Source organism: Sphaerodactylus townsendi, linkage group LG01 (assembly GCF_021028975.2).
Source record: "Sphaerodactylus townsendi isolate TG3544 linkage group LG01, MPM_Stown_v2.3, whole genome shotgun sequence".
NCBI lineage: Eukaryota > Metazoa > Chordata > Lepidosauria > Squamata > Sphaerodactylidae > Sphaerodactylus > Sphaerodactylus townsendi.
The window spans coordinates 130,029,477-130,173,655 of NC_059425.1; the positions used below are offsets into that span (position 1 = coordinate 130,029,477).

At 41.2% G+C, this 144,179-nt stretch overlaps 2 protein-coding genes across 4 annotated transcripts; both read right to left on the reverse strand.

Annotated features, from left to right (window-relative positions):
• Nucleotides 1-15,609: 15,609 nt before the first annotated feature.
• On the reverse strand, nucleotides 15,610-36,551 carry FHL5 (four and a half LIM domains 5). Of its 2 annotated transcripts, XM_048508276.1 has the most exons (6): nucleotides 36,402-36,551; nucleotides 27,067-27,246; nucleotides 23,458-23,632; nucleotides 21,584-21,753; nucleotides 20,486-20,672; nucleotides 15,610-15,802 (listed from the first exon to the last, which is right to left on the reverse strand). In XM_048508276.1, the coding sequence occupies exons 2-6, from the start codon at nucleotides 27,223-27,225 to the stop codon at nucleotides 15,651-15,653; spliced, it is 843 nt and encodes a 280-aa protein (XP_048364233.1). In that variant the 5' UTR covers nucleotides 27,226-27,246; nucleotides 36,402-36,551; the 3' UTR covers nucleotides 15,610-15,650. The 2 variants fall into 2 exon arrangements, with proteins under 2 accessions (XP_048364233.1, XP_048364241.1); XM_048508284.1 differs by lacking the exons at nucleotides 23,458-23,632; nucleotides 36,402-36,551 and having other exon boundaries at nucleotides 27,067-27,190.
• Nucleotides 36,552-43,804: 7,253 nt separating this feature from the next.
• Nucleotides 43,805-83,154, reverse strand: UFL1 (UFM1 specific ligase 1). Of its 2 annotated transcripts, XM_048494143.1 has the most exons (19): nucleotides 81,976-82,196; nucleotides 74,672-74,817; nucleotides 73,234-73,262; nucleotides 72,304-72,401; nucleotides 69,320-69,434; nucleotides 67,763-67,893; nucleotides 66,028-66,086; nucleotides 64,123-64,269; nucleotides 61,930-62,105; nucleotides 60,990-61,169; nucleotides 57,598-57,721; nucleotides 55,112-55,234; nucleotides 53,820-53,940; nucleotides 53,549-53,715; nucleotides 52,434-52,564; nucleotides 51,605-51,685; nucleotides 49,907-49,992; nucleotides 47,292-47,472; nucleotides 43,805-44,048 (listed from the first exon to the last, which is right to left on the reverse strand). In XM_048494143.1, the coding sequence occupies exons 1-19, from the start codon at nucleotides 82,050-82,052 to the stop codon at nucleotides 43,833-43,835; spliced, it is 2,388 nt and encodes a 795-aa protein (XP_048350100.1). In that variant the 5' UTR covers nucleotides 82,053-82,196; the 3' UTR covers nucleotides 43,805-43,832. The 2 variants fall into 2 exon arrangements, 1 of the variants encoding a protein (XP_048350100.1); XR_007244300.1 differs by lacking the exons at nucleotides 43,805-44,048; nucleotides 47,292-47,472 and adding an exon at nucleotides 51,117-51,233 and having other exon boundaries at nucleotides 81,976-83,154.
• Between the last annotated feature and the right edge of the window lie 61,025 nt (nucleotides 83,155-144,179).

Here is a 144,179-nt window from a genome sequence, read left to right on the forward strand (position 1 = left end):
TCTGCGGTTGTTGCTCCCGATCACCTGGTCTGTTAATACAAGGGTACAAATTACACACTTATCCTAAGAACTGCCTAGGAGTAAACTCCACTAAATCAGTCTGTGTAGGATTCTGCGCAGATCTGTTCAGGATTGCTCTGTTAATCACAAAAGCTCACCAGGGCTAATGTTCAGTAGTCTTGCTTTCAGCCGTGGTCAGAGCCTGGGCAGAAAGAGTAACTCTGAACATTCACAGAGAGCATTTCCTGCTCCACTGAATAACTATAATTTATAACTATATATTTAGTTTTCTTTTGCTACTTCCTTTTGGGAGTAGAAAGTTTCTGGAACAGGCTTAAACAAAATTTACAAATACAAGGGCTGAATTCACAACTCCTGTATGCCAGGAAAAAAAAAACTTTCTCACATGCTCTTTTACCTAATTCTGGCCCCTTCCGCACACGCAAAATAATGCGTTTTCAAACCACTTTCACAACTGTTTGCAAGTGGATTTTGCCATTCTGCACAGCTTCAAAGAGCACTGAAAGCAGTTTGAAAGTGCATTATTCTGCATGTGCGGAATGAGCCTCTGTCTATCAACTTCAAGTCAACAAAGATGTAATGATTAAAATTTACAAGAGCAGTGAAATAAGTTGATGTTGTTTTTGAAATGTTTCTTGTGAGGATTTATCAATAATTTAAAATGTGTGCAGGAGACTGAATGGAACCCATTCCTTCCTTAATCTCCTGTGAAGTTTCCATTGATGTGTTGGATTAATACCTAAGCCTGAGTGCACTTGAGGAAAGTCGCCGACAGTAAATGCATTTAATCTGCATTCAACCTTGAAGCTTTGAAGAAGAAAGTTCAGAGGGAAAAGCCAAACATTTGTTTAAAATAATTAATTTTATTCCAGTTGTATGCCTCACTAACTCTCATAATTATGTAATCAACTCTCTCTCTTTCTATCTCTCTCACTGTGTATGTTTTATGTGTTGTCAGCATAACTTTTCTTGTTTCATATTTCAGAGATGTATTTATCACTTTAGGAAAACATCATTTTGTGAGGCTTATTTGTATTCCAAACCTTCTGCTTTGGTTATCACAAAAAAGGGGGTACTAGAATAGGCAGTTGGAGGGTATGCAGTAGCACTCTGTCAGTCCTGTACTTGCCAACAGGTGTGGTATTCCTTTTCTGCTTGCAGGTCAGGTATAGGATGCTCACTGATTCACATAGCAGTGACCAATGGCTGCTAACTCTAATGAGATAAATTTATGGCTTAAACTCTCTTTGAAGGGTGAGCAAGTTATCCCACCCTTTTGGAACTTTCAATTAGGGCTTTAGCTGACTGACTGGATCCAATTGAAAATAATTGGATATGATTCCATGCCCATAATGAGGAATCTGACTTACATGGTGGTACAGCCTATCTCTGTCTGCAAACACCTGCTTCTAAGCTACGTGAGAAACAGGAAAGACAAAAACAAGATTTTCCAACAATCAAAATGGAGTCTCTTTAGAAATAGTCATATGCAAGCAAAATGGTTGTTCTCTTCACAATCTCTTGTCTTGAAAACTTTATGAGGTAGCCATATGTCAGCTGTGACTTAATGGAACTTTCCACTGCCATGCTCAAAGGTCCCAGGTGTAACCTAGACAACAACATCCATCCTATTGATAGTGCAATGCTACTGAAAATATTATTGTTTATTCTGAGCTAAAGAAGGAATCAAAATATTTAAATGCTTTTACATTTGGCTGATAAAAATTAAAGTAGATTTAACAATTGTGTAGTCACTCTGAATACATTGATTTTATAGGAACATCTGTAAAGGTGTTGGCATAAATTCATGCACAGTGATAACAACTAGACCATTTTGTTCATTGTAAGTGTGCAGTCAGCAAAATCAGAAGGTGAAGACACAGTTGAAACAGAGTCACTATATGGTTCTTCAATGAGGGATTTAGAGTTTGGCTCAGAGAGTGCTATGAGCAAGGAAAAAGAAGTTTGAAACAGGAAGTAATGTTCTTGTTTCTGTCCTTTGCTTTTTTACTGTCATACTTCACTGATGTCTCTCGCTTCCTAGGTATACATTGTGCATTCATTCCTCAGTCCAATTTTAGCACGGATGTCCTCCCACTCCACGCTGGGAGGATGCTGGATGCATAATTCCTGTTTTGGATTTTCTATCAGATGGTGAAGATGTGCACAACACATTAATGCAGTAGAAAGAGTAGAGCTAAATCAAACAGCAAGCTCCAAGTTTACTGATAGAATTTATATTTTCAGATTTTGAATTATTTCATGTAAGCCTAAAAAGTGTGGTAAGTATATATCAAGGCAATAAGGCCTAGAAAACAGACTTTCAAAATATTATGATTTCTTACTATCAAAGACTAGCAAGTCCTGGAAGTGAGAATGAACTGTAGATCAGCAGCAGAACTCATATTGCACATATGAAGTTTCAAGTTTGGGTTTCCTGCATTTTATGAATATAATACAATAATATTTTGAATTAATTTTATTCTTATCCTACCCTTCCATAAAAGGTTCAGTTATTCTTTGGTTTATAATTACAACAAGTCTGTCCTGTGGGTTAGATCAAGAAAAATGTTATTCAGTAAGCTGAAGAGCATAGTATGCAATACATTTCTTCACTTGTTTATACTCGTTTGCCCATGTTCCCTGCACCGCACCCACACAGCAGCTGTGGGGAACTGCTTCTTCTTCTTCTAAAGGAGAGCCCCCAAATGGGCTCAGAACAGTGCCACAGGAGGAAAAGATCTCCTTTCCTAGCTCTAGCAGTTTTCTCAGATGAAAACCATGAAGGGGGGGTTATTTTGTAGAGTGTAAAATGGGCAAAATTACCTTCAGTGCAGTTGTGGGGGAAGCATGAGCCCTTCCTCCCCATTTGGTGTCATTCTAAGCCCATTTAGGTTCTCCTTAAAAAAAAGTTCCACATCCTTACAGCTGCTGTGTGGCTGAGGCGTACATGAGCAAATTAGTGTAAACAACTGAAGAAACACATCATGATGTTTTCTTCAGAATGAGGGTTTAAACCTGGGTCTTCCTAGTCTTTGGTCCTCATCCAGCTTGCCATCCATTTATGCTACACTTGTAGTCATGTAATGTTCTAGAACCCACATGTTTTCTGACACTACTATTCAACTGTTCCAGGAAATCCTAGGTTCAGTGCTTATTATCTGTGCCAAAAGAGCAGGGCATATCCAGCTTGTTGGGAATCAAGTGTAGATAACTGGGAAAGGGAATGACAACCACTCTGTAAACAAAGTCTGCCTAATAAATATGATGTCACCCCAAAGGTCAATAATGACTCAGTACTTGCACAGGGACCACTTTTACCTTTATAACATATGGGGCCCAGACCTGGATGGCCTAGGCTAGGCCTGTCATGTGTTGGAAACAATGCAGTGTTGGTCCTGGTTGTTATTTGAATGGGAAACCAAGGAAGTCCATGGTTACTACCCAGCAGCAGGCAATGAAAAACTTTTTCTGTTGTCTTGAAAACCCTAATGGTCACCATAACTTCACTGCAACTTAATGGCACTTTCCGCCATAATATATAGGGCAGTACCTTTTTTCTAGTAGAAGCTCTGTCTCTCTCAGATGCACAATGGTAAGAAATTCAGCAAGTGCTTCTTCTTAGCAGAAAGGTGACCCTTACCAAGCATCTGTTTAAAAACACAGATCATAAGTGAAAAGTTGGTAGCCCTAACTATAGTTGTCAGGCTGGAGCCTGGCAACCAGCAGAGCATCAGGGGGAGGGAAACTCCACAGAGTTATTCAAGTTACTTTCATTTCCCCCGAGAAGATGCTCTCACAGCTAAAGTGGATTGAAAGTGCATTATTCTGCATGTGCGGAAGGGACCTATTATCGCCTTCGAGTGTTTCTGTGTTTCATTCTGGCAACTTTGCCTTTCCGAGTGTTTAATCTAAATTTGACTGCTCATGTTTCAGAATAGAAGCCTGTCACAGTATTTGTTGCTGTGCAACCACTATTTACATAGTTTATTATGCAGTGCAACAATACATGTTATTTTAAATTTTAACAGAAGCCACTGTGTGTGTAAAAATCTGGCTGTGTCTAAGGACTATTTTGCTAATGATACTGTGTCATAAGGCATTAGTAAGTGTGCAGGAAAAGGCCTTAACATAGATTGTTATGAATCAGGGCTGGAAAGGAATTGGATTGAAAATTCAAATGGACAATGTTGTAATGCTCTTGTATATAGTGATGGTATGGCCTAATTTGGAATACTGTATACGATTCTGGGTTGATGTATCTCAAAATAACTACTGCAGAGCTGGAAAAAAATGCCGAAGAAGGCAGCCAAAATGATTAAGGGATGGGAGTATTTTTCCTATGAGGAAAGCCTTAACAGTCTGAAGCTTCTCTGTTTACAAAAATGATGGCTAAGACTAGACATAAAATTATGCATGGAGTGGGTAAAGTGGGTAGAGAAAAGTAAGTAGTTCTTTACTCAAAAACAAATTAGTATATAGAATTTACAGTCACAAGCACAGCTGGCTTTAACAGGGAATTAGGATCATGAAGGAGAGGTCCATCAAGGGGTGCTAGTCATGGTGAGTAAATTGAACCTCCATATACTGATGCATCAAGCCTCTAAATGCCAGTGCTGGGAGACAGTATTGGGGAAGTCCTTGGCCTCTATGCCTCATTTGTTGGCCTTCAGTGTGAAACAGGATGCTGGACTATTTGGACCACTGGTCTGATCTAACAGTTCATTTGCGTTCTCTGCCACTTCTCCATCTTCCTTTAACAGTACATCTTCCTTCAGTAGACACCTACAATATGTTTTCCTGTCCATCAGTTCTTGCTTTCCTCAGCCCTTTTGACTCCATATGTAGCCTTCTTTTGCCATCCTCCTCTCACTCCCAATTCAAACTACTGTGTCCCTGCCAGTCATTCTCTATCTTCCCTTTAGACTGAGTCATCCCAAACTGGAAGATCCTTGACTTTTGTCAGCTGTACTCTCAGGAATTAGGTTCTTTTTTAATTTATTTTTATTTTATTTTGGTAAGCATAAACAGAACAGAAAATTAAGAGAAACAGGAACCATACTGTAACCATACTGAAAATTAAGAGAAACAGGAACCAAATCATAGCATTAATTATTAGATAATATTGTCAATATTTAGTAAACAGTAATAATTACCAATATTATAAGATAAGTTGTGATAAAATAGAATAAAGTATCTCATAGTGGTGACTATTACTGTAAATTTCTAGAAGTATTTCCCAATTTTTTTGTTTTACCTCATTGTTATGTTATACTTTCTTTGAGATATAATAAATTGCTATAATTCTCCTTGATAACATATGGTTACGATATTATAATATAATACCGCATAGTTATAATGTCACAATGTTACAATTCATATTCTGAAGTTTACAACCTGGTAGATTATAGATAATAAGTGCTAAGACACATCGTTCATTTCATATGTGATGAGCAATACATAATATACTTTTCCTTTATTCTTCTATAAGTCATAACTCAGGAATTAGTTTTTAAGTTGGGGTGCTGTGTGGTTTCCGGGTTGTATGGCCGTGTTCTAGCAGCATTCTCTCTTGACGTTTCGCCTGCATTTGTGGCTGGCATCTTCAGAGGATCTGATAGTAGGAATGGAAAGCAAGTGGAGTATATATACTGTGAGGTCAAAAGGTGAGGCCATCTGAATAGAGTAGCCTGGCATGTGAGTCACAAAGAAGTCTGTAGCATGTGAGTAACAATGAAGATAGCAAGTGTCCAGGTCTTTGTTCCCTTTGATTGCTATTGTCTATAGTTGTCCTGTGTTTGTGTGGAGCTGATTAGTCACTGTCTTGATTCTAGAGTTTTTCAACACTGGCAGCCAAATTCTGTTCATTTTCATGGTTCCTTCCTTCCTTCCTGTGCTCATTTTCAGAGATTCTAACAATTCCAGTGAATACCAAATAACTGTAATCAGCTATGTGCCCTTTGTTCCAAAATACATAATGCTTCTGCCTTGTGAATCAACATAAGATATTAATGTGTTCTTATGATACAGGTATTATGAGGCAATATGAGAAAGTAAAGAGGTCTCACAGTCCTACTCATTTCATGAGCACATATTACAGTACTCCAGATGCACTGCAAACTTGTTCTATGTAAAGTATTAACAGCACAATCTGAAGCACAGATAGCTTTAAAAATAGAATACAATTAAAATGCCAGTAGCTTAGCTCTGGCTAGGATTCTTCACCCAAAGAGAATCATGCATCATGGAAAGCTATTTTGAAAGACTGCAGAATCAGAATCCAAAAGAATAGCAGTCCTTGCAACTATAAAGGAAGTTGTCAAAAAAGGGCAAGCTGGCACAGAGCTTTATATGAATGGAAGAATGTTAGGTGTACACACAGACTTCTTCAGATCTTTGCCCAGACTGAGTAGCAATGCTTTTTCTAAGAAAAGAAAACATTTTCTAAAAAAAGAAAACATTTCTAAAAGACTCTTCTTGTCAAAAGCTCAGCTTTGTTTTCTATTCTTTCAAAACATTTAGCTTAATTTTTTTTCATCCAGCTACTAAATCCATTAAATCATTGGTACAGATGGTTAAGTCCAATGGTAAAATTCACTTCTACCTACAGGGAATAAAAAAACCTCCCATGGTATTTGAAAAACTATGCTTTCTGAAACCTTTAGATGATACTGAAGAGAGCACAGACAGAGGAAGAGAAACCACAATAGAACATAAGGCATAAAAGAAAATAGATAATCCTGGACAGAGAAATATTTAAATCAACACATTTTTACTGATTCTGCTACTATATGTTTGTCCCATAGGAATAATTTCAGATCAGGAAAACAGCAGGGTGTGAATGCTTGAACCCCTTCCCTTGTTCTGCAGTCCCAATCTGAACTGAAGCCCATTTACCAGGTATTTAAAAGAAACTCTGGGATCTCCTTACATTAATCTTCAAGTGTCTTGTCTGGCCCCATGAGCTGCCAGATTCTGCATGACTGCACCTTGAGGCCAATATTCTTAACAATCCCACTGTATATCTAACACCCATACCAAAAATCTTCAGCTTTACATAAGCCCTATTGAAAATAGTAAGATTTACTCTGGAGTAATCCAGCTATGCCCTAGAGCAAATGGCCACGTTTTTATGCACGATCATAAACAAACAATCTTAATTTTGCTTTATATGTTGTCTTAAATTTTTTTTCGTATCTTGCTTTGGGTCTTTGTACTATGCTATTAAAAGTTATCTGTTATCTGTTACAATGGAGTAAGCAAAAATAAGCTTGCTATGGTAAGCATAAAGATGAGCTGGGGCATGGTAGCAGACAATACATGAAGGATTGCTAGTAGATGACCCAAGGATTATGTGATTCTGTTTGCACACAAGAGAAATATGTCTGAACCATACTAGATTTTCACTTGGTTTTAGATTGCTTTTGACATGATTACGTCTTATGATTGAGAGATAAAAGAAAGCAATTTATGTTGAAAGGTGAATCTCTGGCCATTTCTTATGTGAGTACCTAAGAGCAGGTTATCTTCAGTTTTGAACTATACCTTTTCAGAAGCTGCCAAATAATTGACACAGCCTATTAGTTTTCCATAATAAACTGTCTGAACACATCCTGGTGAGATAATGTTTTCTTTGTAATTTTGCGACTAAATGTATTTTTCCCCATTATGTGCACTCAGGGCTTTGAAGGATTTGTTCTTTGGTCTGGGCCAGTTGGTGCATCTGTACTGCAACAATAACTGTTTGGTGTATGTGGGCAGTTCTCTCGCGACTTTCATCTTCAAAGCTGATGCATAGAGTGTTGAGGTGGAGACTTCCTGGGTCACCAATAAGAGGAAAGAAATTGACTTTAGGGTTAGCAAGCTGTGAAAAAGAGAAAAAGTTAATTGTCAACCTTTAAAAGATCATGGTTCTGTTATGTTACTCAGTTCTTTGTTGCTAATATGTTGCTAAATGAAAAGTTAAAGATGTTTTATTCTCTTTGAATTACTGCAGGATCCATCCCAAGTTCTGCCCCACACGCCTGCATGAGTGTAGATTTGAACCAGGTTACATGTGCACATGTGTGAGTGAGGAAAACTAGTAAAGGCAACTTCTTCTCCCCCATCCTGCTAATTAGTTAGTGCTGTCTTGTCAGCACCTGACTGGATTCAGGTTGTATGAACAAGCAGCTAGCCAGGGGTGTACCTACCTAAAATGGTGCCAGGGCAAGAACCAAAATTGTGCCTCCTAAGTCTGTGTCTTCCGACTCCGCTGTCCCAGAGAGAGAGAGAGAGAGGTTAACTTATCAGCTGGGTTGCAAAGGGGCAGCATGCCACACGCCCAGTCAACTGGGGCACCTGGACCTGCCACTGATCGCCTGCGTGGCATGTCGAATGGAGGACTGGTGATGGCAGGACTGCAGGCAGGTGGGTGCTGGGCAGGTGGAGCCATATGTGTAATATGGCCATATGCAAACCCCATCCACCTAACTCATAAGTTCCCCCTTGCCTTCTCAACACTTGGGCCTTCCTGGCTTGCCAGGGTGTGTGTGTGTGTAGGAGGGCAGGTGACCAAAATACACCACCCACATAACCCAGGTGAATGGCGCCAGGGTCAAATGACCCTCTCCCAAGATATGTAATTGCAGCTATCATGTAACTGAGATTCCTGATAACAGTCAAATGCAATGAAGGTTTGTGGAAAAACAACTAATAATGTGTAAAAAAACTACACATTATTCTACATAATTGGGAATCACTCAGTGAACAGTTACTTTAAGGCACAGCACTTACAATATAGTTACAAAACAGAAAGATGGAATGCTAGGTCAACCCTTTATTTCACAGGAAATCTCTGCTTTCCATCCTGGAAAAGAAATTGAATGGTAGAATTCACTGCCAGTGAACATAGTAATGGTCACGAGGACAGTTAGCTTTAAAAGGAGATTGGGCAGAATCAAGTCCATCCGTGGCTACTAGCAGGGAACCACCATGTCTAAGCGCTCTGCTGATCAAGTTCAAATCCAAATACTGTTACACCCTAGTGACAAAATGAATTTCAGCAGAGATAAATGTAAGATACTACACATAGGCAGAAAAAATGAAATGCACAGATATAGGATGGGTGACACCTGTCTTGGCTACATGTGAAAGGATTCTGGGAGTCTTAGTAGATCACAAACTGAACATGAGTCAGCAGTATGAGGCGGCCAAGAAAGCCAATGCGATTCTGGGTTGTATCAATCGGAGCATAGTGTCAAGATTGAGGAATGTAACTGTACCTCTCTATTCTGCATTGGTTAGACATCACCTGGAATATTATGTACAGTTCTGGGCACCGTAATTCAAGAAGGCTATTGACAAGCTAGAACGTGTCCAGAGGAGGGCAACCAAAATGGTAAAAAGACTAGAATCCATGCCCTATGAGGAGAGACTTAGGGAGCTGTGTATTTAAGTTTGGTGAAGAGAAGGTTAAGAGGTGATATGATAGCCATGTTTAGATATTTGAAGGGATGTCATGTTGGTGAGGGAGCAAGCTTGTTTTCTGCTGCTCCAGAGACTAGGATCAGGAGTAATGGGTTCAAGGTAAAGGAAAAGAGATTCCACCTAAACGTCAGGAAAAACTTCCTGACAGTAAGGGCTGTTCGACAGTGGAATGCACTACCTCGAAGTGTGGTGGAGTCAGTGGCGTAGCACCAAGGCAGCACCGGTTCGGGGGTGGGGGTGTAGTGGGGATGTGGCAGGGGTGCAGGGCACATGCATGTCCCGGGCGCATTCCTCCTCGCTATGGCCCTGGGTGAAGTTTCCTTTGGAGGTTTTTTAAGAGAGGCTCCATGGCCATCTATCGGGTGTGCTTTGGTTGTGTATTCCTGCATTGCAGGGGGTTGGCCCTGATGGCCCTTGAGGTCTCTTCCAACTCTATGATTCTATGACTCAACCTTGAATGCCGCTGGAGCCCATAAACTCAGTCAATGACTACAAAGACTTAAAAGCCATATTGGAATTGAAATAGATAAAAATAAACAGATTTCAGTAAAACAAACTTTTAAGAGAAGACATAGAATACAGTCTTTACCTAACAAGTAGAGTTTCCAATAGATTTTACTTAAGAAACTTATCTAACAAACCTTCTGTTTTGCTGTAAAAAGCAAGAAGCAAAAGCAACTTATTGGCTTTTTGTCTCAGTTGGAGTCCAGAAGTCTCCTGCCACGCAAAAGCCAAGTCCCATGACTTCTTGTAACAAGGCTGGAGAGCCAAGGCCAAGAGTTCAATTGACATCCTGCAGTCTGGCTATAAAGTCCAGGCAGTAGGTGCAAAGAGTGAACAGAAACCTCTGCTTTCCCCACTCTTCCACCTGAGTGGTAGAGGCTTATCTGGTGAACCAGATGTGTTTCCGCACACCTGAATTTCTGCTGGGTGACCTTGGGCTAGTCACAATTTCTTGGAACTCTCTCAGCCACACCTACCTCACAAGGTGTCGGTTATGGGGAGAAGGTAAAGGAGCTTGTAAGCCGTCTTGAGTCTCTTTACAGGAGAGAAAGGTGGGATATAAATCCAACCTCCTCCTCCTCCTCCTCCTCCTCCTCCTCCTTGTTTTATAGAGTTTTAGGCATTAGTCAGCAGGGGATTTAGCACAGCATAATAATAATGGGTTGCATCTGTTATTTTTGAATCTGGGTCCATTTTATTCAACGTTTGGCCTTTGCATGAGTGCCCATTTTCCGTGAAGGAAACAATCTATTTTCTTTCTGCCCCTTCACATGAACCTACTTTTTTTTACAATGTAAACAGAGCTACACAGGCACAAACACCCCATTTTTCCTGCATTCTGATTGGTGTTCCATCATCACAGCCCCCCCCCCTTCCACTCGTTCCAACCTATACTAAGGGAATGCTTCTGATTGGTGGAGAATCTACAGCAACCCCAGGAGCCCAAGCAGGACCTCCCCCTCCCATTTCTCTAGTGTGGACAAAAAAGTTTAGAGCATTGAAACCATGACACATATAAACATGAAGCATGCAACCCCTTTCTTAATATTGTGATGTACAAAATAATAAAATCTGTCCAAAAACGGAGCAAAATGATATATCCTATCCACACCCAAAGGTGTGTATCTGTATAGCTACATGCGTTGAGCATAAAAAGGAAAGGGAATGGGACCATGCTTGCAATGGCTTGGTTTGTTGTCAATCCATTCCTGTATACATTTGGTTGAAATTGCGCTCATGGGGAGAAATGGCACTACCATGGGGAGAAAACATATTTGGGGGATGTTTTAGAAATAACTGGCTATCACACTGGTTGGCAGTGCAGCAGAAACAAAATGGACATGATGTAAGGCAGGAGAATGGACAGTGGGCAGGAAAAGTAAAGCGGCTGGGCACCCGTGGCGTTCACTTGGAAGCAGGTTCAACCTGTGATTTTGCAAAAACATTGTGATTTGGGGTGATTTTTGAAAAACCCAGGTTGAGGGAAACATAATGGGCCAATCCCACTTTGGAGGAGGGATTTGTGCAAAGTACTTTCCAAAACCAGGATATTTCCCTTTGCCAACCTGTTATATTTCTACTAATCAGAATCCACCAGTATTATCTCTTCACAATGAAATCATCTTAAACCAGCCCTCTGTATGAAAATTAGGTCAAGGTCTCTGTCAATCATTCTGCAGAAAAGGGAGGCTTAGTGAGGTCATGTGCCTGCCATAGGCCAACTTGCCTGCCTACCCTAAGGTTACTGTCAGTCAAAAAATGTCTTTACACACATTATCTCTCTCCTGTTAGCTTCAAAGACTCTCAGGATCATGTGACTTTTACAGTGAAATAAAAGGGTTATAAAAGTTCAAGACAGACTTTCTTATACAAAAAACATTTTAAACATAACTTCTCAATCTGGACAGCAAAGTCTAGAGCTTTCATTCTATCAACATGTATTTTAAATATTTACATTTAAACATCTAAAATATTTCTACCTTCTCACAAAGCTATACTTATTCAAAACATAAAGAACTTAATATATTTTTCTCAGAATACTATACTGTATCTCTGCTATATCACATGCACATACAGAGACAGCAAACCTCTGAATACCATTTCTACAGGCATCAGGGAAAGGTCTTGGCCTCTTATGGCTTGTTTGTTGATCATCCAGGGTAACTGGTTGGCCACTGTGTGGGGCAAGATTCTAGGTTAGATGGACCAATGATCCAGCAGGGCTCTTCTCATGAGGTTGTCTAGATGGCTGTGCCAGGAACGGAATGCTGGTCTAAATGAGCATTTAATCCAATCTAGCAAGACAGTTTCAGCATTTACTTGGGGAATTCTGACATTCCACATCACTGGTCTCCTGTTTATTGCTACTGCTGGCACAGGTGTGAGGAAATGCTTCCCTGAAAAACAGACACAGCAAAAATGGTGTGAATGCTGACAAAATACCCTTTCCAGATTTTGGTTATCTGTTTCTATGGTATCCAACGATGAGACACTGGCAGTATATAAATCAGGAGAGATGTTTAATCTCTGAGATAAAATTCACAATACTGAAACATGATGGATAGAAATTTTTTATAAAATCATCTCCACAGGTGCACAGCTGGTATAAATCGGTATTAGCAGTGTTGAAGGCAACAGAGCTATGCTTGTTTATTCTTCTGCAAACTTCATTTCCATTTTGTTTTTTTCCCTATCAGCTTTCTTTCATTACAAAGGGAGAGAGTTTGAAACTTGAGCTCATCCTAGACAGCAGCAGTGTTGTGCCACCTAGTGGATGAAATGTAGAGTATCTAGACATGAGGCTGTTCTCTGCCCAGTTATGCAGGCAGCAACCCATTCATTTTGTTGAAGGTTAAAATTTGGTGCACAATTCAGGCCTTTTTAATATGATGCATTGCCGTAGTATTCCTAATCTGAGTATGAATTCTTGAGCACTGATTTTGTGGAGAAAATCCTTTTTCTTTAAGGAATCTTTTCTTCTTGACGTCTGTAATGCCGTATGCTGCATTAAAATAGATTTCTATGTCTATTGTTGTGCCTAGGAGCATAGTATGATGAAGCACAGGAATCTTAGCTCATATCCATAAAAGTGACACTTTTCACTGAAGAGCCTTTTTCTTAAGTTAAGGGTCTCATTTTACATTTCTGAAATAATGGAAGGGTTACTATGCCCCATTCATTCTAGTTCTGATTTCTCTGAATAACTACATCATGAGAAATATGTTACATGTCGTAGTCAAATGTGGACCCATCTGCAGATACTTAGGATCGGGGCCACAGTGACGCAAAACAGGTCGTTTTGCAAACTTTGGGGACTCTCCCAGGTTTACATAAAAATCTGAAAGTCTTAAAAATATTTGGGACGGGGGAGCGAAATCCCCCCAAATAAAGAGCATTGCTTTCTGTGTCTTCTGGTGAAGTTCAGGAGCTGTGATGGGACAGGGAGCCATGCCTGATCAGCAGACAAGTGGATGTAGGGGAGAGGATGAGGTTCCCCCATGAGTGGCACAGTCCCCCTTTTTTCTGCATCCATTATTCACGGTCTTAATGGTGATCCCTCTCTCTTGCCTTTCAATTGAAGAAGCACATTAGTATGAGTCAGAATAGCTATGAAGAATTCAGATTAAATACTGTTAGTTAAGGGGAGCCAGCCAAGTCTTTTTTTTCTTTTGGTCTGATCATTTGGCAACCTCATTAAAATATCATGTTTATATCTGTGAAGTCTTTAGAATGAGCATTTGAGTGTGTTTAGGGAAAAAACATCTCATTGTCAAATAGTTAAGTTTGCTAACTAATTTGGCAGGTTTGATTTCTGAAGCAGATAATCATAAATTTACTCTGAATTCATCTTCTGTCTAGTTCTAGGTGTCAAGGCTTACATGTAAAAACTGTTGTACAATCTGGCCAGGACTTTAAGAGTGAGGAGGTTTAGCTTAATGTACAGTTCTTTCAAAACAATGGATAACATATACATATGAATGGCTGTCAGAATTCATAGCCACAGTTCTTAATAGCAAAGATATGTTGAGATTAGAGTTGCCCATTTCCTTCCCCTGACAAGTCAGGCACTTGTGAACAACCAACTTGCTTGCTCTGAGCACCCTACTTTTGTTGTTCTCATAGCTGAGATGATAGGTCAGAAAAGTGAAAAATGCTACATCAGGTTTCACACATGACACATAAAATTCTGAAGAATTCCATTTTAAAAAAAATGTAAAATCTTGTCTTCATTTCAGAATCTGATTTCAGAAACCCAGCAGCATTCACAATTTCCCCCTTTCGGAGATCTTTTATACAGTTTTTTTTAAAAAAAGAGAGAGATTTAGGTAAAAAGTGCAGTAGAAACAATTTTGTTAGCTTTATTATAAGATTATGCAAACCATCTGACATGTATGAGTACACACTGTTCTTATAAATGACTGTGCACATGTGCTTCACTCCATGATTTTTATTTTAAGGTCTTGCGACACGGTTCTATTTTTGATAACTGATGCCTTGTAAAAATGAAGAGCCATTGTTTGGAAAAAGAAAGTCAAGCAGATGGAAAAAACAAATATGAAGAGAGATGTGGCTTGCTAGCACAAAGAGGTAGTGGAATCATTATTGGTAGAACGTGAACTTTGTGACACATATGCTTGCCTTAATGCCATCTGCAGTCTTCTATTTACATAATAACGGGAAAACTTTTGTGTTTGCACTCTCAAATTAAGATCTGAAGGTAGAGTTGATTTCATTCACATATCAACGTGGTTTGGCCTTATGTTTGGACCACATTTAAACAGTGAGAGGCAGCTTGGTGTAGCGGTTTAGAGCAGGTGGACTCTAATCTGGAGAACCAGGTTTGTTTCCCCACTCCTCCCCATGAGTGGCAGACTCTTATCTGATGTACCAGATGTGTTTCCCCACTCCTATATTACTGTCTCAACACCCAGAACTTCCCCCGGGGAAAGTTGTCAAAACGCAGTGGGGATTTGTTTTTATATGTGTTTTACCATAAATGTATGTTGATATTAAACATTAATGGCATTTTTAAGCTTTGCAAATTGTCACAGACTCAGTGACTTCATGGAGGTGTGTCTATCATACATGCAGGATATTTGACAATATGTGATATTGGTTGGTTGGTTGTTATGCCATTCTGGCTTACATCTTTTTATTGAGTCACATCTTGTATTATATCTCCTCTAAGACAAGCTTCTTCCATCCACCCCTGATTTACCAAGGCATTGCTATGGTTTGGTTTTGAGATGTAATACAGAAAGGCGCCTTTAGGGGGCTCCCCATCTTTTTGTTCCCAAGCTGTATTGTGCTGCCAGAGAAGCCTCATTCAGATGATATCTCTTTATCAAGATTTAAGCAACGTATTGGCTTGTACTACAGTCTAAACATTCTGGCATGCCAAACAGCAAAGAAATACAAGTAGGAGACTGTTTTCCAGGTTAATAATTTATAAATGCTTTAGTAACAACTCCCTCTTGTGTAAAAGAGATTATTCAGGGCACAAGGGGTGTATGCAGTGGTGGCAGAACTAGCATCAGAAAGTGGCTTGCTGGATAAAACAATAATTAGACTTTCTAGAAAGATTTCTGTTGGCTGAATCACTAAGCAAACAGTGAGTATTCATAAAAAGCAAGAGATTTGCTTTTGGGTTTATTTAGCTATACGTTGCTGATGCACTTGCAGCAGAGGATTTGGTCCTGCTGAGTAAGAAATCCCTTTCCCACTAGAGAGCTGGAACATTTCCCACAGTTAAAGCAGTCACTGTGCCACTGGCGATCCTCAAAGGAGATAAATTTGGCTCCATCCAGCGCTATAAAGAGAAAACAGGAGCTAGTAAGTATGATGGTGCACATCTTCCATCACATCACAACGGGTAGTACATTATTGTCTAATAAAGCAACATTTTCTGATTTATCATAGACTACATTCAAAAGTTACATAAACATACCTATGAACCCTATGCTGAGCTCCTTCTAGTTCAGTAGTCTACAGGCAAAACATGAGCTGTAATGTTTTCTTGTGGGTCTCAGGAAGGAAATATATAGATGGTTTTTAACTGCAGACTGTAATTTAGTCATTTTAATGGTTTGGAGGGTTTGATTGCATTTTATGATTTTTTGTAAGTGACCATGGCTTCAGGGTAGAAAGGCAAAATAGATATCAAGAACTAATGGATCAACATGGTGTTGCAGTTAATTGTTTGGCGGGTGGGGGGAGGAGATTATGGATTATATTTTAAATCCATTAAAAACATTAATGTAGATAAGCCTGAAAAATATATCTCTGCTGAGCCATTATTAGTTGCCCAGCGGTGATTTTGCCCATTTAAGAAACTCTGAAGTACATTGTGTGTGTACGTTCACACAATGTACACACTCATGTACATGATGACTGAATTTCACATTGCTTTTCTTGGACTCCACCCCCACCCCCCTTGAATAACAAGTTTTGGAATTAATTGCCAATGTTGTTTCTCAGTGCTGGCGGGAGAGGGTATGCAATTTGCTTTCAAGGGATCAAGCTAATGGTCTTGAGCACTTTTAAATAGCCTCCAAGTGTTTGCCAAACATTTAATTATAAGCCCTTTAAACACAAATGTTGAACCACAAAGCAGCTTTTCTTTTGTTGGCAAGATTTTGTTGTTCAACTCTGGGAATATTAATGTTTACCTACTGAGGCTAAATTAATTGAGGCTCCTAGCATTCACATATAAAATGCCTTCTGTGTTCATATTCTACCCTAGAAAAGGCTTATGGTTATTTTTTTCAAGGCAAAACTGCACAAAAATCTTTGGGTGCAAAGGTTTCATAGATTATATTCTGAGTACCCAATTACAATATTTCAGGTCTCAGTATGCTCCTCTCTTGTATTTATATTTTCCCCCCTTCATTTTTTGTATAATTCAGAATTGGACTCAGAAAACAGTGAAGTGGTAACTCAGCTTCCTTTATATATTGCTGTTTGTTATTACGATTGTCATTACAATCTACCTGCCTTCCTCCAAAGAGCTCAGGGTGGTGTAGTTACATTTACTATACAGGATGGTGTTTTCCCTACTTTTATCCATTGAGAGGTAAAGATGTCTGAGAGATAAGCTGCAACATAAGCCTTCTTCAGTCATTGCACAACTCGTCATACCAAAAGCCCACTGGCAGGAACTTAGTATACAACCATTTCATGTTCACAGGGCAACAGGCAGGTTTTCAGTGCCCATACAGCTGTGGTACTTGCATAGAAAATCCATTCGCAGGAAATGGCAACCACATACTTGAGCACTGCACACTCTTGTGACACATGATTGTAACATTCGAAAGGGAAAATAATGATTTACTCTTGACTACTGAATAAGATTCAGGGCTCAGTAGGGCCTTCAAGTTAGGAGTTTGCTGTCCAGCAGTTGATCCACTGCACTGCATTATCCTGCCAAGTGGAAAGAAAATGCAACTACTCTACAGGTAAAGGACTGGATGCCTGCTTGCCATAGCAGCCTTTTGCCTCATTGGGGTGTTGTGTGGTTTCCGGGCTGTATGGCCGTGTTCTAGCAGCATTCTCTCCTGACATTTCGCCTGCATCTGTGGCTGGCATCTTCAGAGGATCTGAGATGCCAGCCATAGATGCCAGCCACAGATGCCAGCCACAGATGCAGGCGAAACGTCAGGAGAGAATGCTGCTAGAACACGGCCATATAGCCCGGAAACCACACAGCACCCCAGTGATTCCGGCCGTATATTTTGCCTCATTGTTGGGATTAAACTAGATTTGTTTAGCTGCATGGTACAAGGAGCCAAAATTCTGTCTTTTTAGTTTGTTCTTTCTGACACTTCACAATGAAAGCGCTGAATATTTAGTAAAGTATTTTAGGCTACAGTCAACCCATTCTAACTATGTGTGGGGGAATATATTGTGCTAAGGATAATTTTAACAGTTGTGCTAAAATGCTAAAAATAAGGACTTGCTTGCATCACTATGGAATCGTGAGGTGAGCTATTGTGGGCTTCTTTCTACCATTTGCTGACTGACTGTATTAATGCAGAAATAAAAATAAATACTTTTGAGTGTTTCATTGATTTGCATTCAAATCCAACAGCATTGCTTGTTACTTTAAGACTGTTTACTTTGATAAGTAACCATTTACTTATTTAAATGTCTTTGAAATCAAAGACCACTAAAATAAATACATAATTTAAGTTCTTCAAAGCAGATGGCTTTATTGGTCAAGCACAATGTAAGTGCTTCTCATACAAGATTACATTTGTTCTTTTAGCTCTGGCACAATTGTTGCCTGAGCTACAGGGCTCAAGAAACAAAACTAGCAGAGTTGTATAGGAAATCCTGTGTTTTACACTGAAGGTCTTACTCACTGAGTATCTTAATACTGTGCTGTACCAGCTACAAATCCTGATGTTAAAATATTCTCGATTTCTTTATCTCTGTTCTTAGTGTGTGTCCTAACATGGAAGGCCCAGGCTAGTCCAAATCCCAGCCTTGTCAGATTTCAGAAGCTATGCAGGGTTGACAGGGTTTGCTATGCAGAGCAAGGCAATGGAGAACCCACTCTTTTTGTGAAAACCCTGTAGGGTCGCTGAAAGTTGTCTGTGACTTGACCGTACTTTCCACTACTTTTATTGTCATGAGCCAGTCCCTGGATGATGAGGACTCTGATGTAGAGCCTGAAGATACCATGGATGCAAAACTGACTCCTCACAGGAAGATACAGGCAACAGAGCCAGCAATAAGCCCTTCCCTGCCAGCCAAGGCAGAGCCTGATACCAAGCAGCTGGAAGAGCCAGAAGCCTCAGATGAGTAGAGTAACGGGTCAGCTACTGAAGCTGCACAAAGGAGATAAAGACAGAGGCTGCAGCTTCAGTTTAAAAGAAGTGCCCATATTGCTGCTTGGTATGGAATAAAGCTCTGCGAGCTGCCCTCATTGGCAACCGAACAGGACTAAGTCTCCGTAGGTACCGGGCTCCATTAGCAGGGGTATCCTACTTAAGTCCTGTCTGGGGCTTGGCTCTGTCTGGATCCAACGAGTTTACTTCCTGGTAAGCTCCATGTACCTTGTCTTCCTCTGAACTCCGATTCTCAGCCTGCCTGACCTCTTGCCTGTGTCTTGACTCTGAACCATCTGACTAGGCCTTTGCTTGCCACCTGCTTTGATTTCTGCCTGCTGTGCCTTTGCTTGCTGCCTGCCTTATCACTGGACTGCCTGAGCACACTTAGCTAACACCTGCCAGCAACAGAGTTCCTGGCTTGGGAAGGGGGAAGGCTTGATAGGCTCTGCAATGGGTAAAGAGAAATGGTGACCTCAGGTGGAAGTTTCTGGAGGGGGACAATAACTCTGCTTATCCCCACATGGGACCCAAGATGTTTGGAAGCTCTACTGAACATGCCGTACTGTCTTTAAATCCTTTTGTTGTTCAGACCATCAAAAAGAAATGAAGAAATACCCCACATAATGCATGTCTTTGGCTCCATCCAAGTCATTAATTGAGCAGCAGTTCTAAAATACAAATAGTTACAACATCCTCAGATATTAGGCAGCTTTTGAGATTAGGCCTCCCTTCTCCATTGAACATAAGGAAAATGTCTTGTCTAAGACACTGCCTGTTTTCACACATGTATCTAGCACAGTGTTTCCCAACCTTTTCGATGTCGCGGTACCCTTGACCTCACTATTCATATCTCAGGATACCCTTGAGGTTCGTTTGATTTTTTTGGTGCATTTTTTAGGGTTTTTTCTGTTTTTGGCCTGTAGATGGGGGGAGTGGCAAGCAGCGTTGTTGTTTGTTTGCCTAAATTTTGCATGGATTGGGGGGATTTAAAGGGAGAGCTCCCTTTAAATCTACCCCCCTAATCCACGCCGAATTTAGGCAAATAAAACAATGCTGTTTTTCAATGTTGTTTAGAGGGAAACCATGAGGCTTCCAACCCTCCCTTCAAAATCCATTTGATTCTGGGAGGGGGGGAGTGGTACCCCTGGGTTGTGCTCATGACACCCCAGGGTACCAAGGAACCCTGGTTGGGAATCACTGATCTAGCATATATGAACATATTTTCCTCCTGATCAAATGATTTTACTCAAATACAGATATGTAAAGGCTTATTTGCTTCATTAATCTGCATAAAATTTATTTCATCAACATATTAAAAAGAGCCAGCATGGTGTAGACATGGTTAAGATTCTTATCTGGAGAACCGGGTTTGATTCCCCACTCTTCCACATGAGTGGTGGAGTCTTATCTGGTGAACCAGATTTGTTCCCCCACTCTTACATTCCTCTGGGTGACCTTGGGCTAGTCACGGTTCATTCAGAACTCTCTCAACCCCACCTGCCTCACAACGTGTCTGTTGTGAAGGGAGGAAGGGAAAGAAGCTTGTACGCTCTTTTGAGACTCCTTACAGGAGAGAAAGGGAGGTATAGATCCAAAGTCATCTTGCCCATCTATCAAAATTCTGCTTATGAAATTTGTACAACTAAATTGTTGATAATCACCTGTAATGGGCTTGGAGCAGGCCACACACTTTTTTTCATAACAGCTGCTGAAACATTCAAGACAGTAAGGATGCTCATCTTTTGAAATGAACCGTTGACCTGCAAGCTGCTGTTGGCATTTTGTACATAAAAAGCATTCTTTATGCCATGGTTGGTCACGATATGACACACCACCGGAAGTTATCACCTAATAGATAACAAACAAAAACAAAGTGGATAGCCAGACACTTTGCAAGTGGTCATGGAAGCATAAACATGCAGAAAAAGATGGACAAAGATCTTTATTGTTCGTTAACATTATTGTTGGCCTCAAATTATTCTCAAAATGGTTACTAAATCATTAGCTTGCTTAAAAAGAGAAATGCACAAATGAAGCCTGCTTTGGAATCACAAACTTTGACGAAGAAGGTACATCCTTTAAGCATTTTGCACATGTTCAGAGGCACTGTCTGATGGTTTCCCTGGGGAACGGTAATTTATCAAGTACAATGTTCTAAAGTTGATCTTTGATGCTATAAACAATTATTTAAAAGCTAAACCTAAACATTCCTGCCTACTTCTGTTCCCAATTATATATATTGACTTATCAAAGTATCTGGCAATAAAACCAGATGATAAAAACATCATTAAAATGAATTCAAACCCGCACTTCCTCACCCTCCAGATTGCAGTTTCTAGCCAAATGTCCGACTGAAAAGAATTTTTTTTTGCCATGCATCTAAACCCATAAAAGGCAGGTGAATCTCCAAGGGGAGAGAATTCCAGAGCCTGGGGCAATCATGGAGAATGTGACCTTGGGGTGAATCAACAGTGTATGAAACTGTCATCCCTGTCAGCAAGCAGAAGTTGTTCAACAGTGGAATCAACTACCCGGGGGTGGGGGGTGGGGGTGAGCTCCCCCTTACTGACAGTCTTTAAGTGGCAGCTGGAGAGGTCTCTAGGCAACTCACATTGTCAGGGATGCTCTGGGCTGATCGTGCATTGAGCTAGACTAGATGGACTGTGTGGTCCCTTCCGACTCTGATTCGAAGTGCAATCAAAGCCACTGCAATGTTCTAGTCTCCCTTTCTCCCCCGCTATTTGTCCTTGGTTTATTACCTGCTTGCAGGAGTAACAACACTGAGCAAACTGCTTCTCAAAGCAAGGTACACAATAATTGTCATTGTCTTTGGTAATCAAAGGCTTTGTTCCCAGCGGTTGCCGACAATGTTGACAAACAAAACACGCTTCGTGCCAACAATTCCCTTTAAACTCCATTTTACGAGAACCTGCAAAACCAAACGCAGAATAACTCAGATTGTTGGCCAGTTGCACATCTTTTCCTAAACATGTATCCAATGAACAGTAATTTGGGAACAGAAATTGGGAATTTCTTTCTTCATAATTCCCCACTGAACACAACATTTGTTCGGCAAAGCAAGTTTGTTTGCAGACTTCCCAGTCAAAGTTTATTGTTAAATGTAAAAGGTCATCAAACTCATACCACAGAATTAGGAATTGAAAAATGGTGTCTACAATGAAGCAAAATAGTCAATGTATGGATATGTATATTTTTAACTGTATTGACTTCAACAAATTCCTTTCTGGTACAGACACGATAAATCTTGTGATTCTTCAGGTACAATTTTTTCCTTTTTACTAAAAATGTATTTGGGGAATTTCTTTTTTACTTGCACTCTTATAACACTATATGTACATTTTCACGATACATTCTCAGCATATAGTTTTATTTCTTGCTTGGGATGATCTAAAACCTTTTAACAACTAAAACAAAACATATTAAAAGGTATTCAAAATCATGTGAGACTGCTTTGTGGACAATGTGATTAGTGATTCTACAGACACTATGAGCTACAATCCATATTCATCCAACAACATTGCAGAGAGCATATTTTAGACCCAATGCAGTGTAATAGTTAGACATACATTGACCCCGTATTATTTAGCACGTGGGTAATTTTAGAATTTTGAGAAGGTGGAGTTGGTGCCTGCATAAAAGAGGACTGGGGCCAGTTACAACATGTTAGCAGGTTATAAGTAAAACATCCTTCAGTGACAGAAATGACCGTTTCTGTTTAAATGTTCCCTGCAAACAAAAAGGTGATGCTTCTGGGGTCTTTCTTAAGCACCCCATACTCCAGTGAGATGGAGGATATCCACTTTATTTGTTTAGTTTGGGAGAGAAGTAAATAGGTACTAAGAACATTGTTGGTGGGCACCATGAGTCCCACAGGTGCCACACTAAACTAAAGTGTTGAACTAGGAACAAGAAGACCTTTGTAAATCTTTCTTATCCCATGAAGCTCATTTGGGTCACTCCTTCAGCCTCACTTTCCTAACAGAAGACTAAAAGAAATTTGGTAGCTGTGTTGATCCATTGCAAGATCTGCAAATAAAATCTATCAAATATTTTTTATTAAGAGCAACCATAATAACACACTTCACTGTTCAAGCTCTAGAAACAAACACGAGGGACCTCATATTTCAAATCGCTGTGGTGTTAAGGCCTCCATCTGTATCCTGTGCAGGTTGCTTAGCTGCTTTCAATGCCCACAAGTCAGATTTGAGGATAAAACAGAATAAGAATAGTTAATGCTACCCTCACCCTCCTAAGAAAATTGAGGTTACTAACAGAATGTTAAATAAAACAAATTGCTTGTTTTAAAAAAGCATGAGGGGAGAAGAATGGAATTCCCCCGGCAAATTTTGGTTTTAATTGCAAATGGCAAACTTTAATGGCAACCCCCCCCCCCCCCCAACCTCAGGATTGCACATTCCTTCTACATGGAAGCATTCATCTGAAAAGGCCGTTTGATTAAAGGAATAAAGTTCAGAAATACCTTGCCCAAAATCCAGAAATCATGATTTGTCTTTTAAGTTCAACTGATCAATTATTCAAATTTAATTAAAAGTGCCACGGACCACTTTTATTTAGTTAGGCAATTAAAAAAAATCTTTCTGTGTTATCTTACCAGGCATAATGGTCCTCTTGCAATGGAAACACTTTGATGAATACTCATTAGAATAACAGTCTGTACACAGCAGGCGATTATCTTTGGCAGCAAAAGGCTTTTCCACCAAAGAGTGATTGCACTTGGCACACTGGAAGCATGCTTCATGCCAGTGACAGCCTTTATAAGCAAAGTCCTTTGAGACAGTAAATGCATGTTAATGAAAAGCATTTGTTTCCTGTAAAAATGCGGGTAGATAAAATCTGTTTGGAAGACATCATGAGCCACTGGTGTAGACTGAATGTCAAAGATGACCTCAGAGATGGCTGAAAGAGGTAGACATTGTGTATCTGGCCCATTAAGATATCCGCTTTAGTACAGGCTATTTTCTTTCTCATCTCCAGTGATCCTGAACCACAGAAAGTTGTATACCCATAAGATCCCACAAAGAGGAAGGACCCTGAATATAGTTTGAAGGCACTTTGATGCACACTGACTTGAGTTAAAGGAAGAAAAGCAGTCTATGAACGCAAGAAGCTTCTTTATGACCCCTTCCACGCATGCAGAATAATGCACTTTCAATCCACTTTCACAATTTGCAAGTGGATTTTGCTATTCTGCACAGTAAAATCCAACTGCAAAGTGCATTCAAAGTGAATTGAAAGTGCATTATTCTGCATGTGCGGAAGGGGCCTATGCTAAGAAAGAATTTCTTTCTCTCTAGCTCATTATCTCCTTTCACTGGCAATAGTTCTACAGACAATATATCAGACTTTCCCAACCCTTACAACTTGACATCCTTTAACTGGGAATGCGAGAGACTGAACCAAGGACTTCCTCTGAGCAAGAATGTGCTTTACTGATAGAGCCACATATCCTCTCTGCCAGTAGCGAAGTGCCAAGGGGTTGGGGGGAGGGGGTGCAGGGTGCACCAGGCATGCACCCCTGCAGGGGTGTTCCGGAGGAGTTCCAGGGTAGGTTGGGGGCGGACAGTGGTGTGGGAGGGGCACAGGGCACACGCGTGCCCTGGGTGCAGTTCCCCCTCACTCCACCCCTGTTCCCTGAATAAAATGTAATAAACAAATATATAGTCTGTACTCATCAGCGGTTTTTAGCTATCCCCAATCAACCTAGGCAACAACACCGCCCCCCACCCCCCATACCCCAGTTGCAGCAAGGCAAAACTTTGCATTTTTTCCCAAATGTAATTGTTGCAAAGACAGTTCTCTCCTGGCTTCTCCTAAGATTACTTGACTTCCATCTCCCGAACAGTTCAAAATTGAATGATAGCTTATGGAAAGGACAACTGTTTGGAGTTATCTCCATAGGAACTTCAAATGGGATTTACAGTACAATTGTAAGCAAATGTACTCCAGTCTAAGTCCATTGGCCTTAGTGGTCTTAGACTAGAATAATTCTATATAGGGCGGCTCTCTGTGAAAGGAAAACGCAGACATACATCTACTATCATGCCCCGCTGCAGTACGGATAGTTCTGACGTGAATTCCTTCTGAATGATAGAAGAAAAAATAAATACAAGGGACCCCTTCCTCCGCAAAAGTTAGTTTACTCTGACTCTGTTTCCACCATGATGTCATTAACATGATAAGCAAGCAAGAAAGGAGGAGATACAGATGAAATTAAGTTATTTAGCAAATAAAATATTTTTTTAATCAAAATTAATCTTTTTTGAGGCTCCTGGCTCATAAAAACATTATTCTTACATTAAAATGATAAACTGTTTCTGGGGGAATGCATCTTGTATCACTGAGTATCACTGTGAACAGAGGAAGCCATTTGTATTACAGACGAATGAAAGCCATTTTTTCACTAGTGATTTGTCAGAGGTGTTCATTTTAAAGTTTTTCTAGATCTTATCAACTGAATTAAGCAAGGATAGAAAGTACTGTGATTTCTATAAACAGAATGATTAAAAACCTGGCCACTTATTGCTTTTTATCAGATATTAAAGAAGCTAAGACATTCTATTGAGGTTAATGCAGCACCTTAAAGGTCTTCATATTTCAATACTAAATTAAGATGATGGATGAAAGCCATCCTATTGGGTCTCAGGGGGAACTTGATATCCTTATAGGCTCCCATCACTCTTCAAGAAATACTGTTGCATATCTAATTTCTAGTTATTCACAAACTGGGTTTTGAACAATCTGTCTGAGTTCAAAATCTGTAGATTATTTTTTGGGGAAGTTTCTATGTAATCTTCTTCTCCAAGGCTTCCAGTTTATATCTCAGAGTTTCAGCCCTTGCTATCTTAATGAGTTTGTCATTAAACCTCCACTTGATCTTAGTGAGACTGAATCTTGGGAAAGAGATTGTTTTCCCTATTAGCTTATGATAGGCAGTATTGAGTCTGTTGATGTACAAATACCCAGAATAACTTCTAAGGAGTAGCAAAGACAACAGGCATCCTTATAAAAGTGAACCCTTCCTGAGCATCTAGCCTGTTGGCATAGCTTTATGAGTCACAGCTACTAACTGATGTAAATTAATTAATGCTTGACTTTGAATTTAAAATGTCAAGAAGTTAAATGTAGGTAAAAGGGTACTGGACAGATTCATGGAGGACAGATCTATCAGTGGTTACTAGCCATTACTAGCAACCAGCCTCTGAGTACCAATGTCAGAAAGCAATATCAGGGGAAAGTGTTGGTCTCTATGCCCTGATGTTGGCCCTCCAGAGCACCTGGTGGCCACTGTGTGAGACAGGATGCTAGACCATATGGACTACTGGTCTGATCCAACAGGGCTTTTTTTATGATCTTATGTTAATATTGAATTGCCTCCCTTTTCCTTCTTAAAGGTCCATCTGATCCAGCATCCTGTTTCCCACACTGGCTAACCACATGTTCATAATCAGGACAGGGAAGCCAAAGCAGCCACTGTTGTTGTCTCCCAGAATACAGCTTCTAAACATGGAGGCTCCATTTTCTGCCATAGCTAACAGCCTTGATTTGGGCCAACTTCCCCTTTAAAGGCATCTAAACCAGTGTCTTCTTCTTATGGGAATGAATTCAGTAACTTAATTATGTCTCAACTCAGCATGAGAGGTGTTTGTGTTTATATGTTTAAGTTGCTTTAAATTCATTTAAATATTTTATATGCTTTAAATATTTCATAGGCTTTTTACTATTTGATTTGGAATCCTGAATGGGGTAGAAAGGCAATATAAAAGTATTTTAAATGAAAAATGGCAGGCAACTCCAGTCACTAGATGTATTGCCAGGTACTATAACAATATAATCTTTCTCAATAATGAATGGTCTTTATCAGTCCTTAGGACTGGTAGTTGGTGCATGAAGTTTCCCAGGAATCACAGCTTATATCCAGACCACAGAGACCAGTTCCCCTGGAGGAAATGGCAGAATGAGAGAGTGGACTCTGTAGAATTACATCTCTGCTGAGTTCCCTCCTATCCCTGGGCACCACACCTAAATATCCAGGCATTTTTCAAGCCGGAATTGGCAAGCCTACCAGCCCTTTACACTGATCTCCAAATGAATTAGTCCAGGATTGTCTTGATCAATTTAAGACTTTCATGAGTATTGAAAACACCTGGAAATGTCTTTCTTCTGTCAAATCTGTAGCCTGTTGTTAACCCCCAGTACTTACCTTGGAATGACATTCAATGGGCTTCTTGCATTCTTCACAGATGTTAGCAAACAAGCTGTCATAGCACCTGACACAGTAGGCATTCTCTTCTTTCATGGCATACTGCCTTCCGCCAAGGGAGCCCATACAGTGACGACAATTAGAATGAAGATTGGCCATTTGAAGTTCTTCTCAACATTTCTTTAAAAGAAAAAGGGTGAATATTCCTAAATTCTAGAATCTGTTATTGCAGGAAATTAGACATGCTAGTCAGAGATACAATATTCTGAGCAAGAATTTATGATGAAAACAAAATGTTTTTGCCCTGACTGCCTCTGTTCAGTATTCCCATTTTTTAAAAAAATCAATTTTTCTGTCTCTCTGCAGAATGTTACCTACTGGTCTGTTCAAATTCAGGATACAGGTATGGAAATATGTGGTCCTGTGTTGATTGTATTCTAAATTGGTTGCAAAATGATTTTATGATTGCTTTACCACAGAAAGCCATTGAACAAATGTTTGACTCATTCCCAGCATTTACAATGGCATTGTGGCTCCATTGTGGTGAAACAATCTGCAGCCACAATTAAAGACAGAAATCCACAGCGTACTGCACATCGTTACCATGTGGTGAGTACATAGAAGATTCATTTTGTTATGGCACATGTGTTGATCTTTCCTACCAGTGGTATAAACCCATAGAATGCTACAAGGCTGCATTGTTTCTCATAAGCTTCCCACCATTGGATAAGATCTAGCTTTTCTATTTTCCCAGAAGCACCTAGGAAGTTCTTGCAAAGCTGATGCTTTGGGTTGCTGGACTTTCCCCAATAAAAAGTGAAGAAAATGAGGGCTAGGATGATAAGGGTAATGATAAGGGGAACTGGGGGAAATCACCATTATTTGACTGGATGCCATCTATTGTTGCATGTATATTGTCAACAAGGCCTTCCTCAGACGCTATGCAATTATGGTAGCTTGGAAAGCTACACCTTTGTAAGCAACAGGTGCATTGATCCAGTGACCTCTTCATAGCTCTGCACAGTAATGTATGTGTTTTAATTCTAAAAAGGCTTCTGTCAGCCCCATCCAATGGGAGACAAAAGGGCATTAGGGAGCGGTACAGCCTTGCCCTGGCACATTTGCCCTTCCCAGGGTATTTACTTGGCAGTGGGGACAGATGCACCAGTGGCTGCCCTTCCCTCGGCCCTACACCACAAAACCCAAAAGTCTGGGCTGCAGTGGGGCTGTGCTGGTTTCCCATTCAGACTCCAGCATGGGTGGGGCCATCATTAATCAGCTATCTCCCAGGATTGAAGGCCAGGAATGTGGTGCCCTGCCCTGCACCAAAAGCCGCCCTTTTGGTGCATAAGTCCTGTTAGCCCTATAGAGTGTTTTGGTAGTGGAATTGAGGGAGGGTCAAAGCTGTTTCTTGCTCCCTGAGCCACTGGAAAACTTGGAGGCAGCAGGGAACTGCTACTTTGGCAAGGTGTCCCACCACCTCTGGGTTGGGATGGGGCTGCTCAAATAATTTCTTAGAGGTTAACACCAGCAAGACCAGGGGCAGCACTTACAATCATCTGCACACTATTGATGATTTACTTCTATTAAAATCCACAGCAATTTAGGATGTACTGTACACCTTTCTCCTCATACTTGTAGGTTACAGGGCAAAAAGAAGCCAAAACAGCTAAAGAAATGTGTTATTGAATTGGGTAACAGTTATTTTTTTAATGTGATCAATTGCCCAATCTAAGTGGTGCTTCAGTGGTGCAAAAATCTGCTTGGAAAACATGGATCCTCATGATTTTTGCACTAAGTCACCCCAAAATCACCACCTCTCAGAACAAAGCCAGCTGAGCTAGGGGTAGCAGAAGGGAGGCAAGGGTTGGGTAGGGATTGGAGAACGTGGCAAGGGATGGCTATGGGTAGGGGAGATGGGAAGGGATGGCTAGGGGTTGGGGAGGGTAGGGGTGCGGGAAGGTGGCTAGGGGTGGGGAAAGGTGGCAAGGGATGGCTAGGGGTGAGGGAAATGGGAAGTGGTGGCATGGGGAGGGAAGGCCTCTGCCGGGTCTGGCAGGGTGGGGCAAGGGGAAGGGGAAGGGGGAGGAGTCTGGGGTGAGTTTCTGCCCCATGTGACCCACCAGCACCTGCCCAGTGTGCCGGTCCCCACCCCGCCCCCTTATAGCTACACATCTGATGCCAACCATTCACCTATTCAATTCCTAGTTGCTAGTCTAATAGTGCAGGTAAAGTGCCATTTTAGTCAGTGCCCCTCCTAGCAGATTATTAATAAGAGTCAGAGGTTGAGGTCTGGGTTCACCATTTCTTATGGTACCTACCCAGGAGAAATAATTACTATCTTACTTGTTCATCTGCAACTCAGGACTGTACATGTGAAAAACATATTTGGATAAACATCCCGTTCGTGACATAATTGATGCATCTTCTGAGGTTTGTAGGCAAGTTATTTTGGTCTGGTTATTTGCCCATTGGATCAGAAGGACTTTTCGAAAATTAGGACATGGTTCCACAGAATATGAGAAAGCAGAAGCCACAAAGTTCCCAGTGAAATCAGCCATAAAACATCTGCTGGATGCATTGGATTCTTCAGCAATGTCATTGCACTGATAATGCCAACAGCATGGAGTTCAGTTAGGGAATTTAAGAACCATGCAAGAAAAATAATTCAAAACAGTTTTATACTATTTGTGTATTAACAATGTGAGGCAACGGTAGAAGAACTAAATACAAAAGGATGAAATGGATATTCTGTAAGGGTCAGATATTTCAGACCCTATTTTTCCTGATTTCATGATGTGATGAATCATAGCCAATATATACTAAAGAAATTATTCTGCATTTCTCTGACATTTATTTATTTTAGGGTATTCATCCTGGTTTTCTACCCAGAAGTATTTCCTCCTTCCCCTATAGTACCCTCATGGCCCTTCCCCACTGGGATAGGTGTCTTTTGCACCCTGAGATCCTCACAGCTTTTCAGAGCTCTCTCAGCCCCACCTACCTCACAGGGTTCTTGTTGTGAGGAGGGAAGGGCAAGGAGATTGTAAGCCCCTTTGAATCTCCCACAGGAGAAAAAGGGGGGATATAAATCCAAACTCTCCTCCTCCTCCTCCTCCTCTGGCCTTTGAAACCCAGAGAGGCACAGGTGAATTCTTTCATTTTGATATAAAGGCATGGTCTCTTGAGCAATTAATGTGTTTCTTCAGGTGCTTTCAGGAGATAGTAGCTCAATCACCTACAGGGGAACATTAATCAAGGACCTTTTGTGTGATTCTCAAAGTCCATACCTGTGACCATAAGAACAGGTTCTCAACATCTCCTTCACAGTAAGACTTCCCTGGTAACTCAGTCAAGAACTCAGGAAGGGCTATCAGCCCACCATTTGGTCATTGTCACCAAACCAATTCAATTACCTGTCAACTGACCACCAAACTAATTCAATTACCTGTCAACTGTAATGTCTTTTCCTCCATTACAACCCCCTGGTACTCTTTTTGGATAAAAGTTTCAACTGTCCTAGAGCACTGCCAACCTCCAAATGGGGCCTGATGGATCTCCCAGAATTACAACTGATCTCCAGACTATGGAGATCAGCTCCCCTGGGGAAACTGGCAGATTTGGAGAATGGATTCTGTGACTGAGATTCCCCCTCTCCAAACCCTCTCAAGGCTCCACCACACCAAAATCTCCAGGAATTTTCCAACAGCAAGATTGGCAGTCCTACTGTCCTATGATAAATCAGATCATGACCTTGACTCCGATGGGGTTTCAGATTCCAAAGTTGCACCAATCAAAGTCTGATCCAAATTTCACCAGTAAGCAGTTGCATCCCACCGTTTTGGCCCAATGCCACAATGGATTATAATTCTCCACTAATGCGGACAAATAGCAGTACTTTTCTATTCACATTTAGACAAATCTAAGTACATAGGAAGTGCATGCCAACCTTCAGTTTTTATAGTTAGTCATCTCCTGGATCTTTTGTCATTGTGAGCATGAAATCAATGGACTCTCCTAGTCATGGTGGAGTATGTGTCCTCCTTTCATTATGCTTCCCCTCCCAGATTTCATCCTTCATATTTTCATATCCATCCTAACCTCTTAACTCTCTATTCTAAATTTGCCGCCCATCTGCCTTGCTGCTAACTGGTCCTCCTTGCCCATAGCATCGCCAACAAGCTAGATGGTTCTTTTTTACTATCAAAAAATCTTTCCCTGTTTATCTTTTGGTGCAATTTCTAATGTTATCTCTTCAGCTAGGTTTCTCTGAATTAGCCATGTGAGAAGAACACAATTTGGACTCAAAGTAACTTCAGCTAGATATTTAGTTTGAAGTTATACAAATGAATTATAACAACAGAACACTGGATTGTAACATATACATTGCTGTGTAATTGCTATTGAACAGTTAGTTTGTGTTCTGAAACCTGGCTAAGACTGTAGTGGGGATTCGACCACTGTCTTATACCACTGTTTGCTCCCTCTGTATTCTATACCTTTGATAAAGTTTCTTGGTGTTTATATATTTATTAAATATTTAACCTTCCTTCATCTTTCCTTCCTGGAGATTTATTATGTGAAGGTGGGAACTGTCTGTACAACAGACCTAAATTATCCCTTTTTACTCTGAGACGTATGTTCCAGTTCTACAGTTGTACAGCCTTCCAGCAGCTAGCATGACATGGGGACTGATCTGGGTAACAGTACAGGCCCAACATATATGAAGCACCCTTACATAAGGAGACTATCTTGTGAAGTAAAGCCCCCCCCCCCACTTTTGAAAATGACTCCATGCCACTAGCCTTATTTTGAGTCAATTTGCAAAGCTAAACACAGTAACAAAAAGATGATTTACTTGAACAGCAGAGATTAATTAATTAAATTTGAGGGCACTAGCCATGAAAGGGTGGGAGACATCAATCCAAATGAAAGTAGGGCTTTAGAACCTAGTAAGTTAATTCCTGGTAGAAGGGAGCAAAGCAATGACCCATCAAATGTTTCCCAACTCCTTTCCCCCACTCTTCATAACACAGGGGTAGTATATGGGGAAACTTTTGCAGCAGCACTCAAATATCTGAAGGGAAAATAGTGCAGTTGGAAGCTTACAAACATTTCTAACACAGAATCGTATATGTGAAAAATGTGTTGTTATCTGGTAAGACACCCTTTCACCATCCATGTGGTGAAAGGGTCTTATGAAGAGGCTTCCAAGCCTTCAAGAGTCTTACTACCAGTTCCTGAAAAATCAGTTTATATATATTTAATGATGACCTAGGCTTTTCTTCTGCTTGAAGGTGGCATCATGAAATGTCAAGGAATATGTATAGCTATGAGAATATGTAACTAATATAGACTCCATAGTTAAAAATGAATTCATGACTGGGAACTGTGAGAGTTTTTTTATTGTATTCCCTCCGGGATTGTGGAATGTCAGAGAGGGGGAGTAGAAGAGGAAGAAAAGGATAGAATGCTGATCTCACACCAAAAATAGCGACTACTTTATTTGGCACAAGCAGTGGAAAATTTCTCATCCAGTTAAAATCTTTGCATTGAAATGATTTGCTATGGCTGTAACTGTGCCAAAGCTCACTGATCTTCACAGATAGAGTACAATCCATCAAAAACAATCCATAATTTAAATCAATGGGGCTCATGTACTCTATAATGCTGCTCATTTATTTTATGCCACAGTAAGAGATACTTTTAGCTGATTCAGAAAATGGTTTCATTAAAACAACCTCCATAGGCTTGGCTGGACTTATCACCAAACTACAACTTGGAGTTATGTGAATGAATTAAGCCTGAGCCTTGGACTCTTCCCAGGCTGCAATTCTGTCTATTTGTTTTTGGTTAAATCCAAACCAGAATGCAGTGGCTTGCTCTTGCTTGGTAATACATGATCAGCTTATGTGCTTCAATCAATGCACCACCAGTTGAGTTGGCAGAAATGGACTTCCTCTCTCCCTCCTTCCAGGAGGGTTAAACTTCTGTCCTGTGACACTTTCCTGATTTCAAACAACCTCTGGAGGCAATTCAGTGATGAAAATGGAGCAGGGTAGTGTGCAAACCCTCCACACTACAACCCCAACCTCCACAGCAACGGTGGTTATTTTTCACTAAAATGTATAATTGTAATGTCTGCTTTAACAGCAATTAAATCCTTCAATATACACAGAGATTTTGTGCAAGAGATTGATGGTAAAAGTACACAAGAAGGGTGCATGACTGTTGCTCTAAATGGCTGAGTATACCATAGTAATCATGTAAATACAGTAGATGCACTTCATACAGAGATTTTGGTTATGCATGGGTGTGGTGTGTGCGTGAGCTGTTGCCTTTAATCCTGAAAGTATGCATGAGTAGCCTTTTGGACAGTTCTGTGAATCTTCCTCCCCTCAATGCCTCTTTACTGAAGTGGCACTCCTACGCCGGAGTCAATTCCCACCGCTTGTGAGGAATGGATGGCATGGAACACTAGATTATTCCTAAGTCATTACAGGTCTCTTCAGAACTTTATGGTATGCCAGTAAGATTACCCTACAATATAATTAAACATGCCTCCCCACTCTGGTCTTCTCATGTCTGCAGTAGAAAATTAGGAAACAAAAGACATGCTGTTGAAATGGAATCTTTTTTGCTATTTTGATTCTAGTCTCCCAAGGGAAATTGTTGCTTTTAATTATGCTGGAAGGTAGATTATGAGTCAAGGGGAACAGTGTTTGCATGAGGGCAGAATGGGATCTAACTTCTCATTAAGATAAATCGAGAAGCTAGTGCGGTGTAGTGGTTAAGAGTGGTGGACTCTAATATGGAGAACTGGGTTTGATTCTCCACTTCTCCACATGATCAGCAGATTCTTATCTAGTGAACTGGATTTGTTCTCCTGCTCCTACACATGAAGGCTGTTGGATGACCTTGGACTAGTCACAGCTCTTTCCAAACTCTCTGAGCCTCACCTACCTCACAAGGTGTCTGTTGTGTGGAGGAGAAGGGAAGGCATTTGTAAGCGGCTTTGAGACTCTTTACGGGAGAAAAAGGCAGGTGTAACTCCAAATTTTTCTTCTAATATTCTCAAAATTAGCCATGCTTTCCAATAAAGGTAACAATTGTCCACACTAGTTAAGAGAAAGTTTCTGAAGGTGAAAAAATCTTTTCACTTAGTAGTGCAGTAGAATTATATCACTTGTGACAGAATCTATCATTATTGCTCAAGAAAGAGACAATTAAAATCATTTTAAAGCTTTACTATTTTTCTTATCAAGGAGTTTCAAGAACTGCACCAATAAAACAACCTGCTTTTCTCTTTTGTTAATACTACTATGTTAATATTTCTACAGATTATGCTGCACTAATCAGTGATGTGTATGACATTAAATGAGATATTGTTAGGAAAGCAATAACAGATTTAAAGATATATTGGTCCCATCAAGTTCTAGAAAAAGATATTTTGAGAAACAACAATGAATAGTGCAGCATTAAGAGAATTGCGAGACTAAACAGAAGTAAGCCAGACATCAGAAAATTGTTTTGTCACTGGAAATATTTCTACATGGAGATCAAGGGATAACACCAGGTAACTGAAGACTTTTGGAGGACATGAATGTCACTACAATATAAAATGGGCTTGAGTTTTAACCAAGTTTTCTTCATAGTGAAAGGGTAGCCAGATGAATTTCATATGGCAAATGGAACAGTATAATCTAAAATGCCCTAACCAGGATAGCCCTAGGCTAGCCTGATCTCATCAGCTTTCAGAAGCTAAGCAGGGGCAACCCTGGCAAGTATTTGAATGGGAAACCTCCAAAAAATGCCACGGTCATGACATGGAGGCAGACAATGGCAAAACACCTCTTAAAACCCCCATCAGGGTGGCCATAAGTCAGGTGTGACTTGACAGCTAAAATAAGTGAAAAATAAATAATTAAATAAATTACATTTTTGGGAAAAGTTATTTATTTCTCATATTATATTATTAATACAAAAGAAAAAAAAGATTCTTAGTACTTTTTTGAATTAAATACCAGCATAAGCTTTTATTTCCTCTCTACTGTTGCTACTTGTTGAGCCATAACATTGTTAAATGTTAGAGAGATAAGAAAGTGCAATGGGTCTGTCAGACCAGCTACTTTACTGTGGTACGTACATTCCCATTCAAGGGCCTATGTCATCTGAAATCTACTCACCACAATACTGGTACCATTCTGTGAAATCAACACCTATTCCTCCCTAACCCAGATTCCTTATGCAACCTATTCCTCAAACAGAATAAGACTAAGGGGAAGACAGTTTCTGTGCAGCAGCGAGCTCCCTGTTTAGAATTCTAGTATCCCATTGTTACATATATAGGTAGAAGGTGGAGGGCAGGGGGAGCCTCAGCATTGGTAGAATCCCCTTGTTCAAGAGAAACACGGCACATAACAACAGGAGACTCTGTGCTGCAGCTGATGCTACTGAGCAAACTCAAGGTTCTCAACAACTGTTATTCAGTTCAAACTGTGTCTCAGAATCGAATAAACCTTCTAGTAATTTATTATATTGTAAAATAAGAATCAGTGTGTATTATGAAACTCTACTGACACAAGGTCATGGACTAGGATTCAGAGATCTATTTTGGGCATGCTGAAATGCTGTGATGTCCCATGAATACTCAGATTAGTATTTCAATTCAAATCATATGGAAGTAAATCCTGTTGAATTTAATGGAAGCATGCTTCTTATGGCCCAAGCTTTCACTGACTATCTTATTTACTCAGATCCACGGACATGGTTGATGCAGTAGTGGCAAAAAGGAAGTTCAGCAGGCTGCGGAGAAAAAATTAGGTTAACAGAGCAAATGAGTTGTCCTCTTAATCACAGAATTAATCAATGAGTTGTCCTTAATCAACAAAACATTATTGAATAGCCTCTGGAGTGCTTGCTGGCACAAATCAGTCTATTTAAGCTGTCTCAGTAGATTTTGCAGGGGATAAAAATAGAGAATGCCTTTTGTCTTGACAGACAGAAACCATAAAGTTGTACGTTGGACAGCTGTTGTTCCGAAAGTCAGTTTTGCTCTCTGCTTTTAATTGATGTTATAATTACTGCTATTCAAATAAAATAAATCTTGGTTGGCACATTCTAGTATTAGCTATTTTTTCCATATCTGGATACGTATAATGTTATACATATTCTTTTTTCTCTGTAATGTTTTTAAACAGAAGTTTAAGATGCAAACTGATAAATGCTATAAGGACGCACAAAATGAAAACGAGCATTATATTCCGTTAAAGATGCTTCATGTTTCATATTCCAGTGAATATTCTGGATGATAAAAAGATTATCATAATACTCACATTTTGCTGCCAATTGCTTGTGTACCCAAACCTGAAGATCCTCTGGATGTTTTCACTAAATAACCTCCAATATAAAGAGATCAGCTGGATCTGTTTAGTCTCATGAGATTTTTGGCTTTGTGTAAGGCCATTAGGAAGGTCATGTTGCAGGGACGTAGGTAAGGGTTTTTTTTTCTCGGGTTCAAACCCCTCCCATTACATGTCCGGCTTGCTTGCAACAATGCATGGAATGGAACAGCCGGAAAGCCCTCAGTCAACAAACCCACCCAATAAAAAATCTATACCTATGTCACTGTTTGTTGCTTCCTTTAGATCTCAAGCAGCTAGCTTTCTTATTTTGTCATATAGTTTTCAAGTTGTAGTTAAAATATGTGGGAGGTCCCTGGAGGGTTTTGTGTTTCAGAAGAGAGGAGACATTCCAGAGATTTTAATATGTTAGAAAATAAATTACAGCTTGAAATACAGTATCCCTCTATGGCAACGTACCATGTGGTGGCTCAGATTTTGTGGACAGATGGCCATCTATAGTCACCAGCTATTCAGTAATAAAGTATTTCCCACAGAAAAGAAGTGGATCACGATGAAAATTTCTCCGCAATCATACCTGGAATGTGACAAGCAGCTATCAGATTCACTTGTTTCTTTTGTAATTCAGAGACCTTGACTTTTCAAGGTTGCCTGAGGATACTGTCACACTCATAGCTGGGCAGTGTTTGTATCAATTTTAATAGAACAGGTGTTGGTAAATCTGAACAAGTTTACCATCAGAAATTCCATTTCCCGTCATTTGACTTGTTTTATCTTTTACAATGAATTTAAATATTTTTGCACCACCAAAAGACATAATTTGATGTACAGCTGCCAGTGACTTTTTCAAAACAGTCCTTCTGTAAAACCACTAGCATATCAATGTACACAATGAACAAGATGCTAATTGTACACTGAACTACATAATCTCATCCATTATGCACTATATCTTTACCAATAGCAATTCCATTTATTTGGTGATAGTTCTCCAGGGGTTTCAGGTAATGGTTTTTCCAGCCAAGAGTATCTCAGATCTTGCTGCAGCAGCATACCAACAACAAGCCTTGTCAATTTTTGTCTCCTCTTCTTTGAAGACAAAGCAATTTTTTTAGACTATGGCCAAAGTTTTAAAGTGAACGACTATCTATCATCATTATCTTGCTCACTCAAGAACACTGGAAATGAAGATTCTGTGAGGTTACTAGTGTTGCCAGGCAGATCTATGGTGGGGCAAGGGGACCATGTTTGGAAGACAGTGGCATCTCTACCACCTCAGCCAACCTTTGGGGTTGGGGGGAGGGGGGCTAGCAGTGCAATGCCAAAATGAGGAGCCCATTCCTTGTATTGGCTCAGTATACCCAAGGAGAAGAACTATGTATGGACTTGTCTCCCTCCAAATCAGCTTGCATAATGCTCCTCTCACACCCTTCCTGTCAGGATTAAGTCAACACAAAGACCTTGCCCTGGAGAGAGATTCCATCTCCAGCCCGGGACCCTACACCCTGGTGCAGACAAGGGATGTGCTAACCTGCCCAATTAATTAATTTACTATTTAATTGTACTAATTAATGTTTCTTCCTCTGACTAATACCTTTAGCAACCACCTTATTTGCATTGTCATTGTTTTACAGCTGTAATTTCATCAGCTAAGTTCTCCTTTGGAGACAATCTTGAGCCTGGAACATCAGGCTGATGTCTCAGAACATTAGACCAATCCAACTATTAAAATTGATATCTTCCTCTTGTCTTTCCTAGGGAAAGCAGGAAATCTCTTTGTTCAGGGAGATTAAAAATCAATCTGCATAACCCCAAGGGTTTGTTTTTTCCTATAAGAAGCCCACTCTCCTAACAGACAGCCTTCAGTATCTCTGGACATCTTTGAGTCTGTGATACTGTTTCACAGCACTGTTCCTTCAGAGCTGAGAGCGGGTCATTCAGTACTGTTCATTGGACTATTCCGCTCCAAGATCAGATGACTATAATTTCTATTCCCAACTGCCTGTATATTCCTCATCTATTCCAGACCTACCCCCTTGAAACTGTTTATACCCTAGGACTGTGTGTGTGTGTACTGCTGTTTTTAATGTGTGCTTGTGTAACGCATCATCCCTCAATAAAAACTGTTAAACTCTATTCATTCTATGTATTGTCGAAGGCTTTCACGGCTGGAATCACTGGGGTGCTGTGTGGTTTCTGGGCTGTATGGCCATGTTCTAGCAGCATTCTCTCCTGACGTTTCACCTGCATCTGTGGCTGGCATCTTCAGAAGATGCTTCAGATCCTCTGAAGATGCCAGCCACAGATGCAGGCAAAACGTCAGGAGAGAATGCTGCTAGAACACGGCCATACAGCCTGGAAACCACACAGCACTCCCGTCTATTCATTCTCTTGCGAGTTTCTTGCAAAAGCTGACTCGCATATACGTAGGTAATCAAGGTCTCATGTTGCCTGGCCTCTAGCTAAGCCAAGAGTCTTCTCCTGCTAATTCCCCACTCCAAAAGGGAGAGACTTCCCACCACTTTGGGTAACACTAGGAGGTCTTTCTGAGATAATATCAATGGCATTTAGGGGCTTAAATCAGTCTTTAAATCAGGGGCTTAAAGCAGGGTTATGGGTTTCCTTTCTTTAAAGAATAATGTAGATTTGTTCCAACATGTATCAAATGGCACAACTTATAAACAACAGCAAAAGACCAATAACTGACTACGAAACTGCTTGAAAACCTAGTTATGTAGCTTTATTAAAAACATTTTATATTTTTACCTAGAATTTCACTGTCTACATTGTGGTTTCATATTCCATAGCATGAAATTAAATAAACTTAGTTAACAATGCCAAACCAAAAACCACCATATTTCTTTAAAAACATTGAGAGGGTGTTTCTTTACAGGCTTTCTAAACCATATCATGGCCACCAGTTTTGAGGTATATCATTTAACTATTAATAGAAAAGCAAAACAGCCAGAAGTTATCCCCAACTGCACAAAATGTTAAAGTTCCCATATAACAACATTTGACGAGTGAGACAGACTAGTAACTCTACAGTACAGGTATAATTTTAAAACTTGTGAAGTGAGATATTTACATGAAGCCTTAGGATAAAAGATTCCCCCCTCCCCCAAACAATTTAGAATTCAAGGGAAGTACTGAACTGGATAAGGAAGGATTGTCAGGGCTTATTACAGGGATGGAGACTTCAACCAAGTTCTTTACTGTGTAGTAAAATGATCTTCTATTCAATATTGTGTAGATATTTACTGTGTAGATTTATTTACTGTGTAGATATTTCCTATTGACTTTTATTTCCTATTGCAAATGGGATTTCCTATCTGTAAACTTTGAAAAAAAAATATTTTTTTCCAAATCATTGAGACATTGAGACCTGAAACAGAGAGTGGGTGACAGCAAAACTGAGCAAGTTAAAAGCTTCAGGTATTTTGGGATTCTTTTTCATTACAACTTAAACTGATCTACACACCGATAGCATTCTCTTGCTATGGCGAAAAGCTGCATGTCTGCTACTGTTTGTTTCCATCACCAAAGTGGAAAACAATTTGTGCCAGCAGCTATACGAATGTTCCAGGTCAAAGTGATTTCCCAACTGTTATAGAGAATACCAGTATGGATACATGCCTACGATAAGGAGACTGAATGAATCCATGCAATATTTCTACGACACATCCTTGGCACCCCAAATTCAGTTGGGTACTTCACACTATGTGCTGAGTTGAGTCAACACCTGGTGGAATCTAGAGCTTGGATTACGTCTATCAAATTCTGGTTATGCCTCCAGTTTCGATCCCAACCCCATAGTCTGGTAGCTTGTTGCTTGCAGATTCACATCACTCTAAATGGCCCCTCTCAGTTCAACATAAAATTAGCACCCTTGGCACTGACTTAGAAGCACTTGTTGACTCTAGTGAAGCCTGTTTATTCCAGGCAATTAAAAGAAGAATCTGGGACACTGAAGAACAGATACTAGATGCTAGAGTGAATAAGGCTTGCTCCCCATGCTCTCTCTCCCCCAGAGGACTACAGCTCAGTATTTTACAAACTTAACAATCCCCACTGCCTCAGTGTCAAGCCTTCAGGCAGGCCAGATTGAATATCTTCCCATTCACAATGGTTATTGACAGGTATCTGAATATTCCTCATGAAGACTTTGCTGCTGCCACCTTAAAGAACTTGAACTATTGTACACATCCCATTGTACTGTCCACTGCATACTCAGCTGATTTCTCAATTGATCTATCCCAGTGGTGGTGACCTATGGCACAGGTGCCAGAGGTGGCACTCAGAGCCCTCTCTGTGGGCATGCGCAAACAGAGTGCCCCTCCACATCTAGGCTGGCCTGGGCTGCTGGGCTCGATTATTAGCATTAAACCTAAGACCTAGTTTTGGGGAAGCAGTGTAGGTAACCCTGTTAAGCACTGTTAAACCCCACTGATTTTCATGCAAAGAATTAAATTATTATTATTATTATTTAGATTTTACAGACCGTCTAATCCACAAAGTGTGATTCTTTACCTGGGAGTAAGCTTGGTTGCTGGCAATGGGGCTTGCTTCTGAGTAAACCCTCTTAGGGTCATGATTCACCCGTTGGAAGAGTTGCACGGTTGCTTTAAAGCAAAGCCACCGACTACCACCAAGCTTACTCCTGAGTAATGCCCATCTTGGAGCCAACCGTTTTTTCTAAACTAAAACCTCAGTATTCAGGTTAAATTGCCATGTTGGCACTTTGCTATAAATAAGTGGGTTTGGGGTTTCAATTTGGGCACTCTGTCTCGAAAAGGTTCACCATCGCTAATCTATCCCCTTCTGCAAGTCCCAAGAAGATGGGACGATGGAAATGTTACATTTCTTTTAGCTGACTGTAATCTGAAGTTACTGCGAAAGTAACAGAATTTTTAGCAATTGTTTCTTTAAAAAAAGTTGTCAATTAATTTTATGCGGATAAAATTATTTTATCCTTTTTTGAAGGCCAATAAAAGTTTTGATTAATGATAAAAAAAACCCCAGGAAAGCAGGAAGAGCAAAGTAATTTCAGATTAAGACCAGACCCTATTATTGAGAGACAGGGTACAGCCCAAGCATGCTGAAGAAAATGGAAAGAAGATTATGTAGAAGAAGAATTTGGATTGTAGAGTGAGAAACATGAACACAGCAAGAAAGGTCAGCACAAAGGGCACCGGGATGTGTGCGTGTTCGTGGGAAGTTGCTGATGGAAAGAAACTAGGAAGTCAGTATTCCTACCATGATTTCAAGTTTCATTTAAAAAGAAGCCAAATCTATAGAAAGTTTTTCTTACACTTTGGCACCAGTAGCTATGTCATACTGCCATTTTGTTGTCTATCTGTAACCAGCCTCTGTAAACAGTGCCATAAATACAGAAGAAGAGATAAAACCTAGTGTGTTATGGCAAAGAAGCTAAAAAAAAGGATGAACAGCAGCGACTCTCTTCAATCTGAATGCCTGTCATTTAAGTTTGATTTCACTTACATCTGTAACATGAATACAGATAATTACTGAGACAATAGGAAAAACAGCAATAGAAAGAAGAGCTTGATTTGAAAAAAACCCTAACTTAATAATAATTTCATCAATAAAATGCAGATATTTTAAAAAGACTATCAGAGCAGGTAATGATAGCTCAAGTCATTCTTCTTCCTGTAAGATGAAATTTGGTACACTTTTATGGTTATTACAAAGCTTCAAGGGACACAAGAAAGAAATATTATTAAACTATGTACATAAACTGGCAGCCATGAGCTTATTTAAAATTTCACCTTAACAGACAATAATTTTCTCAATAAAATATAGACATTTTAAAAAGACTGTCAGAGCAGGTAATGATAGTTTATAAGTCATTTTTCTTCCTGAAAGATTAAATTTGGTACGCTGATATGGTTACTACTGTCAGGGGGATAGTATCTATGTGATGGAGATGCATTCCTGAATCAATGTAACCGTTTAAAACAACAAACCAGTGCTGCTAAAAGATATATGTAACCATTGCCATTTGGGGCATTCTTTCCCTTACTTTATGGCTTCACAAGCTTTGTAGATAACTAGGCTTCCCCTGGCCCTCTGGTCCCATGAAAGAAAGAATTGCATCCATTATCTCATGGGGCAGGAAGCCAGGTGGCTTTGTCTTACTATCTGCCACTGACCTTGGGGAGCCTAAATTCCAGGAACTGTTTTTCTGGCTTTCACAACTTCTTGGGAAAATGGGAGCAGGGAGTTACAACAGAAAATAAAGGGGATAGCAAAGGCCAGGTTTGGCAGAACTGGCTTTGCCAAGCTTGGGTGCTCCACTACCTCAACAATAAACACTACTGATCAATACCCCAGAGTCTTTTTGTTGGTTTAAGGGTCAGAGACCTAACAACTACAAAGCTCCAAAGAACACAATATTATTAAACCATATCCATAAATTGGCAATCATGACCTTATTTAAAATTTCACCTTAACAAAACACTATGGAATCTCTTAATAATCTCAAACTGCTTGTTAAACATCTTTTTCTTCCTCACTAAGGTTACAGGCAGATGTTATATATGGAAGTCACAAAAATATTTTTACTTTTTTTCCTAACTAACTTTCTTAAAACATTCAAGATAAATGAAATCTTCATTAAAATATTTCATTGCAGCCACTTTTGGCTCAGTAATATGGAATTTGCTTTTGGTAATAAGATAATATTTCTTATTATGATTAAACCATCATTCAAACAACTAAGAGCTCTTGACAAAGAACTGTAACTAGGGAGGGAAGTGTATGAGTAACTTGTACAGTGACAAAGAAATTTTTAAAAAATCATTCTACACAAAGGCAATTCACAATTTTGCAGATGTGTAAGCATTTTTAAAAGGATGTAAAAGAAACAAGGATTATGTAATATATCAGAGCTAATCACTTTGGTTTGAAAAATCAGGGCATTTGAGTTTCAAATAGTTCTCCAAACATAACAGTTTTGTGAAATATGAAACTTTAATGCAGCAATATGCAAACTCAGTTGATTCAACAGAAGGCTTTTGACCCTGCTACTGTCGTCCAACCCATCTCTTTAGACCAAAGCCGATAACATCATCTAAACACGCGCGACTGTTTAACTAAGGGAAAGCTAAACATACATATTTGTTCAGTCTTTGTATCTTAAAATTACTTTGAAAGCGTAAAAAGCAAGTTTGTTGCTGTTATTTTGCCGGGTATTTACGTAGTATTAAGGAGTACTCTAGTTAAAACTTGCTTCTAACTTACCACCATGAGCTGTGTGATGTTCTTGCAAACAGTTTCTAAAAGCCAAGGTTATTTCAAGCATCATAAACAAAGTGAACATCTTCATTTTCCTCATAAAAAATACTCTGACTCTTTGAAAAGCCTCAACACATTTTATTAAGACTATCATTCCTCTGTTACAGATGATTTTCTGGGCCGGAAAACAAGATCTTTGACTGAGGGAGTGAGTTCTTGGAGTTCTTTTCGGATTGCTTCTGTGCTTTCTTCCTCCTCCAGATTATTATCCATTGAATCGTCATCTCCTTGCCCAATCTTTTTATTATAGCTTATCAGCTGTTTCACCACTAATGCCTGATATTTGACAAGAGAAGAATGCTGATCCTGGTAAAAATAAATAGATAAAAGAGGTGATGAGTGAGGCAACAGCTGACAAAACTGAAAAGCAACAGGTAATATATTTTTTAAAAACAGAGGAGGAGCTTAGAGGAAGAACTGACTTCAGAGCATAGTTATGCACACATCAGAGAAACCCATCTAGAGGCCGCTGTGACTGGGAAAAGCTCTCCACAGGGGTCAATGGAGTTATGCCACCCTTCTGGGTGGTGTAAATCTGAAATCCTGATCGTGGCATTCCTGGCTTGAAAGGTAGAACACATTCCAGCTTGCACCCCTCCCTCCATTCTGGCATCTGCCCAGACGCCAGTGTAACTCTGTGGCAGTTTTGCTGTCACAGAGCTGTGGGGCACCTGGGCGCCAGCATCTCTGCCCTCTTCACCAGCAGGGGTGCCCCTTATGTAGGTGGAGGGGACAAATGCTTTGGCACGGTCCACAGCACATCCATGAATCTATTTGGCTCCTTGGATGGGGCTGTTAGTATGTCTACATGACCGAATTGAGGGAGTGATTAATGCCTGATTTTATTTTGTTACATGTTTTTACTACTTTATTATTTTTGAAGCTTTCATGGAAAGGCCATTACGCTGGATAAATACGATCAGCAAAGAAAGATCAATCATGATCATAATATCAATAAGTCAACACATAGCAAGACAACCTTCATCAAATCACACTATTTACCGTATAAATTCGTGTATAAGCCGACTCGTGTATAAGCCGAGGCACCTAATTTTACTACCAAAACCTGGGGAAACGTGTTGACTCACGTATAAACCGAAGGTGGGAAGCCGGGAGGCAGAGGGAGCTCCTTATTTGAGCAGTGACTCTCCCTGATGTCATTGCCCAAATAAGGAGTTCCCTCCACCTCCCAGCTGGGTTTGAGGAAGCCCAGGCAACCAGGAGGTGGAGGGAGCTCCTTATTTGGGCAATGACATCAGGGGGAGTCACTGCCCAAATAAGGAGCTCCCTCTGCCTCCCGGGGTTTGAGGAAGCTGAGTCAGCCAGGGTTCCCCTTTGCCCTCCGAGGAGGGCAGCAACAAGCAGCTTGTGCAGCCGCAGGGAGGTCGTTCCGGCCACGCCCTCAGCCTCGGCAGAGGCCTGAAGAGCCGGCTGGTAAGCAGGACTCGTGTATAAGCTGAGGGGGCATTTTTCAGCCTTAAAACAGGGCTGAAAAACTCGGCTTATTCGCAAGTATATACGGTAGTTAACAAATACAAGACAAAATACGAACTACACAGATGACTCCAATAGAAGAAAGATTATTTTTAGCTACTAACAGAGTATGAGGCAGGAATGAGAATATCAACTGTTTGTGAAAGTAATAAGGATTTGGATGTCTGTGTCTTTAAAGAGCCAATCAAAACTTCAGAAAAAATTCAGTCACTTACAAAGAAATTCTAAGAACTCTTCCCTGGGAGTAAACCCCACTAGTCACAATTCTGAGTAGACCTGATTAGGATGGCACTGACAGACACATCACTGCCTCTGTTTCCTACTTACACATCCCTGCACAACATGAAGCAATTCAAAGTAAGTTTACTAAAAGAAAATAGATTTGCATTCTCCTGTGACAAGCAAACTTGTTCACAGTGTGATGGCTTGCAGAATTCCACAAACTTAATTTTTTGCTATACAAATCATCATCTCATAGACAGATCAACTGTCCCATGAACTTTAATTCTTCATCTGGAAGGTATCAAGTTTCATACAGCTCAGTGGACTCATTTTATATTTGCCAATTATTTTTCCTGTTTGGTTGAAACTGTACAATATGTATATTAAAAGTAAACTAAATGCATGTGCATATAATGGTAGCACTAGGGGAATATGAGACACTAACTTTAATTTGATGAAATAGGGAGACATCCAAAGGAAAAGGAGAGTGATATAAAAGGGAAAATACATAAATATCATTTTTGAAGACAGTTTACAGTAACAGTCATATGGTCAAACTAGAACATTTTTCCCACCATCAATAGTTATGAATGAAAAATAACAGTCAATTTTTCTTTACAAGGAATTTATTTGTGTATCTTTTGACGTTGGACAATGATTCAAAAATGGGAATGTTCCAGGCAGACCACAGATCAAAACATGTTTTAAATAAAACAGAAATTAAATTTCAGGAAAAAAATGGAATTCAGAAAATCTGCAGGTTTTACAATTTGGAGTTTGATTTAAAAACTAATATTGGATCCTAAAGTTAATTACATGAACTTCATATGAACAACTATTTTGTTTAGTTTTTATCCAGTCAAATAACTTTTCTGGTTAAATGAACAAAATGGTTAGTACTGTCTAGCTCAAATACTGTCAAATGTTGAGGGTCCCTGCAAAATTATGTTACCAAAAGGTGATGTCACTGATGTTGTTTTCGAACTCCGCAAATCAACATTTTCAAAGAAGAATATTTTTGCACATGTTTACTTCAATGTTACCTTCAACAATTGAGAATTTTCTTGTAAGATTCCTTACCTCTTCATGGAAAGACAATCACCAGCTTTCTATGGGCATAGTCAACTCACTTTCTATGCCAGAAATCTCACTTGAAGAGTTATACTACTTTGAATCTGGCACATCTGGACACACACTACGCAGTTGTGTAACATAATTTGTGAGAAAAACAAAATCTGATGGGCAGCCTCATCTCAGTGGTCGAGCATTCAGCCATGGAGGCCCGCCACTCCCAAGGAGACTTTTCGGCAGCATAGGGAAACAAGGACTTTGAGGAGGGCAAATTGCCGGTGCAGCCCTGAGGTGGTGGATTCGCCCCCCCCTTTGGATGGGACAGTTAGGGACATGAAAAAAAACACTGTATTTTTAAACTACGGCAGCCATTAATTTGAGGACTAACGCTGAATTTTGTTGCAGATAAAATTAATTAAATGGCACAGAGTGGGACCAGATCTTTTGAAATGGTGCATTTTGCTGCCAGCATTAAAACAGCTCACACCACACAGAACAGATATTAATAGTTAACATCACAAAATTTTCAAATTCAGTGGACCATCTAGCTAACATACCCCAAAATTAGTTTATTGTTATTATCCAACCAATTCACTGGGTACTATTCCATTATACATGGGGAAAATACTACTGAACCAAAGAAACAAATACAAATTACTTATTTGAAAAGTGAAGGCAAGTTCATTCTTGTCTTTTGTAAACAGGAAAATAGATTACAGAGTGGAAGCTCCAGTTAAAAAAAACCCTTTCCATTGTAAATACCTGAGGGATCTTTGTACTTAAGAATGTAATTATCTGTGGTACACATCTTCCTGGTGCATGAAGCATGCAATGAGTAGAGAACTGGAAGAGCAAGACTGATGTTAGATGGAGAACAAGGGCTGGATCTTCTGTGACTTTCAGCTGTTCAATCAGAGCTTGTCTATGCTGGAATAGGATTTGCCTAGAAAACAGGAAATATGCTTAAAATCAGCTTTCACTGGTTTCATTACTCGCAGATTTCAAATAATGGTAAATATACTGTAATAGAATCTAAGAATCCCTTAGCTCTCCATACTTAGGTTTAACTGGTATTTTTATTTATTTATTTATTATTCTACTTTTATACCGCCCTCCCCTGAAGGGCTCAGGGCGGTTTACAACAGTGATAAAACAATAAATATTAAAACAATTTAAAAGCAGCATCCAATTTCTGCTGATAATCCAATTTAATTGATAATCAGCATCCAATTTAATTGATAATCTTCTGAAAATTATAGTGTACTTAATTACTTCCCAGCTGATAAACTAAAAAAACTTTTGCCAACATCAGAAAAATGCTCTAATTGCTGACATTGGAGCTGATCTTCTGGCCAGCTGTGGAAAATGTATGTGCCTGCCCTATGGGGGAATTATTCTTGTGTTATTAATACAGTCTCATTCAGGCTCACATTTCCACATTTGTACAGTAATGACATTACTTTGTTCCCTAAAAACTACCATTAAAAATAATTTAGTGATGCATTAGAGAAGCTGCTGAAGTTTCCTGACTAGTTAGAGATAAATCTTTAACACTTCAGTTACTTATGCTAGACTCATTCTTACCATTCAAGCACAGGCCAACTGATCAGTCACAGCAGAAACTGTCATAAATAGTAGTAAAGCCTGTCGATTGTCCAAAGAACAAATATGTGCTAAGCCTGGCCGAAATATCTGCTTATAATTTCTGATTTTTGCAATTTCTGTTTAAGCAGACCACCCAATCCCATCAGCCTCTAAGACAGTACCCATAAGTAACAGCTTCAGCCATCAGTTCTGAAGGATTTAGCACACTCACACGAAGGAGGCTCACACCTTATTGACAGAGTTTAAATTTACTTTAATTCCCCACAAACATTTTTAGAGGATTGAAAAGCTTAAGATAAAGTCCTGCAAAGTGGCCTGGTGCATATGGTAAGAAAGATAATCCTTTAAGACTACATATGGCTGAATAAGGGACAGATCATGGCTGGATATCAATCAAAAAGAAGGAGTTAATAAGAACAGACAAGGAAAACTTTTTATGGGAAAAAATAGTTGGTATTAAAAGATTAACTTCCCACTTACTTATCTCTTCCCTTCCACAGCTATGGCTGTATGTTTATCATCAAATGCAACTACTTTAATAAGCATGCCAAACTACAGTGTGCTGATCCACATTCTTCAAAGCAATCCTCTCTTCCATTGGTGTTCACTGGAAATTTGTTTGTCCTCAAGTTGGCAGCTGAAGCCTCAAACTCTAATGCTCTAAACAGTTTTTAAGACAAGAGTATGCAGGTGTTTTCACCTGCAAGCAATAATGGAGGCATAATGAATGGCCCACAGAGGCATGAACTATGCCAGAGGTAGCAGGGAGAGAAGGTTGGAATGCTCTGGAGGGTGAGAAAAACTGGGATTTTCCTTCTGAAAGGGCAGAAGATAAATCAGTAAACTATTTGGGTGCAAAATTAGCTGTACGTAAGTACATTTGTGGCATCTGTGAGGGACTAGATTTTTTTTAAGAGGAGAAAAGATGTCAGTGATTGTTGTTTGTGGCTCAGAACACACTTCTGCTTTGTATCTAGTTTATGATAAACTGCCAAGGACAATTCTCCATGAACAGAGAATCACTAGGTTGCCAATAATTATAGCTGCAATAAGAATTATTATTACAATCAGTGTTAATTACAACAGCAATCAGCCTAATTCTTATTTATAATATACAAAGTGCCTCAAAGATTGAAGCACTGTACAAAAATTAAGTACTGAACAATATACCCTTCTTGTATGCAGGCTTACAGTCTTCTAAGGAATAAAAAAGGAAAGAAAATAACACACAAAAAAGAAGGCAATTAAGTTCCACAGGCATAAGCATAAATATATGTCTAATGTGTCTTAAGGATGTATAAACATTATGGAAATGTTTTATATGATGATCTGAATGTTTTGGAGCCTACAGTGGTGAACCAGCAGAAGGAAACTAGTAACAGTTATAGCTATTTCTCAGTAGAAGAGATCTGACTGTTCTCTATAAGGAATTGATGTTGCCCAACAATGACATGAATATACACACCAAGCCTTCATTGAAGCTCTTCTGGAAGATACCATCAATTACATGAACAAATTTCATCTTGGACATTCTGATGAGCATCGTGGCAACCAAATGAGTCGGCCAGGATTCTAATATGTATTTCACAGTCAATATAAATATGTGGTGAGAATCATTCCCAACAAAGGGAGGGCAAGACATGTAGAACTCACATTTTTGCTGGTAGCCAATTATTATCATATTGCTGCAGAATCAGGACAAACCTTCCAATACACAGAAAAGTTGCTCCTATGGATGCCTTAAAGCAAAAATTGAATTGCAAGAGAATTACCTTTCTTTCTTCTTGTCCCCTTTTTTCACCATAATATCACAAGCTTCAGTGGCAGCATCAAGAGCAGAAACAAATTCTTCTAAACTCTTTAAAAAACAAAAACAAAATACTTAGGCCTTCATGTCGTTTCCACTCACGCCAATTCAAATACTGGTAATTTTCCCAGCACTCGAAACGTTTTTATTTATGCAGAAGCAAACAGTATCCCACGGAAATAGGAACTCAAAAGTAGTGCATTCAAGTAGTGCATTCAATACATTCAAGTAGTTAGAGATAATAGGTAAAATTTAACATTTGAAGAAAAAATATTAACTTGTTAACATTTAGTTGTTTACCAAGAACAACATATACAATAAACAGATGAAAAGGTAAAGTAACTTCTTGCTCATACTTGCAGCAATCAAGTATTTATTATTTTCTTCTTTTCAGAGATCTCAAAGGAATGGCTTCCTTTTCCATAAAGGTCAATGTGTGTTAATATCTATTTGTAGGCACAGCCAGTTTTCTAGCCTCTGAAAGAGTCATTTAGTAGTGTGCAAAATACTAATTGGATAGCAGCATTGAGATGGGCTTAGGAGAACTCACACTCTTTACTGCAGTTAATTTCTAGAGCATTTTCCTAGTACTCTATAAGACTCCAAAACACTGCACAGTAGATTACACTGAGAGACACTCTGGACAAATAAATGCCTTCTACACAGAGAAGAATGTGGAGTATCCAGAGCTGTGTGTTTTACTGTTCGATAATGTTTTTTTTTCAAATATGTTTTAATTTAGCATAGCTTCTGAGTCTGCTTTCTCTCCTTTTCTCCACAGTAGAAGGTGGCAATCAACAAAGCAGAATATCCTTACAGTCATATGACAGGAAGGAGCTGCAATCCATTCTGTCCTGACCATAAGGCCGAAACTTGAAAGCTCCTTTTAACATATCCCCTTTTCTCCTCATCCATTACTTATTATAGGGAACATTTCCCATTGCTGTAATAAAGTAATGCCTCAGCTACAAATATAGCAGAATGAGGTGGTAAAGTGAGCTGTGAGGAGAATCACATTTTAAATGCTAATCTATATAAAAACTGCAAATAAAAAATTAGCACTCTGTGCGTATGTGTGTGTAGGACAATCAGGGGACCCCTTGACATGCTGTATTAGTTTTCCACTTTTAGAGAATTATTCATGTAGGGAGTCTTTGATAAGTGTCATCCCTCACCTGCAGTCTGAAGGGGTACAGTCCATTCTATCACTCTGCCGCATGTCTAGCCCAGGCCTAACTCAGCCAAGTACAGCAATGTAGTGATTTGTATTCTTTCAGTGCCAATCCTTATGGCTGAAAGACAATGATAGGAATGTCTTTAAGCTCTATTTCATCTATACCTGGTTTGAATTCCATTTCTAACAGCCAGATGCCTAAGGGTTTTACCAAGAATTCACCTAATACAGTCATAATATGAAGTGACTGATATGAAAACAATGTCATTTCTGTCCATAAAAACAGACATGCACACCCTGGTTTTCTGTAGCTGTGAACAAAGTGCTCATGAAATGTCCCTTCTTGCAATGTATTTAAAATTACTCCAAAAGTTGTTTAGCTAATGAGGCTACCCATTTTGAAACTGATTATCAATGGAATAAATTGAAAATACAAAATCCTAAAAACAATTAAGAGTCTAAAATTCTGCTAATCTAGCTGGAACTTACCTTGCTGTTTAGAGAAACATGGAGCTTCGTTAGAGGGCCTCTCATCTCTTCCTGCAATGTACTTAAAATCTTCTTTCTCATCTATTAAGAATTGGAAGAAGGATGTAAAACATTGAAAATAATATCTGAATTTCATATAAACAATTTTAGAGCACCAAATGAATAACAGTGCAAGAAAATGTGAAATCTATCTCAGAGATTATTCAAATCTATAGCCTGGTCTTCCGCAGGTATTAAAGGAGATCTGCCTTCCTTCTAAGCCTCTCTCTCATATCTCTTTCTCTCCATTCCATAACTGCAACTCCCAGTCTTGGTCTTATCTTTTGATATTATATATTCGGAATCATGTATGCCTCAACACATTCAATTCAATTCAGTCACTGGACTCCACAGGTGAATGAATACCCACAGCAAGAAACTCTGAAGTCAGGAGACTAAATGATAAGCAGATATGTGAGATAAATCCATGCAGAATAGCCAGGACACTGGAGGTAAAGTACCTGCTTACATTTTACTCAGCAATCGGGTAAAATAGTGTCTACATGCTTTTTCTTTTATATATATGCTAATAAAAATTATAGGCACCACCTTTAGAAACATTAAGCCGAACACTTAATGAAAGAGACTGGAATAACTCCAGGAGGCCTGTGGCTACATGCAGATGGCTCAAAAAAGCACATGTGCATTACAAGGCGTGGGGCCAACATTCTGGAACTGAAAGATTACGAGCCTCTTAATTAGGAAAACATGAAACTCGTCCACAAGCTGGGAATTCAGAAACATCACAAAGTTACTGACATCGAGAGGACAGAAAACGGGAGTTATGTACCTCACTGGTAATGGCAGTGTAGTCTTCTGCTGCCATCATTACATCAGAAGCTAGGAAGTTGAAGATCAGATTAGTAATGTCTGTACAAACAGTCTTCAGCATGTGTTTGGCAATGTTAGTTTGTGTCTCATCTGCAGAAGAAAATTGAAAACCAGCATGAAGGACCTAGAAAGGCCAGACTAGATGTTTACAAACTGTATATATTGTACATTTTCCAAAGAAAGAAAAAAGAAACAAATTGGTTCCCATTTGTGAGGCACAAATTGTATGATTCAATTGTTAATTCAAAAATATCTGTGGAGAGGAAGACGTAAACAGGAAGCAAGAAGAATATAAAAGCACATCTATGGAAATGAAAAGCTCAAAGAGTGGACAATACTGCCAGAGAAAGGGTTGGAAGAAGCCAAGACGTACGAAGTAAAATAACTGAATATAATAAACCAGCAAGGCTATTTCTGAAATAGAAGAATGCGACAGTTATAATAAAAGCAGGATTCTCAACCACTGCATCTTAGGTAACTAAGGGAGAACACACTGGAAATGGCGGGAGCCCTATGCTGATGTTTGTGTCCGCTGCACCACACAAAATGGCACAGACACTGGCGTTGGTTCGCTTAACTTGGCATTTGGCTATTGCGTGGATGCTCAGGGCCAAAGCCTGGAAGCTGGCCACTGTAGCAGTGAGTGTCTGTTGTAACTGCCTGTGATGGCATCATGGGGGAAGGGCACTCTGGAAGTGTTCCCAATGTTATTTCAGGATGGGATCGCCCAAGCAGCTTGGACTTACACCACTGAAAAGTGTGGCAAAAGTCATGCTGTGCAATGGGCTTTCCCAGGGGAGTAAAGGTTTTCCCTCCTTCCCCAGCACCCATACTACATTCCTGGAGACCACTATACCTCCCCACCCCCCTTTGGATTGGGCTCCCCAAATACTTCTTATTCCTGTTTACATGCAAAGAAAATCTGGTATACTTTCAATGATAAAACTGCATTTGCACTCTTCGTGTGCTATTTTGCCTGTGTATCTAGTCGTCACTTTTTATTTTGCCCAGATGCAGTCATTCAGAGTGCCAATCAATTGTAAATTTCTAAAATTATAAACCTATTTACTACACCTGTAAAATGCTTTGCTCCTTTTTCAAATAACCGGACATTACTGTACAAGTTGGAAACTTCCTCCTGCAAGTCCTTGATGGTCTTTTTCCTGCTTGCTCCAGATGAATTAGAAGCCGAGGACATAAACGCTGAACGCAGAACTTCCTGATAGCTTTTTGTTAAAGGCCTAAATAAAAGAGGAATAAAATAAGGTATGTTAAACAAGAAAAATCTGGCAGTTCTCCAAATCCTGTGGAGGCTGACTTAAGAGAGACAAGTGAATGCAAGTACCTTACTAGATGGTCAGCAATTTCCAATATCAGCTCTTCAGGGCTATCCCTTATGTGTTTTCTTAAAACATCCTCAATCTCTTCTTGTGACATAAAAGGGATCTCCATGTGTTTGCTCCGATCTGGAATGATAAATCTGAACATGCTGAAATACGGAATACAATACTGAAATATGCTAGCTTAATTTAGTTTAACCTTCCTGATTGAAATCAGTACAGGGATGCTATAGTTTTTAAAGCCAATGTGAAAGAAGTTCCTCTTATTTTCAGGGTTCTTGCAAGTTACAGAGATATACAGTTCACTGAATTCTGACATGGAACTTATTCCAAGTGACTGTTTTCTGTAAACTAATGGCAAAATGCCACAGCTCCCCTGGCCCCAGGGCCTCTGACTGATCTGGTAAACTGGTGAGAACAATTTGGAAGCCAACTCACTAAAAATTGTTCTCTGGGGAAACCAAATTATGGAATTATTTTCTATTGGTTCTGGTGGGTTTTCTGGCCTATGTGGCCGTGGCCTGGTGGATCTTGTTCCTAACGTTTCGCCTGCATCTGTGGCTGGCATCTTCAAAGATGTATCACAGAGAGAAATCTGCTACACACTGTGTCTAGTGAGAAGGGGATGTTTAGTGGGGTATATATTGTCCATGTCCCAGGGTGGGGAACCAATCAGTAACTTGCTGGAACTTGCTATGCCAAGGTGTGATTGAGTGCATTGTAATGTGGGTGGGGTTATCAGTCCATTTACATTTGTAGTCGCATTTGCATTCCCTGCAGCAGCAGCCGTATTGGTGAATGCAAATCCTGTGTCTAATGTAAATGGACTAACAACCCCATCCACAATAAAATGTGCTCAATCACACCTTTGCATAGCAAGTCCCACCATCGGACATGGACAATATATACCGCACTAAACATCCCCTTTTCACTAGACACAGTGTGTAACAGACTTCCCTCTGTGATACCAGCCACAGATGCAGGCGAAACGTTAGGAACAAGATCTACCAGATCACAGCCACACAGCCTGGAAAACCTACCACAACCAGTTGAATTCGGCCATGAAAGCCTTCGACAATACATTATATTCTGAATGTTCTTTCTACAGCTGCTTGAATATTTGGGATTGGATTCATAGTGCTTATGCAAGGAATGTATATATATGGATGTGTACATTACATACCCAACTCTGTAACATATAAACTATCTATACAGACACAGGTTACATATAAAAAGATAAAAGCAAAGGCTGAGCTAGTATTTCTTAAGAATCTGAGGTAAAAACAGGATTACAAACTTGAGCTACTTGCTTGAGATTCCTCATCACTATCAGCATCCTTTCGCCCCTTCTTCTTGGTTTTCTTAATTTTGATTTCTCTAGCATTTCCACCACCACCACTTCTCACACTTCCGCTGCCCTCTGGTGGAAAAATTATTTGATCAGAACAGACAATGTATCAAAGGATGTTTTCAAAAGCAAGGACAATATGAAATTGAAATCCCTGTAAACGCAAGTAAGAATAATGGTAAGACCTGAGATACTATGTAGAGAAATATAATAAATACTGCCACCATTTGATATGCAGCAACAGGACAAAGAGGATCGTAATTCAATATTTAACTCTAACTTTGAATCCAGCAGTAAAACAAACTTGAACCTGATGAATCCACAACTCCCACTCAAATTGAAAGCAGGCAAAATAAAAGGAAGCAATCTTCACAACAGGATTTATAACCCTATACTGCTTTTTCAAAATCCAAGGAAACACATTCAGCTGACCATGTATGACATTAATACACAGATGGGGAGTACAGAAATTTCAGTCACATTTAACCAGCCCTGCTGCACGTGTTTTAAATAGAATTCTGTCTCCCCTGCGCTCTTTGTTGAAAATGACCTGCTAATCCTCAACCACTGAATAACACTGAACAGTCTGAACTGATTTTGATGTAATGTTTAGTTCTACAGAGCAGTGCACGACCAAAACATCTTTACATCCTCATGTAACACTTTTCTTATTTATTCTTCTCGAGGTACTCCACGGTATCAAAATCAGCTGCAAGTTCTCGGATAAATATCACTTAGCATAAAAATTAGTACCCTTGGATGACTTACACCATGACTAATCTTAAATGTTTGAGGTAAACAGTCTCTTAATGGCAGCAACTCAGTTAAATGAAAATGTTTAATTAAAATACAGTAAGTATCCTTTCTTTACAATAATAAGCACAAATAAAAAACAAACACATGCAGCGCTCACGGTTCAATCAGCTGACATGCTACAGTGAATACACATATATCTTGTGCATATATTTGTTTGTAAGAAGAAGCCAATGTATGGTTCACTTTACGAATGAGCTGTATCTGGATAAATGTGGGACTTTAATCACATGCCTGGCTGAATGCAGAGAGAATGTAACATGAAAATTACACTTTTCATGCATTGTACAAGCATTCAATGCAATTTGTGTATGCGTGTAGTGGTTAAGAGCAGGTGCACTCTAATCTGGGGAACCGGGTTTGAGCTGTGGAGGCTTATCTGGTGAACTAGACTAGATTGTGCACTCCAACACACGCCAGCTGGGTGACCTTGGGCAAGTCACAGCTCTCTCAACCCCACCTACCTCACAGAGTATTTGTTGTGAGGGGGGAAGGGAAGGGAGATTTTAAACCCCTTTGAGCCTCCTTACAGGAGAGAAAGGGGGGATATAAATCCAACTCTTCTTCTTAAGAGTGGTGGACTCTAATCTGGAAAACCAAGTTTGTTTCCCCACTCCTACATATGAAGCCTGCTGGTTAACCTTGGGCTAGTTACACTTCTTTCAGAACTCTCTCAGCCCCACCTGCCTCACAAGGTCTCTGTTGTGGGGAGGGGAAAAGAAAATGATTGTAAGTTGCTCTGAGACTCATTAAAGGTACAGAAAACCGGAGTATAAAACCAACTCTTCTATTCTGATGTAGCATTACATAATGTAGCATTACACAGCTTTATGTGACATTTTGACTTTTGCATTGGTTGCCTGAATAGCTCCTAATTTATCATATAAGACAAACTGGTTCACTGGGGCAAACGCATCTTGTTCAATTATAAGAAAATAATTTAAAAAGTTATCTCAATTACTACAAGTCAAGAGCGTTTGTATATTAGCCTTTGCCTCTTCTGTAATTTCCCAGAAGACTTTGGTAGCCAGGTGTGATTTTGTCTGTTTTGGTAACTCCCTATCCCTACTCCAACCTAGTCTGTCTCAGAGCATTTCAACAAGGATAAGAAATACTGAAGTATACTTGTCACATTCCAAGTGATCTACAGATCAGCAGGACTGCAAATGGAGGTGCAAATTATGCAAAACAGCTATCTGAAGTGTGTAGGTGGTACACTAGGTCTGCTTCCACTGTTAACTGACTCCCATGAGTAGTCACGCATAATTCTCAAGAGAGATGAAAAATGGCAACAGATCTACATCGCCTTCACATGCCGGGATGAAAAGGAGCTCTAATATTTCCAACTGTCAAGCTCCACAGAGGAACTGTGGTTGCTGCACTGCCCACTCTACTGCCACTCTACTGCAGTCAATAGGCAGCAATAACTGGATTTTCCCTTCCTACCCCATCCTGTCTCACAATATCTTTTTCCCAAAAACTGCAAGTAAAGAGGGAATAGCCCTTGCTATGGCATTGTGGCGGCCCCCTCCTGATCTGCCTGAAATGAGGTGGGGGGCATTCAGCCAGTTTTTAAAAACTCCTGCAGTGCTATCCAGTAGTTAAGGATTGTACTTCCCTACCATTTGCTTTCTTCCTTCTGTCATCTTTTTTGTCTTTTTTACTTGAGGATGCATTTTCTATAAGGGAAGACTGCTTCAGGTCCTCTTCAGTGATTAAGTGAACCGGGTTATTATTTTTCATTTCCTGAAATGAACAACAAAAGTGTGTTCAATGAATTGTGCTATATGGAACTCACTGTAAGTTCTCAAGGTTTTCAACACCATCTCTCCACGCTCAGCAACAAGGAGAAATGGCATTCTGACAGAAATATGTATTACTACAGCGGAAAGGTGGAAATTTGATCAACAATTTGAGCAAGACACCACCAGCAGTGTAGACTAACTTCAAAAGATGAAAAGTATTGTCTATTCTCATTTGCAGTGGTTCTCTAGGGCAAAAGGCAGAGGCCCTTCTGGCTTGCCAGCCATAAATTGGAGATGCTAGAGCAGGGGTAGGGAACCTGCGGCTCTCCAGATGTTCAGGAACTACAATTCCCATCAGCCTCTGTCAGCATGGCCAATTGGCCATGCTGGTAGGGGCTGATGGGAATTGTAGTTCCTGAACATCTGGAGAGCCGCAGGTTCCCTACCCCTGTGCTAGAGTATGGCTACTGCTTTACTTTAGACTTCCCATCCAGATCAATTCTACTAGGAAACCTATGACTATTTTTTTTTTTAGACTTCATTTCATCCATGCTGTTATAATCTTGAGGTTTGGCTCCTATGATATATTGAATGTAGGCTGTTTAAAGCCTTTGACAGGTACAGAATATGGTAGTTTGCCTTCTCTGTGGAAGAAACTGCTGCTACACAGCCTTACTTTTACTTACCCACAGAAATCATAGCAGCATACAGTATTTCCTAATAGAATTATATCACCAATAATTGAGAACTGGAAAATATGTTTTACTTAGCTCATAGATCTTGTTACAGGAGGCTGTCTGAAAACATCTGGACTGCCCTACCTGTGGGACTACAGAACTGTTTAAGAACATTTTTGTCAGAATCTTGAATTGTTGCTAAAAATGTAATTACTATTTTCCCCCTTTCCTCTGCAGTAATAAATATTTCTGTCAAAATGCCACTTCTCTAATTCATTTAGACTGCACTTTTAGAACACTGAAAGTATCTACAATTTTTACTTATGTCTGTCATCACGAAACACTTGCAAAACCAGTAACTATTTATTATTATTATTATTATTACTATTACTATTTTATTTATTTATTTATTTGATTTATTAGACCGCCCTACCCCCGAAGGGCTCAGGGTGGTTTACAGGCAACCAGACACAATAGATTGCAACTAAAACAATCAAATAACCCCAAATTAAAACATAAATACAATAAAAACAGTAGCAGCATTAACCTTCCATAATTAATAAATAAATTAGGTGGATTACGTCTGGTAAAACCCCGGGAGGGGACTGGCAGATTTTCAGATAAGCCGATGACGCATAGGCAACAGGGAGGGGTGGACTCAGTGGCCAGCCTCCCCAAAAGCCTGGTGGAACAGCTCAGTTTTACAGGCCCTGCGAAACTCCCCAAGGTCCCGCAGGGCTCTGACAGCTGGACGAAGAGCGTTCCACCAGGCAAGGGCCAGGGCTGTAAAAGCCCTGGCCTGGGTGGAGGCTAGCCGCATCATAGAGGGACAGGGACCAGTAAATTCGCCTCTGCCGAACGGAGAGAGCGACTCGGGACATATGAGGTAAGGCAGTGTTGCAGGTATGAGGGCCCCAGGCCGTAAAGGGCCTTAAAGGTCAATACCGACACCTTGAAGATAATCCAGAACTCCACTGGGAGCCAGTGCAGACGGCACAACACGGGGGTGATATGATCTCTAACTGAACCACCTGTGAGAAGACGGGCCGCTGCATTCTGGACCAGCTTCAATTTCCGGATCAGCCGCAAGGAAAGGCCCGCGTAGAGCGAGTTACAATAGTCCAGCCTGGAGGTGACTGTTGCATGGATCACTGTGGCCAGGTCGACCTGGGAGAGATAGGGGGCCAGCCACCAGGCCTGGCGAAGATGTAAAAAAGCAACCCAAGTTACAAGTGCCACCTGGGCCTCCACTGAAAGAGATGAATCTAGGTGGACACCCAGGTTGCGAGCTGAAAGGGTCGGTGTCAAAGAGACCCCTTCCAACACCGGCAGCTGAAAATCCCCAATCTCCCCCTCGCGACCCAGCCAGAGGATCTCCATCTTTGTTGGATTAAGTTTTAACCTGCTCTGCTTCAACCAACCAGCGACCGCCTCCAAACAATGCTGTAGAGCCGCAGGGACAGCGGCTGCCACCCCCCCATCAACAGAATGAGCTGAGTGTCATCAGCATATTGATGACAGATCAGGCCAAAACTCCGCACCAGCTGAGCACCAGCTGAGCAAGGGGTCGCATGTAGATGTTAAATAACAGTGGGGACAGCAGCGCTTCCTGAGGCACACCACAAGAAAGTGGGCACCGCTGAGAGGCCTGATCCCCACACCACACTTGCTGATTCCGTTCCCGGAGGAACGAGGCAAGCCACTGAAGGGCAGTGCCCCGCACCCCAGCAACGGCCAGGCGGTGGGTCAAAAGGTCATGGTCAACCACATCAAACACTGCGGTAAGGTCCAATAATACCGGCAGCGCCAATCCGCCTCGGTCAAGCTGCATGAAGAGTGTATCTGTGATGGCGACGAGGACGGTCTCCGTCCCATGCTCAGCACGGAAGCCGGACTGGAAGGGATCGAGCACCGATGTGTCCTCCAGGAAGCCCTGAAGCTGCTCCAACACCACTCTCTCAATTACCTTCCCCAGAAACGAAAGGTTCGAAACGGGGCGGTAATTGGCCAGATCACTAGGATCTAAGGATGGTCTTTTCAAGAGTGGGCGGATCACTGCCTCCTTCAACCCACCCAGAAACACTCCTTGCTCAAGGGAGCAGTTGATCATATGCAACAGATGGGGTTGCAACTCCTCACGGCAAGTTTTAATCAGCCAAGAGTGCACGGATCCAGAGGACAGGAAGTAGGTCTAACAGCAGCCAGGACCCTGTCAACATTGGCCTCAGCGAATAATAATGATGATGATGATGATGATGATAATAATAATAATTCATATATATGTTCTTTATGGTCCACTTTTCTCACTGAGACTCAAGGTAGATAACATAATGTAAGTCAATAAGCAATATAAAGATTAAGATTGTGGAAATCTGAAACCAGGAAGAAATCTGACACAAAGTTGAAAAAAGCATAAGTATTAACACAGCATGTTAGGATAATACATACAGGAACAAATAAGTGCATTACAGAGTAGTATTGTCTACAGTCTTTTCCCCTTCATTAAAACATTATTTTAATTCTGGTGGGCTGCACTGGAATTGAGAGTCATCAGTTGTACAGCCTTTCTAAACAGAGGACTCAGTAACTAACCTTCTCAGCTTTCTGGTGCATCAGGTCATTAAACAGAGCTGCACAGTTGCTGATAAACTTCTCGCTAACCACAATAGTGTCGCCAAATACCAAAGTTGAAGGCTGCTTAGTGAAAGATCGCATCACTTGCTGGAGCAGCATGCTAGCATCTTCTACGGATAATGAACTTGGAAGAAGAGGCTAATATTAAACACCAAAAGGGGGGGAAAATCAAGTGTAAATGTATCACTCATCCATTCGCTCACATACAAAATCACTTGCATAGTTGTATGTACTAGCTATAGTTCATCTTGTCATATAGTTCATCTTGGCACCCAATTCCGCTTTCTGAAAGCCAACAGACTACACATCAAAGATCTGCAGTTAGGATCTTCTGCAATTTCTGTACAGACAAAAAAAGCCATAGATAGCTTTGAAGATCACAGAAAGATGGTGAGGGGAAAAGGTATTTTGACGCTTCCTTTCCATCCACCTTTCTATAATATAAATAGCAGTTAGGGGTGTGGGAATTTGGATTCAGATACTAAAGCATGAGCTTGTTTTTTCCAGACTGCTTCAATCATAGAAGATAAATTATTTCAAATTACTCTTACTGATCAACAGGTTTGCACAGAAACAAATTAATAAGAAGTTTGAAACAAATCATGCCTTGTTTTCAATCTAACCTTGGTGGTATTGGGCCACTCTGAATTACAATCCTGTACTGCTCCGCCGAGAATTATAGATAAACACGTAATCCCACCTCCAAGAAATTGTTCTACAGGTATAATTGGTTAGAGTTTTGAGCAGAACATTACTAAACTTCCATAGTAGATTTGGCGCCCATTCACCCAGACATAAATGAATTAACTTGTTTGCATGACTGCCTAACTTGGCATAAACTGACTTTGTAGAAAAATAAATAAAATACATGGTGGGAAGAATGGAAGAAAGATCATACCACAATGTCCACCCAAGTTCCAGAAGTGATGGCTTCATCCACTGAGGCTTCCACTTGATCCACAATTTCCTGACCAACACAGGATGCTTTCAAAAACAGAAGTGGCAAGGACTTGTGTCTTTTCTTTATGTAGTTCACAGGGTCCGGGATGCCAAGTCTAGACAATGCATCAAATTCTACAAAATGACAGAAAGTCCTTGATCTTAATGAAGAAAAAGAACAGTTTGGACTTATACCCCACTTGTCTCAACTGTAAGGAGTCTCAAAGTGACTTACAAACTCCTTCCCTTCCCCTCCCCACAACAGAGACCTTGTGAAGTAGGTGGGGCTGAGAGAGTTCTGAAGAACTGTGCAATCCCCAGGTCACCCAGAAGCTCCACATTGGGAGCAGGGAAACAAATCCATCTAGACAACAGTCCACTGATCATGTGGAGAAGTGGGGAATCAAACCCAGTTCTCCAGATTAGAGTCCACTATACCACACTAATTTTGAGGAAGGGAGATAAACTTGTCTCTCTGCATGACTGATAATCTTGCCCCAGATTTTGTTTCCTGCTCATAATAAAGTGTGATGGAACTAAAAAATGTACTTTTATATATTAAAAGACTGAACGCCATTGCAAGAGAACTTCTAGTATTTCCCCAGCTCCACTCACATACAAATATATTCACTTTAGAAGAGAGAATTTGACATTCTCCACCCCTACTTTACCCAATGCTCTTAAGGGAGGAATAAAATAGTGAGAAGGTAGATGATTCTTATGCCCATCCCCACCCTCTGCTACTCCCACCTGCCATTAAAGACCTTTGCTATTTCCGCACAACCAGAGCAGCGGGGCTGCATCGGCAAGATTCAGCCCTGCTGGCTGCGCAGCTGGTGGAGCAGGCTTCACACAGCCGTGCAGCCCCCCCAAACACCTGATTACTTCCTCCTGGCTTCCGCCACTCTGTGGAGGCCAGGGGACACGCTCCCATGGCCAGAGTGACGTGTCCCCTGGCCTCCACAGAGCGATGGAAGCCAGGAGGAAGTAAGGAGGTGTTTGGGGGTGGTGCAGGAAAAAACGCTACCTTCCACCCACTGCCGTTAGCATGGCAGCGAGTGAAAAACACTGCTTTTGAAAAACTTTGCTCCCTGTTTTTACCATCCCTAGGGCGCTGTTATTGGGCTGTACGGAAATAGCTTTTGTCATGGGCAGATAAAGTGCAGTTAATGCTGTCTTTCCAAACTTGCTTCTGCCCACTTTGAACATTACTATCAAGATCTGAGAAAAAAGAAAAGGGACACTTCCTCCCTTTAAGCTAGAAAGCGGGTTTAGGGTGGGGGCAGGGCAAGGGGGGGTAACAACATTCTGCACTACCTTCTCTCCTGCTGAATCCGCCTGCTGGGAATTCCAGATGGGAGAGAAGTGTGAGAACCATACATTTGCCCTTTGAACAATCCTGGGGCTGTCTTTAGAGGCTGATGGAGGGACGCTGCTCCCTTTCCTCTACTGCAACTATTGTGATAGCAAAGTTACACACAGTGTTAGGAATGGAATGGCTCTCCTTTAACTTTACCTAACAAGTTTCTTTCACAGTAATGAATTACCTTTGTTTATTACACCACGGTTGGAATGCAATCTAAAATGGTCACCTCCTTTCTTTACTCCAACCATTAAGAATACACAGACAATGCCATAGTAGGAAGGAATGTGTGGAGCAAGCATTTTAGAAGAAGAACTCTTCAGACCTAACACTGGGACTGTGGTTTAACGGAACTGATCATCTGAATGCAGGCCACTATGATCATACAAAACCATGATTTTAATTATATTTACCAGAAATTGACTTGCAGATGATTAGTTAGATCATAAGTTGCCTCTACAAATGCTGGTTTCATTGCATCTGCTCTGGCTAGTTGGCTCTATAGTTGGGGAATGAGCAAGGATGGAAATGCTCGTGTTTATTCAGACACAAAAACATAGTTAAGACGAACTGTGTACTTAATAATTCACCTTCAAGCCTGACTCCAGTTTGAGGAACCCTAACTATCCACAGAGACCAGCACTTAGATGGCCACGCTTGCCACAGTAAGTTTGGTTAAGCCATAGTCCCGGTGTTCTCTCTTAACTGAGCCACAGCATTATCCTGAAACACACTCCATTGGACAAATAACTTTCAGACCGAAATTTATGTTCACAAAGAAGACATTACCCAAGTAGCCATTTTGCTTGAAAAAAGAATCCACCCAGTTGCTCTGAGTTCTGGCGTAGATGTCAGGGATGAACACAGCTTTGTCTTGCCTTCCACCCACAACTGTGCCTTTCAGACGTCCAGAATTAACAAGTTCCTCCAGGACGGCTGAGGAAAGAAATGAAGCAGTCACATCATTAAACATACTGGCAAACAAATCAGGGTGCCTGCCTGTTAAAGAATCACAAGGATGGGGAGATGAGGCTCCGTGGACCAACTTCTTCACAGCACAAGCCCCTCCCTGTGAATATTCACAAACCCAATGTTTTTTCCCATGACAATGTAGCTGGAATTTCCTTGTTAACTATTTTCATAACTTTTCACATATCACAAACCAGGTACTGTTGTCAACTGTTAAATATATATATATATTATTTGATGTAATTTTTTTCTTGTATGTCACTTCAAGAGTCAGGTGGGTTAAAAGAGTGGATATAGATGCATAAAATAATTGATACATGATCACTGACATTGCCCAGATGATATTTTGGTACAGTTTTCCAAAAAGTCATTCTGAGTTAGAAAGATAATGTTTAATATCTCTGGGCTGAGCCATGAAGTCATAGCAGGGTGACAGACATCCAGAGACCAACTCTAACATGGCTGCTTTCAAAGCAGGACCTGCTGTGTTGGGACTGCGGCTGCACATTGTTTCGTCTGTCAAGACTGACAATGACAACCAACTGAATGGCACTGTTTCAGGCTCAGCTCAAAGCAGAAAATGGCACACTATTCTGCTGCATATCCTGTTCAATACACTATATTGAAGATGACATGCAGGAAAGTCTGAAGTTTGAAACTGATGGCAGAAGAAGCAGGCAAACAGAAATGACACTGAGAAATATCCTGTGACTTGATAAAGTCCGGAAGCTCTGAGCAGCCATAGGGGCAGGGCGTATCAAGCGAATGTTGTCCAACTTACTGGCTGGTAGTTGGTCAGGATGGAGAGTTATAATCGAGCGGGGAAGCGCCAGACAATTCCAAACATTAGCATGGTGGCCTGACCCAATTAATTCTGTATTCCCCAATTTTCTCCCCAGTGGGGACCCAAAGTAACATATAACCTCATTCTCCCCTTCTCAATAGTATTCTAACGGTGACCCTGTGAGGCAGTGAATAACTGGCCCTAGATCACCTAGAAAGCTTGATTCTAGCTACATCTTCCCAGAAGACATGCAAAGATATGCAGGGAAGGAGCAGAAGAAGCTAGTTGGAACACTCTGCAGAAAGCAAGAGTTGCAATGATTCAGGAGGAATACATGAAATGAAAAGTAAACAGCCAGTGATATAAAGCACATGCTTTACATACTAGCACATAATGGTAAGAACATCACAGAGAGTCTAGGTCCACTATAACCAAGCAAAGTCTATAAATAAGAAGCCAAACTGTTAATGCCACTAGGTTATGTGAATTCTGTACCGCTATGTGTGTGAGGCTGCCTGTTGCTGTGAACAAGTAATATAACAGATGACTAAGCTAGCATTGCACATCTTGTTTCATCCTCTGGTTTCATCACTAGGAATTTTATTGACTGTGGATCAGGGAACCTCTAAAGTTGGGATAGTATAAGGAAACTAATGCTTGTTGGTATCTGTACATGTTCTGTTAAACCATTTTACGTGAAACCTGCTTTAGCAGAAATATAACCAAAAGTGTAAACCAGGCAATGTGGATTTCACTGGATTAGTTCAACCAGCTTTTAAAAAAGAAAAGCTACGCAGCTACTCAGCACTGTTGGAGAAGACCAATGGCCTATTAACAAACTAATGACATGAGACTGTTACTTAGCAGCTCACTTAGTATGGCTCTTATGCAAAGAGACTACTGAAACTGATATTAGCATTGAAGAGTCTGAACAAACTCACAGTAAAGCAAATGCTCCTGGAAGCCATGCCGAGTGATCAGGTTAATAATTGCTGTAGGCCTAAAGAGAGAAGAGAGATGAGTTATAAGCCAGGAAACATTAAAATGAAATTTCAGGATCTTATGTTAAATCCAAGACAGACACCACATTTTTGAACACTGGAATAATCCAACTAGGAAGATCTAGCTATGCTCCACTTTGTACATGGAATGCTATTACAAGAGATATGCAATCCACAATACTAAATTGGTATTTATTCATAAATACAGCTTGCCGACTTCAATATCTACAACGCTGTGAAATTTGGAAAGATTTATACCAAGTTTGTAGACTTGTGTGACTTTGATGCTTTGCATAGTTCTAGGGTCCTTCTCTGGGCTAAAAAATTTGCACGGTTCATTTCACAGTGGAGAATTTGAATAAGTTTGGGTTCAGACAGCATGTGCAATTCTCCAAGAACAACCTAACTTTTCTTTCATAACAAGGGAGAGACCAATACAGAGGAAAGACTGGAATGGAGTCGCGGTGGGGGGGGGGGGGGGGGAGAAAGCTCTCTCGCCTTTGTACCATTCCCTACATCCTGCCAGTGTTTCAGGCCTAGATGGCAGAAGGCAAAGAACATTTCATGGCTGTCTTTAAAGATTCCAGATGCAATGTACTAGTCATTTGTGTGACATGCTGTCTCAACAGGAACTTGGTGGCTGTGCACATAAACTGAGAGATTGCTAAAGCAACTTCAATGTAAATTAGACAGGAATGTGTTTAAAGAAGCATGCATGTCCCTATTGTTGTAGCTTCCAGCTCTTTCTCACTGCCCCAGTGGATGGGCCAAACTTGAATCGCTAGATGGAGGGTAAGGTACGAAAAACATAATAAGTCTGCCTCCTATGATGCATACCCACCCTGTCATTGTGTCACACACTGTACTAGTACCATTACTCAAAAAAAATTATAATTGTTGATCTGACACCCCAGAATCTGAAAAATTGAAGAGTGGAACTATTCATCTGTATAATTATGAGAATGAGTGCTTTGTAGAAAAGCAAGCACTAGAGTGATGCAAGCTGTTAAAAATAGAAATTATCATTGCTAGCTGTTAAAAATAGAATCCAATTCAAATGTAGTTCATTGCCTTTATCATGCAAGATAAGAGCATTACATATTCAACTTGTGTATCTTTCCAAGAAGATTCTGAGCCTCATCAAAGGATGGGGTGGAATTCCACTGTAAGATCGGTGCGTCAGGACACTTACCCTGGCAGAAGCATGATTTCGCTGGCGCACAACCCCTACCACCCAGCCCCAGCGCTGGGACTTGGCGCTGACTGCAGCACCAGAACTCCCGCACTTGTGCCACCTCTGTCATGCAGTGGGGGTAGTGCAGGGTGTGGCTGGAGAAGGGGCCAACTTTAGTTGGCGCCTTCCAGGCCATCCGCCGCCATATGCCAGGGGAGATCAGTTCAGATTTAAGTCACCAAAAAAGGTGGCTTAAGTTGGAACAGGTCAATAGAGGCTGCTCAGTGGCGAGGAGCGTTTTGCACTTTTGCAGCCGGACAGCCCCTTTGGGAGTGGTGGGGTGGTGCGGCTGCAGTGCTGCAGCCAGGCACTCGACTTGTGGATGTGGCGGTAAAACACATGTTACAGTTTTACATATTTAAAGAACCAACTTTTTATTCTCCCTCCTATGTAGGGAAAAAGGTAAAATTGTTACAAGCCGAAATGCATATTTTGACTTACCTTGTGATGGCGCTGAAGAGACCACGAATGCGGGCACGATGCTGAGTTACAAATGCCTCTGTGAAAATCACCCCTCGATTCTCCTGATCTATTTGCCCATGGATAATTTTACCCAGACGAGTAGAAAATGCCTGAGAACAAAAAGGTAGCATTTGACTGGACAAATGATTTAACACTGCATTGAATTCTAAGTGTATGCCACAAGTATTCAATAAACAACTTTAACTGTGATAGAGTTCAGATATGACATAAACAGAAAAGCAGCTGTATCACTGTCTACCATATACAAACATATGACATGCCTCTTTATGAATTAGTAAAAGCAAACACTAGCGAGTGTGTTAGAGTTTCTGAGTGAGAAGTCACAGTCTCAAGGCTCTGTGAGAGTCAGAGAGTATACAGAGCAAGTCAAAGTCTCAATAAACTGTTAAACAAAATAAAGACAGAGAGTTTAAGAAAACGATGAGAGAGAAGCTGTCAGAAAGTACGGAGTGAATTTATGTTGAGTATCTGTTGCTTCAGTTTCATTTTATTTTGTAAATATTTTGCTTGAAACCTTGAAATTACCTATCAGTTATAAATAAAATCTGACTTTGTTTGAAGAAACATGGGACTCCCACCCTACTCTCCTGAGGACCAAGGTGGTCATCCACTTTGCCTTATAAGTTCATGCACACGACCAAAAGGAGATAAAGGGCGGGTTTTTTTATTTATATTCCCAATGGCAGCTACCATATGGGGAAGAATTAAGGAAACAAATATTGGTTGGTACTTATATATATAAAGAAAAAAACCCAGCGGACATAGCTTTTGGTGACTGCGGGTGGAAGTGTCACTCGACTCAAACTTTTTTTCTGCTGCTTCAGACCAACACAGCTACCTACCTGAATATCAAGTCCAACTATGGTATTCTTAACAACATCACAACCACAGAACATGACAGTATGTATCCAGTCTAGAGAATACCAAATCTTTCAGTAGTATTATAAGGTGCTACTGGTATGAATGTGTAGGAATGCCATATAAACAAGACACATTGCTACCAGTACTTATTTTCATCATATATTTATTTAGGAAAATGCATTTTTACATATCTTTGGCTGCACATTTTCCCTCATGCAACCAACAGATCAACAAACGCTTTATGAATCTATATTTAATAGTCTGAGTTAAGATGTTAACTCGTTCTCCCTGCACCTTACTACAAAAACTATTATTCTTTTCAGAGAAACTTATTGAACTAGTGGATCAGATGTTTATGCTTGAAGGATACTGCTTCTTGTCCGTATTATTAAGTACAAAGGCTGTTAGGAAATTGAATTCTGTTCTGACACTCAGATTTGATATCTCGGTAACTATGTTTAGTGGAAACAAGGATATTAAAATAGTGTACACTGGATTACTTAAAATTCAAACATCATAATTTTACTATACTTACACTCCCATCCAGAAAATAAACCTATGATTCCAGCAGTGAGAACCATAAAATAGTTATGGGCGGTAATATCATCTATTTCAGAGGGAAGTCCCATTTCTGCATGAAGAGGGTATAGTCACCTGCTTCAAGAAGTCTCCTGGAAGGTTATATGTTTTACACAAATCAGATATTTTCACTTGGCCTGTTTCCTGTAATTTGTCATTTGTTTCTTCTGCCACTTGATCTAGGTAATGCCTAAAACAAAAACAAGAATAAAATGTGGATACACCAATATAAATTTGCCTCGCATATGTGTCCTTAAATCAGTCATCTCAACATCTCTTTGCTTGAGACTATGGAAAAAGTTCATAGATGTGGTTGCTGTAGTAGCTCTTCACCACCTTTTCCTTCTTCCAGCAGCTCCCAGTGAATCACACAAGTCTTCCACTGAACACTGGGAAACTCTTTCAATGCACTGCAGTACAGGAGTGGGGTTCAAGTGAGAAGGAGAAAATCATGCGTAATAGCTTGCTTCTTTTGTGATTTACAGTGGTGTTGGTGGACAGTGATTCCATCCAGTTGACCCATCGTACTGCAGCCAGTGTTGCAGTGCATTTTGTTAACAAGGATTCCCCAATCCTTGACACAAGATTTTAAGGATGTGCAAGAGGCTGGTGATAAGAGAAAGGCAAAGAAGATCCACCTCCCTAGGATTAACCTTAATTTTACACTATTATTTAAAGATATTATACATATGCTGGACTCTTTATACAAAGTTCAGTATAAAACAGGTATTAAGTGGCACCTTAAACCAAACAAAATTAACTTCAGCATAAGCTTTCGTTGAATAAATTCTGTTAGTTGTTAAGGTGTTACCAGACTCCTGCTTTATTTTGCTGCTACCACGTGGAATCTTTAAATCAACGGTACACTGAAGCCACAGCATTCAGTTCCTTGTATTCTCTCACCTGCCTTTACAAGGCTTTGAGTTAACATACTAATTGCAGTTTTTAGGAGTATAACATTGTACAGAAGTGTGATATCACAAGCAAGCACTGATGATCCATATCTGCAATAGAATTTTTTTTAATTATCAAGTTATTGTTGTCTGTGTTATTTCATTCAGTTCCTGAAACCAAATACCGTACACACTCGAATATAAGCCGACTTTTTCAGCACATTTTTTATGCTGAAAAAGCCCCCCTCAGCTTATACTCAAGTATATTTGGTAATTCCAAGATGGCGGCCGGAGCTGGGGCTGCTGTGGGGATCCGGTAAGCATGTTGCTGATTTTTTCTAACTCACCAGAGAGCCGTAAAAACAAGCTGTAAGGATAGCCTGCACAGCATTAGAACTAGGTTGTGTGTGTTAAAAGAAACCGAGGCGTTTCTCTCCTTAGGGTTATTGGTGCATTACATTCTAGATGAATACAATTCTTCATACAGTAGTTTATTGCCAAATACTGATGTTACTGAAGACAAAGACTTTCTTTGGAGCAAAGTTTAGGCTGGCATGGCTATGAATCCCAGAATTATTCTACATGTGGAGGAAAACAGTGGTTCATTTGTGTTCCTAGAGTGCTGGAAAGCTGCTCATCCCTAATACAAACTCTATTAAGCAACTCTATCTCACCTTGCTCCCAAATCTTCTGTTTTTTAGCTGCTATTGAGTCAAGTTCGAAAGCTTATACTCAAGTCAATAAATTTCCCAGGCGGTTTCCGCACACTCAATTACAGCACTGCGACGTCGGTGTTATGTGCTGCGCAGCAGAGGCGGAGTGTTTGCATGGGCAGCGACATTATTGAAATCAAGCGGCGACACTAAGCCGCAGCGCTTTGCACGGTAGCGTCGTTGGGGCACTGCTTTGTATTTCCCCGTTTGCGGCTGCGGGTTTCCTGACTGGGCGGGGGTGTGGCTTCCACCTCAGCAGCCCCGGAACTTGCATTTGAGTCCCCAGTGCCCTCCCACGGCTGTATGACAACCCCGTCCCACAAGGAGTCTGCTTCTTCTCTGGTGCTGGACACGAGTGTTCTGCTGGTGGCTCAGGTGTGTGCACCTTCGCAACACTAGCGGCAGCCACCCGTGTCTCCGTTTGGCACTGCTGCCTCCCACAGCTCCCTGTGCCGGGGAACGCCGTGACAGCTGCCCTCACCAACATGGCTGCTGCATTTGTACGGCCTACCAAACATGGCCGCCGCCAGTGCTGGCTGCCTTGGGGCAGGGTTTCCGCCATCGGATCCAGGCTGGCGCTTCATACGGATGCGCCTGTGGAGTGCTGTTGTTTGTAAAACTCGCTTGTTTAGCGACTTTTGATTACGTCGCTTCATAGGCGCGCCAGCATTTCAGCATCACCATAGCATTGGCGTTCCGCCAACGGCTGTGCGAACAGTCCGCCTCAAACACTGCTTTGAGCGTCCTTCAGTCGGCTTATTCTGCCTGTGCGGAAACCGCCCCAGTTTTTTGTGGTAAAATTAGGTGCCTCAGCTTATACTCGAGTATATACAGTACAAGGTATTCTATCAAAGATTCTAGACAACACTGTCTATAGGAGAATGGATCTGGCCCCTCTGCTCAACAGTCTCCAGCCTAAGGATCCTTCAGGGGTTCAGACTCTGCTCAGCGGAGGGGCTGGATCTATCCCAGCAGATACTATATTAAAGTGACACAAGCCTCACCAATCACAACTTTTGTGTTTAGCACAACTAGTTCAGAAGACTGAGTGCCCCATCCTTTAACACATTTCATGTCATTCCACTTCAGATGAAATAAAGGTAATCTCCTCTGTGCATTTTGCTTTCTACAGATTCCTGTCCTATAGTCATCCCACATTCCTTCTATTTTGTTTGAATTCATTCATTCACAAAGAATGACAATAAATACTGCAAGATAAGCCCTTTTATCTTTGTCTTAAGGAAAGATTAAAATGCTTTTTTAAAGTTTGTGAACTATAATAATACTTTAGTATAGCAATTCTCACTTTTATGGCACTTCAAACTGCTCCATAAAAGCTGAAGAATGATTCCTCCATCATAATTCACAATTATTGGCCTTTACTTGACATTCATCACACCTAAAAGCATGATATTAATTTCCACTGCATTTAATTACCCTTGAAATAACTCACTCATCTATAAGCTGTCCCAACACTAGTTGAATGGTTCGATCTGATTTGACAATGTCATTAGCTCGGTTTTCAACATGGAGCAGATCTACATTTATTACCTAGAAGGAGGGGGAAAAAAAGGTTCGTGCTTAGAAGTCAAATCAGTTTGCCATTAAAACAATCTATTTTCAGATTCATAAATGTTATACCCCAGATACTTTTCAGTTGTCAATACATTAGCAACATGTTGATTGGAAAAGAGATTGTAGTACCAGAAAAGAAAATAGCTATTAACTTAAACATACAATGTACATTTTCAGCAAAAATGTAATCATTATGAAAAGCTTCAATTACTTTAATTTTGAAAAAAGAAAAAAATGATTAGTGGAAATGAAACATTAATTAATTCTGTGAATGCCTCAGTAATCAGGCATTTTATTTATATGTGCTCTGTTATTTAATAAGAGATGTCTAAAAAGAAAGCCCTGCTTCCTTTACAAGTTAAAGCAGGTGTTAAACAAATATTAAAATGGAATAATCACAATACGAATATTTGTTTGTACAGTCAAGCATGAGACCAATATAATGGTACGCAAAGAACTGCTACCTACGGTTAATAACAATGAACTAGAGATTAGTGGCTTCCTGCGTATAGTTTAACTTTTTTTTTTTTTGCCATCAAGTTGCAGCCAGCTTTTAGTGACCCTATAGGGTTTTTAAGGCAAGAGACATTTGCCATTGACCACCTCCGCATAACAATCTGGACTTCCTCGGTGATCTTCCAACTAAATACTAACTAGGATGAACACTGTTCCGCTTACAAGATCATGCTAGCCTAGTCTAACCAGGGCTGAACTATTTAATTACACAACCATTAAAGACTGCTAACTTTGTACTGGTCCAATTAAACACAGATTTCACATTTTTCCCCCCCAAAAAGACAAAAGTTACCTGTTGCAAATCAACAATGTTTACACGACCTGTAAAAAACAAACAAAGAACAAACAGGTTTTAAAAGATTGGTATAAACAATCATTAACAAAGAAAGTAAAATGTTAAGACTGTTCATTTAATTTTATAACCCCAGTCAAATATTAAGACTGATGTTACCGTGTTTCCCCGAATATAAGACAGTGTCTTATATTAATTTTTGCTCCCAAAGATGCGCTATGTTTTATTTTCAGGGGATGTCTTATATTTCTGTATTCTGTTCGTCAGGCATGCTTCCAAACAAAAACTTTGCTACGTCTTACTTTTGGGGGATGCCTTATATTTCGCACTTCAGCAAAACCTCTACTATGTCTTATTTTCTGGGGATGTCTTATATTCGGGGAAACAGGGTATGTATACTTGGGAAACCCCCCCCCCCCCCCCCCCGTTCAATGAGTCTTAGGTGGATTCTGCATGGGCCAAAAACAGCGGTGTGAAAATGGTGTAAACCCCATTTACACTGTTTTAAACCATTTCACACCATTTTTGCACTGCTGTTTTGGACCCATGCAGAATCTGCCTTACACTCACACAATATGCGAAGGATTATACCTTCTCTTTATAGATAGTTTTACCAGCACAGCTACTGCTGCTTCCTCTACAGTTGCTCACATGCTGCTCCAATTTCATGTAAAGATTTCTAGCCACCTGATCCAACACTTGCACTGAAAGAAGCAGAACAACTTTTGTGGGGTTCTTTATGTATACCTGGACCAGCATGGAAATAACTGCAGAAGTAGTAGCAACATCATCAAGAATGCAGAGTTAAAGAGGACAACATTTTCTGCAACCCACCAATTATGTGCAGGATTGGAGCTCTGGCATACACTCACCAGAGTATTCCAATCTATCTTAGTCAAAGAAGTTATTCCACAAATGCAAAAGCACATATGTGTGAAACCATCTCTTCCTCTGAACAGGCTCCTCCTGGATGGGCTTCACAAGCTCATCAGGCTCATACATACGATTAGTTGCAATTAAGCTCCACAGAAATTACTCTGCTAATCTGAAGGAGGAACAAAATGATGACTGGGATGAACAAAGCTTACTGTGGAAGAGACCATTATCAGAAAGATAACTCATTCTACCACTTCTCCCTGCATTTCATAGGACATTAATTATTCCAGCCGTAGGATTTACGGTACTAGTGTACATACCTTCTTCAGAGTGAAACTCTTGAACAGGCCAAGATGCTAACTGCATAGTAACACACTGGCAGAAGTTGACAAAACTCAGAGGAAGTGTTATGCCTTTAAGCATTACAATCACATCTCACAGGTGAGTCAGCAAGATAGAGACATATTTCCTATGCTGTTCATTTTTTTAACAAAAGCAAATGGGATGTAAAATCCTCATTCTCTGAATTTCTGAGTATGCTGAAAAACAAAAGCACACTTACCACCACGAACATGAAGCTCATCATGTATCTCTCTACTAATCTGCGCAGGAGTAATATACTCTTTCCCATCGAGAGTATGCACAACATCCAGCTGTTTCTCAGCAATCAACTTAGCAACGATCTCTATGCAATTACGTTCTGATAATCTGCGCACATAATAAAGCAGACAAACACCTTCAGGCACAGCCTCAGCACTTGGAATTTAAACAAGCACTATATTGCAACTGTAGTCTATTTTAACAATTTAAACAAGCACTATATTGCAATCTGGAGAATTCATTACAAAGCTTACACTGCACTTTTGCAATTCAACCCTAAACAGAGTAACATCCTTCTAAACTCTTAGAATTCAATGAACGTAGAAGGATGTAACTGTTTATGAAAGAACCATAACTCCCCTGAAACAGCTATGTTTGTAGGATAATTAGGAATTCCAATTTAATATTGTATCCATTTTATTATTGGTGCAAGTAAGTTATTTCAGATTGATATCCATGGAGTACCAGGTTGTAATTCTGTGCCCTTGGCAAAAGACCAGCTGCCCAGTCAAATATATCACAGTTAGGTGATATGTAAACCATTTCAAGGTTCAAATCTGGAACTCAGAAACTGTTTACAAACCATGGTTTTGTGATCCAAAAACACAAGGCCATTTTTTTCTGTGTCCCACAGGCCCTTCATATCTAGGATTTTGCTCAGTCATGAAACCATGGCAATGACCAGTCAGTGGGATAGTGGTTATGGCCCAGGGGACTGTAGTTTGAATTCCCACGGTATCTTGCAAACTTGCTGGGTGTCTTTGGACCAGTCCCACACTCTCAGCCTAACCTACTTCAAAGGGTACATATGATTACATATCAATCTATATATATATCAAAATAACATTTCTCCATAAAACCTAGAGAAATCAGTTTTCTAGAAAATATGTTTCCAGCCACACAGAGAGACTTCCAGCGAGGGCAAACAGTGTAGCAGTGCCTATGAAGCTTCTACTGAAATGCTGTCTAGACTCTATAGAGATAAGAGACTGTGTTTTCAAGGCTGTGATTTATTTTTGGTGAAACGTACAAATTGGTTGCTCTGCCTCCGAACAGCAGTTCTCTCCTCCTGGTAGGATAAAACTTATGTTTACAAGCTTCCGTCAAGTCACACGTAAGCCTGATTTGGCTGAGTTTTGCAGCTGGTGTTTTAGTTAAATTATCTTTTAAACAAGTCATTGAAGAACATATCCCTTGGGTTGTAAAGGGCTGTTGAAAATTAATTAGAAGCTCAAAGTTATTGTTCTTGGCTCCTTTTGGGTTTTAACGAGCAGTGTTACACCCCAATGGGGAAAAACAAGAGGGCATGAAAACCGGAAGTCTCTTTTTCACCTCCAGCTAGCAAACAGCTTAAACTAGAAGATTTTTTTCCTATGATTTTTTTTAATGATTGGGAATTTAAACTTTGCAATCTCAACCTCAAATCATTATGAAGTACTGGCTGAGAAAGTCTGAAGACTTGACTGAAAGGCAAAATGCTGATTCATGTAAAGATGCAGCATTACCACAAGAGCTGGGGGTTAGCCTCACAGATGGAGATGAACAGAATGGTATTATGGCAGCTGATATGCTTAAAGAATGCACTTCTCTCACTGGAAAATGAGTTAGCAAGCTCTTTGAGTGAATAAATGTTATCTTGACTAACTTATTTAACTCAGTTCTGATCGTCAAAAGCTGACTCTTCCAATGATGCTGAGAGAGAAAAAATTCCAAACCAACTCAGTTTCGACCCTCCTAGGAGAACAGAGATGCTCCACAGAAGTAAGCGAGAATGTGAATCTTAATGAGGGATTGCCATTTCAGCTTAAGCTATAACCCTATAAGATTTGCCTCACAATATGTAAATATAAGGGTTCATGTGATTTATGCACACTTCTGGGCATGAAACCATCTCAAATAGATCTGGAAAATGTAGAGTCCCTAAATAGCTTGATTTAGATACAGAAAGTACTACTGACTTTTAGAGGCAGACTTTCCTCCACTCTATTATGCCATATGGCCTTCTTTCATTCAAAGGGAATATTCCCAACATGGGTATTTAGTAATTTGACTTCTACTTTGACTGATAATTTGACTTTGATGACTAAACAACAACATATGAAAATTCAGAAAAATGGTCAAAATGTTCAAAAACCATGAGTATGTCTTCTAGAGGACAAAGATCTAATATGATGGGAGGACAGACTTCTCCAACCCACTCCAGTTTCAGGACAATCGCATTTAGAGAACTCAACAGAAGAGGCCCTATAGAGTTCTCATTCAGACTTACCACCAGAGGAACAAATAGGGGTCACTAACAGATTGGGGCATCTGTGAAACTGCTGAGATTAAATAAAAACTCTCTTGTGCATGTTAAAATAGACCACCCAAGGAATAATGATCTCATACCCACTGACAGGAAACAAACACAGATAAAGCCTCAATCACTATCTATGGATAATAAGAAACCACGTATTGATTATGACCTCCAAACACCTCCTTCCACAAAACAGAAACAATGGATTAAAGAGAAGAGCAATGTCAACCTGCCCCCTCAGACAAGAAGTGGCTGTGTAATCTTGGATAGGAAAGAAGATTCATATAAAATCACAACAGAAGATTGACAATTCAGACCTAATGAAAACCTCAATGCTTCATTTACTAATGCAAAGAATGCCACTCAATTATCTTAAGTGTGTTGGAATATCGCAGGGTGGAGAACAAAAAGCTCAGATTGCATCTTCTTTGAATTTATTTTTCAACTTGATTTGCTGTTCCTCCAAGAGACCTCCAAGAGACTGAAGAATTTAACATTCCCAATTTTTATTCTGTAATAATATCTGCACTTCCTAATTGTAAGTGGGCGGGGAGGCTTGGGAGGCATAGGAATTTTTGTGTCCACCTGTTTAAAGGCACAGATTGTAAAGATATCATTTCACGCTAATTGGATTGCAGCAATGCTCATATCAATTAAACAGTATACGATTCTTTGTTTTAAGCTATACTTGCCTCCGCAGCATTTCTGTTCTCAGATATGTGATTTGGAAGGATGGTGGGCTCCAATTCTTGCAACACTCTCTACTCATATTGATAGAATAGGCCAAATCCCAAGGAATTGGGATTTTGCTATTATAGTTTCCATCTTTAAAAAGAGTTGCAGAACTAACCCAGCCAACTATAGACCTATAAGCTTATTAAACATAATAATAAAGCTACATTCAAAACATCTTTCTCTCAACTTATGTAGTTGGTTAGACCAAGAAGACTACTTAGAAAGTAAACAAGCTGGATTTAGATAGATCAACAATGGACCATTGTCCTATTCTGCATCATTTAAATGAGAAATATGTACATGCCACAAGAAGCTCTTCATTTGCAGAGTTTGTCGATTTAAAAGCAGCTTTTAACACCATATCTAGGGGACAGTTGTAAAGAAAACTGGTCAACACTTCAATCTATAAATGGCAATTGCATTTGATAACTGAGAACACCAGGATTCAAGTAAGATTTACCCATGAAGGCCACTTGTCAAACCCAATAACAATGCAGAAAAGTGTGAGGCAGGGATCTATGCTGGCTCCCTTTCTCTTTAACATCTACACTGATTATTTAATAAAGCACCTTCAGAATGTAGATAGATAGACCATGCACCAAACCTGGATAAGAAAAAAACTACCAATTCTAATGTATGCAGATGATGCTGTGATTTTATCACAGACAAAAATAAGATTGAAACAGGCCATGGAAACTTTGAAATCACATTGTTATAAGGGTCATTTAAGTATTAACTATGATAAAACCAAGATAATTCATTTCAATAACAGATTTAGAAGCTCTTCATGGCAAACTGATGGACATAAAAATTGACCAGGTGAAAAGTTTTAAATACTTAGGGAGTAATTTCCCAGGATAACAGAAGTCAGATGGCTCATAATGCTGGCAAAAAGAGCTCTGCTGACATACCTAGATTATTCCAGACCAAAGATGGGAATTTTATACCAGCAGCGATTAGGCTGTTTATTGCTAAGTATTTAATACAGCTGACCTATGGTACTTAACTGGGCCCTTAACAACATTGCCATACTAGAGCAAGTACATTCAAGCTTCCGTAGAACACTGTTTAATGCTCCCAGGGGTACAGCCAATGTAATGCTTTGAGCAGAAGTTGAGCTCCAGAAGATGGAGGCTAGAGTGTGGAGGCCAGAGTGTGAAAATCCATTTGCAACCTAGGGGCCTAATATCAAAATTTCTTACAGATACTCACCAGTCTGCTTGGAACTCGAGAGTCATCCAAAAATTACTCATGATTGGACTAGATTCTGTATACTGGGTAGAGTTTAGATTTAAAAAGGCAAGGGTGATGGTATGTCAACATCTTCTTGACATTAAACTACAAAATATGGCCCAACTTCCAAATCCATTTAGAGCACATGTGTCAAATTCATGGCCTGCAGGCCAAATCAGGCCCGCTGTATAATTCTATCTGGCCCTCGTTAACACACACTTAACACTCCATTGTCTGGTCCGCAAGCCTGGAGCCGTGGGGGAGGGGTGGTGTCGGACCTGGGAAGAGCAGTCGCCCAAACCAACAGCAGGAGCCTGAAGCTTGCAGCCTGCAGTGAGGGACGAAGGAGGAGGCAACTGGTAAGCACTAAGCAGGCAGGCCAGGCGTGGGGGGGGGGGGAGGAGTGGGCAGGCAGGCTTCTTCCCTCTCCGGGGCTGCTCTGGCTCCATTTTGGGCCCGGCTGCCTCTCCCCCGCGTCCCTTTGGGCCTTCTCTGGCAGCAAACCTGCTCTGGGGACTGCAGAGAGAATCACACGGGACTCTCAGTGTATTTATTAGAGGGGTTCCTTGGCATTCGAAGAGCAGCTCCAACTGAGCCTCTGGGGCTGCAACTTGAGCATCAGCTGCCTCCAGTTTCCCTTTGCCTGCTGAGAGATTCCCTCCCAGGGAACCCTATTTGCATGCAAACTTTGCAATCCTTTGTAAGTAATACTCACCCCTCCCCAAAGTTGCAGACCCAAAAGGAGAAGGAAAATAATCTCCTCTCCTTGCGGGCAAAAGTTGGTGTGTGTTTTTTTGCCTGGTGCTTTGCATTAGTTTTTTGCAAGAGCCGCCCCATCTCAGGGTCATGCTTTGGATAAGGCGGCCGAGTGGAAGGGGCGGATGGGAGGTCCAGATTCAGCTTTGCGCCAGGGGAGTCCTGCTCTGACTTCTATGCATACCTGCAGGGTAGGCTGCCGTGTGGGATGAACAGAAGCTGCTAATCTCCGTAGGGCAGAGGGGGTTTGCATGCCTAGTGCTGCTGACAGCACCAGCCAGGCTGCTGCTGCCGTCCCCTCTCTGCCCAACGGAGCAGGCGGCTGCCTTCTCTGTGGGGCAGAGAGGGTTTGAATGCCCAGTGCAACCGGCTCATGCAGCACAAGAGCCGGCAGCACTGAAGGCTGCTGCCGCCCCCTCTCTGCCCAATGAAGCAAGCAGCTGCCTTCTCCATAGGGCAGAGAGGGTTTGCATGCCCAGTGTTCCCGGCTTGCGCGGCGCAATAGCAGCAGGCAGGCAAGTCCCCTCTCTGTCCAACAGAGCAGGCGGCTGCCTTCTCCATGGGGCAGAGGGGGTTTGCATGCCCGGTGTTGCCAGCAGTACCAGGTAGGTCACCGCTGCGGTCCCCTCTGCCCAACAGAGCAGGCGGCTGCCTTCTCCATGGGCAGAGGGGGGTTGCATGCCTGGCAATAAATGGTTATTCTGTACGGCCCCCAACCTAAAGTGTGCTTTGAGTTTTGGCCCCCTATGCAATTGAATTTGACATCCCTGATTTAGAGCTTTGAAACCATGGATAGAAATTGCTTTAGCTCCATACCCAGTAAATCTAACCTTTCCAAAATATCAATTGGCCTTCTCTAGGGAATGCTTAAATGCATTTCTATCAGTCCTATTATTAGGGAGGTTTCAAAAGTGACCCATGGAAACACACCTATGCCCATGTACTTGTAATGAGATAAAATCTCTCATATACCATTGAACTACCATTTTTATGGAGATGTTAAAAGTCTAATACCCTTGCTGTTTTGGTCATTCTTTTCCTTTTAATTGCCCACGTGTACTTTTAGTAAATTTCTTGCTGGAGGATAAAGTCCCCAACATAATGTATCAAGTGGCAACATTTCTTTATATTGCCACAAGATTATGCTGATCTAAGGTTTTATGTGCTTAGATCTTTTAACTATGGTTGATTGTTATTTTACGTTGTACAATTAATGCTAGCATGTCCCCTTGAGAGGGAATGATGGTGTAATTCTGAATATTTAAATGCTTATTTATTATTTTATTCTTTTTTACCCTGGTCAAAGTCTGAATAAACAGAGTGTTTAATTGATTTCCAGCCATATTTTGTGATGGCAACAACACAAGCAGGAACATACTTCAATGTAAAGATTCTGAAAAAGTAAACCCGTTCTAAGCAAGAAATGTGGGGGGGGGGGAGAACTGTCTGATCTTCGTCATCTGACAGTTGCAACTACTCAACAGGATAACTATATACTGTGCAACCATAACTTTCTATCTTTTCCTTGTTTACCATATCTACATACCAGAAACAGCCTTTCACCTGGAAGACCTCCATTAACAGCAGCAATAAAAGATGGCAGCTATGGAGACTGGTACTGATGGCAGTAACAAGATTGTGTTTGGAGGCACACATTCTGATTTCATTGGTTTTGCCCAATTCAGAATGCCTCTGGAGCCAGCAGCTCCTGAGAAAAAGGCAATGAACTCAAGATGTCTACATCTGCATATCTAGGAAACCATAATTAAGACTGAATCTGGTTAATAATACTTTTAGGTCTTGATTTCAGGTCCCAACTTCATAGATCCTAATTAGGAGACTGCCCACATTCTGACAACTGCAAACCATGGCTTGGAGAGCCATCTATACCTGTGCATACGCAGGTAGTAGCAGAAATCAAGTTACAGCTTTTCGGGTCATTCAGGACACACACACACCCCTTTCCCAAATCACTTATTTTTATGGCTTTAAAAGCAGAATGCAGAAACCGCTTTCCTTTTTATGGAAATAGGGAAGAAAACGCCACCTGCTGCATGCCGGGGAGGGGTGTGTGTTAAAAGTATACAGGCTACTAACCCAAAGTTAACAAGCTATGCCAGGATATGTTGTCGGGGACATTACGGTGCTATCTACAACAAACGCAGTTTATGCAGTCATTACGGGCAATGCAAAGGGGAAACTGTCAAAGCACACAAACAATTGAAAGGGATGGCGAAGCCCCTCACCTGTGCGACGCCTGGGCAAACTGGGCGGATTGGAACTGTTGCGACAGTTTTAGAATCTCTTCCCAAGTAGCAGCCATGACCGTGGCTCGTGAAAGGCCAGCATTCAGACGACGCCTGCTTAAACTCACACGTCAGCGCGAAAGCCTCTCTGACGACGGGTCGTGTGTAGGGACAATCCACCTCGTCGCGCTTTGACTCTCGTTCCCGCTGGATAGCGCCACCTGCAGTAGAAGGTCAGAAGCGGTGTCGTAGTAGTATGAAAGAGGAAGGGAGATGCCGGTGGCAGAAGCGGTTCAAGCCGCTGTTGTGCGCATTTTATAGTCACTTTTGCAAAACATCCTTCCCATCTCCTGTACAGGGGCCGATATATCAAGAATCACTGTTGTACTTTGTGCTCGCAATATTTCCTTATACGGTTTTCTGGAATGATGCAATTCTTCTTCAGCCCCATTCAAATAATGAAATCCAAGCAGAGGACAAGTGTTTACGGATTTGTTGAAAATGAGATTTTAAAAAAGGCTCCAGCTGTGCTTTCCCTTCCTTTCTTCCCAGGAACACAGCATTCTGAATACATGTAGAATAAATAAATTTTGCATGTTTGTAACGTCACTCATTTCGTGCCCTTCAGTGGTAGTCGACTGCTGGAAGGAAGAAGTGACAGGATGCGATTCTCCCAGGCAGACACAAAAAATGTCTTGTTGCAGCTTGAAGATTCACAGACTTATTGTGCTGCAGGCTTCCATAACCTAGAATACATTATCAAGTGGATGCTACAGACTTCCCCCAAGGACCTGTTTTCTATTCCCTCTCATTAAAACAAGAATGTTTTCCTGATTGTGTTCTCTCTCTGATTTTATATTGCGTAATTTTATGATCTTTAACGTTCCTTGGCATTCGAAGAGCAGCTCCAACTGAGCCTCTGGGGCTGCAACTTGAGCATCAGCTGCCTCCAGTTTCCCTTTCGTTCTGCAGCTTTTTGTTTTTAACCCCGCATTTGCAAAAGGCCAGCCGGCTGAGAGATTCCCTCCCAGGAACCCGTATTTGCATGCAAACTTTGCAATCCTTTGCAAGTAATACTCACCCCTCCCCAAAGTTGCAGACCCAAAAGGAGAAGGAAAATAATCTCTCCTTGCAAGAGAGCTGACCCACTGCAAACACACGCCCCCAGCCCTGTAATCCATGCAAAAAAGGGGGCCATGAGTTACAGAACTCCAAGCCAAAAGAAAGGCAAGCCCTCCTCTCACTCCACCCAAACTTGCAAACTCCCCGCCTCCAAGTCCCGTGGCATCGCCTTGCGGGCAGAAGTTGGTGTGTGTTTTTTTGCCTGGTGTTTTGCATGAGTTTTTTGCAAGAGCCGCCCAGCTCTGGGTCATGCTTTGGGTAAGGCGGCTGAGTGGAAGGGGCGGATGGGAGGTCCAGATTCAGCTGTGCGCCAGGGGAGTCCTGCTCTGACTTCTATGCATACCTGCAGGGTAGGCTACCCTGTGGGATGAACAGAAGCTGCTGCTCTCCATAGGGCAGAGGGGGTTTGCATGCCTAGCGTTGCTGGCAGCACCAGTCAGGCTGCTGCTGCCGTCCCCTCTCTGCCCAACGGAGCAAGCGGCTGCCTTCTCTGTGGGGCAGAGAGGGTTTGAATGCCCGGTGCAACCGGCTCAAGCAGCACAAGAGCCGGCAGCACTGAAGGCTGCTGCCGCCCCCTCTCTGCCCAATGAAGCAAGCAGCTGCCTTCTCCATAGGGCAGAGAGGGTTTGCATGGCCGGTGTTCCCGGCTCGGCTCGCGCGGCGCAATAGCAGCAGGCAGGCAAGTCCCCTCTCTGCCCAATGGAGCAGGAAGCGGCCTTTTCCGTGGGGCAGAGAGGGTTTGCAAGCATGGAGTCGCCAGCTTGCGCTGCGCGAGAGCGGCAGCACCAGGCAGGCCGCCGCCGCCCCCTCTGTTCAACAGAAAAGATGGCTGCCTTCCCCATGTGGCAGAGAGGGTTTGCATGCCTGGCACCGCCGCCCCCTCTGCCCAATGGAGCAGGCAGCTGCCTTCTCCGTTGGGCAAAGGGGGTTTGCGTGGCCGGTGTTCCCGGCTCGTGCGGTGCAGGACGCGGCCTTTTCCGTGGGGCAGAGAGGGTTTGCAAGCATGGTGTCGCCAGCTTGTGCGATGCGAGAGCGGCAGCACCAGGCAGGCTGCCGTCCCATACCCTCTGCCCAATAGAGCAGGCGGCTGCCTTCTCCATGGGGCAGAGGGGGTTTGCATGCCCGGTGCTGCCGGCAGCACCAGGTAGGCCACCGCTGCTGTCCCCTCTGCCCAACAGAGCAGGCAGCTGCCTTCTCCATGGGCAGAGGGGGTTTGCATGCCTGGCAATAAATGGTTATCCTGTTCGGCCCCCAACCTAAAGTGTGCTTTGAGTTTTGGCCCCCTGTGCAATTTAATTTGACACCCCTGCCATAAGGGAAGGGCTATATAGAAATCTATTACATGAAATGAACTGAAATGAATGGGCTGCTGACTGATCTGAAGGCAACACCTTTTTTTTTGCAGGCACAGTTATTTAAGAGGGTCTTTGGTTGAATGTGATTTTATTTCTAATCCCTTATTAGGATGTGGGTCATAATTTAGTTTATTGTAGATTGGATTTGTGTTAGTAAAGTGTGTGTGGTAGGGGGAGCTAAACCTGCTTCTCCTTGTGTGTGTGGTCACAAATAGAAAAGAGCTGGTGTTCCTGTGAGAGGCATAAAACTGCCATTATAGATACAATGCTGACTCTTCATGTTGGTCTCTAACAAAACAAGGTCTTTGTAATGTGAAGATGGAACCTCAGTTAGGTGGAGCCAACCCAGCTTTGTTTTGCTTGTCTGTTTTGGGGGATTTGGAAACTTTCTTTCTGTAAACTCTTTTGAGCCTATAAATGCTTAAACAAATAAGATGTGTATCAGAACATTATCAGTTCATTTTTAGGACATATTGTTCGTGTCATACACTGAAGTTGCTTTGTACTAGTATTGTGTATTTCTTTTTTCTTCTGGGTATTTCTGAAATAAATAAGGAACACATCCTTGAAATAAGGAACAGACAGCAAGCCTATTTGGAGAACACTGCCCAGACCTCTATACAACCATATGAGACAAAGTGAGGTGAGAATAACAGACCACTGGGTATATCAGAAGCGTTTGGATTAATAATCATAAAGCATGGGTGACGCAAAGAGGCTGCTCCACAAATGCTCACCTTCTTTTCCTCAGGTTTCTAGACAGAAGTATTAGTAATTCAGTTTCTGGAAGAACTGCTAACACTTTTTGCCAGGACTGGTTCTCAATAGCTGGGCCCCTTAAGCTGAGATTTTAATCTTTTGTGTTCAAGAATTTTTTAAACAGCATTTTAACAGCATTCATGTTATATACATACAGCATGTAATATTGATAGCGGAGTAAGAAATGAATTATCCCATTTCTGATCTTGTTGTTAATAAAGGTGAACTTATGTTTTATTGCTTTCTAAATTAGATAGGAACAAGCTGTATTAGATAGAATGTAGATATTACTATTGTATCTTGTATTTGTGTCTGCATGGAACCTCCTTCGCTCAAGGCAGGAATCCACCCCTGCTCCACCTGGGTATGTCCCTTTCATTTGCTAAAACCATGAATGGACAGTTGACAAAAGAGACCCCAGATAAGGGTGCCGTGGTTAGGTTTCGATTACTGGCCCCAAGCACCCAAAGGACTCTTTTGTGTTTTTCCCGCCTGTGCTTATGTCATCACCTCGCCCTGCTTCGGCCGTGAAATTCAAGAAGGGATAGCCCTCTGGACTCTAATTGGTTCCCATGTATGGGAATGGTTGTAGGCTGTCCTGTATTCCCCCGGACTCCCGGGCGGGAGAAAGGGTATTTGAGGTGTTGTACAGCTGCTAGGCAGCTGCAGTTGCCGTGGTGTGGAGGTGCTGACACGTAGGTCAGCATCTCAATAAACTCATTTTTATTTTCACTATTCTCGCTGTGTTGGGTCCTGTTTCTGTTCCTCTGCGCTGCTGAGAGCTGGCAGATCTAGGGAAATAAAGTTACCCAGGCAGCGCTGTAACAACATATACACAGCATGTTATATATTTACAGCATTCATGTTATAAATATACATTTTATACATATATAAAACATGATGCACTCACTTGATATGTGAGCATTTTTGATCATGGAAATGATACCCCATTCCACACATATAAGAAAAGGCTGCCAGCAACTTTAGAATAGCATTTGGTTGATTTTGACCTAAGATGAACTAAGCACTCTGGCCTGTACCAGCATTAGTATAATTACTGTAATACATTTCTGTCATGTATTAACTGATAATGTAGATAGAAGATTTGTGAAAATTATTGACTGCACATATTTGGAAATTTGGCAATACTGTGATTTGATCATCACACTGAACTTTCCTTGCAAAAAGAGTCAAATGCAGAGTGAGCTGAGCTAGATAATTAGTAGTAGGTCCTTCTGCTGTGACACATTTCAGCTGCTATAGCAAAAACAAATGGTTTATTGGGTTCATGTTCTGATTTATAGCTACTGTTGAAACTTTACTAGCAATAAAGATCACAAAAATGGTTGGATGTTTGTTTCTCACAATTTACTGATACAGATTCTTAAAGGGTGTATGGTAGCAGACAGTGAATTGATTAAAAAATTCTCTGTGTCAATATTGTACCACTGATTGATGCTCAACTGCAAAAAGTACAATAAAGGCAGCTTTAATAAACATTATGCAATTCATCCCCTGTATCTTATTGATTCACTCTGAAAAAGCCATTTTCACTGACCCTAATTAGAAGCCACAAAGGAAAATTCTAGTGATATTAATGCTGTCAAAATGAATCAATGCAATAAGTGTGACAAACTTTGTTACAGAATATAGTTATACCCATAGATCTTCAAAGACATGGTCACTCAAGTGACAAAAAACCTTATTGTTGATTAACCAAGTATTAGTTAACAGAATGACGTGAGTTCTCTAACTGATGCTCAGAGCTACTGAGGCTTCTTTGAGATCTGTAAGATCAGTTTCTGGAGACAGGGACAGTAACATATGATGGCCAATATGGTCAGTTTTAAAATAGTCTGACCTAATTTTTGGCCTATTTTTTCTTCCACTGAAATATTTGAAGTTCCCCTGCTTCTACATGTGCATGGATATTGAGAAATGCAACTTGTTGGCAGGCTCATGGACTTGCTATTCTGTCTTTCCCCTCTTCCTTCTACTATGGTCAGATGCAGAGATTGATGGATGGTAGATTCCCCTCTACAAACCAGGATACTTTCAGCGCCATTGTAAGCACAGTAGCACCCTTTTAAGTCAACTGAAACCATGAGCATAGCAGGGTGTAAATCTGCTTAGAATTGCACAGTTAGAAACCCAGCGCTTGAAGGGAAAACTAATTGGTTGTGGTGGGTTTTCCGGGCTGAAAACTAATTGGTTATAACCTGTGCGCCTGTGTAACCTCAGCTTGTGGGTTCTGTGGGGCAGTACTTGGAAGGAGTTGCAAAGAACCAAATTTAAACAAAACAGTTTACTTTACTTAACAAATAACACTTTTAAAACATCAACATTTAACGTTACAATTCAAGGTCCTGTTCAGGTTGCATTTCAAGTCCTTTCATTTACAGTCTACTGATATTGCCAAGTCCAAATCTTCTTTGCAAGTTGGCTGGCTCCTGAAGACTCCAAGGGCTTGATGAACAGGTTGCAACATGATGAAGGTCTCCAGGAGAACTCTCACCCATTACAACCACAAAAGAAACCCTGAAACAATAAACTCCAACATTTACAACACAGCAAAACAACAACTACCTTCCCAGTAGTTCCCAACAATATTGAAATTACCTTAACAAGGTGTTAAGGGCTTATAGAAATCAAGGTCCGAGTCTGGTAGCCTTGTTCTTCTGCAAAAGAGCTCTTTCAGCCTCTCTGCTGCTCCGAGTCTCCACCCCTTACTGGGTCAACCCATTCTGGGCCAACCCATTCTGGGCATGGGGGTTACACCTGCATTCATTTATCAAAGGTAACTAGACTCAATGTTGATTAAAAATTATTTCTGAATGCAGCGTCAGTGTTGGCAGGAATGCTGAGTCCATCTGCTGGACTATATAGATTTTAGCAGTAACAGTGATAAACATTTGCATGGCAGTATCTGACACTCCCTCCTCACCCCAGCCCACCCAGGAAATTCCTTTGCACAGAGAAATCCACATATGTGTTGACAATGTTTTAATGATGCCATTTGAAAACTAATAGTTGTTTATTATGGAAGCACCATGGTTAACTAATTTTAGATTCTGGACTTGATGGTCTATTCAAATATGAAGCTCCAATCTTCTTTGAAACCCTACTGGTCCTAATGGCACAACTCTATAAGTATCGGTTAAAATCTTTCTAAGTCAGTAACAGCATCTTACATTCCTTTATGTCTTTAATGAAAGACATTTTTAGATCTGAGGTGTTGGAGTGGGCTGCAACACTTGAGACTACAGGTGCAGAGTTACACTTGGAGTGTTCCCCTGTGTATAAACCTATGAACAGAAAAGCACAGCCAACAAATCTTGTTTCATTGCACCCATTGACTCCATCATTCCATTATTTTGCAGCCTGAAAATTACCCAGAACAAAGAATGCATTATTAAAATCTTCCTATCATGCCTTTTTTCTCTGAAAAGGGGGCCTGACAGCCTCACAATAATATACAAAAATCTTATTATTCTATATTGTGTGAACAAAAATGAAGAATTAACTTAACGACAACACTTAAATGGAAATAAGAGGCACAAGAAGCACACATCAGAACAGCCTAGCTGAACAACCTGGCAGGCCTTCCTGAGAATCAGTTAGGTGTATGCAAGCACCTAATTTCTTCCAGGAAACCATTGCAGAGAGGCTGGGGTTAGACATGAGAAACCGTGAAAAGGATCCAAAGCAGATCTCACAGGCAGCCCCACAAGATGGTAGAACAAGGAGTCATTGTGATTAATACTGCTGCTCAGGTAATTGCTGATGTCAGGCATTTTGAGGTGAAAGTTGACTGTTTGTTGGAAGGTGTTGGAAGATGTCAGTAGAAGATGTTAGCAAATTGTTGCAAACAGTTGTTGTGTGCTGTGCTCATACACCCTAATCAAAATTCTGTACCAGGAAAGGTTTCCATTTGCAGTCTGAAATGACACAGTCCATTCTACCCTGCTGGGGTCTCTCTACCTCCGCAGTGCCATTTAATTCCCATGCATGTATAAGCCACGCTAGAGGCTCAAAAGATACTGCAATCTGTGCCTGTTGCCTGGTGCTGAGGTAAGGTCACAAACTCTGAGTTAGAAAATACCTGGAGATTTGGGGGATGGAGCATGGTGAGCCTGGGGTTTGGATAAGGGAGACCTCAGTAGGGTACGATGCCAAGCAATTGTTTTCTCCAGGGGAACTGGTCTTGATCATCTGAAGAACAATTGTAGTAGCAGGAGATTTCCAGGTTCCACCTGGAGGTTGGCAACCCTATGCTATGGAGTGTTTGTGTGCATTAGAACAGTGATTTCTAATGTGGCGCCCATGGTGCTCACTAATGTGTTTCCCAATGCCCACTTCCTCCTTCTCCAAGTATCTTTTCCCCAAGCAAAGAGCCAATTTTGGCTTTCCATGCCTTCTTGGGACTGGAGGTGTTTCACAAGAGCCGAAGGGCTTTTTCTGTCTGCAGGCAACAACTGTTCAAAAACAATAACCGTCATAAGATCTTTAGAACCTCCCAGGATTTTGTGATTGATCTTTATCTCTACTGTAGTTGGTTGTGGTATGGTTCCTAACGTTTCGCCTGCATCTGCGGCTGGCATCTTCAGAGTTGTATCACAGAGGGAAGTCTGTTACATACAGAGGCGTAGCTGGGCCAGAGTGCGCCCGGTGTGCATTCTGGCTTTTTCGCCCCCCCCCCCCCTGCGGCGCCCCCCACATTTACTTTAGGAAACCGAGCAGGCTACAGAACAGGCCTGCCTGTGTGGGAACTACATTTCCCAGGGTCTCCTGGGAAACGTAGTTCCCACCAGAACAGGAAGGCCTGTTCTCTAGTCTGCTCAGTTTCCTAAAGTAAGGGGGGGCGCCACGGGGGGGGGTGCCGCAAGGGGGAAAATAACGCCTGCCCCTCTCACGGCGCTCCCCCATGGTGCCCCCCCACACTTACTTTAGGAAACCGAGCAGGCTACAGAACAGGCCTGCCTGTGTGGGAACTACATTTCCCAGGGTCTCCTGGGAAATGAAGTTCCCACCAGAACAGGAAGGCCTGTTCTCCAGCCTGCTCAGTTTCCTAAAATAAGTTGGGGGGCACGGGGGAGGGGCCGGGGAATTTTGTGCCCCCCACGTGACCCAAATCTATGTGCCTGGTGTGTGGCGCGCAACCCATCCCCTGGGAGCTTCGCCACTCGGTTACACACTACAGTAGTTGTTTTTGTTTGCTCTGCCTCCCTCATTACCAGCAGCCATTTTATAGTGGTGCCACTATTCTGATAATGCCCACACAGGCTCAACAAAGTTAGGGATGCCTGCGCTAAAAAACAAAACCAAACAATTTCTAAGATATGACTGACTGATATGGTGACTGTTATGAAGAATGGCACTGAACTTCTCTAGTAAGCAGAAGCTGTTCCAGAGTCTCTTGAGATGTGTAGGATATAAATATAGGTTGTTAAGAGATCCAGTTTTCTTCTACTTCTCTGGGGGTTCCTAATCGTCACATGAAAGAGTCTAACAATAGGACCCATAATTTTATGGATCAAAATATCAGAGCATTCATTAAACCTTTGTTTTTGGAGGATGTTGAAACCCCCCCCCCCCCAATGTTGCTTGCATTGGAAGGCCAAACACACTAGACAAATTTGGTCAATAAATTCCTGCATTCTTATATTGTGCCAGACTTGCTTTGATCTTGTTCTAGGAAACTGTTGAAATAAAACACAGGGGTTTGCTAAAACTATTCATTCTACCTTGTCTTTTGAGTACCATGCAGAGTATTACAGCATACAAGAGATACATTTTTAATGCTTTCAGTCTTTTGCACAGTGTGAAATCAAATCATTGTCGTGTTAGGAAGATACATTGAAAAAATATTAAAGCAGGATTAGCCACCTGCATGTCACTGGGCAACTAAATGCTTGATTGAACAAGTTAGATCGGTCTGTCATTTATAGCACAACCTGCCATTTGGGTAGGAAACAGTTTGTTGAGAGGCACCAGGGAAATATCCAAAGTACATAAATAGAATTTCAGCTTCAGCCGATGCATTCATACAAGCTTGTAATGTTTAGGCTGATTATGAATTAGGCATCATTTGCCATTTGCCCCCCCCCCCCCCCCCCCGCCGCCAACCTTGGGAGGCCTCTTAAGTGGGTTTTGCAGGCATGTGTCCAAATTTTTTTTCATGTTCACCTGAATCTAAGAAATCCCATTGATTGCTGTACAAATGAAGGTTTCAGATAGACTTGTCATTTACAAAACAATGTGTGTGATAAGCATGCTGACTTATAGTGACCCTATGAATTCATGACCATCTTATCATTAACAGCCTTGGCTAGGGTCTTGCAAACTGAGAGCCATATCAAACCTTGAGTGAATCAATTCATCCTTTTTTCCTGCTGCCTTCAATTTTTCCTAGCATCATCAACTTTTCTTGGGTCACCTGTCTTCTCACAAGGTGACCAAAGTATGATAGTCTCTGTTTGGTCTCTTTAGCTTCTATGTAGAGTTTAGGCTTGATTTGATCTAGAACCTATTGATTTGTCTTTTTGATGGTCCACAGTATCTGTAAAAATCTCCTCCAACACAATGAATCAGTTTTTTTTCCTGTCAGCTTTCTTTGTTGTCCAACTTTCACACTGATACATACTACTGAAGAATACTATGGCATGAATTAACTTGATCTTGGTTGCCAGTGACACACCCTTTCACTTAAGAATCTTTTCTAGCTCCTTCATGGCTGCCCTTCTAGTCTCAGTCACCTTCTGATTTCTTGGCTGCAGTCTCCCTTTTGGTTGATGATTGAGCTGAGAAGCAGAAAATCTTGAACAATTTCAGTTTCTTCACTGGCAGCTTTAAAACTGTGTAATTTCTCAGTAGTCATTACTTCTGTCTTTTTGATGTTCAGCTGTAATCCTTCTTTGCCACTTTAACTTAATCAGTAGTCATTTCAAGTCTTCACTATTACAAAACAAGACCCTGCTGCATAAACAACTGAACTGGGAGTATGTCCAAGCCACAGTGCTGAAGCATCTATGTCTGCCACAACTTCAATCATGCATGCGGACCAAACTACAGTTCCAAGGGGAACAATGCGATAATATTCACGGCACTGTCATCAACATTCAGAATGGGAGAGATGAGGTTTTCCCAAAAGCTCAATAAGAAAAGTAATCAATACAAAGCCAATTCCAAATCAAACCAAAGGGAGCTTGCCCTTACTGTTTGTAAGTTCAGTCAGATTACTGGCAGTAATAGCCTTCTAGTCTTCCTCACTCAACAGACAATTTGTCCTTCTCTTGGAATGAGGTGGCATGTGTTCCTTAGCTCCTGGATTGAGTTTTTACTCAGATAAATATTTGCACAGCTACCCACATCTTCAAGTACATTCAGTTGACAGCCAGCATGGTATAGTGGTTAAAGTGCAGCATTGGGTTATGGTGCCTTGGACCAGCCAGACATTCTCAACCTAACCTGCCTCACAGGGTGGTGTGAGGATACAGTGAAGGAGAGAAGAATGTGAGCCACTTTGAATCTCTATCAGGGAAAAAGCTGGAGTATAAACGAAGTGAATAAATAAATACTTGTACAAAAGTCTTGTTGGTATCCTTGGAACTTATAGATAGCAAGTTGTATGTAAGCAAATGTATTTAGTGGAATCTATGAGATTGCATTTATTTACTTCATTTATTGCCTGCCCTTAACTTTAATGGAAACTTAATCTGACACTGTGGCTCATCCGGCACATGCAGAATAATGCACTTTCAAACTGCTTTCAATGCTCTTTGAAGCTGTGCGGAATGGTAAAATCCACTTGCAAACAGTTATGAAAGTGGTTTGAAAACGCATTATTTTGCGTGTGCGGAAGGGGCCACAGTGTGACGCACTGCACTCCCCAACCTAGTCTATAATATTGTGCCAACTTCCCCCAGAATAGTGTATATGTGCTGTCTTTCTCTCCCTACTCCCCCATGGACTGGTTCCCTCTCCAGGTATAATTATTTATTTTCTGAACAGAATTGTGCTTAGAGGCGCTAAGCTGCAATTACATCCACCATGTTGTATGGCAGCTAGGTTCAGTTGAATTCTGCTCAGCTCCAAGGAAGTACCTTCCCCATGCCCCTTTGCCATACACCAGAAAGCACTTGGCTTAGGTAAACTCCCTCCATCAACAGATGCATTAAAATACTACCAAGTTTTCCTTCCCATCATATTCCCCGCCTCCAAAATCATATTTGTTTGTTTAAAAACCTTTAAATATAAGTAATCAGGCAAAGACAAAAGTTTTCACTTATTTACCAGTATGTATTTTGAAATAACAACTCTAACTGAGCTGCGAATTGCTACCAGCAAGCAGCCTACTAAACGGAGTACAGATGACCTTAAAAACACAATGTATTGTGTTGCTGCCTGATTCTCCACAGCCTAAAGCACCAGGTGGGTTATTGTATTTCCAGTGTTATGAGTGAGAATGACTGTACAAGACCCTAGGTCTGTTGCAGTCGCTAGTATTTATTTGTGCTAGGGAGCCCTTACTAACCTATTAAAGTTATTACACGCTAATCTTTTCACAGCATGGAATATTTCGTATTTGTTCTCTTTTGGCTTCCATTCTGGCAATGAAGGAACATCTTACTAATTGCAGAAAGCCCAATGAACAACTACAGGATTATAAAATGACACCGACTTGGGGAATTGTTGCAGAATATGAAATAACAGGATAATCAAATTAAGCAAAAAAAAAATAGAGTTTGACATAGGAGAATAAGAGCTCAGGCTATCGTGTATCTTTCACCATGGTCTGGGTAATGTGTAGATATGAGGACTGGGCTTATCCAGACATAAGAGAAGCATGAAATGCATGTATCTCAGAAAATGGGGTGATGTTAAGAATCTTTGCTGTAGCTAGTGAAAATGTTCCTGGCTGAGACAGGATTTGAATTGTGAATCTCTGCCTCAAAGCTCTTCTATCAGCCATCATACTACACTCACTCACTTGTATCAGCAAAATGCTGTACAGCATTTTATGGTCAGCAGGCTGGGATATTGAGCCATCCAGAGCACTGAGAATCCTTTCCCCATTGATAAATGTTTGGTGCCTGCAGTTAACAAATACTCTTTGTACAACACCATAATAGCTGGTTTCGATCTGTATATGAAATTCTCCAATGGAATTGTCAAAAGAATAGACAGGAAACTCAAGCGCAGCCAGGCAGTGATTGCTTTCCTCTAAACTACTTGCAAGGAAACATTCAGATGTTTTTATTTTCTCATTAGTGTGTTGCATGTGCCAGCCGTGTTGCCACATGGTGCAAGATTGATATAAGGGCAGAGGACAGCAGATATGTGAAGTGCTTTGCATGATCTTTCTTCAAAAAGTTTGACCCTATTTTATCATCCTCTGTTATCAAGTTTCCTGTTTTCCTTTTCTCTAATCTTGGTTTTCTTCTGCCCTCATATTAATTTATATATGCTGTGTTTTCTTCTCATTCCATTATGGCCAGACTAATCATGTCATGTAGAGCCTGGGAATAGAGTTGCTGAGTGAACGTTCTGCTAATTAATAGGATTAATTTGATTGTGTCACAGGCTCTCACGGGTTTACATTCTGGAGACAATAGCAATTTGTTGCTGCTGACATCAGAAGAATCCTTATAATGAGGCTATTGGCAAACTTGGGATGCATCATTCAGTGTTTTATTCATTTTCCAAAGACAGGGCTAGCTCCAGGGCTCAGGGGAACTTCAGACAATATCATCCTAATTTATAAAAAAAAATGTCACGATGTCTTTAGCATTCTTGGGTGCTCTTTCTTTCAATCACATTTTTATTTCGCTCTTCCCCTCTGACTTCCAAAGTAGCGTACATTGTTTTCTTCTCACTTATATTTTATCCTCACAACAACTCTCAAGTTTAGAATGAAACCATCAGTGGGTCAAGTCAGCCATTATCCCAAATACTATATAACACTGATTCTTGTGACCCTTTGCCAAAAGAGAATAGGGAACACAGTTTGGGGGTCCCAGAAAACTCCCAACCTACCCTATAGAATAGGCCTATTCAAGAGGCTGCAGCTTATCATACTCCATTTAAGGAGGACTTTTGAAGTGGGCTAGTACTGGAATGAGCAAGGTAAATACCACCAAAAAGTTAGTGATCAAGCTTGTACAGCCACCAGCTCTGTTGTAAATAAAAATATTTCTCTTAAGAGAAAGCTTGACAGCCATGCTTCTGAGTGTACAATAAAATATTTTAAACAAATTAATAATACAAATGGGATAATCAAATAATTTTTTATAAGTAACAACTCCTAAATTCTGCCATATGTAGACAATAAATCACAAGAGGACATACATATACATATATAAAATGTCTTCTTGTGACATTTTATATATAATAGATGAGAGGTACTCCAAACCTGTTGAAAGATAGCGTCCTTGAATGTTGCTTGGTCAGGAGCAACAATCCGAAGTTTCTGCTTCCATGACTGATTTCTAGTCTTGGGAAGTTGGGGGTGGGTCTGGAAATCTACTGTGAAAAACTTGATGCTGGATTTGATGAAATTTTGATCTGAGTCAGGGTTCTTATGTTCTTAAACTTGAACTACATGGAACATAAACGAAGGGGCTTAACATATGGGCCTAGGAAAAAGAGCTTGTAATTTGGCTGCCTTGGGAGACAGAAATTTGCAGCCCTGTTGGAGGTTTAAGAGGCTCTAAGCTGGCTGGAATTATTTTTCTGTAAGACTACCAGCACCTGTGCTGATAAATTCTTCCCTACCAGCTCTTCTCAACCTGCTCATATAGACTGTGTGAAGTGCCACTAATACGATCTGGGAAGACTGTCTTTAATCATATCTCTATGAAAAATAAAGTATCAGGAAATGATTATTTTGAAATTTTCAATAGCAAAATCTACCATAGGATTAAGCAGCAACTTGGATGCCAGCAAACTAAGAATGATATATTTTTTTTTAGCTTAAAAGGTGTCAGCATTAATTGGATTTGTCTTTTTTGGCTCAGGAATCAAAATGACTTGGGGGTAGATCCACACGTTGTTGGATATTATATTTCACCTACTGGATATTCTTGTCCACATAGTGAATGGTATGAATGCATGTGTAGATCCAGCCTTAGTCTAGCCACATAGTCTAAGGCTGTTTTCGCACGGGCAGAATACAGCGACCCAGGGACGCTAAAAAAAGCGTCGCTGGGGAGGGGTTCGCACGGCCTCCACTGCTGCATCGCAGCAGCAGCGGCCTCGCAACCTCCGAGCGGCGTGAAGCCACTGTTTGTGAACCTTGCTCCCTGGGCGAGGTATTTTGGAAACAGCGGCTTCCAGCCGCTGCCATGCGAACAGCAGCAGCTGGAAGGCGCCATCCCTCCCTTTCCCAAATGCCTTACCTTCCTTCCGACCTTCCGGTGCGTTGTCCAGGCCTGGGGACACACCCCCTGCCCTGTGACTCCAGAGCTGTCGTGCAGGGCAGGGGGGCGTGTCCCCTGGCCTAGGCGACACGCCGGAAGGTCGGAGGGAAGGTAAGGCGTTTGGGCGACGGCATAGCGCTGCGCCGTCTTCCCCACCCCTACCGGGACCGTTCATGCGAATGGTCCCGGGGCGTGTGTGTGTTGGCGTTGTATTTGCCGACGCACCCCCCCGAGTGTGGCCGTGCGGAAACGGCCAAACTGTGGTGCCCAATATTTCCTTACCAAACATCAAGCCAACAGAAGAGAAGTTTACCACCTATAGTCTATCCAATGTTCCTGGGCAAGGTAATTGAGAGAGAGGTGGCGGATGAGCTCCGGAAGTTTCTGGAAGATGCTAAAGTGTTGGATCCCTTCCAGTCTGGCTTCTGCCCTGGTCATGGGACCGAGACAGTTTTGGTTGCTGTTGTGGATGAGCTCTAGTGCCAGTTAGACAGAGGTGGTTTGGTGCCACTGGTGTTATTAGACCTCACCATGGTTTTCGACACAGTAGACCACGACCTTCTGGTCTACCCCCTTGCTGATATTGGGGTGTTGTGCTGGATGAACTTGTTTCTATGGGACTGGGGCCAGCAGGTGATGTTGGGGGAGGAAAGTTCCAGGTGGCATCCCATTGTGTTTGGGTACTGCAGGGGGTGATCCTTTCCCTGATGCTTTTTAACATCTATATGCACCCCCTGCCCAAGCTGGTAGTAGTTTTGGGTTGTGGTGTCATCAATATGCAGGTGACACCCAGCTTGTCTTTACAATGGCGGGCTGGTTGCACTCGGCCCCTGAGTCTCTTGAAGTTGTGGCTGGTTGGTTAAGAACTAGCAGGTTGAAACTGAATCCAGCAAAGACAGAGGTTCTGTGGGTGGGTCAGGGGGAAATGGTGGCCGACTTTAGCTTGCCTGTGCTAGATGGCAAGCCTTTGCATCTGGCCTCGTTGGGGACTAGTCTGGGGGTGATCTGTCAGGCATGTCAGTTGGCCGCATACCTCTCCCGTTCTGACCTGGCCACGGTGATCCATGCAACAGTCACCTCCAGATTGGATTATTGTAACTCGTTCTATTTGGGCCTGCCCTTGAATCAGGGACCATCTAACATCTGTCTTTTACCATCTTTACCATCTTTGCCCATTGAATACCAGGTTATTGGTTTTGACCTTTAAGGCTGTGAGTGGTCTTGGACCCACATACCTTAGGGACCACCTTTCCCTATATTGCCCAAGTAGGTCCCTCTGCTCCTCAGAGGAGAACCGTCTGGTATTCCCTGGCCCAAAAACTATCCGGCTGGTCTCGACAAGGGCCAGGACCTATTGGGTCCTGGCCCCTACCAGGTGGAATATGCTCCTGAATGAGATCAGGGTCCTGTAAGACCCTGCCAGGCTTTCTCTGGAGACCAGCTGGGCTGACATCTATTTTTCTGGCTTCCCGGGGATAAATTGGGTTTTTTAAGCTGCAACCTTGGTTGTTTTTAGCTGTTTATATTGTATAAATTGTTTTAGCATTATAGGATATTTATTGTTGTTTTAAATGTAGTAATGTTTTTATGATGTTGTATTGCTGCCCTGCCCTGAGCCCCTCGGGGATGGGCGGGGTACAAATCTAAAGTAAAAAAATGAAAAAAACAATGCTATATAATGTTATTCAGTAATCTGATCCACATACTACTTATTCTATTATTGCATTATTCTCTAAGCTCATATTTTATAACTGCTGAATGCTCAGTATATTTGGCTCTCGTTTTTCACCTGAAGTCTGGTCCAAACTTCTGGTGTCACAACTTTGATGTTAAAAGCTGATTTATGAAAAGAAAAAGAGGCATGAATAAGCATGGGGAAGAATGATCAGAAAATAAGCCCAGAGGAGAGGGGATAATTCTTTGGGCAGGGGGACATCAATTTCTTGCTCTTTCTCCAGAAAGATGGTTGTTGCCTGTCCCTGATTGAAATCTATAATTATATTACTGTTGCATCTGGACACATTTAATCAAAGCATGTCCTGTTGTGCAAATTGAGATCCAAGTTCACAGCTCATCCCTAAACAAATCATACTCGGCATGAGAGCCCAGGCTCTGAATAGAGACTTTGTAATAAATGTTGCCATCTCCTACAGGTCAGCTGGGAAATTGGGTTGCCACTGTTTGCAATTTCTAAAGACTGGCAGGGTAGCTCATTTTCCAAGCTGCCTTTTGGATATCTAAGTAGGTTACCACATGTAGTTATTTATTCTTCTGTAACTGCACTCTTTTGCTCAGAAGGAAAGGCTTAGGCTTAATTTCTCAAAATCTAGCCAACATCTTTCAAAATGGCAAAATGGGGCAGCTATCAATAGCTACCCATGGATTATTCTGGAAATCTGTCAACTGAATAACATGAAGCATATGTTTGCAGCCATTCGATCATCAAGCAAGACATATTTTTGTTTTATGCAGTGGAAGACCAATGCTGCCCTCAGTTAGTGCCTTTAATTTAGAATTCCTGCACAGCAATATGGAGATTTATGTGTCTCATTCAATGTGAATATCATTTGTTGTTTATATTTCATTTATTTGTTTCTTTTGTGAAAATGGTCTCTAGATGGCAGAAAGGATGAGTGAATACTGATTGCTATAAGAAGAGTTTTCTCACAGCAAGCATTGCAATGCACAGGACAGGATTTTCTTCCCATTTCATTTTTTAAATTATTTTGCTCATTTACTACTATTTCTACTTCTATTTTCACCTGTGAACATACGACACAAATTTAATAAGAGACTTTAACTCTATAAAATCTAAAAAAGGGAGAAAAAAGAAGAGAGGCTGTATATGTGAGTGTTTTGTTGGTGGTTGGAAGCACATTCTGACCTTTACTTTCCCTTATAATAAAAAGTGCTGAGGGGAAACTCTGTGAAGCTGGCATATCTCAGGTTCACTGAACCATTCTGCTTGCCATAGGCAGGAGGACTCAGGACAGCCAGCTGTATGGGGAAAACTGTTGTGTTTTAAAGCAATTAGTGATCTAAAAGGCCACCAATGACTGCCTCATGAGCTAAAGTTCCAGCAAGTTTTCTGCAAAGGCTAAGATTTGGGCATTTTTTAGTATGCCAAAGGCTGACTATAAGTGTTCTGCAGCTGGGTGGAGCTTATCAGAATGCAGAGGGGGAAAGAAGCCCCCAAACCTGAGGCATATAGACAAGATAGTTATGAATGATCTTCCTCACAGGGCTTCCATTATTGTATGTAGATCAAAATCACTGATTGTACAAGTGGTTTCTTGCATGCAGTGGGAAACAATGCTGTCATGTGTTGGATTGGTTCCTGTGGCAACAGAAGTAAGCTCCACACAGTAGCATACCGGGGGTGGGGGGATGACAGAGGGGGCTAACGCCCTGGGTGATGCGAGTGTCACATGGGGGCACAGCCGGCTGCCCCTCCCCCAGATGAAACTTCGTTCACCCACCTGCCAGGCTGCCTCTTCCCCAGACTTCATGTTCCCTGGCTGGTGGGGTGGGCTCTGCTCAAACCAGTGTTGCTATGGCTGGCTTCACCGGGCTGCTCAGAAGCACTGTTGCTGATGGATGGGGTACCAGTGACCTACTGCACTTGCAGCTGCTGTCCTTCAAGATGTAGGCAATTTGGGGGGTGTAATTTGGGGGGAGGGCACAGTCAGTGGGGGTGTAATTTCAGTACTTTCCCTGGGTACAATTTTCTGTAGGTACTGGATCCACACCCCAACCCCCCCTAGGTTTCTTATCTTATTCCTGATACCTGTATCTTAACTTTATTCAAAAATATTTATAGCCACCTTTCAATTTTACTAGTATTAAAGGCAGCAAAGTTTATTATTCATCACTACTTTATTTATAGATTCCCTTTCAGCTATAATAACTCCCTAGATGGTTTATGGTAAAAGTAAATTAAAACAATTCACAATTAAAGCAATAAAGTAAATCAGTTACGATGGCAGGAGACACTAGGAGAGGTATGATGTTCTGCTGAAGCATGCACTTCAGCATGCTTATTGTTATAGTAGTTATAAAGAGGTATAGAAAGTAACAATAAATAAATCTTCATCTTAACAGTACCTCTGATGCTATTGCTGCTGTCTTTTAGCATCAACATGTCCTGTTCATATACAAAGTCTGATTTTTCAGGGTTCTTGTACATGTGTATTGAAGGTGAAAATATGCATGTTGCCCCTTTCAAATGGCAATCATTCATATTGGGAAGACTGCATGGAGCATGCGCTCCCCATGTGCATGGTTGCTGGTTTGCCAGTACATGGAAGAGGGCTAGGATGATATGTGTGAGAGTACTGCTTTTGGTACTCTGACATATGGCTTAACAATGGATTAGGTTCCTGTTTCCACGTGAATATTATCTTGTAGTTCTGTAGTACTGACTAATAAATTCTCACTTTAGCTTTTGTGCCAACATGGAAAACATCACACATTTTCACCTTTCCATCTGTTTTCAGGTTTTCTGGTGCTCAAGGTGTTTTACCATACCATTGATTCTTGGCATTCATGAAGCCATTTCCTTCAAGCTAGATGAGCTGAATGGGAAACATGGAGAGCTTATCTTGGTAACTTCCCAACATCTCAAACAGGATAGATAACATTTATGATTAAATCTATACTTCCTCCTCGGAGGCATTTTTCAGATAAATAAAAGCAATCCTACGATTGCAGTATTAAGAAGTTTGATTTGGCAACATTTAGAGTTAATGCAATAATATTTGCCAGAGGGAGAAGAGACGTAAATTGTGAAATAATGTTATAAATTATTTGCATCCAAAAGGAAGAGCAAATGATGCAGATCATCAGTGAGATCACATTAAAAGGAAGAACAACAAAAGTTGCTTTTATGATGAACTAATCTGAAGAACTGATTTTACAGTATCACTTCAGTAAATACCGAAGAAATATACCACAGAGTTTTAAAGAATGTATAATAAACAAAAATGATCTTTAATAATCCTAAAGCCAGTTTACAAACTTCTTAGATCAAAACAAAGCCCCTCACTAGCTAAACTGGCAATATGCCAGCACAGAATCCCTGCTGTGCTGCATTAGTATAAATCTGATGTCAGCCTGACTGTGCTGGTATAGGGGCCAGAAATTGACAACACCAGAGACATACAGGAACAGCCAGGAAGAGTGGGCCTTAGTCAGTACCGTAACCTCGCCAGACCATGTCTCACCCTCTGGTGCCAGCATAACACTGTGCTACCATAAATGTAATGGGTTTGAAAAGCAAAGTCCCTTCACCTGCTCCTGGCATGCATATACACCCATGGTGCAGCTTAGAATACCAACAGTCTGTCAGTCACAATTTTCCTAGGCACTGTACAAACCCAAGTCAGGACGCCTGTGGTCCTTTCTGCACAGCCAAAATGAAAAAAAGTGTTGAGGAAGGAAGTAAAATGTTTTCTCCAAGGAGTTCTGCAGTCCCCGTCCCCCCCCCCCCCCACGTTTTGAAAACATTTTATTACAGCCTTGGAACGTTTTATATGGATGCTCTAAATTAGAAATTTGTTTCCTAAAACATTTTTTAAAAGTTCCTCCATGCCTGTGCAGAGAAATAGGAAACATTTTATTTCTTCTGCCTGAATTTGAAGCTCCACTCCCCCCTTCAACGCTGCTACTGTTGTTTCTCTGGCTGTCCAACATTTTTTGCTGCTTCAGAGATTCTCTGGCTGTCCACCATTTTCTGAAATTACTTATGAACATTTGCTCATCTGGCATTGCGGCTGCCCTCCATTTCTGCCATTGCTGTATGTTAATAAATTCATTATTGCCTGCCAATTACACGAATATGCCATTTTTTCTTTTAAAAACTTTTTTTTGTGTGTGTGTTGTGAATTCAATGCTATGTAGAATCAACATCAGAATTAGCAAGGCTTCAGAGATCGAGTCTTCGTAGCACTGATGCCATGTATGCTTGTTTTTTGGGTTTTTTAAAGAACGATTTTCACCTGAAATGTTTTATTTTTACTGGCCATGCAGACAAAACCCATGAAAACTATTCTTATCCAAACATTTGCAAAAAGTGTGGCAAACAATTGAGGGGCACTTTGCTGGGCTTGCGGAAGGCTCCTGGCCCGGCGCCAGCTTCTGCCGGCCTCCCCACCTCTATTGGAGGATGGCCTCTAATAGAGGTGGGGGGCGGCAGCCTGCTGCAGGCCCGCCAGGTACCCCTCAAGTTGAGGTGTGCTTCAGCAGGCTTGTGGTAGGCTGCTGGCATGTCGCCAGCTTCTGCTGGCCTCCCCACCTCTATTGGTGGCCTCCAATACAGGTAGAGGCATGATGGCAGCCTTCTGAAGGTAGGCCGGGGGGCCCTTGAGTCAAGGGGCACTTTGGTGGGCTCGTGGAAGGCTGCTGCTCAGTGCCGAGTTCTCCCAGCCTCTATTGGATGCTGCCCTTCAATCGGTGGGGGATGGCAGCCTGCCGCAGGGAAGGGGCACCCCTGGGCACCATTTCCCCCCAATACCCCTCTGCTAGAGTGTCATAGATGTGGCAACTGTCAGTCAATTCCTGGCCAACCCCCCCCCCCTTTTCTCTCAATGCTCAATTGCCCAAGAGCAGGCAGGAGGGGGTGCAGGACAGAAGGTTGTGAGCCCCAGACCTAATGAACAGCCTGTCTCCAGTGACTGAGTTTGCTGGTATAAGATCTCAGCAGTGTCTGGGACAGGGGTAGGGAACCTGCGGCTCGAGAGCCGCATGCGGCTCTTCTGCCCTTGCACTGCGGCTCCATGAGCCGAGCCGCTGGCCCCATCCTTGACCGCCCTGCAGGCAGCAGGGCGGGTGCACCAAGTGCCCGCAGCCGGCTGGGCCGTGCCGCGGGCTTCCCCTCTCACCTGCCCCATTGGAGCGGGGCAGGCGCTTTCCTGGCAGCCGGCGAGGCCGAGCCGCTGGCCCCATCCTTGCCCCCCCTGCAGGCAGCAGGGCAGACGCATCCATGCGCTTCTCAGAATGAGCGGAGTAAAAGGTAAAAAAACCCAATATATACAGTGTTATCTTTATTTTAAATGTCAAAAATTATTTGCGGCTCCAAGTGTTTTCTTTTCCCATGGAAAACGGGTCCAAATGGCTCTTTGAGTGTTAAAGGTTCCCTACCCCTGGTCTGGGACAAAGTGAGGGACTGTCTCCGGTGATCTTTCCTTTATCAAATGAATTGTGGAGGTGGTATGGTTGCAGCAGCCATGCTCTCTTTCCTGGATGTCCATCTGTCAAAAAGATAGGTGTTGCAGCAAGGGATTCAATTATCTGTAAAGCTCCTAGGGCTGTGCTAATTACTGTTCCTCTACTGCAGGGGTGATGAATTTCTTTTGTTTTGTCTCAGTGTGTGGGTTGAGGCAAGAAGAAGGTTGAGACAAGCATTGGTCGACTGCTTTCACATAGGGTTAGTATGGGAGGGTGGTGTTGATGGCATTTTGCTCTATGTTTGGGATTTTTGGAGATGTTGTCGTGGACTCCAGTGTAGTTGTTATGCTGTTGACCCCTTTTTTGAAAAAAAATTCTCTGCTAAAAGACAGTAGACTATCAATGTTACATCAGCATCATCAAAGCACTAGTGTCTGAGGCATGGGTCTGAACTTCTAAGCTCTTTTTCTGTTGTCTTTACTTGTGCATATAAATATACCACATGTATTTGTCAAATTTGGAAATGCAATGCCCTGAAGTTGCTTTTAATAGCTGTAGGGATATTTATGGAAATTGGGTTGGTCTGTGTTGCACATTATCCTTGGCCTTATTCAAAATAAGAATATAAAACCATCTGGATGTTTTGTCAACACTGTTATTTTTGGTGGTGAATGGCTAGGCCTATTTGCAAAGGAATTCTATGGCAGCAATTCCCTCCTCTTCTTGCTTTTATTTTGCAGTAAGATTATAGTTGTTAGAATGTGTTTCTCAAATGCACGTTTTGAAAAGGCAAGCTGTTGTGAACAACATTTTTCATATATTTCCCCCCAAAGTAACATTTAAAGTTATATTGCTCCAAATGTTAAGACTATCACTAGAGAATGCATATAAATATCCATATATTCACATCTATAATCACACTTCCTGGGGGCAGTGCTTTTGTTAAGATAATACACATTATTTTGTTACTATTTGTGCACATAAATGCTACCTTATGGTACACAGAACTTCCACCTAAAGTTCATTTCAAATATATATCATGAATGAAGTTGCTTAATACTGAATGAAAAGGTTGTCCAGGCCAGGACCTCAAACCTGAACATGTCAACAAAAATTACAGCATGGTTCAACAGGATCCAAATTCAACCTCAAACTCCAACACCAGGAATTCAAGGCTTATTCATAGCTTTCTCCCTCTCCCCAAGGCAGAAGCATCCAACCAGAAAAGGTGCCCAAGGGGTGTATACCGGTAATCCCAAACCAAAACTGCGAGTTGACCCAGTTACAAGTAACTACTCTAGAAGAAGCTTGACGTGCTACTTGCCTGGTTAAAATGGCCCTGCTTATAGGGACAATGCTTCCTCTTGTTTCTATTCCTCTCCCAGATCTCATGAAACAAGAAGTTCATGAAACCAAGAGTAACTTCAAACCTCTGGGGATTTTGTGCTTTCAGTTGACACTGTGATTGAATAGTCTGTCTCCTACAGACTTGTACAGAAGGATAGGAGACCCAAATATTTTGCTAAATGTGTACCAGGCCCATATGTAGCTTTTCTCTTCCATCTGTAACATATCATAGAATCTACTCATGTCCTGACAGCATGATGTCCTGCATTGTCTATCCTTGCCTCCATGACCTTCATTATATGAAAATATAGGTAAGGTCTAATAATCATGATGGAAGGGGAAAAGTATGCAAAAACAGCTGACAAGACTGCACTGCCAATATAAAGTCCTGTTCTTACAGCCGGCAAGGAAGGACTCATTCTTCCAGCAAAGACTGGAGAAAAAACAGGTGTCCCTGTATCTGCCTGTTAGGAAGTTAAGGCAGAGGGATAATTCTAGCTTCAATAATTTTTAAAGAACCTAATTCAGTAACTTTCATAATGTAAAAAAATTAAATCCAGTTTCAGTGAACAATAATTGTTTTTCAAAACAGCTCAAAGTTTTATAGTGTGGCCAGTGCAGTAACAGTAACACATATTGAAAAATCTGGATACCCGGTGAATAAATGTGCCACAGTGATATAGAATATTAATAAAAACACCGAAGCTTATCTCACAAGTTGATACAGAAATACATCCTCAGCTTACCTCAATGAATGATGAGTCAATATTTATTTACTTTCCTTTGGGGTAATATGTGATGGAAGCCACAGATAAAAAATTAAAGTCTATTTTTGTCATAAAATTTCTACCACATCCTAGGCCTGAAGGTGGAACATGGTCAGCTAAAGCATCTGTTTAGTTTCCCCTCAAGATTTCTCACACTGAAATTGGTGTCACATCATCAGATTCCTTTTCCCATGTGACATTTGCAATTAACACATGAAATGGTTGTTCAAAACCACTGCCAGAATCTGCTACCACGGAAGGGTATAAGCCTATCAAAACTGCAGATATTTGTTTTATAGATGTTATATCCAGCAATCTTTAAAATAAGAGTTTGAAAATAGAGGAGAAGATTACAGACACTTTTTCAGCTGTCTAAGAAGACAGGCTGTGACATAACTATTCACACACAGCTAGAAGGTTACATAAAAATCTTTGAGAGAAGTTGGAGGATATTTTAGAGAGCTTTATGGGACAGAGATTTCTCCAAAGCACATAAAGAAATGCAATGAACTTGGAAGCCAAATTGGATATAATACTAGAGATCCATAATTAAAAAGCTTTTAAAATAAAAAAATAGAAATAATTTTTAGCACTTTTCACACTTACCAACACTGGCCTGGGAAATTCCAGCAGGTAGTGCCTGTAGAGGTGGGAATCTGGGGAGGATTTCATCTAGAATCCATGGTGTACCATAGAGCAGTGATGGCGAACCTTTTTGAGACTGAGTGCCCAAATTGCAACCCAAACCCACTTATTTATCGCAAAGTGCCAACTCAGCAATTTAACCTGAATGCTGAGGTTTTAGTTAAAAAAAAAACGGTTGGCTCCCTCTTCCTCCGCCCCACCAGTTTGAGCAGGGGCCAGCCTGCTCTAGTCTCCAGCAAGTCCCACACGCACCACTCTGTGCCTCTCTAGCATCTCTGCCTCCTCTGTGACCACCCCCCACCCCCTCAGGCAGCAGCCACCCGGAGCACAGGCACCAAGGCCGCCAGCCGAGTCATCCCTGCTCACCGCGCTGCGCGCATGTCGTGCTCAGTGGCCCAAGCCAGCCTAGATGTGTGTATGGGTGTGGGTGTGATTTTCCACCCCCCACATGACGAACTCTGTGTGTGGGTGCCCACAGAGAGGGCTCCGAGTGCCACCTCTGGCACCCGTGCCATAGGTTCGCCATCACTGCCATAGAGAGTCCCCCCAAAATCCCCCCTTTTCTCCAGGGGAACTCCAGAAATCCAGCTGTACTTTAAATGTATTCCCACATGAGCCTTCATAAATTGGAGCTCACTTCCTCAGATGAATGTATACTTCATGCACCTGATGTATTCAAACTGGCACTGGAGTGTTCTGGACAGAGAGGGAAGGATTGGATATAATAATGTCAATCAATCCCAAATGTATCTCTTCACAGGGAAGGCATCTACAATTGCAGCACTGCCAAGGCATTTTTCATTATATAATTATATATAAATATCATTATATGCCAGTTTAGACCTGAAGTGGTAAGATGGTTAGCAGCAACTAAAGAATATCTAGCTGAGTGTTTCTCCTGCACTTCTAGTATCTAAAGCTTGGGCATGCCTAAAGGCACAAATGGAAGGGCTCTAGCTAAACTTGAGGTTCATCGTCTAGAGGGGGGGAAATCTGCCAGCAGCTGGGGAGAGATAGGGGTACATTTTGCATTTTGAAACCTTTCCCCTTACTCCTGTTTATCTGTTTATGGGTTATGTGTATTTATGTACTTATTTTAAGCTGCTTGGTATCTCCATTAAAAAAATCAACATATAAATAAATAAATACAGCTTGCCAGAAATCCTGGTTAGAGTCTCCACTTCTCCTGTAGAAGCAAATGGTTTGATGTATGCACATTGTTATTTCTAAATAATTAAAAGACAGAAGGGAGAAGACTATCTGATTAGCATCATAATCATCTGAACAGTCAACAGTAGGATGTGCTTGTGCTTATTTACCCTGTTTTGTCTGAATTTAATTACGTTTCATTAACATCTGAATCAAAAATTTTTTGAATGCAAATAGTTTTTCAGTTAGGGCAGTCACAGTAGAATGACAGTTGTAAGCCCTTGGAAACAGCATCTGCTGAAGTTATTTTGATCTGTTACCAGTTTGTCTTATCGATTTAAGTGAAACATTTTTTTAAAAAACAGCTAACAAAAATGACATGGCTGTATAGACAGTTTTTACTTTCCCTTTGCGTGTGCCAGTCATTCCATCATAGCCTTTCAGGCACTCACAGCTATTCAGTCTATTCATAAGCCATATGGGCTATTATTCATCAGTATGTGGTCCGAATCCATGAAAGAGTGGTCAGCAACAGCATACATCATTATTAGTGTTTTGGAAGGAAAATGACACTGCTTCCCATTGTGCAATATAATGATACACAGATTGTCTCTGGTGCCGTAAACATTTTCATAATTTTCTTTTCCTCATTAAAACTACAGTTACATCTTAACCTCCTGCATGATTATTTAGTGCCTTGTTGCCATGCAGACAGAGATGAGGTGAAGAAGGGCAGCAATTATATTGAATTAGGCAGCCCACGTTTGCTTTTCATGATGGTGCACTTGGAAAATGTTTTTGTTTGCTATAAATGGAACAAACCCTCATATGAGAGAAATCAGCATCCGTTATTTGTTGGAATACCTGCAGTGAATGGAAGGCTGTCAGAAGTCTGCAGCTGAAAATAAACACCTTCAGGGAAATCACATTGTACCAGAGGAATAATTTCTTTTTAGAAAAATGTTCTAAAAAACACAGTGTCTGTGAAATATTACTAGGCAGTGTGTTATCAGCATTTATGAAAAGCTTTCTTTATATATGAGAAGATCCACCTGCAATCTCTATTAGATTTACCAGCCAACTGCAAAACAGTGGTTGCCATCTTACTTTACTTACTTTAGCTTCCAGTTAGAATTTATATGTGACCAAAACAACTGCTAAAGGACCAAAGTTTTCTGGCCATCCCAAAACCTTTAAGGCCTTTTGAACATCACTCATACTATCAGAGGACCATGAGCCTAGAGGCATTGTAAACTGATTTGGAAGTAGGGTTGCCAGCTGTAGTTTGGGAAATTCCTGGAGAAATGGAGACTGTTCTTATGGACAGCAGAGTTTGGGGAGGGGAGGGAACTCGGCTGGGATGTAATGTCAGAGTCCTCTCTCCAAAACTGCTATTTTCCCCAAGGGAACTTAGGGCTGCCAGCCTCCAAGCATATCAAAAGCTCCAAGCTCCACATGGAGGCTGGCAACCCTATTTGGGAAGTTTATGGGAAATGGATACAGTTTTTACCAACAAATTACAAAATTAAATAAATCAGGAAAAAATGGTGTTGAAAAATTGATAACTGGGTTCCCTTGACTTTCATGCAACACATGGTAATGGTTTTTAAGTTGGAAGTTGTAACAATGTGTGTGTTTCTTTAAAAATATAGGTAAGTTGTAGAAGGAATGGGGGGAGGTGAAAGGGGGACAAGAGAGTGAGGTGACTGGTTGACACTGGAGAAAGTCTGTGCTAAACTGATAGTGAGGGCTGAAGTAAGCTGAGAACAGTGTGATATTAGAATCCTAAGGCTATATGAAGCGTATAACTACCTAAAGAACACTGGGAGACTAGAAATGGAGTCAAATCTTAGGCCCATTCCGCACACGCAAAATAGTGCGTTTTCAAACCACTTTCACAACTGTTTGCAAGTGGATTTTGCCATTCCGCACAGCTTGAAAGAACACTGAAAGCAGTTTGAAAGTGCATTGTTCTGCATGTGCGGAATGAGCCTTAATATGGTCTCAGAGATGTTAAGGAGTAAGAGAGTAATTACACCAGGTAAGAGAGTGGAAAATGGATTACATCAGGAGTAAGAGAGTGGACTGATGTGAAGTAAAAGGCACCTCAGCAGAAGTTGTTGTATCAGATTGTTTTATTCATTGTAAATTATGTCTTGTAATTTTTAAGCTAAATAAATTATATAAACAAAAATATTAATTTATTCAATTTAACCTGGAATCCTACAATAGTAGCTTCCTTAGGACTACATAGCCATTCATAAGAACATAAAAACATAAGAAAGAGCCTGCTGGATCACGCCAGAGTCCATCTAGTCCAGCACTTTGCTACTCACAGTGGCCCACCAGGTGCCTTTGGGAGCTCACATGCAGGATTTGAAAGCAGTGCTTTAGATGTGAAAGCAGTGCTTTTCAAAACTGATTTAGAATTTGGACACACAACTACACACACACACACACACACACACACACACACAGAAAGAAATAAACATTTTTGCACCTATCATATTTATTTACAAAGAAATAATGGTCATCACAGAAGTTTTTGGGTTTTGTTAATCACTGGGTGGCAGGAAAAAGACCTAGGAACTGGATTTCCAAGGCCACAACCACATCAGTGTTTCCAGCAACTGTGCCATATTTTCTCATAAGGTGACCAAGTATGACTGTAGTATCAAAGAACTCCTCGCCAAAGAGATTCTTGGGATGGACTAAATCAAAATACTAACTACATAGCAATAACATTGGTTCAAATTACCCGATGTTACTGTTTCCAGCTGAAATTCTCCAGCAGTCAAAGTGACCTGTCTGACCCATAAAGCTGTTACGAAATCACAAAGTCCCAGGTTGGATCAAAGAGCCATGAACAAGGCACTAATAGCATAGCTAAACTTGAAATAATAATCTTTATTGCCAAGAGTCTGAGTTGGCTTGAACTCATTTAATCAATCAGGACTGCGGCTGGTAAACTATGTCCCCCTGTTACTAGCCATGTGATGGAGTGGTGGGGGCTTATCGGCGACTAAGCCCACTCTGTTCTCACAGGTGCCAAGACTTGTGATTTTATCTTTGCTAACTGGATGGAATGTGGCTCCGCAATTCTTGGCCTTGGAGACTAGAGGGGAGTCAGGATAGGAACTGCCTACTCCCAGCATCTGGGTCCTTATCTCAGCTGCTGAATCACAAGCAACAGCATAGTTATTTTCCAACTTAAACTTTTCTATTGTAGTCCTGAAGCTTGAACGAATGGATAAGAGAACAAGAAACATCAGAAGCAGAGGTTTAACCTTGGGCTCAAGTCACCATTTCTATAGAACCCCCACTCCCCATCTTCAAGGACTGAGTCATGCTAACCAGAAGTGTAGTGCCAACAGGGACATCCAGGGTGGATAGTCCCAGGCGCTGCGGAGGTGGAGGTGCTGGACAGGGGAACCCACTCCGCCCCGGGGCTGAGGGGGGATGGCAGCTGCGGCCTGCCCAGTGCCGCTGCCTCTCACGCTGCGGGAGGTAGCGGCGCCGGGCAGAGAAATCCCCTCTGCCCCACGGAGGGTTTCTTTCAGTGGCGTAAGTCCATTTATATTTATTTATTTATATTTTAAACTTCTAGACTGCCCTCCCCCAAGGGGCTCAGGGTGGGGAACAACATAAAATTATACAATATAAAATCCATTCAGTTAAAACCATTTAAAACTAACAATAAATACTAAAAAGGAAACTTACGTACAACAGATGGTGGTTAAAAAAAAACCCCACCCCACCCCCAACTGGTCCTACCGGAGGCCTGAATCGCATTTGTGGCTTATCTGTGATAATAACTTGCTGCCAGAGCAATATGAATCTTCAGCCAGCCTTGAGGTTCTCATTGAGGTTCTCAGGCTCTCTGCCTGTCTTAATGGCCACCAGAAAACAGTAACTGAAATATTGTACAAGTTAGTATTATTTAACAGTATGTTCTTAAAAGTAAATGACAGATTAAACTTTTAAAAAGAATTCTTCAAAATTAAATTTTGAAAAGAATCTGGAACCACTTGACATTGAAAAAAAGGTTAAGCTTAATTCTGAAAAAAATGGAATTTGTGTAAAATCGCATTTTAGTTCTTTGAAACACTTAACCTAAAAAAAATGGAATTTGTGTAAAATCGCATTTTAGTTCTTTGAAACACTTAACCTAAATATCTAAACATAGTTTCCATAAAGGAAATAGTTTTAAAATAGTAAGATGTCAGCAACATGAGACAGAAAAACAGAAGTGTCAGTGTTATATTCCATCTGTTCCTCAACCATAATCCTTTGGGAAAGGGGAAGATGGATATCAGGTGTGTCTCACCATCTGTAGAACAACAGCAGTTAATTTAAAGTATAGCTTCTTGTTGCTGTTCATGTAATTGGAGTGCCATTGGGAAGACTGCAGCTGATGTAATATTGTTTTAGTCCATCTATGACATTTTCTAGACCACATTTGTTGCATTTTCTGAGAATCATCTAGTACAGATAATATTTTGTACTGCTAGTACATGAAAAAGATACAATACCTGCAGGAAAGTGTGTTCAGTTGCAAATATATTAAGCTTCTAGAGGAAAAAAACCCCCACATGTTAAATAGGCTGTCCTGTACTGGGCAATGGAATACCTTGAAAAAGCAACATATATTAAATAGTCATTATTTCCAATAGAAATGCGAAAGAAAATCATTACGAGGCGATCCATTAAAATGTTCTGAAATGGATGAGAGTCTTGTGCAACCCCCATTCATTTCAGTGGGAGTCATGTAAGTGAATATTCAGTTTATGTAAATGGAGGTAAAATGAAATCAGAGATGCTAATTAGATGGATTGAGATGACAGATTAATGGCCCGATCCGGGGAGGGGGAAGGAATCCACTTGTGGAGGTGGTGTGGGTCCATTCTGGCAGATTTGCCCTCCCTGGGCACTGACCCTGGCAGAGGCACAAACATGGTGGCAGGCAGCAGGGGTGTGCCACCCCATCTTTGCAATAAATTATGCTGTGACCTAAGCCTTGGACTTAAGCCAGCTTTTCAGTGGCGTAAATCCATTAAGCCCTATGGAGGGCTTTCTAGTGGCAGGGTGGGGTGTTTTGTTTTTTTGTTTTTGCTTTTTCCACCTCCCTGCATGGCCAGAAAGCTCTCTGGAGGCAGCAGGGCAGTGTGGCTGTGGTGCCATCCCTGGCTACCTAGGGCTATGTATTGTGTTCCCCAACTTCCAATAAGAATCCAATATTTGGGGGTTAGTGTGACTGTACAACCAAATGCAATTGCACAAATATTGGCTGGCAGGCGAGGGACTGTTTAACTTAGAAAACTTTACATACGTTTAATGCTATTTACAAGAAGAGAAATTCTTGAACATGAAACGTATTTAAAGTTTTTAAATAGTCCTTTGACTGCCAGCCAATATTTGTGCAATTGCATTTGGTTGTCGACTTCCAACAAGGGGCATCTGAGTACATTACCAGAGAGCACATTACTTAAGTCCAGGGCTTTCAATTGAATGTGTGGATGTTCTGTTGAAAAGCATTGTTATTTCATTTAATTATGACGTTTATAGTCTGTCTTTCTCACAGCAACTCAAGGTGAATTATACAGAGTTGATACAATGAGTAGAATGGAATATGAACAACAAAATGAAATTTGGGTTGCAAAACCAACCAAAAATCTAAAAATAAACAAATAACTGAAGCAAAACATAAGTGCTAGCATAAGTACATAATGGCAGAATAGGATTTAATATGCAGCAAACTAACCACAGTAGTATAGATTACAGCTCCTAATAATTTGTCCAAGTAACTTTGTGGAGCCTTTTGTACCATACTACCCTATTGGCCACATAAAAAAGCCCTCTTGAATAATTCAGTTGTACATAGTTTACAGAATGCCAGGAGAGTGGGAGCCTTCCTGACCTCTTCAAGCAGGCCATTGCACAAGGTGAGGACTACAATGGAGAAGTCATGGCTATGGGCACTTGTTATTTTTGCCCATTGGCAGGTTGGTGTCTAATACACTGTTTGTCACAGTTGGCACCTGCAGAAAGCCACGATTGGAGGAGTGAAGCTGTTGTGGCAGAGCATGGGGGGAGCTATGTGGTCTCCAAGGCCATGAAGGATTTTGTATGTGATAGCCAATATTTTGAGCTGTCACTGGATGAAATGTGAATTCTCTCTGTGGTGATTAATCCTATTTGCATATGTGTATCATCATTTGATGAACTGTAATCAAACACTGATGCACAGATTTTCTAATGTGAATCATCCCTATATCTGGTGCCTCTGAAATGGTTCCTGAAAAAGCCTTGGGCATATGAACTTATTAGTTATTTCTGCTTTTGTGGTAAACCATAACTGACATTTATTTCTGACTCAGTAAATTATTATTTGCCTTTGCCCTAAAAATCAGCATTCTGTGCCTTCGCTTCGAATCTTGGTTTGCAGTGAAAATACACATCACAGTTGGCCAGTTTGGAATGTAATGGCATTGTGGTTAGCCATTGAAATAGAAATAAGTAATTCACTGACCACAGGCAACAGGGTGAGGATGCAGGGAGCATGTGTGCCCTGAATTATTCGTGTTATATCTGAAGTATGCTGGTAGTCTGCTTGGGGAAGTGCAAGGATAGATTAATGCTGGATGCGTTGCTATTCTTCTCTCTTTGCCCCCTTTAAGAAAAAGGCAGAATGGTGGAAAGCAACTGGTTTTTGCTCGCAAATCTGCCTTGCTGCCTTGAGGCATTAGGGGGTAATTATGTACCTAAATAACCTTATTTCCCTCTCCTTTCAGGTTTTAGTTATAATTGTGCTTTGCGTTCAATGGTACTTTGCATTGGTTGCACAGTGTAGCAAGAAAGATTGAATTTGTCACATGGTAATATTCCTTTTTTTAAAGTTCCAGATATTTTACACACCATAGAATATCATATTATGCAAAAAATGATCTTATTAATTCTTTCTAAGGATTCACTATTTAAGTAATACTTGCTTTTGAACATGTAAAATTATTTTGTCTGTTAGTGAAGAGCTAACAGGAAAATCTTCCATCTTGCTTTCGAGCATCTAAGAGCTGTACCTGAAGATTGCGTCAGTCCATGGTGGAACAGGAGAAGGATGATGTAGACTCACTGTACTGGAGTGACTAGAGTTTAAATACTGTGTTTTAGCAACAGTGAGCTGGAGATATTGGGAAGATAAGCAGCTTCACCACTCTGTGGTGAATAAATGTCTGTTGTAGTTTGATCCAAAGGAAGGAGTTTGTTCATGGCAGCTGGGCAAGATGCCATCACAATACCGCCAAAAAGGAATTTGGTGGCATAGCCCCCAAGAAAAAATGAAAAACTAATCTGCTGGTGAAAAATCCCATTTGGTGTTGTCTGTGCCTGAAAAAGGGGACGTTCCCGGGCCTAAAGTGTCTTGGAAGCCAACAAGTTGGTTTCAACCCTGGCAATGCCCCTAGAATGCTCCATCCATGCTGGTGTGGTCTTCTGCAACAGAGGGATGAGGGTGTATGCAGCAGCTTCCAAATTTGGGTGCTGCTCAACTGCCACCACCATAACAGCCCCTCTGCCAGCATATTCCCCCCTTACACTAGCAGAGTGGGCACACACATAGGCACAACCCCACACAGCTTCCAAGGCTCCATTCGGCCTCCCCATTTGGATTGCACTCTATATCTTGTACTTTATTAGCACTGAAGACAGCCCATAAGGAATGCTTATGCATGCTTCTATACTGTGGACTGTCTTACCCAACAGCAACTTTACCGTATTGAGATTTTAAAGTTGATTTTATACTTGCAGGATTTTATCTTCTTAAGTAATGAAAGGTCAAATGCAAAGGACCTCAAACTCTGATAAATTTTGTGACTGTGCTTCTGGAAACATAGAAACTTTAGAGCATTGCTTACTAAGAATGTGTTCTCTTTTGCAGTATTAGGGATTTGTGGATCACTCTTCCTCCTCTCTGTGATAATAACATTATAAAAGATTAAAAAAACTCTTGGAAGGCATGCTTCTAGGAGTTTCATTGTCTGTAGCCAAATTGTTTGCTCACATAATTAAATTTAAAGGACCTCAAGCATCATAATTGGTTGACTATTTAAACCACTTTTTTGTTGTTGTATCTAGCGTGATATTGCTCAAGGCCCATAGGCTAAATTAGCAGTACCATGGAAGCAACGTACTGGGACAAATCAGGCCACAATTTTGTTGATTACAGGTTCTTCAGGTCTTGACACAGCATAGGCTGAAATGGTGGATGCAGCTGACAGCCCAACTTCTGTCAGCAACCCTCTGCCCACCTGCCTGTTGGAGGTAACCAAGGAAAAAGAGCTGATACCAAGACTGGAATCTACTGTTGCAGTCCACCATAAGCCTCCTGAGGGTATGGTCAACAAATCAACCCACAGGCTGGCTGTCATGCAACTGCCCAGAGCCCTTTATGGGGACTCTCCTTTTGCATTATGCAGGGAGCCCATCTTCCGCAATCTGTACTATATTCCATAGCCAATGTCTAAATTCCACAGGAGGCAGGCAGGATGGTTTATTACATTTTATCTCTCATTCTGTCTAAAGATAAAATAAAGACATTGACACTTTACCAACTTTAAAACCTCCGGGGATAGGGCGGTATATAAGATTAAAAAATCAATCAATCAATCAATCAATCAATCAATCAATCAATCAATCAATCAATCAATCAATCAATCAATCAATCAATCAATCAATCAATCAATCAATCAATCAATCAATCAATCAAAAGATTTTCCCCTAAACCTTTTTTCTCTTATCTATGGCTTTGTATGTGCTTCAGAGCATAATTTTTTAGAAAAATACTGAGAATACTGGTATATTTGACTCTTCTTTCCTTACATGCATTTTGGCTTGTTTGCTTAAAAATTGATCTATAGGGAATGGCCTGCATATTCTATTCCATTTCCATTGATCAATTAGCTGTATTTGTACTTGCTTCATAAAGGCTGCAACCCTAAAGATACTTACCTGGGAGTAAGTCCCATTAAGTATCATAGAATGTACTTCTAAGTCGCCATGCTTAGGGTTTGTTTTAAAGACTTGTAGGATTTCTGCACACAGAAATCTTTGACTTGATTATAGTTGTTACAGAAAGAAATATAATACACAGATATTGTACGTTGCTGACTATTAGGCTACCAGTGGTATAATAGCATTTTTATATGACAGCAAGTCTTTAATATCTTTTAGTAATTTCAGTATAGTCCAAAAACTGAGTGTGGCACCCCCACTGACTGGGGTGCCTCCCTGCACTGGCCCTTCAACAGGGCTCACCAGAGTCGGGGTCCTTGGCTCAGCCTCAGAAGTGAGGGAAGAGGACTCTCCTTCTGCCTCTCCCTCACAATCAATGCAGTTCCCCAACTTTACAACTGGCGTTCTTCTCAGCTGGTGCCCCTCCCCTCGGCTATATAGCCTTCTCCCTACCTTCCCAAGTCTCTCCACCAGTCATGGCCTTGGTGTCTGGGTCGTGTTCACTCTTCCTTGGATGTATTGGTTGTCCTCATTGTTTCTCCCTGCCAGTCACTGCCCCTTCCCACATCTACCCTCAGCCCTATTCCCTCCTTGGTGTGGATGCTGAGGCATGGTAAGTGTGGGTGGGTTGGGTCCTATTGACAGGGAATTCATAGCTGAATTGATGGAAGGGGTGGATCATGTATGAAAACATTTTTTAAAAAATAATATGAAATAAAATTCAAATTAATAATAATACATCACTAAAATATATTGTTCTTGATTATGTTGCCATTTATAGATTAATGCATGTCAATATAAGCTCCCATCTGCAATGTGCAAGTTTATGATGTGGCTGTGCATAGGGAAAAACACTAAGGGGGTTATGGAAGCAATTACTGGAGAAAGGAGGGGATTACTGCTAGGAAAGGAGGGGATTGATGTAGCTAGGTCGTGAGCCCATGTGTGGAGGAGTTCTTTGCAATCCATGTACCACATCATTTCCCCCCAAAACATAGATATTTCTACTCAGTAGCATCATTTGTATACTGTAGTCAGAAAAGATCTTCATTTGCTTCTGCACTGCAAGCTTAGACAGGGAGAAATGCGACCAATAGCAGCATACCAAGAATCACCCACAATGGGAGACTAATAGTATCTTAAGGCTTGTGCAACTGTTAACTAATTAAAGTTACAAACGTTAGAATCAGAAACTTATGTCAAACTCTAATGTCATAATAAAATAATACACTGTAATTAGCAGTAGTGATTCCTTTTTTCCAGCTGTTCTGTGCTAATCTTTAAATTGAATAACTCACCCACCCTACTAGTTTATGGGTGAGTGAAAGTAATTTCTTTTGTGCTGGATCCCTTGGGATAGATAGAGATTTTCTTGTCTCTTATGGTATCAGTTTCGATATTTAATTGAACCCCATCTGGTACTTTCTAATTCTGCTGATATATTTCTTCTGTTTGGTTATTTTCAATTCAAAGCTTCTTTACATTATGGCAAGAGCTGCTGTAACATTAAAAAAAGCCCATAAAGCCATTTTAAGCAGTCTGCATTCATGAGTTTTTGATTCATTTGGTTTCCTTTCCTAAGCAAATTTGTTCACATGACTACTTATCCCATCAGATAAGTAGCTTGAGGATGTTTCTTTTTAACTACTAAGAACAGATGTCTCAAATTAACAACTAATCCACTATGATACATACAACCTTCTCTGGATGATTCTGGATAGGCTCGATTCAGATATAGACATGCACCTAAGAAGCCCTAGGTGTCTAATTAGCTTTCCTACATCAATCCATTTAACTCACCATTTTTGGCTCATTATGGGTATTCAACACAAGTAAGTCATCATTGTGTGTGTGTCAAGTGCCCTGAAGTCACAGTCAACTTACAGCAACACAGAAGGGATTTCAAGGCAAGAAATTAACAAAGGTGTTTTGCCATTGCCTGTTTCTGCATAGCAAGCAACTCTGGACTTTCTTGGCCGTTTCCCATCTAAGTACTAACCAGGGTGATCCTGCTTGGTTTCTGAGATCTGACAAGATGCTGCTGGCCCGGGCAATCCAGGTTAGGGTAATCATTTTATCACAATGAACTTATTTGTATTTTTAACACTGACTAACTATACCATTCATTACTGCTACATAGGGCACATTAGATGGGAAACATATAAGGTAAAGATCACCCAAAAGACCACCACACAGAGATCATCAGATTGTAAAGAAGGTCCTCCAGATGTCACTTTGTCCAGATGCCACTAAGTGTTCCAAGGGCACTGGCAAATCTGAGGATGAGGCTGTTGGCCACAGTGCTTCTATTTCAGCTTTGGATCCCATGCTTCAAGACTGAGGGAATGGCATGTATTGCTGACTTCAGCATGAGACTCCCCCTCTGCACCTGAAAGAGTTTCTGCTTTGTCTGGTGGGTCTTCCTGTGGTATCCAAGGACTGAGGCCAACTTCTGCCATCTCTTCCTCATCTGAGGAGGTATTGGCAGGAAGAACCATGACATACTGGACCAGTAATTTTTCACTGAAGGGCCTTCATTCACTCCCATGGTCACCTGTTAATGATTATTTAATAATTATTTTCACATCTTGTCCAAATTTCCCATGTTCATAAGAGTTTTTTAAAAATAATACTTTCTTCCAAGAACCCAAACCCTACCCTTTCCCCTGTTTCTTGGTTATTTATTACAGAACATAAATCTCCCAGTGTCTAGAGCAAAAACATGAGTTGTAGGTATTACTACAACTGCTTGTGCTCTTCTTGTTATGTTATGTTACTTTGTGTTGTACACCGCCCAGAGCCCTCCAGGGGTGGGCTAGCAGCATTATCTCCTGACATTTTAGCATTATCTAGCAGCATTATCTCCTGATGTTTTGCCTGCATCTGTGGCTGGCATCTTCAGAGGATAGATCATCTGAAGATGCCAGCCATAGATGCAGGCGAAACAATAGGAGAGAATGCTGCTAGAACACGGCCATACAGCCCGGAAACCACACAGCACTCCAGTGATTCCGGCCGTGAAAGCCTTCGACAATACAACAACAACAACAACAACAACAACAACAACAACAACAACAACAAGAAGAAGAAGAAGTAAAGTATAGTAACTTGAAGTGAACTTCATGGATCTGGTTACCAGACATCTACATACCTCTGGTTAAACCCCTGTCAGCCAGGCACCGAGAAACCCCTTTCTGGGTCTGAATTTGGTAAGATACATTTTAATTAAAAGAATACTGTTGTTGTTTTTATAGATCATATTGGCACATAGGTTAAAATGTGATTTCTAAGGACTCAAGTGGTTTAGAAATGTATTAAAATATTCATTTCATTTCATAACCTTTATTGGCATAAGTATTAAAATATTTCGAGTGGAAGGCTGGAAGATACTAATATAGTACCTATACCCTGAACGAATGTGTCTTCTTCTGTTCACTTGAGTTGTTATGGTAGGCACGTTCCACAGCAAGGAACCCATGAATAGCAACTGCACATTTAAACTGAAAAGATTCCAGTTTAATGAACTAGTTCTCACAGCTTGCCAGAATAGCTTAGTTCACAGAAATGTTTAAAACTTCATGTATTTTAAGATTTAAGTTTCCTGTGGCTTATTTTTTTTTCATTCTATTCAGCCTTGACTTTCCCTCTGACTGCTTTCTCATCACTACTTTTTTACTTCCTTTAGCTCAGTAGTTAGATGTTCAAAGATTAACCTCCTTTAACATTTAAGAAGAAGCATAGGTACATCTGCAAAGTTAGGAATAAATAAAGTACAAGCGTATGTGTTTGAGGCATACAGGGGATTGCAAATGCACCTATTACCCAAGAAGTAGACTCATCTATCTTTGCTAAATGTGAACTGAGTCAAGTTGGAAACTTCCACTATTCAAAACTGGAAAAAATAAAAATCTTATTTTACAATGAAATAGTAACTGATTTTTGTTTTAGTGACCATGTTCAAGATGCCTCAGGATGCATGTCTGTGTTATACTGTCTCATCAATCTAAATAGCTTCTGGAATCTAATTCACAGCAGTTCAAGTACATCACAAACATTTTATAGGCAATTGGGCCACTGTTCAGTTTTATTGAGCTGATAAATCAGCATTTGTAATGCAGAACTTAATCCAATTTTCCTCAGCCCATTGGGCAGACCTAGTTGTTAAGTACACTGATTTCTGTGGTCTATGTTACATGATGCAGCAATGTGGCCAACACCAGGTCATTCACACTGCGATCCTAAAAATATGTTCCTTGAAATAGTACATTTCTGAGCAGATCTGCTTAGCAGTGATCTCTCAGTTATTTATGAGGCCCACCGTCACTTGTTGGGGAGTCATTTTTATTCAGTTTAACCAATGAAAATAGGGTCATGCTTGTACTAACTTCAGGAGAAAGATCCATGCTTTAGCAGCACCCTCGACAATTGTTGCATATTTCTGAAGGCTCTTTGCTATCACCTTTATATTGCATTGGTTTATTCTCCCTTTTCTTCACTCACAAAGTAGCTGTTCTTAAGGATAAAGAACTCAAGAAAAACACAGAAGTGATTTCAGGTTTTTACAGAGTATTGTCATTGGTTCACCCACGAACAAATAAAATCACAATATAATCAAGGCAATAAAGACTGGGGGATTAGTAAAAAACCAACAGCTTTAGATAAGATATTGTTGTTTGAACAAAAAAAGAAATTAAGTGAATTATATAAACTCTTATTGAACTTATTAACTGAAAGGGAGAATGTGAAAGAAGTCATGACAAGGTGGGCTCAGGAGTTCAAGAAGGAAATACCTTACCAATATTGGGAAGGCATCTGGCAAATAATGAGCAAATTTTCAGCAAGTCTAGAACTGAGGGAGAATTATTTGAAATTTTTCCATAGTTGGTATCTCACTCCAAGCCAACTTGCCAAAATCCACAAAAAACAATAGCCTGAACTGTTGGAGATACCATAAAGAGATGGGCACATTATTACATATGTGGTGGACTTGTCCAAAGATAAAAGATTTTTGGAAAAAAGTCCATAACATTATGAAAGAGACGTTGAAGGTACAGATAGATTTTTCTCCTGATTTATACTGCGGTTGGAAATCAAAAAGATCCCAAATATCAACATAGATCTATTCTTATCTACGTAGACCACAGCAGCAAAACTAAAAATTGCTAAAAATTGGAAAAATGATTATCACTTACTGATAGAAGATTGGCTATTACTGAACATATGCAATTAGATAGGCTCTCGACAAAGATAATGGATTTACCTTGGTGTAAATATCAGAAGACGTGGAAGGAATATTTGCAATTTCTGGAAAAGAATTGTCAAAAACAAATAATTGCAAAACACATTTTTGAATCAACATTAAAATTTTTCCTAAGGAAAGTGTAATATTAGAAGAATTATGTTTGTAGAAAATATACTTACCTTTGGGTTTTCCCCACTCCTCTGCATGAGCGGTGGAGTCTTATCTGGTGAACCAGGTTTGCTTCTGAACTACTACATTCCTGTTGGATGACCTTGGGTTAGTCACAATTCATTCAGAAGTGAACTTTCTCAGCCCCACCTACCTCACAAGGTATCTGTTGTGGGGAGAGAAAGAGAAAGGAGTTTGAAAGCGATCTTGAGTCTCCTTGCAGAAGAGAAAGGCAGGGTTTAAATCCAAATTCTTCCTCTTCTTCTATGTGAAACATGGGCCCTTTCCGCACAGTGAAAAGGGCGCTCCTCCACTGGCAGGAATTATGCCAGTGGAGGGGAGGAGGCCGTTTGCACGGGAGCATGCAAGCGCCCCCTGCAGAGGTCAGTACAGAAGAGGCGGCTCCACAGGGAGCTGCCTCTTCTGCGTCCCCGCCCACTCACCTCGTCCTCTAGCGTCGGTCCGGAGGGCTGCAGGGACCCGCCCATGCTGCCCTCCGACCTCCAGGGGTCGGAGGGCAGCGTGGGCGGGTCTCAGCAGCTCTCCAGACTGATGCTAGAGGATGAGGTGAGTGGGGGGGCACCGATGTGAAGGTGCCGCTTTCCAAAAACCTCCCAGCATGGGCAGGTCTCAGCAGCCCTCCAGACCAACGCTAGAGGACGAGGTGAATAGGGGGGGGGGTGCCGATGTGAAGGTGCCGCTTTCCAAAAACCTTCTGTGTTGCAGAAACGCTACCTGTGCGAATGGCTGCCCAGGGACAGGTGTTTTTCCGTCCCTGGGCCACTGTTTTTGGCCCCGTGCAGAAAGGCCCAAAGTTCTGGACTTGATGACCAGTGGGCTGATTTAATGAGAGGAAAAGCCTCAACCAATACAGAAAAATAACAATATTTTAATATGTATAGGTATCCTGATATGTATTATTCTTTAAAAATCCACTAGGACAATGTTCTTGATGTCTTACAAATAATCTTACATCGATAAATGGACGTAGAGGTTTTGGAATGAAGGCAATAGGGATACCAAGAATTACTATAAGATCAATCTGGTGGTGTTAAATAATCAAAGTAAGTTCTAGACTGGTTATCCCATTGTTCTGATAGTCCTGAGAAAGACAATGCAGGAGTGATTAACGACAATCCAGGACTTCTACAGAAAGATTACCTCTGGGTTCTCTTTCCCATTTAGAATACATACAAGATCACAAGTATAACTCTGTTATTTTCAGCAGGATCTCATGATATATTCTGTAAAATATGAAATTCAGGCTGTTTGTAATGCAGGACATAGACTTAGATCCCAGATAGTGTTTTGGCAGCTTGAAATGCCCCCTCAACCCTGGTCTTTGGGGAAAGGACCTGGATAAACTAGGTTGCTTTGATCTCCCAAATTTGATGGCAGAAAACAAACGACAATACAACAACTATAATACCCAGGAACAAGATTCTGGATGGCAGTTTGGGCTGCTGTGGGAGAGAAGGGGTAAGGAAGTCACATTTTTTTTTCTGCTAGAAATCCTCAGGTCTGCTGAAACACTGGTCTGGATCAAAGCCATGATTTATTAATAATAGGGCTGTCTTTAAAAAAAGAAGTTAAGGTCTGAAAGAATGTATGAATGCAACCCTGCAAAAAAGTCACAGAAAACTTTCTCCACTCTGTGGTATCTGCCAAATTATAGAAGTTTTAAAGGCATAAGGGATAAAGATAGTGATCAAAACTGGAACCTTTGGTCCTTTCTTATGTAACTTTTCCACTTTAATTTGACTTTAAAGAAGCAGGTGAAAGGCCATTTGGCGCCAGCCAATTTGTTTTACTTCAACTCTCTTCAAGGATCACAGTTGCTTAGCAACCAGAGTCATTCACCCTCTGTGTCTGCACTGGGCCACAGGAACATTAAGGGTTTGAATGGCTTTGACTAGTAGCACCATCCCAAAAGTAATGCCTAAAAAGACTTTTAATCTTGACTGTTCTGTTCTTATCTTATTTAATACCTGTTCTGAACCACTGCAAAGTCAAAAGATAATAATTAGGCATGTGCTTTTGTACAACATATCACAAGCCTGTACATGTGTCCAGATGATTTATAGACCACAAAATGACATTTGTTTGTGGCTTATGCCTTCCATTACAATGGATTCTGTCTCTTGGTTATTGCGGTTCATTAGAGTTTCTTTTACCTGCACTGCAGAATGCTACAAAAAACAACAACACCTTTTAATCAAATATTTAATTGTCTACAAAAATGGTAGTGCTACCCTTTTCCTGTTCACAAATCATAATGATTATTTTATTTTTCTTACCAAATAAATGAGATGTGATCTAAACTTTTCATCTTCAGTAGGGATGGAAATAGAGCAAATCTGTGGATTGTGTGACCCACTGAACCCACTGGTTGAACTTTTGGTGATGCTTGCAGCTCCCCTCCCCATTGCCAGCCATATGTCATGCAAAGGCAGCAAAACCAGGTGCTTAACAATTGCCTAGAGGGCTGCCACAAGCAAGTGGCAGGTTGTATTCAGCTTTATGAGCTGTTCAGGCCGACTCTAGTGTGTAGCTGCATTTTCATAGACATGTGCATGTGTGTGTGTATCTGCACAAATGAGTCAGATGCACGACTAATTTCCAACTTGGGTTGCCAGCCTCATGCTAGCAATCAGAAAAAGACTCTTGCAGTTGGAAGGGTTTTGCCAGTGAGAGCCCCAGGGATGAGATTATGTTAGGGGCAATTGGTGATTTCATCTCTGCATTTGTAAGGGACAGTCTAGCATTTCGTATATCTTATGATATAACCATAGAATTTTGGCTAAATGCTAGAGTGACTCTGGCAGCATGATGGCATCACTTCTAATTGCCCTGGAAGAGACGTCTTCATGCCCCTGACTCAACCAATGACAGAATCCTTCCATTTCCCCCCCACTGCCAAGCTGAGCAGCAGCAGGAACAGACAGTGAAGGGAGGAGGCAATACTTTCCCCACGGTCTATGTTTTGTCTGTGTGTACTCCTGCTCAGTCAAGCACAGTGACATAGTGCCCACAGGGCAGGGGGGGGACGTGACACCCTGGACGGAGGCGTGGCTGGGCCATGGAGGGGGGCATGGTGTGGCATTCTGGGGGCGATCCGGGGTAGGGGTGGGCAGTGCTGCAACAGGGGAGCAGGGTTTCCCCTCGCTTTGCCTCTGGTCAAACATTCTTCAGGTTAATGTGATGATGTCTTGGAACCAACCAAAAATCTCCTCTGACAGAAGGATTTCTGTCAATGGGGTGTGACTTCTGTGCCTTATCTGGAGGAGGAGCTGGAGCCCTGCAATAGGAGGGGGGACATTGACAAAAATCACTCCTCCTGGCACACACTCAGAAATGTTCAGTGGGATCCACTACTTATTAGTTAACATTAAATTCACTATTGTCACTGATAATCAATACAACTAAAGGGGGAAGTTCTGTGTCCTTCTTTGCAGATCTTTAAGTTGTAATGCAAATGGCACATAAAAGAAACTGCAATAAATTATTTTTGTCATCTGTGCTTTCATCTGTAGGAAAGACTCTAATGCTGAAAACTGAAATGCAACCAATTAGTACAATCAAAGAATGCTTTTTCTGCACCAGTAGTGGAGCAAAAAACCCCCATATATTCTGCAGATGTGATCATACCTCTGTTTGGTTTAGAACATCATATTTATATTATTTTTTATCAGGATAATGTTATGTGTGAAATGTTTATGCAACTCTAAATACATGATTAACTTAGGCATTTTTTTCATTTAAAAGAAGCTGGTACCATTAATCATGTTAAGCATTATACAGCTTTAGACTAGTTTCATTGAACTTAATGTAGCTATCTCCATAGCAAAATACCACTGACTGTGAATAAGATAGATACAATCTGACACTCAGTGGGGATTTCTTGCTGTATAGAAAAACAAATGATTTATTTATGCTTTCACTATTGGAATTTATTACCAATACTCTTATATTTTTGAATCCTTGAAGAGATCACTGAAACACAGTAGAACTAACGAGAGTTTAATGACATCATGATTACATCAAGCACAAGGAGTTTAGATGTCCAAGGATGAGTGCAGTCCAAGCAACAACTCTGAAACCTTTATTAACATCAGTTTTATATACAACTAGCAGTAAAATCCATTGCAGGGGGAAATGCAATGGGCTTTAGAAAAGGGGGACTTGGGCAAGGAAACATTTTCCCCTGGAATGGGCATTACTGCTGCTTCAATACTGCTGTATTGGCAAGCACTGAAACCTCCGGGGAGGGGGGGGAGTGGCAGAAGCAGTGAGGGATGGTAGTGGTAGAAGCAGTGGGGGTAGAGGAGTGGGGGTGGGTGGCAGAAATGGGGGTGGCAGAAGCAGTGGAGGATGGGAGAAGTGGTGGGGTGGCAGAAACAGCACGGGAGGGGAGTGACAGAACAATGGGGATATAGAAGCAGCAGTGGTGGGGTGACAGAAGCAGTGAAAGTGGCAAAACAGTGGGGGCAGAAGCAGTGGTGAGGTGGCAGAAGTGGTGTGGGGTGGCAAAAGCAGTGGAGGGCCAGGGAGGTTTTGGGGGGCTAGGAGAGAATTGGACAGCTGCTGGCAGACTCAGCGGGGAAGGTGCTCTCCTGGTGGGCTAGGTAAATATTTGGGGCCTGGGAGAGGTGGGAAGGGTAGACCACTGGTGAGCCTGGTGGGGAGGGCACTTTCCTGGTGGGCCATGGAAGGAGTTTGGGTGCTGGGAGAGGGGAAAAAAGAAAACTGCTAATGGGCCCGGGGGTGGGTGCTCTCTCACCAGACCAGGTATGTGTTTCAAGCCTGGGAGAAAGCATGGGGCAGGAATTGGACAGCTACTGGTGGGTCCAGCAGGGAGGGGGCTCTCCCACTGTGCCTGGCAAATGTTTGGGATTTGGGAAGGGGAGGGAAGGCCACTGGCAGGCCTGGTGTGGAGGCCACTCTCCTGCCAGGCCGGGTAGGTGTTCGGGGACTGGGAGAGGCTGGGGGAAGGAAGGGACGGTTGGTGGCCCTAGAGCCAGGTTTGCTGTTTGGGTGGGGGGAGGATAGATTGGGGAGGCTTGGGGTGGGTAGAGGTATGGAGAGGCTAGTGAGATGGAACTGTCCACCAATTGACACGTAGGACTCACTTTGTGAGTCCTGCATGCCCATTGACTGAGGGTTCATTGTCGGACATTCCATCCCTTAGGGAATTATGTATAAGGATAGCCAATTCTGTATCTTTACGCCAATTACTCTGTCCTCCCTGCTTTGCAAACTGAACAGTTTTCAGTGGTCCCTCTAGACTTGTTTGCTAGGTTTTGTTGCAGGCAGATAGATGCGTCACACTTTATTTACAGCTGCCATCTTATGACTGAAAGGTATCCAGTTCAAGCAAAAATTCATATAGTTCTGTTGGGGGAGCTGAATCTCAGAATTACCCAGTGGGGATCCTAAGTGGTATACAACATTCTCCTTCTCCATGTTATCTTGACAGAAAGCCTATGAGGAAGGTGGGGCTCAGAGTGTGTGACTGGCTCAAGGTCACCCAGCAAACTTCCAGGACAGAGCTGGGATTTGAACCTGGGTTTTCCACATACTAGTCCAACACTTTAACCATTATGTTGTGTTGACTCCATTTTGCAACCTGCATGTTGACCCTTTGAATGCTCAGTGGTTAGTCTAAAACTGCTTCTATATATAATCAAAGGACTTCAGAAAAATTATCCCCTGTTTGATTCTCAGTTTCATTAACCAAGGTGACAGGATATCAATTGTGCTAATAGATACCACTCAGAAGATAAAGTGATTTTGGGTGGGTATGCACATTGAAAACAAGCAGGATTTTCTAGGTTCTGCCTGGTAACTTTACAGTGTGTGGTCTGTGGGCTTTTGAGGGAAAAGAAAAAGAAGCCCTATCCTATTGGGAAGAGAAAAAACATACATGAACACAGAATATGAACTAAAAGCACCTGGCCAGGAGCCTTTACAAGCTGCCAGAGAGGGTAATAAGTTTAGCCTCAACAAAACTGGAACCATTAATATATTTTAGCAACAATTTTAACATTATAGTGGCAAGTCTAGATTTAAGGAAATAGTATTGGCTTTTATGTTGACTTGTTTTTTGCTTTAATTTCTTGTGAACAATGACTGTTTACATACCTAAGGATAAAAATGTTCCTTCTCTGAGATTGGAGTTACTTGGTCTTTGCAGCTACATACAAAATCACCCTGGCACATGTTTACCAGCATATGAGGAAACAGCAGGAATAGTCTGCTTAGCTTAGAAAATCTCTAATTAGGGAGATAACCAAAGTTTTCTCCTACCTTCATGATACTTTGGAGAAAGAACTCTGAATTTGAACAAAACAGTGGGTTTAGTGACCAAGCTACCAAACAGATACCCCTCTAGTAATGGATCTGGTGGTGGCAGGAGAGAGCAATCCCTAGTTACATGGGGATGGTAGAATGGGAAAGCCTCATGGGGCAGACACCTCTCTCCCTCAGGAACATACAGCAGAACATTTTTTTACCAATAAGTCACAGCAAACTTATGGCAACCCTGTAGGCAAGAGTGAAAGAAGGTGGTTTGCCACTGCCACCGTGTAACAACCCTGTTAGTCTCATCTCCCATTCAAGTACTAACCAGAGCTGACTTTGCTTAGCTTCTGAGATCTGACAAGATGGGCTTGCCAAAACAAATGTGTGATGAAAAATCCGTGTTTGCTTTCTCCTCACTGCACTTCACTAGATTCCTCTTGTAGTTGCTAGGAAACTCAGAACACAGTAATGTGGCATCACATATTTTATTATATGGTATTTGAAGAAGACGTGTTAACTGGCTTTTCTTGGAGGACAGTTGTGTGCCTCCATTAATGAGCGAGCAAAAATAATAGTTTATCCCTATCAGTTCTCACAAGGGAACAAAGCAAGGCTCAGTTCAGCCCCTTTGAATAAGAACTGTTTTAACATCTGTAATCCTTTTTTGCTTATTTATTAATATAACCAAACTTTGTTAGAATCCTCAGATTAGTCATTGGAGAAGATGCTTCTGTAGACCAGTGTATACCCTGATATTTTCATAAACCATTAGATCGGCATGCTCTTACAATAAAACATTTTTTCTCTTGAATGAAGGAAAATTATTTCCTTGCTGGACAACATGTGACATTATTCCCATAACTATGTTTTTATTAAATTGTCATGAAAAAAGATAAAATAAGAGTTTGTTTAAATCCACTCATCTCAGATACTTTCCCTCAGTGCCCTTTGTATGAGTGTTGAGTGGATCTCTATGCTTTTACACTGTGAGCTTGGTGCGTGTGTGCGTGCGTGCCTCTCTGTTTCAAATCCATTTCATCACTGTATGCCTCTAAGGCCTGACAGGGCAAAATGTGATTAACAGAAACAGCAACATGTTGCCTTATTTTCAATGAGGAAGAAGTAAAATGTTAGATATCCTACTAAGGAATGTATTTCTGGCATTTATTAAATGAATGTCACTAGACTGAATCAAAGTTTAAAGGATGTGTTTAATAATGTAGGATAGGGTCCATTTAATAATGGTAAACTTTCCCAATGATTTTAGTCGACATCTAACTTTTTCAAACTACTTTTCAGATGGTCTAGTAGCAGAGCAAGTGATTTGGTTGAAATCCCACTTCCATCATGAACTTGTTGCAAGACTTTGAATAAAACAGTTCTCATCCTCTGTTCTCATTTCCATGAAATAGGAACGTTGTTGACTTTCCTCTATGAGGCATTCGTAGACATATAGATTGTTTAAACATTCCTAAGACATGTTTTTTAAAGTACTAACACCCCACAGGGATAAATAGACACACCAATATGAAGCAATTTAGTTTCATTGGTAAGACGGGCTCCATCAGCTGGGGATGGCATTGCTGCCGTGCCACTGTGCTGCCTTCAGAGGACTTTCAGGTGGTGCAGGGAGACAGCAAAAAGAAAGAAACCCTTGACTACCTGGAAAGCCCTCCATAGGGCTGAACATTGTACCCTTTCGGATGGCATAAGTCTGAGGCCCAGGCAGCAATTTTCCCAACTCAAAAGCCAGCGCTACTCTGGAACGCCCCTGCTCACACATCTGCACCAGCATCCACTTGGATGTCTGTGTAACTCTGCAGCAGCATCCACTTCTGGATTTCTACAATGTGGAGCTGTGGGGCACCTGGACCCTGTCAGTATGATGTAGGGGGAGTAGGTAAGCTTCTTGTGAGAAGTATGGTGGAGACTGTTTAGTCAGAGAAAGACCTTGGAGAGTACAAGAACTAGGAGTCCTTTGCGAATGGCCTTTTGTCTTAATTGTGAAAGAAAACTACACTCTGAGGGGAGTAGGTCAGCCAAGAGAGGGACTGATTCTACTGGTTATTTGCTTTAGATTCATTTCAGTAAGAGTTTGTGTTTGGTTTTAAGGGTTATACCTAACTGGGAAGGCTATGTGTGTGGGTACTGAGTGAATGTACCTAGGTTATGTTAGGACCTTGAAAGTGAATGGCCATAAGCCAGAAACTATGATCTAAGTAATCTTAAGTGCTGTGCTCAAGAAAACCAAAACTATAGGTCTATGTGCCAAGCTCTCTTGTGAATAGCGTAAATACATTCTCTCTTGCCTCCTGCCTTGTTTGCTTCCATCATCCATCTTCAAGTTTAAATATCCTTTCCTTACTATATCCGCTGCCTGTTTAATAAATTTGAGTTCTTGTTTAAATTTAAATCTGTCTCTGTATATTTATTTTAATGTGCCTAATGTGGGAAATGTCTGGGAAGAAAAGTAAAAGTCAATAGGCATTCCTTCGCCTTCTGGTGTGTTAACAGGGCTAAGAGAAAGTGCTTTCTACTTCACACTACCATTATTAGAAGCACCTCTGAAGTTAAAAGGTGGGAAAAATCAGAGTCAGTGGTTTCCTTGCCTTGGTGGTGGGTGTCCATCACAGCTGGTGAAAAAGGGAGCAAGGGATCCACTTTGCCAACCAAAAGCCTTTGCTGAGAGAACATGGGACCTGCATGGACAAAAGTCATAAGGGATGGAAGCTACCATAATGAGGGAAACTGACTGAGATTAGCAATGCCAGTCTCCAGGTGGGTCCTGGGGATCCCCTGGAATTTCAGTTCCTCTCTAGACTACACAGCTCAGCTGCCCTGAAGGAACTGGATGCTTTGGGAGGGGATGGAATCTGTGACATGGTACCTCACTGAAGTCCCTGCTCCCCCCCCCCCAAAATCAGGCTCTATCCCCAAATCTCAATGAGTTCCCCAGCCTGAATCTGACAACTCTACCCTCACAACCCCCACTGGTGGCCAGAGGGGACCTGGCAACCCTGAATGAAACAGCTGGCTGGATCCAACCCATGGGCAGTACTATTTAGAACCTTTTCCAAGCACACTTTATTTCAGTTATTTATAGTCTACCTCTCCCACTTGGACTCAAGGTGGATAATACCTAATGAATCAATACAATCAACAGTATGGGACATTCAGTAAACAAACAAAGCATAAGTATTAACAATGATGCAAAAATTATATGGTAGGATCCTAGTTTCAGCAAGCTACACACAGTAGCATAGACCACAGTTCCTAATGACTAGTCCAAACACCTTTTGTGAATCATTTAGTACAGTACAACTCTATTGCCTATGCAGAAAAAAAGCTTTTGAATAATTCAGTTTTGCATAGTTTGTGGAAACCTTCATGACTCCCTTTCTGGGAGCCTTCCTGACCGCCTCAGTCAGGCTACTCCATAATATATTTTATACAATCACAAACGTTCTCATTTTACTCATTACTTGCCTATTTTCAGAAAGTGGTACACATTTCAAGAAACACAGGCTGCACTCATAATTAGCAGTCCTGTGCTGAGTTCTCCTCTTCCATTTCTGTGATAATACGCTACAATTTAACCTAACATCATTATGTTGTTCTGTTTCTCACTCTGCCATTAGCAATGATGTGCAGTAGGACTAGCAAAACAGAGCATAATGATGTCAGACATACAGTACATGGTACTGCATATTACCAGTGGGGTGAGGAAATTCAACAGTGGGCTGCCTCTTACAATATACGGTTCAGTCCTTATCCTTCTACCAACCCTTCCTTATGCCCAGATGAGAAGTGGGTGGTTAGCATATCAGTGATGACATACTGCTAGCAAAGGGGCATAATTGTGCTTACGACTGACACTGAGCCTGCCTCTCTCATTCAAAATTACTATCTGGAATTACAAGTATGATGGATTGTCCATCTTCCTCCCCCAACAGCTCGATGCAGAAATCAAAGCTGGCTTCAATTCACTTTGGTGAATTACGAGGGAGAAAACCAGAAGACCAAAGTGTCACAATATGGAGGAAACAGGAAACATCCTAAACTTGTTATAGCTGATGCAGAAGACAGCATAATTTAAGGACTCCAGCATCTTCACTTTAACTATTAAACTGAATATAGGCTTTTTGCTGCTTAATTGCTACTAAGCATCTGTTCTTTTCAGAAGGACCAAAAATTATCTATTCCTGCATAGGCATCAGTCTAATACTTAGCAATTAATGATCATTTTATTATGAGACCACAACATACTGTATCCTAATAGCATACCTGTCCTATTGTAATGTTAAGTGTGACTGGCACTTCAGCAACACTTTCAATGATCAGTGGGGACATACCATTATAAAACAGCATCCAGGGCAAGCCCTGAGCACCGACCCCCTTTGAAGCGAGCAGGCAGTGGGACGATGGGTTGGCAGGTGAGTGGCCAGACTACTCTTTCTACTTACTGGCTGTAACTCCAATGTCCAGGAGGGTAGGGCCAGCAGCAGCCCTACACATCTCTGCAAATGCAGAGAGAGACAGAAGGAGGAAAACAGTCTCTCGGAATATATTTCACATGCTGGATTGTGGATTGCTAGGGCAAATGGGTCAAAGTATTCCCTAATGACTTTGATAGTGTAGCAACAGAAATGACATCAAACGGACGAGCTGTAGAGGAGTTATACTGGGGAGTTTGCTTGCACTTGGCATTCTGTGATTGACCATAGTCAAAGGATTTTCTTTTAAATGTTTTGTGTTGTGTTCTTTCTCATCATTAATCTATCAGTGATGTAACTGTAGCTTTCCACAGCCTTATTCTTGCTGATTCCGAATGCCTTTGCGTCTCTTTAAATATGATTAACAAGAGCAATGTTCCAATTTTAATTTTGTACTTCTTGAATGTCACAGGATCCTGAGTTTACAACAAGCTTTGTGCACCATTGATATGTGGCATCTCAATGCTAATGATATAAGCAACGCTAATTTTGTATTCAGAAGTTAAGTGGGTTAATTCTTAATGACTTATAAGCTTTGACATTTTCTCAGTCAGCAGGGACTCTTATGAAATATCCATCTCCATTTGTAGATCTCAGCTGAATACCTCCTTGTTACTATGCATTAAGATTTGATATTGTTTGAAGACTCCCTCATAGGATTTTAACCAGGAGAAAATCTTTTCCAACTGAATGCATGTGTTACTGGTAGCATTCACTTTTCACCTATCGCCAATGTCCAGTGAACTACACAATTGGTTACACATGCCCAGAAGGTGGCACAGTGCATGTGTTTCCTACACAGTATATCTTCTTTTGTAGGTACAATATCCCTTTTTAAACTGATGGCAAATGGAAAAGATATGGAAATGATATTCAAAAGGAGAAAAAGTAAAAAAATAATCAGGTAAGTGTGCCTGAAATAATTAAGAGGCACCCAACCCTGCATTAACCCTCACCAACAAAACAACCTTCAGTCTGCATATGGAGACTCGGCAAGGTGAAGTCTTGAAAGCCTGACTTGAAGACAATGATGGAACTGTGCCCTGGCCTGTAACATCACTGGAATTAGCCAGGTGACCCAAGGAAGACTATGATGAGGTGGCAGGAGCCACGAGAGGCAGGAGGAGGTGGCTGACCAAGAAGGATACAGCAATAACAGTGGAGAAGCAGACGGCCCCCAGTGACTTCCAGGCCATGGAGAACAGGCTGCTGGTTGGCAACAGGGCCTGGGCTAGGTTGGCTTAAGGAGGTGAGGAAGGAGAGATGTGGCCAGATGTTAAGCCAGTGCCTCTGGCCCAAATACCTGTGAGATGATGGGCAGGGGAGGGCTACAGAAGCCCTCTTGGCTCCACAGAAGTTGATAAGGCAGATCTTTAGAGAAGGCCGGTCGGAGGGGCAGAAGAGCTGTAAACCAAGAAAGCAGTCCAGTGGTAGAGAAACCTGCCATTCTGCTAGATTCTGCTCTGGGAACCTGAGAGTGAGTGAGCTTGGAGGTGTCCTTCCAAACCAGGGAATTCTTCAAAAATTGAATCCTGGGACAACCAGCGAGGAAGAGCCATGGCTCTCTTAATGAGCACTAGGAAAGGAGGCTTGCCACCCTCCAGGTGCAGCCTGGAGATCTCCCAGAGTTACAACTGATCTCTAGTCAACAGAGATCAGTTCCCCTGGAGAAAATGACCCCTGTGGAAGGTGAACTCCACAGCATTACACCCTGCTGACTTCCCTCCCCAAACTCCACCCTTCTCAGGCTCCACCCTCAAAATCTTCAGGAATTTACCAATCCAGATTTGGCAGTCCTATAGGACAGGAAAGTGGCAAGGGATTAGAGAACAACCAAGGTTCAGTAGAAAGGTCTCTCCTTGCCCTTTTCTGAGGCTCTTCTGTGGTTGGTCAGACTGCAAAGAGGATGCTGGAAGGCATGTATCTCTGAACTCCAGCCAGCCCCCACCCAGAAAAACACCAAGAGAAACAGTTAGGCTTTTGGATGACCAAGGAATACAAAGCTTGCTGAAGGGCAATTGAGAGAAGCTAAATGAATTCTTTGCATCTGTATTTACTGTAGAAAGTGTGGCATGTATAAACAGGTTACAGCTATTATTTTCAAAAACAGTCTGGAGACCTGAGTCAAACTGAGGTGATGAGAGATAAAGTTCTAAATGTACTTGGGAAATTAAATTCTGAATGTCATCAGGTCTTGATGGCACATACCCAACAGTGCTTAGGGAACTCAAATGTAAAAATGTTGTAACTTGACGTTAAATTAGTCACCCTACTAGAAGAGCAGAGAATAACTAACATTACACTGATTTGTTAAAACAGACCCAGAGGGAAAATAGTAAATGGCAGGCCAGTCAGCCTAATGTCTGTCAGTCAAGTTAGTGGAAACTGTAATCAAAGATAGCATTATTAGGCACATACAGGAACAAAGCCTGCCGAGGCAAAAAATAGCATGTCTTCTCCAGAGGGAAATCCTGCGAAGGGAAGTGTCCAGTGGTGGGATTCAAATAATTTAACAACCGGTTGTTTACAAGGACCATTTTAACAACCGGTTCTGCTGAAGTGATGCGAACCTGCTGAATCCCACCACTGGAAGTGCCTCAACAGGCATTTGATCACTTTCTTTGAGAAAGTGAACAAGCATGTAGACAACGCTGACCTGGTAGATAATGGACTTTCAAAGGGCTTTTGACATCTTACCCCACCAAAGATTCCTGAGTAACGGTCTAATCCAGAGGCTGCCATGGCCAGAGATGGCTCCACTGCCATGCAACCACACTGCCTCCAGAGGGCTTCCAGGTGGCATGGGAAGGGAGAAGAAACTAGAGAATCCTTGGCTACCTGAAAGCCTTCCATAGGGCTAAATGGAACGCCACCCTTTTAGACTGCTAGTTTACAGGTTTGTATTGCACCCTGCACCTGTTATATCTGCCCTGTGCAGAATCAACCCATGATTACTAAAAGTACCTTCACATTCAGAGGTAATAAACTACTGAATACCTCAGCCTATAGGCCCTGTTATTGGATCTCCAGTGTAACTGGCTGGCCACTGCAAGATAGGATACTGGATCACATGGACTGCTGGTGTATGCAGTAGGGCTCTTCTTATGCTCTTATGCTAAATGCAGAGGCATTCATACTAACAATGAAGAAGTCACATAGACACTTTCTCTGTATTTTTCTCCATCATCTGTCATTTCCCCTAAATTTTCCTCCTGCTATGCCACTGGAGGACTTTTAAAATTGATATTGCATTATAGTGTATTAATTTTACAATTGTTTACCATGATTTAAGAGCTATTCTAAATGTACAGTTGCCATTTTTTGATAAAGGTATCCAGCCATTTTCTTTGTAGAGGTGTAACAGGAAAGGAATCCTGGTGGTCATGAGAAGCTGATGGAAATAAATAGGCAAGCGCTTAACTCCCACAGAAATTAATTAGACCTTAAAGTGTCTGGAAGATACTAGATGAAGAAAATTATTTTCTTAAATGTTATCACTAAGGAATGGAGGAGCAATAAGCAGGACCCTTTGTTAGATTAAATCCATCTACTCAAAGTTTTGATCATGTGATTTTTCTAGTAGCATATGTATGACCCAATCATCTAACGCATTCTCTCTTGCAGCAGCTACTGAATGTTTAATATCACATGGATATTTTTACAAGACAATCCTGAAGATAAAGGAATATTGCAAGGGCATGTGAAGTCTAAATTCCAAACCATTTATTTTAGACATCATAATTTATTGAACAGCCTGTGCTATAAGGAGGAGTGTAGTGTTCATTAGGAAAATACAGATCGTCTTCAGATGGCCAACAAGATTTCACACACATTTCACTGCCTCCTGCTGTGATAGCTTTGAAGAAAGTAATATGAACTGTTGAGCCCTCTGTGGCTGTAGGTTACTATTCATTTGTGATTAAAAGGATTTTTTAAAAGCTTGTGTTGCTATAACAAAGTTATATCAGTGTCTATCTGTGACAGCTGCTCCCTTCATAAACCATGTGTGTGTGAGCATATATCCAGGAGGCCTTCTACTGTCCATATTCTTATTTCCACAATAATTCTGAAGTAATATCTCATTCTGATATAATGCCTCCATGTAGGCAAACAGCTCACTACAGGTAAAATCTATAATCTGAAAATTCTACTTTATCTCTGAGGAGCTCAGAGTGATCTCCCTCCTCCATTTATTATCTCTTCAGCCCTGTCTGGTGGGTGGGAGAGAGAGAGAGAGAGAACACTTTTATTGATGACCAGCCTCAACCAAATCCTTAGTTGCTTGAGGGGTACTGGAAAGGAGGGGGAGGAGGCTGAACGCTTGTAATTCTGGATGTGCAGGCTCTGGTTAGTGAAGTTGTTGGTAATACTGGCAGGTTTGGGACCTGTCTAGTATCCACTAGATGCCTTTTGCTAGAGCATCTCATATTTAAGTGCCTTATTAATGCTTTAATAATGTAGATAAGCTAAACATTCAAGCCTTATCTTATTGTTCGGTATCTTCATTTAGGAGGTGTGGGCACAAGCATCCAACTAACCTAATCAGGAAATGCTTATACTAAAACAGCACAAACACTGAATAATTGGCATCTGAACTTAAGTAGAGAGAAGGTTCTTGATATAGATCAGTGATGGCGAACCTATGGCACGGGTGCCAGAAGTAGCACTCGGAGTCCTCTATGTGGGCACGCAAACACAGAGTTCATTATGTGTGGGCGGAAAATCACCCCCCCACACACACATATCTAGGCTGGCCTGGGGCACTGAGCATGACATGCACGCACTGCGGTGAGCAGGGAGGACTTGGCTGGTGGGCCTGGTGTCTGTGCTCCAGGTGGTTGCTGCCCGAGGGGGGCGGGTGGTGCAGAGGAGGCAGAGATGCTTGAGAGGCACAGAGCGGTGCGCGCGGAACTTGCTGAAGGCTAGAGCAGGCTGGCCCCTGCTTGAGCGGGTGGGGCAGAGGAAGAGGGAGCCAACCGTTTTTTATTAAACTAAAACCTCAGCATTCAGGTTAAATTGCCGGGTTGGCACTTTGCGATAAATAAGTGGGGTTTGGGTTGCAATTTGGGCACTCGGTCTCAAAAAGGTTCGCCATCACTGATATAGATAGACTTCTGGACAGTGCAGAGAGAGACTTCATCCAATGCATGGTTTGGGGGGCAGCTAGAACCCCCCCCCCCCAAACATCCATTCTCCTGGAATGTAAAGAGAGAAGGTTCTTCAGATATCTTAAAACATTTTAGATTGCAGAGGGAGAAATCATTTGATGGAAAATGAATATGCTGTACAGGCAAGATTACATGTCGGAGAGAAGAATTCTAGCTTAGTTTTTTCTCTGGCATCCTGCTTTCTAAGTGAAAGGAATTTGTGTGATGGAAGAGCATTCAGTTAAACAAAAAAATCTCTACAGTATGAACTGTCAGTAAACAGAATGGGATAAAATACTATACATTCAAAAGTAACATGGCAAACATATTACCTGTTGGGGTGCTGTGTGGTTTCCGGGCTGTATGGCCGTGTTCTAGCAGCATTCTCTCCTGACGTTTCGCCTGCATCTGTGGCTGGCATCTTCAGAGGATCTGATAGTAGGAATGGAAAACAAGTGGAGTATACATACTGTGAGGTCAAAAGGTGAGGCCATCTGAATAGAGTAGCCTGGCATGGTTACTCTACTGCAGACATCAGAAGAGCTGCAAGACCAAGAACAAGCCACATGAACAAAGATAAAAGGCCATCTAGAGGGAAAGCGTTCTTACCATACATCAAGGGAACCACTGACCGCATAGGAAAACTGATGAAGAAACATAACCTACAAACAATCTACAGACCCACTAAGAAAATTCAACAAATGCTACATTCAGCAAAGGATAAGAGAGATCCTCTAGCTACTGCAGGAGTCTACCGCATACCATGTAGCTGTGGACAAGTCTACATAGGAACCACCAAACGCAGTGCTCAGACACGAATCAAAGAACATGAAAGGCACTGTAGACTTTTTCAGCCAGAAAAATCAGCAATAGCAGAACACATGATAAACCAACCTGGACACAAAATATTATTTGAAAACACAGAAATTCTGGACCACTCTGACAACCACTACGTCAGGCTACACAGAGAAGCCATTGAAATTCACAAGCACATGGACAATTTCAACAGGAAGGAAGAAACTATGAAAATGAACAGAATTTGGCTGCCAGTGTTGAAAAACTCCAGAATCAAGACAGTCAGGAGAGAATGCTATACGGCTATACAGCCCAGAAACCACACAGCACCCCAGTGATTCTGGCCGTGAAAGCCTTCGACGATACATATTACCTGTTGTATACCATACCAACTAAACCATACCAACTAAACCAACCAGATAGCAAATGACAAAACAAATCAGACCACACATTTTCATCAATCAGAGTCTAAATTGGGACTGTGCATGCCACAACATTTCCAAATTGGCTTCGAAGGAATGAATGAAGGAAAAATCAGTGTTTTTTCCATAGCCAACAAAAACATTGGTAATTCTATGGCTAAGTCCATGCAATTGTACATATTTAAATATTTATGAGCAATTATCATCAGAAAATTAGAAGATGAATAAGAACAACAATTTTTTAGATTTAGACCTTTTTACCCACTTATCCTGAATATCTTTTTTAAAAAAAATAAAAAATGACTTCCTTATGTTATTTGTTATCTTTTCAAGAAATGTCCCATGCTACCAGTCATATGAAGCTCTCTTCAGGATCATTTGAAAACAATAACACTAATAATGATCTTTGAAAATCTGCACCAAGTCAAAGGAAATCTTGGGTGGCGAAGACAGGAAGGTGGGTGGAACACTCCCACTTTGGGGGCAGTACCAAAGATTAAGGAATTTTTTTTAAAAAAACAGCCTTTTCTATTTTAACATATGTGGAAACTGTCCACCACAGTTTAAAAGGTTTTAAAGAAATTGGTTGCCCAACTTATTAGTCTAGGCTGGCTGACAGTGCCTCCACTGACCGCCCCCCCCCCCCATGACTTTGCCTTGCTTATCCAGATTTTAACTCTTCTAGTCAACAAGACAAAGCATGATTAAAGGATGACAGTCAGATATGACAGTATTGCTATGTTATAAACAAGCTTCGTTATAGATCTAAAGTGTATAGATGCTGACTTTATTTAAGGATTAAAGGTGAAAACTATTCTTTTTCTTCAGTCTGTTAAAGGACAGCAATAGTAAATATTTTTAGAATTCATTAAAACCTCAAAACATCTTCCTTCCTTTTTTTACAATACTGAAAAGCAAAGTAGAAATCAATGTTTTCTTAGTTCTGACACACTGGGGGTGAACTGAGTCATGGCCTTTTAGATCTGCCACTCATGAGGGGTTTTTTTGCCTTTTAAATACGTATGCCTTGCTGTTCTGCATTCCCTGCACATGATCTGCTCATATGTTTAAATCTAACATTAACATGGAAATATACTCTAGAAAGAAGCTTTAGCATCTCATCATTTACAGCTAAATCATTCCTCTGGGGCAAGAAGAACCTTGTTTTCTTTCCCTGTCAAGCACTGGAGGCATTGTGCCTTGTCGACAGCGAAGTGGGGTTCTCTGAGGTGACAGCACTGCCATAGGAGATCTGGCAGTTGAAAAGGGGATCTGTTATGAATTCTAAATGGAACTTCTCTGCTATCCTTCCTTGCTTTGCTTATGAAGAATTAATCTTGCTTGGTAGGAATACTGAAGCATACTTGACAGGACTTACATGGCCTATATTCTCTGTCAGTAGTTTTACAGCCCTAAATTGTCCATGATAATAAAATAGTTCTCAGGTTTTTCAAAAGGCTTTTCAATAGTGAAAGGCCCTAATAAAGAAGAGTAATTACCTTTCTCCTCTTTTTCTGTTTACAGTCCTTAACAGTTACAGAGTTGACTTCAGTGGTCTCAGAAGTGTGTATTTCTGTTAAGGATTCCTTTATAAATTACTACATACAGGGAAACCCAGGATTTCCAGACAGCCCTTGTTAGTTGCACCAGCACCAGTTTGACTGGTTCAGCAATTAACATGCTGCTGAAATGCATTACCAACTTTAAACATTCTCAGCATTCAACTATCAAAATATAATTGAGTAACCTAATTTCTTTTACCCTTCCTTTAAATTTATTTCTTCTGGAAAAATCCAGACGTTTTCTAGTTGGGCAAGATTTGTTTTGAAGATTGGTAGAGCTGCTGTGTTCATAGCAGAGAAAGGTAATGAGTGATTCAGCTTCTTTCATGGCTGAAATTTGCAGTGGATTGATGAGAATTTTTCCTGTTGAGTCTTCCCTGTTGCTTTTCTATTATTGACTCCGTTACTGGCAGACTCTGAAGGACTGACAGCTGCCTTGGGCCTTAATTCAAAACGCCCATGAGAGAAAGATCCATGAAAACTGAAAAAGGTTATTCCTTAATATATGTTGAAGGACATAAACTTGTATTCAGTTGTGGGTCTGAAGGTCAATATTAAAATTTACCTGGAAAGAATGGTTATTATACAACACAATACTATGCTTTAGTTTTGTTGCTTAGCTCTAAAGTGTTTTGAAAGCTCTGTGAGATTTTGTAGTTCTATTTGTAAAGATAATCAGTAGAACCTACATGATTGATTAGGTTTATTATGGTTGGTTTGTTGTTTATTGATTTATGTATATAGAGTTTTCTCTGTTTTGGGTCCCTTTGGGGAGAAGGGCAGGGTACAAATACATAAATAAACAAACAACATTTCATTAATTATGTAAATTGTATTGAAAGAAAAGTGTCAGTTTTAGAACATATAAAAACAGGGATAGAAGTCACTAGTGTGTCTTTAATGCTTGGGGCTCTGGCTCAACATCTGCTTTGCATGTACAAGCTTTCAGGTTCAATTCCCCATCATTTCTAGTTGAAAACATCAGGATGTAGACAATGTGAAAGGTCTCTTTCTAAGACTGCAACAGAGTCAACAATACTGACCTTGATAGATTAAGGAGATCCAACCCAATCTAAGGCAGTTTCAAGGAAGCTTAGCTTGTAGAAAACTACAGTTTTCTGGCCCTCCACAGTTTTCAGGCCTAAAGAAGAAACTGGTGCTGCAGGGCTAACACAAGACAACTGGATGCTTCAACCCTCTTCCCTGATCTCATAGGGTCTATGTTCTACCTAAGAGTTTTCCTGTAGAACATCACTAAGGTGAATGGGAGCTTCACAAGAGGCTCTGTTCTCTTGTGCAGAATCACAAAAAAAAACAACCCCTGGGGTAATGCATTATAAGCAAAAATGTTGACATATTCCTTGGCTAACTTACTTCTGGTTAGTAGTGGCATGACACAAGGTAATGAAGATAGCCTGCAACTGTGCCACATCTAGCCAGGTCTATAACAAGTTGCTGGGAGACATGAGTCTTAGCTTGGTTATAGACCAGGGGTAGGGAACCTGCGGCTCTCCAGATGTTCAGGAACTACAATTCCCATCAGCCCCTGTCAGCATGGCCAATTGGCCATGCTGGCAGGGCTGATGGGAATTGTAGTTCCTGAACATCTGGAGAGCCGCAGGTTCCCTACCCCTGCTATAGACAGACATATCCTGAACCAGTTTTGAAATTCTTGCCTGTAAACTTAGAGTATTATTAATTTGTTGATTACTTACAAAGGGGTAGAGAGCGTGACTCAGATAGTCAAAACTGAAGTTTGGCTCTCTAACCCTGGTATATACCTGTAAGTTATAACATGGCTCATCCCAAAATTCCCCCACCCTCGCATTCCCATAATATCAGCATAACAATGACGGGTGTGAACAGAGACATTATTTAAGGACAGGTGGTTCACTCCCAAAGGCAGATAAGAGTGGACGGTTAAGCTCTATTGACTAGTTATATGCAAGCTCGGGTGTGGGGGGGGGGAGAGACCTCCTTAGCCTTGAGCGATGATAATGGCTGGGTGCCTTGATGCGGACGTACTATGTGCCAGGCTGAGAATGGCGAACCCTGACAAATACATATGTTATTAAGTCTCTTTCAAATGATTTCTGGTGAGTCCAGAAAGGGACTTTCAAGGCAAGTTAGAAGCAAAGGTGATTTGCATTGCCTTCCTCTGGGTTGTCTCCAAGACAAATACCAATGCTTGGCTGTAACATGCTACCTTCCTTCCCAAACAGTGCAGTACAATACTAAGTACTCACTCTAGAAACTTCAACATAGCATAAAGCAGCTGGTCAGTGGAATACAATATCCCAGACCATGTCTGTGGTTTGCTCACTAAAGAACTAATGGGCTGATTTATACAACTTTTTTGTGCTGAAAGCTGTCCCATCCCCTTTTTTTTGGGGGGGGGGGGGTCTGAGTGGAAAGATATTCCCAAAGTTTTTGTCACAGCTAAGAAATGTTCTTTTCCAGAAAAGTGTCAAAGCTTCTTTGTAATACTTTTTTTTAAAATTGGGACATTTACTGGCAAGGATTAAACAGTTTAGGGAAATGGTTGCTATAGCACTGTCAAAGTGCCTTTCAGTTCTTTTTGGAAAAGACATTTATTAAAACCACAAGGAATTCTCCTCAGAGTTATCTCATTGTCTGAATTTGGCACAATGATTTCATGGATTAAGGCATCTATAAAGTTGCCTATCATGGCATTGGCCTAATACTATATTCCATTGCAAGAGTTTGTGCAATTGTTACAGTTTGAATATGTACATACAATTACTAAGAAGCAGACCTACTACTCTTGAAAGGGAATTTTACAGCAACTCTCCCCCAACCCATGGAAAGTCTTTCAAATGCAGCAGGAGAATAGGACTCATGTCATGACTCATGTCACCCATTCCTACTCAGTTCTGTTGACATCTGCCCTTGCTGTGTCAAGCAGGTCTTGAGGTCTGCAGCACAATGGTGAAAAATGTGATGGGTGGTAAGGCCCCTTTGGGAGACACTCAGTTTATTAGTTTTGCTGAACCAAAGCTGAGATGATTCAGGTGTGTGGGTGTATGATATATTGAACATGCCTGATTCCCATGATGACATGTTGCTTTGCTACCTACATTTGCATTGGAAGGATGCGGCATCACAGCTAATAGATCATGAGCACAGGCTTCAGTCTTAGATGTACTTCACTAGCGGTGTGGTCATTAGCAGAGTTACATCCTTGAAAGCACATGAGTTTCAATGGACTTAGAAGGGTGCAATTCAGGATTACTCTGTGTAAATCCACTGAGTCTCTTTGCTGAAATCAATGGGTTTAGATAGGAGTATCTCTATAACCTTTGGCACTCCAGATGTTATGGACT

Excerpts from the sequence above, each read along its gene's own strand:
- FHL5 (XM_048508276.1), bottom strand. The coding sequence starts at position 27,225 with ATGGCCAATCTTCATTCTAATTGTCGTCACTGTATGGGCTCCCTTGGC. Across the intron at positions 23,633-27,066 it reads CCATTGAATGTCATTCCAAG|GACTTTGCTTATAAAGGCTG; the intron begins GTAAGTACTGGG and ends ACTGTCTCAAAG. Across the intron at positions 21,754-23,457 it reads CAAGAGGACCATTATGCCTG|GTTCTCGTAAAATGGAGTTT; the intron begins GTAAGATAACAC and ends TTGGTTTTGCAG.
- UFL1 (XM_048494143.1), bottom strand. The coding sequence starts at position 82,052 with ATGGCTGCTACTTGGGAAGAGATTCTAAAACTGTCGCAACAGTTCCAA. Across the intron at positions 67,894-69,319 it reads CAGGAGACTTCTTGAAGCAG|GCATTTTCTACTCGTCTGGG; the intron begins GTGACTATACCC and ends TTTTGTTCTCAG. Across the intron at positions 66,087-67,762 it reads CTCTTCAGCGCCATCACAAG|GCCTACAGCAATTATTAACC; the intron begins GTAAGTCAAAAT and ends TTCTCTCTTTAG.